Below are 132,033 nucleotides of genomic sequence, written 5' to 3' on the forward strand. Positions count from 1 at the left end.
AATAGCAGATGGTCAGTGGGCGATGTGTAACAGGAATCTGAAAAACTCTTGCCACTCCACTGAAGGATAAGGGCAGAGCAATCATCTGCAAGGTGTGAGGCAACTGGATATTGTCACAAAAATTCTCCACAGAGAAAACACCAAAGGACAGCAGGCTCAGTATGCAGACAGAAAACTGTGGCACACCCTGTTCTCTGCTACCAAAATTGAACTGACTAGAGTAAAGAATGTTTGTAATTAATTTTTCTAAGTGATTAATGGTAGAGTGAAAGTACCATGTGTGATAGAGATGATATTGCCACCTCCTGTCAAGTGTGTGGCAGTCATGTTTTCAGTGGTGTCACTGCTCAACTTGTCTGTCTTACATTTTCCAGCACTCTGCCCTTGGCTCTGTCCATGCACCCATAGATGCTGCCCTTGGATGCCACTGTGCCTGGCTGCCTGTTGTCCTTTTCCTGCTGCTAAGTAAGTAAGGTGTGAACAAATCAGCTGCTGAGGAGTGGTCATGCACCTAAGAGGTTACTGAGCCAGCAAACTGTGCCACATGTGTGCAGTCAAAGATAAATTCATAACCAAGGTACACAGAAGAAGTAGCAACCACAGGTTACCCCTCCTGGATTAGTGATGTGCTGGTGTGCCATGGCTTGTTTATTTTGCAGTGTGTGTGTGTGCACCCAGCACACCTTATATATCCACATGCAACAGATATAACTGCATATTGCGAGAAATGCATTTATTTCCTCTCTTTCTTTTTAGCTGTTGGTTTTCCATAAAAGGCAGGAAACACTTTTATTTGTCTAACATATTCTCTTCAATACTTTTGTCAAGAAGTGAAGTGATTTGGGAATGAGTTAACTATGATTTTACATCACCGTTTGGACACGTGATGAAAATACTAAACAATGTTGTACCAGGAACTGATCCTTGTGGGAATCTGCTGGAAATAGTTCCACTCATTACTCTCACCACTTTGCAATCTGTCAGTGAGCCAACTCTTAGTTCTTCCAAAGTGCATCCTTTTAATTCCATACAATGCATGCTTTTTAATCATACCAACATATGCCATGAAATGAAATGCCACTGGCAAGACCCAAGTAAACTGCATTAACATGAATGCTACTCTCAACCAGACCTTTAATTCTGCAAAAAGACACTTTTAAAAAAAGGTTTTCTTTGCACCTAGCCCTACAGATTGGCGTCCATTTTGCGTAACTTGTCTGATTCTGTCTTGATAAAGCTTTGGTTAACTCTTCCCCCTGTTTTCCCAGCACTAAGTCATGTCAGCCAGCCTGTTGTTAATTCTTTCATCATTTTCAGCCAGTCAAAACATCTTGAGAGCTAAGAAAAAAATGAAAAGGAGCTTCTCTGCTTTACTGGCACTGAAGCTGGCCTGGGATATCTTTGGATGCAGCCCAAATGGAAGCTCTACCTGAGGGAGATTCCTGCTTCTTTTGAATAAAAAGGAGCTCAGGGAATCAAGGTGATAAAGAATTGGATGGATTTTGCTTTAAAATACAAGAATGTTTTCATAAAGCATCGATTTTGTAATCTCTTTGCAAAACAGTAGTGTGTCAGAACTCTGTCGTAAGACGTGCACTCAGGCAGCCTCTCTCTTTCCCATTTATTGGAATCATATAATGTTAGAATCTATCATATTAGAAACAGCTTGAGAGAATTTTCAAATCACTATTACCTGCAGAAAATAACCCTCTTATGTTTTAATTTTGGGGAGAGAGGGTTTATTGTTTTGCGTTTTGGTTTTGCTTTTAACATTTTGCAATTGAAATGTGAATGTGTAAACCTGCTCCACGTTAAATTTGCTGAAAAGCTATTTCTCCCTTTTCATGAGGTTTCATTGGCAGTAAGAGGTCACTGGATTTTTACCCAAGCTATATTTAACAAATATCTCCTTTGATTCCAATAATACTAGTGAGGTGGAAAAGCACTGATGCAAATTTGGAATTACATTATATCATATGTTGGTCATCCTTTTGGGGCTGGAGGATGGATACTTCTGTGACTGTAAATAGGATAAGAAAATACTTTTTCTCTTTTTTGTCAGTTTATTATTATAGGTATATAGCATATAATAAAAGAAGTTTGACTTTAATTTTAGAGAAGAGAGTAAGTAAAACACCAACAGAAAAAAAAAAGGCAAGCAAAAAAACCTCAAATGCACCTTTTCCTCTAAAGTTTCATAATCAGAGACAAATTTATGTCTGTGATGAGTTTAGAGAAAAACCTTGTGTCCTTTTGTAACACAGAAGATTTACAGGAGTCTGTTATGAAACTGGCATGGGTTTTCTGCAATCTGTTTCATTTCAGGTTCAGAAAGTGTAGGGAGTGCATGCAAAGGGAAGAAAGAGGAGTGAATGATCTAAGTTGGTTTCTCTGGGTCTGCAAACTGCAATGTATTCATCTACAGACACTCTTTTTAGGAAGTTGCTATTTCACAAAGGAAAACACTAAAAATCTCCCCCATAGCTATTTTGTCTCAGCAAAGGCATCTGCTCACCACAGCCAGCTGGATAAGGAGATCATGGGGTAGGCCTTTTCCCCCAAAAATGTGTCCTTATCCAGAGGAGCTAGAGAGATGACTAGGCTGTGGCCAGAACCAGTCAGTTCTTCCTGAAGCTCTGCCCATATATGATTCACATACCCTGTGAGAAATTTGCTATGAGCTCTGCTTCTTTTTTCACGTTTTTCAACCACCTGTGTGGCAAAGACAGTGCAGGGGCATAGGCTGTTCTCACTCTAACATCGTAGAATGAGCAGGAAGATCTTTCTTTTTCCTCCCCTAGGGCATCGATAGAGAGGATGCAGGATGGCAATAATCCAAATGGAACACTAAATTTCATGGTGAAGAAGTGTAAAAACAAATATATACTTTACTTTTTTCTCATGGATACCAGAAAAAAATTAAGAAACTGAGATACTGAAGGGCATTGTCATTTGTCAGTGCCCAGTTTTTCAGATGGCCAAGGGTTGTGGCTGAGTGACCACAGGAGAGAATACATTCCCAATGGCAATGAAGAGGGCACTGCCTTCTCTGACATTTGGATTCAGACCACTGGGTTGTCTTCATTTCAAGTGAGTGGCCAGTAAATTCTGTTGAGTAACCTTATGTTTTCCTAGAGTGGTGTGTGATGAGGAGGGGAAAAGGCATTGCTATCCCACTAAGCAGCATGAGTCAGAGAACTAGTTTGGAGGAAATGAGAAATCACCAGGGGCTTTGCCAAGAAACTGCAGCTTGTGAGACATAGCACAGTTCAGCTACTTATTTTGTTTTCTTCATGCAGTGTCTCTGCAATTCTTAGTTTTGGCAGAAAGTGGAAAAGAAATATTGAAACATTGGATGTCTAAATTTCACCGGGCTCCTGGCTTTCCTGAAGCAAGGAAGTGTTGGGCATCTCTGACTATCTTTGTCTGAATTCCACCTCAAATAAGTATGGAAAAACTTTTTCCTTTTCTTTTTCAATATTCTTAAGCCTTATTTGTCAGAGGCCAAACACATGGTTACAGTCTGAACTCTTAGGTTTGCATGGGCTGGCTCAAAATGCCAGACTGCTGAGGTTAGGGCCAGGTACAGGTGAATTTGTCCTTGAAATTTCCTTTTGGGCTTTCCTCTTTTAGTGTTTGATCACAGAATTCAGTAGAAATGTTTTCCCTGTCTTTTGGGGGAAAAAAAATTCACTTGAGATGTATGTGAAATTTGTCACCTCCGGTCAGAAATCCCTACCCGGTGACGTAGAGACTTGCACAGATGGAAGATAGAGGAGATGTTCCTTTGATCAAAAGCCAATCAATCAGTGAATCAGGAGCAAGAGAAAAACTGTATTCCAAAAAGAGCCAAAATAAAGCACTGTCGTGTTCTGAACATCTACTCAGCACTAAGATCACTAGGGCTGTGCTCTGTGTCCAACAATGGTCATTTGGTTTTTGAGGGCTACTGCCATGTGCAGCCTCTATCACATAAGCACAAACACAGGGACTTCACACACAGGCTCTGTAATGGCACTTCTGGGAAAGCTTGAAGAAATGAATCCCAGCAGTATGCATCCATGCTTCCCTCAGCTTCGTGACTGAGATTTCATGGAAACTTGTATGGCCTAGTGCTGATGAGTCTGGGGGTTGTGCTCTTTTCACTAAGGGTTTTTAAGGCAGGAGGAGCACCACATTCCATATCAGCTATAAATTATTGATGAGAGGACAAAAGCATCTTCTCTTCAGCAGTAAGTGCTCAGTGCAATGAGCTCTCAAGGCATTACAGCATCATTCACAGTAACACAGTGCTGTGAAGCACACCCCCAGCCTATTGAACCAAACAAATTAATCCCAAGTAAAACACCAGACCCCTCAGCTCCGGATGATTGAGAAAGTCAAGTCTAGTATTAAAAGCACTTTGCAAGTGCAGAAGACTTTCAGCTTATGATTTTTACAACCAGAAACTAGTGTGGGGAAAAGGTAAATTTAAACTTTAGATGAAAAATGTGTAGATGAAGGAGTTCCCAGATGAAAAACATAAGGCCATGGTGCCAGATTTGACTTCTACTGTATGAACACTTTTATAGAAATGAGGAATAGTCATAAGAAGGTGATTTTTCCAAAGACAGAATTTCTAGACAGCTGCAGCATTAAAATGCTCAGATTTGAATTGCCTTGAATCAAGCAGCTGCAAATAGTTCTGTGGTCCCAGTCACTGAAGAATGCATTTTGGGGTGCCTGCTTCTCTGCTGCTGAAAGGAAACAGTCATAATGCATCTTCCCATGCTAGCTGTGAGCTAACAAAAAAGAAAAAAAGGGCAACTTTTACACTTAGTATAACATGATGAAAGCATATTCACATTTGTAATAACTTATGACTTTACTGCTTAATTTTCTATTGGCTTTTCAAAGAGCTACTTTTTTTACTAAGCTGCATAAGCAATAGTGCACATGCTCATTATGTTCTTGGGCAAGAAATTACTTTAGACAGTAGATGAAAGCAAATCCAATTTTGCTTTTCTCTTTATTACAAGTTGGTAAATACTTAGCTGTCAACCCAAGAAAAGCAGCAGCCTGGCTGCCTGGGTCATCTCTTCATGTTTTTGCTGCAGTATGTCACCTAGTTTTTCTAAAATTACACCACCTGCACCCAAAGCCCATGGCCCCCATCAGAACTTTTAATACATGCATGAAAATAATGATTGCATGTTTATTTGGTGGTTGGTTGTAACAGAATGAAGACATTGAAAAGCTGTCTTTTTCCCTGGGCGCCAAAAATAATTTATAAATGCAACTAGGGGAAAAAAGTAGTACCTTGAGTATGGGTTTAAAATATAATTTTATTTGCTTTTAATTACAGCTGTACATTTGAGAAGGGCACTTTTTAATCTCTTATCAAAGCATTCTATTTTTCTTTGATCTAACTAGAATTTATTGAGTGCAGTTGCCACCAGCATCTGTAATCCTTCTTAAAATCCCTCTATGCATTCCACTTTCTTCCAGGCTGGCCCTTTTCTGTCCATCATGGTGAACCTATTCTCCCTTTTGTTCATATGTGCATCTTCCATTTGTCTCCATTGAGGTTAGAGGAACTCACATACAAATGAATAGTCCTTTGAAGGGTATGTTTTCTTTGTATTTTGTTTCACATGATCATTAATTAAGATGATTATTTGCCACTCAGGGAGATCTCAGTTATCTATATTAAGGGAGCCTTTAGAATGTGGGGAAAAAAACCCCAAACATTTTCTCATTTGTTGCTGCCTAGGAATAACAGCAGGGACATGTAGCAGCTTTCCTAGATAAAGCAGCACTCTATCACCAAGTGGTAGAGTTTCATTGGCACCTTTACGACATTTTTATGTAAAGAAAAACTAAAATGGAAAGTTTTGAACCTGTGAAATGTTGCCTCTGCCACCTGTAAATGCCAAGGCAAGTGGCCTTAGCAGTTTGAAGCCATCCTATAGCTGTTTTGTACACTCAGTGAAGTCCTGGTCTTCCTCATACACACAAGGCATTCTGCATGGATGGACTGTCCCAAAAACACTGACCTGGCACAGAAGTCCTGCAGTGAAGTGTACACCTCTGAAAATGGAATCTAATACACTCTGAGGCCACAGTACCCATTTCTTACTGAAAATAAAACCAAGCAGAGTAGGCTGTAGCAATTACTTAGCCATCAGAAATCATGAGGGGATTAAATACCAACTCAGAATCATGAAACTTGCAGGCTCTTGGTCTGAGTCTATCTTCATGCTTATTACGAAGTTGCAGATGGGTGGAGTCAGTCCATGTGGTGCCTATAGACTTTTTTAAAGTGTAAGCCTAAAAATACAAAACTGAACAGATGAATATTTAAAATGTTTATACTTCCAACATTTCATTCAAGCAAATAATTCAAATGTTAAATTTTCCCTGTGCATTTTAGAATGTTATATCTATTTCTCTTTCCAGGTAGTATAGGTTTCAGTTCATAACTTGTATGAGTTGAAGTCTATTGCCTAAAATCTGTGGTCTCCTCATATATCATAAATGAGTTTGAAGCTTCCCCAATAATCAGCTTTTCCCTTCAAGCAGCTAAAACACAGTTGGCTGGAGCTAATATGTCCAAAACAAAGATGAAGCTTACAGAAGAAGCCCTTGACCTATTCCATTATGATGTAGGAGCACCATCAGTTGCTGATAGTTAGTCGTAAGTTAGTCTGCCTTTTGAAAACCCAGTAATCACCAAGTAGGTGAATTCAGCATCTTTGCAGAAAGTTGTGCCATAACTGTACTGGCCTTGACCCTGGTTGCCTCAGTTCTCTCAAGATGAAAGCCAACAAGTTCATCCTGTCTTTGACCAGCACACAGCAAATTTATCTCATCTTTCCTCTGCCAGATTTGTGCTGTCAGCCAGGGTGATGGTTCTTCAAGAGCTGTCACACGAAGCAGATCATCCTTATGGAAATCATCCCTAGATGCAATGAAATTACCACAAACCACCATGCTGAAGTGCACAATGTGTGCCAAGACTTTTCACTTCTCTTTCAGGACAATGTTCTCCTAAGTCAACTAAACACAAAAACTCGACCACAAGACATCCCAGCTGACAAGAACAAGTTAGTAATACCAGTCCTGCTCACAGGAGAGAAAACAAAACTCCTCTGAAGTTTCACAAAGCACTTCTTGCTCTAAGCACAGATGAGTTTCCACAATCATCTCTTCCCATCTTGCAAGGACAGTTGTCTATGAGATTTCTGCTGGGCTGAGCTAGTGCAGAGTTCTCTTTGGTCTTAACATACTTCCTCCCTCTTTAAGATGGCTTCAGCACAAGGCATGAAAGTAACAATGTCTTTTAAGAAATGACGGGATGTATTTATTAGTCATAATAGTTGTGAGAAAGAGGAGCCAAGTAACTGTCAGAAGCACCAGTCAGTGGTGGACAAACTCAGCTACAGCAAGGAGCTGAACAGGGAGCTACAAATACACTTCTTGATCAGAGCAAGTGCAACACCACCTCCACAGCCTCTGGAGCTGCAGGATCACGGAGCCCCTAAGTCCAGGGAAAACATGTAGGGTCAAAAGTTTGCAGGGTTTTGGTTGAGGACTAAACCTCAGCAGCTGTTGACTACCCCTTCTACTGTGTCTGCACAGGGAACGCAAGACCTTCACACTAGAAATGGTTCCCAGCTGCAGCTGCTAGATATTCATAACAAATGTCTAATGGCTAAAATTGTGTGCTGTGGACAGTGTCACCTTTCATGTCATATGGGGACAATTGTGTATTCTCCACTGTGGCTGGGATGTGTCATCCCAACATCATCTGGAGCTGTGCTCCCAGACCAGGAACTGCTGTCGCTGAGCAGTAAGTTCAGACCCCTGCTGATGCTTTCTTTGTATCAAGTTACTGTTTTCTAACATTGTGCATATACCAGAACTGAGTTGCTGCCACTGTGTCTCACTGTAAGAGGGAAAGTGTAACTGTAGTAGCCCTGTCTATGAATTACATATGAATCAGGTTCAATTCCAGGTCACAGCAGGACAAGGGACATGTGCATCCCATTCCAGAGGTTTGTGCTTCCAAAGGCAAAGTGCCTTTTGTGCTGATATTGGAGATCACCAGGAGGTTTATTCTGTTGGTGAACAAAGGTGGATGAACTGCTGATTACCAACATGAAGTTTCTGCTGGATTGCTCTGAAACACCTTTCTTCAGAATCACAGAATCCCTGAATACTCTGAGTTGGAAGGGACCCACAAGGATCACTGAGTCCAACTCTTATGTGAATGGCCCACACAGGGATTGAACCATGACTTTGGCATTATTAGCACCATGCTCCAACCAGCTGAGCTTCAAGTAATCTGCAGTCACTCTTCATGGAAGAACATGCCTTTCTACTGGTTTTCACTGCAGAACTATCCAGAAATAGTGTTTCCATGAATCAGTCAATTTTTCAGCCCCCAAATCTCACAATCTTACGGAAATCTTCCCTTTGCTAAGATACAATGAGGAGCCACAAACAGCCTGAGGGGCTGGAAAGCACAGAGAAACTCGTGCAGTGTGTAGGGGTGCAGTGCTGGCCAGTGATCCAAAGTACAACACACACCTCAGAGCTGGTAAGCCCATTCCATGTGGGCTCCAGTGCCTCCAGGGCACTTTGCTGTGACACAGCTGATTGTATGTCCTGTTCAGACACATCCTGGATATGCTGGGCTTAGGGAAAATACCTGGAACAATTCTGTTGTGTGCACAACAACAGCTTGTCTGTGTTCAACAGCCAAATAACCAGAGGTTTCCTCTTGAAGTGGTAAGTTGCATATTGCCATTCTGAACCAGTAGAATTGGTGTATCTGATAATCATATGTGATTGTCTGTCTTTTTCCAGCTCTAAATCTAGATTTGACAGACTGAGATTTGAACTCAGTGCCAAAGGCTCAGACAGAAGAGAAGGAAATATCACTTGCTTTCTTTGCTTTGTAAGTGAAAAAAACATTAGAGCTCAGTGCTTTTCCTGTGGAAGGACAGGACACATTGCATTAGATGCTATCATCCTTTAACTGGTTCTGGGATTATTTTTGAAATGACAAAAACAACCAGATGAGTTCTTTCTTGTTTACAGGACAACTGTTCTCACAAAATAAATCCAGCAACAAAGGGGAGTGGCAGGGAAAGATGGATAGTATTTGGTTTCACTAACAGTCTAGTCAGATGAAAATATCCCCCCTATATCTGACCCTCAGGGGGTGGTGCTGGTCAAGTGAAGCCAAGTCACATAATGCCCAGCCAAGAGAGCACCGAATTTGGCCTGATGGGTGTTGAGGATGAGATTTATTACACCATATTTATGTGTATAGAATCAGTTTAAAGAAGCACTGCGATATTTGCTGTCCTGTAGGTAAATGGCCTCACCCTGAAATGCACTCAGATCCCTTGCCTGGTGCTGAGTCACTCCTGCAGGAGTTAATCAGAGCTGGGAGCTTGGGATGTCTTGGGATCTGCCTCATCCAGAGTGTGGTGTACAGGATCCTGCTGACAAACCCTCCTTCTCCACTGCAGTTTAATTTTAGGATTTGGCACTGATGTGTATTTTGTGTCTTCTTTTGTCATCACTCACATAAATTAGGGTAGAATTCTTACAGAGAGATGAGGGGTAAAAGTCCTTTTTTGAGGAGTTTTGCCATAGAGAACTTTTTCTTATGCAAAGCAGAAAAATAGTGTCTGTCCCACAGGAAAACCAAAAGTTAGCAGAACTTTGAGTCAGTAACACCTCTTCCCCTTTCTCTGTTGTGCATCCTCCCTCTTGACATATACTAACTTAATCTTTCACTTCATCATGAAGCAATCTCTGAAAACACTGTTTTTTAACATTTGCAAGAATCTTGTCTTTGAGTTTGACTTGGGTTTTGTTGAAGAAAACAATCTTAAAAAATTATTGGATTCAATCTATCACTTCACTGATCTGGATTTCTAAATTCACTTACACCTGTTACAGAAGAACACCAAATATTTTAAGGAGAATTTTAGCTCAAATTCACACTCTGAGCGGCCAATAAATAAACAGTTTACATGAAATGATGCAGCTGAGAAGGGAGAAATAACCCTAATGATTAGCAAATTCAGGAACTTGTTCAGAATCTAAATACACAGGTTTCGGCTTTCATGTACATGAGAAGAATCCTTCCCAGTCCCTCTAATGGTGGCATTGTGTCTGCACCTAGGAATTTCATAAACAGATCATACCAAAAATCATTCAAAATCACATTTCTTAAAATTACAGTCACAATATGATTCACCATAAATGCATTACACTAAAAGTAAGAGGAATTATGAACTGTATTAAATGCATATGTACACTTTGCTGTTTTCTGTATCTCTGCTATTCCTTCAGTATTTCTTTTATACCCTTTCAAACAAGACAGTGAAAGTGAATCTCTAATTCATAACCTCTAATCTTGATACTATATTCTATGATATTGAGCTGTTCCTGAAATAAACCCCTCTAGTTTTTTCTGTCATTTGTATTCTCCAAATCCCACCCACATAATTGGAAGCTTTTGAGGCATAGTATGTGTGTTCACAACACAAAAGGAAGCTATCCACAGGCTGCAGAATTGTGGGGCATTAATTTACATAAGGTAGGAACTTATAAATCACAAGATACTTCTCTATGATAGTATGATTTAACATAATTTATCCACATTCATACCATATCCTCTTAAAGCAATTGGAAACACTTATATTTGTTTATCATTGTATTTTCAATAAATGGTGTAAGAGTTTATTAGAATATTAGGAGGCATTGATCAAGTCGGCTGTTTTTTACCAGAAAAAAGCCCATTACAGCTCACAGATAGTTAAAACTACAACAATCTTTATAAAGAATCATTAACTGATTGTTAAAATCCTTTGTTTTAAATCCCAGCCACCCCTGTGCTCTGTTAGCAAGCTGTGCTGAACCAGGTGTTTCTCCTAAGGACCAGGGACCAGCTGACCTTCTGGCAGGTGGCTCATAAGAGAGCAGAGGAGAGGAGAGCATCTCCACTGAGAAGGCAAGCAGGAGAGGAGCAGCTTTAGGTGCCAGCAGGCTCCTTTTCAGCCCTGAAATGAGGTAAGTGCTACCTTTATTTTGGGCTGCTGTTGAGGGAGAGATGCTTGCTTTGTTTACACTGATATGCTGCAGTCTGTTTACTGAGTTTAATTGTCATTTATAATGTGCCCCACAGGAGCTGTGCTCTGAGGTTATTGCCTTTGTGCTCTGAGATGTTTTGTAGAAGTTTAGACTTCTGTTTGAGTGTTTGGAATCTGTGCTTTAACTAGCTGCCTTTCCCCAGGGTGACTGACAAAAAAAAAGGTGGTGTAAAAACTTCACCGACTTCTGTGATTCTGTAATTGAAGCTGTTTGCTTGGCTTCTAAGAGTTCCCTAATGTTTAGGACAGGAGATAATTCAGAGGACAGGTTGGGTATAGCACCTGTTTCCTGTGGAGCAGTGAGAAAGGAGGTAAGATGTGAATAGAAACCTGAGGTTTGTGTGATGGACCACTTGTTGCTCTTCTGGAGGAGTAATTTCTTCAGGAGGATGAAGGAAAAAAATCTTATGTTTGCTTTTTTTGATGGCTCTGCCTTTGGCTGCCACAGCCTTTTAGTTCCTCATTTGAAAGCAAAAACCTTGAATGTTCAGATGGTCAATCTAACATTTGCCAAAGAATCCCCTGCCCTCTCCCCCCTTAAAAACCTGCTGTAAATCTGAGTTCATTACCCCCCTTGTTCCCTCTTTGGTCCCAGTTCCTCCCCTCAGGCTGCAGAAGAGATGAACTAAGAAACCACTGAGGCATGGGGGCTGCCCTGAGACCTCCTGCTTGTTGCAATAGATCTATGGAAATTATTGCCAAGTATTCCAGGGGAGAGGGGGGAAAAAAGGGGTGTGGGATGCTTGTCTTGAAATGTTCCTAGCCTCCCACATGCAGAGAGGAGCTGGTGTTTGGCTGGGGTGGGGCGCAGGGGAGCTCTGCAGCTGCCCCCACGTGCCCTCTGCTCTGAGGGCTGTGTCTGCACCCATGGCCAGGGGCTGAGTCCTGGGGGCAGCAGGTTCCACTGCTTCTGTTCCTTTGGGAGGAGGCAGCAGTTGTTTCTGTAAAGTGCCTGCTGGCATCAAGCTGTGTTTTGACTGGGAGTACTGCAATATCTGCCTTAATGCCTATTCATAGGTAGTCAGGAGCTCAAAAACCGTGTTCAGTCAAACAGCATATGTGAAGAAGTTAGATTTTTGTAAATGGTTTTTCCCTTTTGGTCTTGCTGCTTCACCGGAGTCAGAGGGACCTCCAGCACTCTTCAGCCTCTGCCTCTCTGTAGCCAGCAGCAGGGCTTTGCCAAAAGCCTGATTTCACCATTGACTGTTCTGAGGGACTGTAGGGGTACCTTGTACCCTGTGTGCCTTGTACCTGTGATGGCACATGCCGGCTTACCTTCCCCCTGGTATGCCTAAAAACATCAGGAATTGTTTTGTACCTCCTGTACCTGTGTTCTGTGGCACCCAGGGCAGCCCAGCTGGGTGACTGAGTCATGCTTGGCTGCAGGTAACAGCCAGAGCCTTCCTGGGACTACCCAGCACCTTTTACAGGCACCCTCTGTGCAGACTCTAATTGTTCCTTTCCTGTGCCTGGCAGCAGCGAGGCTGCAGGGGAATAATGCACAGCAAATAGTTTGACTCATGCACACCTTTAGCCTCTCTGCTGAGCAGCAATGAGACCTGCATTGGCACATCAGCTTACAGAGGAATGATTTCCATAGCAACAGCCAGGATATGTGGGATAGGATGAATGCTGCCTTGGAGAGCATGGAAAGCACCTGCTTAAGAAATAACTGAATACATGGGCTCTGAGAAAAACCCCCAACCACTCAGAGTTGGCTATGTGAAGGGAGGGTTGTGAATTTTTTTGGTTTTGTTTTTTATTGTAAAAAAATTATATTCATGGATTTTTTAGATATCACTTTAAAAAAATTATTGGGTAAAGAGAATGAGGGATCTCTGCTTTATATAAACTGTTAGTGCATGCAGATAGCATGGAAAGATCTGTGGTGATTCTGCAGCAACAGAGAGGATTTAATACCCTGAGTGAAGACCTGATAGGGATTTACCTGAGGCAAGCACCAAGGGGAAGGAAAGAATGACTGCTCCATGGATTGAGGGGCAGGGAAGCAGGATCAGTTGGTAGTCCCTTTAAGCAACAGGTTTTGTGGTCATTACTGTGGGATGGACTTCTGTTATCAGCAGACAAGGAGGCAGTGCTCTAGTACTTGGACATGCAGAGAAACAGGATGGGAAACATGCATGAAGGAATGGAAGCCATTTAACTCTTGGTTACATGCATGTAGCCATGTCTTCCCCCTGCTGCTCTTCTGCTTCTTTTTCTCTTTGGATGTTTTTTGGGTTTTTTTGGGGGGGTTTGTTGCACAGTTCTCTGTACCCACAAAGAAGCCCAGTACCTGGACACCCCCTCCAGGCTTCTCTGGGGAATGTGGCAGACAAATGTATTGGCCTCTGCAGGGTCAGGTGTGTCACTGCTTTGGGAGGGTTTGCCCTTCCTCGGGGGAAATGAGTCCCTGGGCACTCGCCTGCAGCCAGCTCTGTGGTGCCAGCACTGGTTACCTGGATACAAACAGCTCTGGCTTTCCAAATGGCACGAGACTGGAAGGAATTGCTTCAGCCATCATAGGTGGAATGAATAAAAGCAACAAGGCTGATGTCATCACTTCCTTAGTAAGGTGATATGTAATCAACAGTGTGTGCTGCACTGCAGCACAAGTGTCTTAGAAAGAAACAATTTCAGAAGGGGAAAACTTCTTCATATTTCAGAAGCTTAACAGATTAAATCAAATGTTGGAAACAGCTAAAACCATTGGAAATCTTGAATTTGTGCTTAAGCTGGATGGTGCAGACAAGCTCCACATGCTATTGAATTCCTGCCCCTTCCATGCCTTGAGATCTGGATGAGTTTGCACAGCCCATCTACCTAGATCCTTTTTTAACTTTTTGCTAAATAATTGCTCTTCCTAAAAGATTTACCTGTTGACTTGTACAACCAGCTAATATTTTGTCCAGCTGGTACTTTTTCAGTGAGAAAGGCAGTGTGGGGACAATGACAACTGGCTGTGGTTTTGTATGGACCCTGTGTGACTGTAAAGCAGCACCCAAAGGATTAGCTGGACCCTAATATTTGCAATTTCCCTTTGGAAATGTGTGCTATAGCTCTGGCACCCGTCCTGAGTAGGGTTCCTAAACCTGTGTTTTCATAATGGAGCAAAGAGCAGGGCTGTGAGATTTCTGCTGGCAGTGGAGCTGGAAATGGCAAGCCCTGGCTGCAGAGGCCAATCATGGTGGTTATCCCACAGTGTCTGCTGCTGTGGGGCTTAGAGCTCAGGCACAAAGCGAGCTATTCTCTTCTAATGAGGATCGTGTACTTCCAGCTTATGCTTTAATAGGATTAAACAGTCTGGCATGGCCTTGGCAAGGTTGCACATACCCTGGGGCAGGGGAGTCTAGACTCATCCCTTTGATGCTGCCATGTGAGGAGTGTGGCTCTGTGGGCACCCTGGCAGGTGTGATGTGGCTGAATCCTGCCTGAAACACACTGACTTTGTCTGGCAGCAGCTTAATGCCCTGTGTGCACAAATTTAGCTGCTAACATGAATTCTAAAAAGGCAAAAGATGAGCTGGGATACTGCATGTACTGATGTAAACATGGTAGTGAGAGGTGCACCTCTCTCTAAGGAGAATTGGGCTGGAGCCTTTAGTAGCCATCTACTTGTGCAGGAATCTTTCCCTCCTCCTCTTTTTCTGTCTTTTGTCTTCTCTTCTGTTGATGACTTGGCCATATAGAGACATTTAATGTCTACCTCAGTGTGACCATCTGAGTGTCCTTGTTTATAGGGATGCTTATTCCAGGCTGATGTGTTGCAAAGGAGGCTGAGAGTCTGAAGCAGAGTGGGATGGCAGCCACAGGTTGTTGATGTTTGGTGTAAGCAGCAAGTTTCCCTCTGGGAGCAGGGGGTCTCATGAAGCAAGACCTGGTGCCTTCTCCTCACTCCTCCTTCCCAGCAAATAAAATACAGCCTCTTTTCATATACTTTCTTCTCTCACCAACTACATCTCCTCTGCCCACATGCCAGCCCTCCTGGCAAGTCTCAGATATGGGAGTTGTGGACCTGCATTTCAGTGCCTGGCCAGCCAATATTGTGGAGGAAGAGCATGTGCACTTCCAGGGTGGAGATCTCCTCTTGCTGCTGTCTCTGAAGGCAGCTCTGTGGAAGTGAGCTCCAACTAAAATCAATGACTGTAGAAGACCAGTGCTGCAAGCTGGTTTTGTTTTATCCCATGCATCTGTTTTCTTCATGGCAATGCAATGTGTCTGTGTCAAGGCTATAAAATAAGATACCCCTTTTCCAGAAATTAATTGTGAATGCATAAGGTGACATTGCCATTTATGCTGAATGGAGAACAAAAAGGAAAGAGCAGCTTGTAATAAAATTCCTTTTATTGAAGCAATAAATATCACTGTGATCTTCCACCTACCCTTTGAGAAAATGCCTCAGCTTACCAACACTGGTAACAAGGAGTAGATGATTTTAGAGTTGTTTTCTTAGAGGAAATAGATATTAAACATATTCTTGGATTTATCAGATTTTATATTAGCTCTTGAAATAAGTTTGAGGGTCTCCCTTTAACGCTCCAGGGCTCTTGCTAAGCCACTGCCTTCAAAAGAAATCATTCTCTGCTGTGAAGTCTGTCCCTCTGCCATCTTTCTGGGGGGGCACATGTAGGGTGGAGCTGAACAAGCAAACAAGGAAATTCAGTCTCTTGCCAGAGGCTAGAGGGTGAGGCTGTGGCAGAAATGGAAAGGGGGGGCTACACACAAACTTGCATTCTGTGTGGCATTTTTGGTAGCTCCCTTGGCAGGAGCTTGGCTGCAGATCTGGGATCCTCATGAGACTTCATTGAAGCAGGACCCACATTCTGGACTTGCAGGTGAACACACTTTGGAAAAGCTCTTGTGCTCCATGTGAAATGTTATAGCCAGGAGCAGAGGAAGAGATGGAGGGGGATATGTTTTGGTTTTATTTCTGAAGTAAATTTGCCCAGAGGCTCTAGGGAAGGGAGCATCTATTGGTTCAACTGTTTTTACCCCTTGGAGGCTTGTAGGATATTGGTGATTCCCTTCTGAAAAGAGTTTATCTGAGGTGTTTTGGGACTGGGTGTTACTGGGCTGTGTCTCATGAAAATACTCACATACTGACTGTGCCTATGGGATATTCTCATTTCATGGCAACAGACTGGTGGCATTCCTCCTCTTATTTCCCTACCAGAAACTGATTTTTTACTTTTTAAACAGTCTCTGAATCAATCCTCAGCTTTGACCACTGAGGGCATAAAACTCTGCTTTCATCCTTGACAGGACCTACGGATCCCTGGCTATGAGCCAGGAAATTCTGCAGGTCCACATTCAAACCCATACAGTTTTGCTTGTACTTTAATTATCTGCTGCTGCAGGTTGTGCCTGCAGACATCTGGAGTTCAGATTCAGTCATTTGTGGGAAGATGCCTTAAAGGATATCTTAGAAGAGCAGAGTTGAGTTGGTGCCCTGTGGGACTTCTGTGTAAAGCAGAAAAACATCATGGATAGCTTTGGGAGGAGGAGCTAGATTGGTTTAACTTGAAAACACTTTACAAGTGAAAACTTCACTGCTCAATGCAAGAAAAAATATGCTGAAAGTATGCTGTTGAGGAGCAAAATAGATTTTAGCTATTGTGCTGAAAGTCCTTCTGTCTCAATATGGTGGGGGGGAGAAGTACGCTGGTGTTATCTTCCCAAGGCAGAGAAACTGAAGGTTCTACCCCTGCTAGACTCTGCAGAACTTCTTGGTAGAGAAAAGCATGAGCAGGAAGATTCTACGTCCCAGCCAGCAGCAAAATGGGGAGAAACTGCTATTTAATAGTGTGCTAGAGAAAATGCCTCAAGTTCTCCCAGAGCACCACTAAACTGTAACAGAGCTTGCTTAGCAGCCTCTGGGGGGGAGAAGTTATTCAGCCTTGTCATCTGGTACAGCAATGGGTGTTCTGTTGTGAACAAAATGCCTCAATGCACTGCAGACCTCTCCAACACCAGCTCTTAGGGGGTAGGAGTGGTCCTTGTGCCACACCCCCACTTTACATGATGGTGCTTCTATAGGGTTCTGCAGACCCTCATCTTTAGCATGTAAAATGCTTGTAGCTCCTCCTCTGAGTGTTTGGCAAATTTATTGGGGGTCATGTCTTGTGTCGGGAACAAATGCAGATACCCTTATTTTGCTCTCAAAGGGTACATTTGTTCCATGCAACAGTGCAAACCCCTCCACACACACTTAGCAGCTGCTGACATTGCCTGTGCTGAGTGTGGGGCAGTCTGGTGCAGCAGGACCATTGCCCTGGGCTCCAGAGCAGTGGAGCTGTGAGGAGGGCACTCTGCCTGCCCTGGCCATTGCCCTGGCCACTGCCCCATGAGGGAGCTGCTTCGGTGGTGAAGCTCCCCTGACTGTGCTCCTGCACTGTCTCACAGCACTGGGGCACCAGCAGAGCACAGAGGGACTTCTGAGGCTGCCAAGAGCAGCTGCACCTGTAGCACCTTTAACCTCAAAAGTAGCACTGGACAAGGATTTACACTGTCTCTAAAAAGTCCTTTACTCTCAATTAATCTATTTCCCACTGCTCTTCCAACAGTAATTGGTGATTTTGTACTAAAACTCTCTTGTTACTATTGTGTGAATAAACTCTGGTATTAAAATTGTGGCACTCATCAGAGTGATCATAAACTAATGTTCTTGTCCCAAGTTGTCCCCTGGGTAAGATGGAATAGAATTTTTCCCTGTCAAAGTCTGAATCACTGCAAGACCAGCCTCAGTATTTCCTCATGCAGTAAAAGCCAGTCTTGTTTGTCTTCAGGTCAAGTTGAAGGTAATTTTCATGGTAATGACATGAAGTGATCAAAACCCAATTCAATGCAGTCAGCAGCTCAGGGACAGCCTTTAGTCTAAAGCTGAGTGAGATGTCATGTCAGGCTTTAGGAAATTCACAGAATATGATCTGCAGGGTACTCTTATCAGGTTTTGATTATCTTTTTTCTTTAAGATAACTTTATCATGAATGTAAACATGTGTTACTCATTTTCTTTTCCTTCTCCATGCTTTTCTTGTTTATTTCTTAAATATAACAGATATGGTGCTGCAATTTCTCTCCTATTTCAAATAATTTCTCATTTTCTTTCACTCTCATTTTAAAATTCTGATGATAAGTTTCTAGTTTTCCAACTTTTCATAATTCCAATCCTCCCAACTTAAGCTCATTTTTCCCCTTGTACCTCTATTGCTTGTATTTTAGGTTCTGCTGCTGCACATGTGGCAGTTTCAATTTGATTGCTTTTCATTTTCTCATCTGCCTAGAGCAAATTTCATATAGCAGCCACCCAGCTATTCACCACTTTTTGATCCTTTCTCTGCTGCAATATAATCTTAACATTACCTTCTCTCCACCCCTGCCTCTCAAACCTAAATTCAAGTCGCACAATATCAAGTAGCGTGAGTCTGTAAATAAAGAATTATGTGCTTTTTCTCTTCTTCCAGCCCTCAGATCTTAAATATCTAGTAAGATGGATTCTTATTAGTTGTCTTGATTTCACTCTGTTTTGTTGTTGAGATCTCCCTAAGACGTTTCCCTTTGGCTTGCTCCTACCATCATTTCTAAGCTGGAGCCCCAAAGCTCCTTGGCCAACCTCAGGAACTCCCCCTGCAGGGGTCCCTTGGGACTTAGAGCTGCACACTCTGGCTCCAAAGTCCTTTAGGGTCTCTGGAAGTAGAACTGATAAAGGGTTTTGGGTTTTTTGACATACAATATTTCCAAACAAAAAGATTGATTCACTAAAACAGACTCATCTCATCTTTTAATGGAGACTTGTTCTTCCTTAAGTCCTTGTCACTATAAAAATGCAAAAGCAGAGCAGCAAATAGATGATTAGGAGGTTTCCCCTGGAGAAAAGAGAAACAGGTGCAAAACTCTTGTCAAAACAGGACATGGTAAGGTTGTGAACTCAGCTATGTGGTGTCTCAGATAAGTTCTTGAGTCACTGAATTATTCCAGGACAGAATTTTTATGGCTGTTCACCAAGCAGTTTCCTCTGTTTCTTCACTCTTCAGGGATTTATGTAATAAAACAGTGGAATAATGTTTCTATAAAATTCTAACCTTATGCTGAGTTTCTATTTTTGAATTGTATATTTGATTTGTCGTGTGTGGAGCTTTGCTTAGGGAGCTCTTGGTTGACGCTTGTTAAATCTGTTTGCAGATTACTAAATCCTATTGCATAAGAGCACATTCATATAGCCAGGGGCCACACAAATACCTAGATAAGTGCTCATGGGGCTAAATTGCTTCTAACAGCTTTTTTTTATGTGCACATAACAGTTGTTTTCCTGCCAAGGAAAAGTATTACAATAAACATAAAATACAAAACATGAATAATTGGAAGAACATCTATCAATTGAAAATATTTCTAAAGAGATAAGAAATGTAGAGCATTTAATAATATTTACATGTGCTGTTTGGCACTCATTCTTTAAGTGTCAATACAAGATCCCAGCTAGAACAGATAACTGTGAGGAAGGCAGTTTATTCCACTGATGCATGCCTGGCTGTCTGCTGAGGTAGTGTGCTCCAAAGTGGTCCATTCTTAGCAAAGTAAGATGTTCCCAGCTGAGTATATTCTTTCCATAAAATAATTCTAAATCTATTTTTCTGTTGGTTTTACCCCATCCATCATACTGAATGAACCCTGCATAAATGAGCAGAAAAATAATGAGTGATAAGCAGATGTTCCACTTAGCATATGGTAAAAACTTGTGGAGATGAGCAAGCACAAATGAAAATGATCACAGTGGAAAGTGAGAATAAAATGGACAACTAAAAATTAGGTTTGACATAGTCCTGAAAATGAAATATTTTTCTGTATCTTCTCCTGCTGTGACTGTACCATATAACTACCTCATACTGTTTCATGGAGAAGAGTGTAAACTAAAGCAATCTAAAATGCAAGTTTTTTCAAAGTAATGAAACCTCATTTCAGTGCTGTGATGACTCCCTGTCATACAGGGGCTGAAAGGCCCCTGCCTTTTGCTCCCTGTAAATGCCTTTTTCCTGTGTGCTCTGGCAGTCAGCTGCTGTAGCAGTCCATCAGTGCATCTGACCCACACAGTCCAGGCTGCTGGATTCTCTCACCTGAGCCTGCTGCACACAACAGCCTGCACAGAGGAAAAGCACTCAGCTGGCACTGGGTGAGTCCCTCACATAAGGGCTCAGCCACTGCAACGTGAATTCTTGGCTGAAGCTCTCAGCTACAAAAGTAATGTGAATAAGTAACTGCACATTATTCTAGTGATCTGTGCTTTGTTTTAGAAGTCAGCCTTTTCAGTTAGCCAGCAAGGGAAGAGTAAATTCTAGATTTAAGCTTGTTCTAATGTATTTGTGCTGATGATCTCTGCTTACAGTTCTTATGTAGTTGTTTGGCCATTGCAAAAAGATGAACGGAAAGGGCTTGCCCTTCAGTAAGGGGAGTGGTTGACTTCCAGTGCACAAAGAACAGTTGCTGCAACAGTCTCAAAATAATGATCATGCAGCTACCCATAGGCAACACAGCCCTTCAAGCAAGAGACTGGATTGTGTTATCACTACACACCCTGAATTCTAGAAATCAGAGTTTACTCTGCCTTCCACCTGTGATGGTTGAATTGTAAAGGATTCCAGAAGCAAGCTGCAGATTTGTGCCAGGCCCTCCACGGTGGCATGATGAGGTGCAGCAGTGCTGGTGTGTCATGGAGGGTCAGTGGCTTTGCCTGGCTCCATCTGCCCTGGCTGCTCTGGCAGTGTGAGTACTCACATTGCAGGGCCATGGCCCATGCTGACAGTACGGATTCAGAGTTTCTCTTCCAGTTCTGTGTGAGATAAAACTTCCCACGTGGCATCTGTAGCTATGTGAAGGAAAGCAGTGCTAGAAAAAACACAGTTGCTGCTTCTCCAGTGGTGTCTTTAAAAAAAAAATTGGTGTCCTCTAATGGCACTTTCATGCTTCATTGTGCTTTTTCATTCCAAAACTCTTCTGACTGCGTCTGTTGTGACAGGTATGCAAAGTTCTTAGTGAATACTTGAGAATAATTAGGTAGACCTTAAATTCATAAGCAAGTTCCAGGGTATAAAACAGAGAACAGGGGATGGAGTGCAAGTGGGACAGCAAGGCAGAGAACTGGACCTGAAGATCATAGCAGCTTCTTCCCTTAAATAAAGCAACCAGGACTGGCTGGAGTGGAGAATTCATTTAATACCCAACTGTAATTCTCTAAAAATATCATGGCTGTAAAATTATTCTCAAGTTCATCACAGCATTGCAGGCTTGTGCTGACACCCTGCGAAAATGAAGCAAGAAGGAAGATGCATTACAGACTTTTGTGACAGCTCATTTCATTTCTAAAACTTCCTGTTGCAAAAACTCAGGTCTACCTTCTACATTGTTGCTGTTTTCATGTGGCTGTCCTTGCATCTAGGCTTTATGCCAGGAATGGTCACCAACAGAGTGACTATTAAATAAGTATTTTAGAATCTGGTTAGAAAACAAATATTAAAGCTGAAATAATGAGGTCTTTGGAAAAGATGATGCCAAGTGTTATTTGTTTGTGATAGTTGATAGTTCATCTGTTGGTAACATCTAGTACAGAATATAGCTTGCGTTGTTATATCTTCTACTTTTCAACATCATTCTTGAACCTGAGGCAAAAATAGTGAAAGGGGGTGAGAGGAGGCAATACTTCAGGCAACTTCTTAGATCAATTTACAGCAGTTCAAATGATGTCCACTTCCTCCTCTTCATCCCCCAAAGACATTGGCTGTAGAGGGAAGGGCAGTGTGCTCAAGTCCTGCTAATTTCAGAAGTTATCAGGAATGCTGCCACCTCAAAATAACAGGTTTGCTCTCCCAAGCACCAGCTGATACAGCCAAGAGTAGAAGAGCTACAGGGCATAAGCCTGTGAGCTACAGGGCATAAGCCTGAGTGAATTTCTCTGTTAGGAGAGGGAAGGTTTAAACAGGAAACTTCAGTCATGGTCACTCAAGTTTTCTTTTAGATCTGAGCTTTGCTAGCATTTTTTTTTTTCCAAACCCATTTTTTTTTCATTCTTCCCCACACTAGATGCACAAGTAAAAGTATTTTGTAAGAGGTAGAAATAGAAGCATTGGTAAACTGAGTGATTCAATAATAGTGCTTGTATTCTAATGATTACTGTAAGACAAGATGATATGAAAAAAACTACAGAGTTCTTTCAATGTTGGGTTGTAGATGCAAAATATTTGATTTCATTCAAATACTCAATTTTTAGCCTTGCCCATTCATGAGGAAGGTTAAAATCACAACTTGGGCTGTCACAGAATTTTAGTCAAGAATAATATGAATTATATCATCACATCAGAGTATTTCAGTACTTATTTAAAAAAATTGCTGAAGCAGAAAAAGGTTTTTAATAGATTTTCTGTTCTACAAAGCCCAGAAGGAAGAGCTTTGCATGCAGGTGTCCTGTTTGTTTACATTTATCCTTTAAAGTTCTAAATGCACTCAATATTATATGAAAGGCTGCTCAGCAGTGTCTTACCATTGATGCTAAAGGGAAGGTGAATGTTAAGCTGCCATATGAGACTGTTGCAAATCAGCATGGATAGAATCAAAGGAAATAACTTCACTGCCTTGGGTAACTTAAACTGACTACACCATCAGCTGTGTCCTTAGGTCACCTGCTCCCAGCCCTCCCAGGTGCAGGCTAAGCTGTGATCTGAAGTGTCTGGGAATCTGTCCTGCTCCCCCAGTTTTCTCATGCACCAAACCCAAAACACAGCTTCTTCCTTCAGTTTTTACCCCCCTCTCCTTGGCTTATTTAGGTGGAAAGCACCCAAAATGCAAGTTTGGCCAAGCACTTTGGACCCTGCTGAACTTCATCAGGTCTTTAAAAATTGGGGACTCTGAGCAAGAAGCTTTAAAGCCCATAGCTTAGATTTCTAAACCCCTAGTGAAAATATTACCCCTTGCTAGACCAGCCCTTACATTCACTGCTCCCTAATTCTATGAAATAATAGTCCCTGGGCTGCCCTTATTCAGGAGTTGTGATATAAATGATTTGCCAACCAATCTATTTTCCTTTCTAATTAGCAATAGTAAAGAGCATTGAAGTTGCTTTGCCCCTTGAGTGACACAAGGGAGTTCCAAGCCTGAGGGTGACACAGGCTGCATTCTCTGCTGTAGGCTACAGAAAAAAGTGCCTTTTTAGATTAAGAAGTTTTATGACCTCAAAGGAAAATAGTAGGTGCCCTGAAATTCTTAAATGTAAGGACAAGGGAAGGGTGGGTTTTTTTCAACTGTGTATTTAAGAGAAGAAAACCTGGCTACCCATTACCATAATGAACTACTTACTTTAGCAAAAGCTGTAAGAACTATAGTCCAAGTTTAGTGAGATATTATCCGCTTCTCATTGTGACCACAGGGCTATCTGGTGGTATACATTTCTTCCCATGCAGGAAAATAATTATGATTATTATCATCATCATCATCAAGATCAGCCTGATAACATGACCTCAGTTTTCCCCTAGGGAGCTACAGAAGAAAGGCATGTTGGAGACAAGTTTGTAACAACATCCCATAAGAAGGTCTCCTGGACACTTGCTACCCTGCTCAGTAGGCACTTAATTTCATTGCTCTGTGAAAGAGGAGGTAGAAATTGTAAAGAAACATGCAAAATGTGTTCCCCAAACTTAACCATTAACATGCTTATGTTAAATGGAAATACCATATTATGATTGCCAGCTGACTGCATCAGGTTTTACTTAATTTGTGGCCTAACCTGGTAACACAACAATAATTAAGACACATTATCCTCATCAGAAGAAAGGAAAGGTTTGTTGCACAAAAGACTAATTAGATAACTTACACTCTCAATTTTAAGAGCTTTTGAAATCAAACCAATAGCTGTGTATAATTCCTGAGATGAGTTTGTCTTTCATGTAATGCAGGAAACCACTACTAAATGAATTGTGATTTACCTTTGAGGAGCCTGCAGCTTGTCTGCTATGGATTAAAGGAATATATTAGGCCTCAAGAATTAAAAAAAAAAAACAAACCCCAAAAAAACAGTGAGACAGAAAGGATCACAGGGAATTTAGGCCATTTGTCCTCCACAAAGTGGAAGGGCCTTTATTTTTCAGCCCTACTGATGATATGTTTGCAACTGCTCACACATTCCTGCTGTCTTCCTTTCCTCTTGGAAACCCCTGGTGATGGATGTCCTGTGTGGTGTCTACAAAACCCTCTGCAGAGATTTACTAAAAGGATGATTTCTGCCCCCTTGGGCTGTAGGCTGCCTGTTTCTTTGGAGTGTTTTGACATTCATAAATCCTTTTCCATCTAGCATGCTCCTGGCACAGTGATCAGACATAGCCTTGATGATGTTACCAGCACTCTGCAAACAGCCCACACAGTATGGGTCTACTTAGCTGGAAACCCAAACAGCAGAACCATGTAGTTGAGGTATATATTAAGAAAAACACCCAAGCCATTACCTTAGACTGTTTTCTGTTGAGACTGCAGAAGGTTTTCCTCTGGATTTTAATTGTGTGATTATAAAATTTGACTCAGCTTTTGAATTGTACAATCTGCTAAAAAATGCTCAATCTGACAAAGATAACAGAAGTACAGAGCTCATACCATGAGTTTTCAGTGATCACAAAGAAGTTAACCACTTGGAGGATATTTTCAGGCATGTATGTAACTCTGTATCAGTTTTTGCCTCCTGGGAGTGAAATGAAGGAGTCCTAGTGATGCCAAGAGTAAGAACATTTTCTGACGACTTGAAGAAGCTCTGGGCTAGATCTAATGCAGCTACAGTACTTAAAAGCAATTGATTTCTGTCAGTCTGTGTCAGTAGAGGACTTAACCCTCTGTGTTCAGATGACACCACGTTGGAAAAGCACTTCTAAGAAAGTGCTTCTTTGCTCTCTCTCCTCCCCACCCACTGTAAATGGCCACAAGAACGAAATGGCAATGTTAGCTGGCTTACCTCACAACACAGCCCTGCCTCAGAATTCAAGGTGCATAATGCTGCCTCCAAACTAATCCTGTGATGCACAGGTCTTGTACTTGCCCACTCCTTAGCCTGGCTAGAGAATGTGTTCCTGTTGAAATGCTCCTGCCCTTCTGGACAGCGTTGTAACAAATGGCAATGGGGATAGGGCTGCAGCAGGGAACTGAAAGTTTGGGGAATCCTTAACATTTCCCAGCCTTGTTTTTGTCTACAAGGTAATCTCTGCAGATAGGTGCAATGTGTTGTACAGCTTCCCAACTCTTTCTGAGCAACCAGGCAGAGCCAGGCAGGCATTGGGTCTGTTGTGCAGGGAGACCAAGACTACACAGCCTGGAGGGAACTGCTAGAGTGTCCCCAGGGCCAGAGAAAGAACACTCTAGGGCACTGAGGTACATCAGTATGTTTGCCATTGCAATGGAGAAAAGATGTGTCTGGGAGCTGTTAAAGACAGAATTGGCTTTATTGTTGCCTAAAACTCCTAAGGAGGAAAAAAAGTCTCCCTCTTGATTTCCTCAGTGCATGCATGTCCTAGTTATGTAGGCTGTGTGCTAGGGGGTCAGGATTTGAGCCAGTGTTTGGTGACTCCAGAAATCAAAGACTTGGCACTTCAACTCATTTGCAAGTACCGTATAATGAGCTTTGAGAATTCTTCTTTAGTCTGAGTTTGCTCTCAGAAGAAGTTCTGCAGCCTATGTATATTAGGGCAGCATAAATGACAGATGAGTCAAAGCCTTTTTCAGTCTCTTCTCTTTTGAACCTGTAGAAGAATTATCAGACTTGACTGTCTGTGCTCTCCTGAAATTAATTAGAGCTTTACTACTTTTAGTCTCAGTGAAAGTTTTGTTTCCAACTTATCATGACGACAGTGAAGAGCTTCTTAATATTTATCAGCAAGTTCAGCACTTTCAAGTTCCCAAAAAAGTTAAAAGGTGAGAGCTTAGATTTTTTTCCCCCTGTTTTCAGATTCTAAGAAGGTAACTAAAATCTTGATGCTAGGAGAAAATTCTGTACAGACTTTGGACTCAGCCTCATTGCATGAAAAGGAGACATATCCTTTAAGCTAAAAACCCCAAAACAAAGCCAGGTCATAACTGAAGTATGCTTCAAGGCTCCCTGTGAGCCTTCCAGTTTCATCAGATAGAGACACTCCTATGGGGTTTTTTTTTTTTTTTTCATTTGCCTTAGTTTGAAAATTTTATTTTTAACTTTGAGGTGCATTTTAGACATTAGTCCTGAAAAACATCTGTATTGGCCCAACTCCTGTTGAAGTCAGAAGAAGCTTCCACTCATGAAGTCGCCATGAAGCAAGCTCATCAGAGTGACCAATTGTGATGAAAAAGAAAGGAGAATGGCCCTACCAGGGAATAAGGTGACTCCCTGGGACTTAGAAGCTTTGGTAGCAGACCATTAGTGTGATCTCAACCTGTCACTTTTCCAGTGCTACAGTTACCCTTGCTCCATAGAGAGGACAGTTCCTTACCCAGCAGGACATGATCTGAGATACCTGGCAAATAAATGATTTATGAATAGCAAGCCTTTCAGCTGACTGAAGGCTGAGCTTCTCTCTAGTGCAACTGTGACTGCAGGTCTCTGGGGTGGTAACATTTTCTGTCCTTACCTTGAAATCAGGGCCACAACTGCCACCCTTCAAATTTTAGTAAGAAGCAACAAAGTGACTGAGAGGTTCTGGCTCTGTAGCTGAGTCATTTTGATATTCCTGCAGAGGGCAGTGGAACATATTCTGGATATGGGACGTGTCCGAAAGTTATGCTGTTCCCTTTCTGGAAAATGGTGTAGATACAGGTCTTGCTGGTGGTAAGAAATATTTTCTTGCATTTCTGCTCTAGAGCTTGCATGGGTCAGATGCCTGCCTGCCCAACATCAGCCAAATGAATCCCTTCCTTATGTCTCCTTCAAAAGAAAAAGCAGGAGCTCTGATAAGGGTGAGCCTGTCTGAAAGGTGAGGAGGAGTGAGAACCAAACCTGAGCAGGATGGCTGGGCCAGTAAAATCCATTCTGCTTCTCCCTCTGTTGTTATTCAGGGTTATCTAACCCCTGGTAGTGAGGGAAGTCAGGCAAATAAGAGCTTCTTTATGTCCAATTTCTTAAACAATTGACAAAGTACAGACAAATGCAGGCTGCCCAAAGTTGTGCTGCTCATAATGCTAAATGCCAGCTGTTCTCTTGTAGAATTTTTGGTCAGGACAGCTAAACAAGAGCAGAGGGGAGTGCAAGGCTGTTTTAACTATCTTTTTACATGTATATGTTTGTATATATATCTATTTTAATCATTATGTATATAATTGTGTATGTGCTACTTTCGGGGCTACATTTGGACTTTAAATTGGACATGCCTTTTTTTAGATTTGAGTTTATTCCCTGGATGGATCTTTCCAAAGTGAGCCAACACTAGTCAAGGAGCCCATCAGTCCTGCCTGACAATCTCAGCTTTTGGCAAAAGCAGCAAGAAGTACTATTGACATCTTACCTGCTCTGCCTCTGGTTTAAAATACCATAAACAACTGACTGAAACATTGATTTATTGCAACTATAAGTTAGGCTCTGGTGTCTAAAATACAGTTGCATACTGGACCACTTTTTGTGATATACCCCTCCTAGTAATCACATTAGAATGAAATAGACAATCCAAAGCTAAAATGTTTATTGTAAGATCTATTCATGCAGAAATCTTCCTTGGCCTTTTTATTCTCTCTCTTGCCAAACATCCTCTTAGGCCCACTACAAGACCTAAGGTACACTACACTACAGGTCCACTACTACTTCTTCCATGTTTCTTAAAATGTCTCTTGTTCAAGCCAGAATCAAAAAGAGCACTTGATGTAGATTATATTTTAAACCCTGCTGCTGTACAGAGGTGAAAAACACATTGGTAAAGGAAGGATTTGAATCCTGCCTTCATATGGCTGAATGGAAACAGAAAACTGGGGGGAAACTTTCCAGAGTGGGTTCTTGAGCTAGAAATAAGTCCTCTGTACAGGAAGTATTAAAATGATAAATTATAATGGAAGAAGCCTTTTTTTTATTACTTTTGGAAGGTTGTGGATTTGCATCCTGCCATCTCAAAGGAGACCCAAGTGCCAAATCTGAATGTTGTATTGTAGAATAATGGTAGACAATTATTGGTATGTGTGATAAAGCCACAAGGGAGGAGGTAGGGAGGTAGGAAATGCAGCATGTCTCTCTGAAGTGTGTTGTCCTCTAGCAAGAAAACAAGATGAATTCTGAGCAGTTATATTTAATATCTCAAGCAAAAAAGGAGCAGCTGACCTCCAATTAGGGCATATCTGATTCCCCAAAGCTACACATGATGAAGAAGTTTGCTTCATTTAGATATCAACAAAATCTCACCAGCAAAAATGTTATTCTGATCATAAGCCTCTATTAAATTGAGTTTATGCTACCATATTTGTAATTTTACAAACTGATGCTTGGTGCAAAAATAGAAATATTAATGTGTAATGATCCTTGTACTGAATCTAGCACACAAAGGAGAAGTTCGGGAGGTAGAGGCCACTGGCAAACTGCCATTTAGAGATGGGAAAACAATTCAAAAGTGATAAGAAATTTGCAAATGCTATGCTCTCACGAGCATTAAAGTTCTTGTCTGCATTCATTCCTTGTTATTTCTGGGTTACTCCAAGTCCAGAGTGTGTGTATTTTGAAAAACATACATGTTCAGTTGCATGAAAAAGCTTCACTTTTAAGCCATAGTGTAATTGCCAGAGGTAGATTAAGCTCCTTGGTGGTGGGGAGGGACTGAAACAATTTCAGCTGCTCGGGTTTCAGAATTGTTTAGATACTTCTGGGGCGTTGTGTAACTGATGCAAAACACAGATAATGGGCTGGGGCAAGGAAAGCAAAGGCTCTTAGTAGATCAGTCCTGAATGTGCATTTATTTCTGCTCTGAGAAATTGTAGCAGTCACTGCTCCTTGCTGGGGATTTTGTTGCCCTGGGAGAGGAGGCCATCAGAAAAACAGCCACGTGGCAACTGGTACAGCTTGTCTGCCAAAAAGACAAAGCATGATTGTCATGGGAAAGGCTACCTCCACAACGAGCACTTAGGCTGCTCTTGGAACTTGGCACTTTGCTAGCTTGTCTCTGTACACAAACTTCCCAACCAGCTATTTTAGTGTACCTGAATTATTAGTAAGAAAATTCTGCTGTTACTCCACATCAGGAGAGAACAAGACCGAGTATGTTTGTTAGATGATGTCTGTATTTCTTGTGCAAGAGTGCTCTATTAAACACACGGAACGCTAAAGTCTTGAATTTTACCAGCATATATTGCTAGGAGCAAATTTGAGAATTAAAAATTAGTATAGAGACTGCAGCTAATTCAGAAGCAAGGAAACAATGTAATTTGCTCCTTTGAGTGATGATAGGTTTCATAAATGGTATCAAATGTCCTCTACCTACCAATCTAAGTATTCGCAAAGACATCCTCTTGGTTAAGTACTAGAGCTTAGCATTGCCTTCCTGAACTGAGCCCCCGGAGCAGTGCTGCACCCATGAGTGATGCTCCTGCACTGATGTCAGCAGCTGCAGTGAAAAATGGTGAAAGTTGTCATGGATGTGTTGCCCAGGTGAGGGTTTGTTCAGAGTGGCAGCAGAGGCTGTGTCCTGCTCTGTGCCTCCGCTGCGGGACAGGAGGAGGAGGAGGAGAAAAGCAGGGGGAAGGAACTGAGCAAAGGTTACAGCTGGGAGGACAGGCAAAACAGAGGGTGGGAGGTGTGTGTAAAGCTGGGAGAGGGCTACAAGTGCTGCTGTCGTTCCATCAATTATACATCCATCAGATTTCAATTTAGGGCAGAGGTGCCTTCCTTGGGCCATGCAGCCCTGTCCCCTATCACCTGTGCACATGTTTCTAGGACAAAATTAATTTGTCCTCTCTTGTGGAAGGGAGGCCCACTTTGACTATTTGTCAGAAATAATTTCTTGTAAAATATGATCAAATTGTGGATTCAAAGTAAGTTGCATCAGTATGCCCAGGGTGCTACAATTTCTGTGTCATTCATATGATAAAGCTATTAGGAGAGAACCTCATCCATGACTTGTTTCTGCTTCATTGCAAAGCTAACACCCTCCAGGTCTGGTAACTTGTTATGACTAACAACTTGGTGGAAACACTGAAAATAGCTCATGGGGAGGGAAAAGGAAACAAAGGAGACAATTTTCCAGAGCAAACACCAAGGAGGTGTGTTCTGAAAGTTTGCTTTGATCCTGTTTATAGTGAAAAGTACTGTGTAAAACAAAAACTGTATGGCTTACAGGATAAAAACCAAAAACTTTAAGGGATTAAATCCTCATTCACCTACTTATCTGAACAGACTTGTACCTGACTTCTTGTCTATGGAAAAAAAAATTAAGAAATTAATTATATTGATGGTTTTTTGCTTCTACAGTAAGAAATGCCATTCACTGGGTAACATTTCTTTGATGCACTATATTGCTTTATTGGTACTAGGATGATGAAGCATGCATTCTCTGGTAGTTAGCTCAGTGAGGTTCAGTTGTGTTTACTGTAAGAAAAAGTAAAACTAATGTGGTAAATGAGTAAAACTAATGTGCCATTTAGATGTTTTTAATCTGTGAACAATATTTGCCTCAAGAACTTTCTTTTATGTGTGTAGATTTGCTGTGGACAGGAATAGGGAGTGCTTTTTAGGTGTTGTCAATATATTGCTTAAATTGCTCTTTTCCTTCTTTGTGATTTCCTTTCTGTGGGTCTTGGAATTCCTCTTCTGGTTTTCTAAGGAAAGGGGCTTATGCAATCATGTGATTTGGATGTAGTTTGCATCTGTCTGTCCTGCTGTGACAGCTTTTTAACCCACTAGTAAATTAACCAAATTGGAGAGCAGCAGCAGTCTCCAAACAATTTACATTCTTATATATTTATGAAAATCAGGACCCTGTTACTAAGGGGAGAGAGAGGCTTTAAGAGTGCCCCTAACAAGGGAGAGTCTCTACTAAGGATTCAGCCCCTACACGACACAAAAGATTCCACATGAAGAACTATGTCATGAGTATCTTAAATCCAGATAAAACTTCACATAAAATGCACACACAGTTTGCTCCCAGTGATCTAAGCTCCCAGACAAAATCTACAGCAAATCAGGCTCTGTGAGCTCTCCTCACAGAGCCCTTCATTTTGTGTATGTGACCTTGGCCGAGGGTAAGCTAGATCCACATTCTGCCTGTACATTACTATCCTTGTTTATTTGGACAGATCTGGATTAGGCATGAAGAAAGAATCATAAAAATGCTGCATTTTATGATTAATTAAGCTTTTAGTTTGCACTTTATGACATAATAAATAGAAGTGCACGAAAAGCATTTCTAAGGCCCTTTATTAATTGCTCTATTTCTGGGAAATCTGCTTGGAAAGTGGCCTGTTAGTGCTGTCTCCTTCCCTCTCCTGCAACAGCATGCAGTTCTTTCACCTCTAATGAAGTTTAATCAACACAGAAAAAGTGGTAGGCGTTCCAGGTCACAGGCATTGTGGTGACTCAAACACTGAGTGCTTTTGACAGACCAGAAAGTACTTTGCAAACCTTCCATTGTTCTTCTTGTAAGACCAAAGGTAAAAATACAGACTCCTTGCTGCACTCTCTTTTGTCTTGATGGAGGTGATTTGTCACTCCATTTTTGCATATATGAAATAGTGAATGAAATCATCCTTTTGGCACATTACTGCTGTTTGAGTTCTCATTCTGTTGTTTGGTACTTCAACAGTACTCAGGAAAATCAACCCCAGTCATCCACCAGTTTTGTGTAGAGCAACTGAGTTTTATTATTCTGAGATGTTAAATGTATTTTCATTACATAAATCATCTTTTCTTATAAAAAGATGGTGTTTCTTCCTAAGCATTTTTAATGTCATAGGATATTACAGAGCTGATAATTGTGAAGTTTTCCTATTATTTTCTATACTCAAAAGTTAGTGTTTCTACTATTATTTTCTTTTTGAGGAAAAAAGGGAAAACTGAGAACAGCCTCAATTTTAGTTTCAATATTTTATACCTGAAACAAAAGTGCTGGTTTCACCTACTGCTGTAAGAAAGCTCAAACACAGAAAATGTTTCCCTTTCATGTTGTTCACCTCCCAGTTCCAGTACTGATGGGAAGGTAAGTACATTCAGCTAGGAGTCACTTGGATTTTTCTGGTTTTCTTTAGCAGGTGGTAACTCTTTAAAGATCTGTCACCTTTTTCTTTCCTAACTAAAATCCAGGCAGGGATGACAGGTGAGCTGAGACTGCTTTTTGTTCCGTGTAGTTACTTCATGTTCACAAAGGCCTGGTGGTGGTGCAGCTTGCATCCCTCTAACAATACTGCTGGGTGTGCTGGGGTGAATGGAGGCAAACCAGTGAAGTGGCATGCTTTTCAGAGGTGCACTGTTAGCTTTGTTACCAGCTGCAAACAATCAGGATTTGTGGCAAATGACAATCTGGAAGCTCCTTGACTATGTTGCAATAGAATTATTTCATCAGTGTTGTACTATTTCCAGCCCCCTCCATGAGGACAGCTTTCTATTTTTTGCTGTTAGGGAAACCATACTGCCTGGAAAGATATCTATATTAAGATGACATATTATATTGTGTTGGGAAATAGATTTGCATTTGATTGGCTTATTCTTAGGAGATTGGTCTTAGATACTAACCACACACAAAAGTATTTCTTCAAATGTCATTTCTTATGTTCAATGTACAGCTTGAAAAGGAAGGCTCTGCTAAGAGCACAGATGTTTAAAAACATTCACAGGGATTGAATGCAGGCAGGGAAAAATGCTTGACCACCAAATGCTTTTATAAAATCTAGTATTATGTGTAAAAGGATGCTCTTGGCTTCAGCAGCTACTTCCCTTCTGTTCTTTTGCAATAATATCTCCTGGCTTGGCTCAGAAGAGCTGGCTGGCAATGGGAAGCCTGTGCAACAGGAAGGAGAACAACTGGAAAGATCCAGTAAGTTCTCCTGCAACCCCAGAGGTGCTCTTTAAGCAGTGAAAGGAGCCTCCATTGTTTTGCCTTCCACAGAGTTTGCTGGGAAAGCAGTTATCCTGTGATAGACAAAATAAGTACAGCCTTCTAAGAGGAAAGGATACAAACAGGTTTGCACTGCCATCTTCAGCCCTCAGAAAAAATGGAGTCTTTTATGTAGTAGGCAGAACACATGGCTGAAGAGGGCTTACAGCAGCCAGGGCAGGAACCCAGGGATGCCAGGGATCCTCATAGGAAAGGTGCTTCTGCTCCTCTTCATACCTCACTGAGCCCACTTGCCAGTGACACAGGAAGAGATGGAGAGATTTCCTCCATGCAGCCACAGGTAGCAGGTGCTGCAAAGGGAAAGTGTGTAACCCCTCCAAGGTATGGCAGAGGGATAGAGATATAAGGAGAAAGGAATTGACAGTGAGGCATGACCTGTGTTGGGGAGAGAGAAATCTGAAAAAAATGGGGCTGCTTAGAGTTCTAAAGGGGAAAATTAACCAAGAGCAGAGGGAGAGGCTGGGAAGAAACAAGAAGATTTGGGACAATGTATCTCCAAGTCTGTATTTCAAGTTTGGAAAATTGGTTGCTGTTTTCCTCTCTCATACAAACTCCTCTCCCCTTAAGCAAAACAGCTTCACTAGTGGTCAGAAGATGTATGGTCTGGTAAGGAAGTGCTTAAACAGCACTTAAGACTTTTCCATTAGGTAGAAACACATATTCAGCAGAGAAACATATCATTATTGATTTGAATTTGCTGTGATGTATTTGGTATCTTCAAAAATTTTTTACTGATTTCTTGGAGAACATGGAACATGAAGTACTCTGCTGAGGTTAGTGGGATATTTGCATTACTGACCCCTCCTCTCAGAATATCTGGAACATGTGTTCATAGTAGTTTACAAAGGATTCTACTCAAAATCCAAAAGTGTCTTAAAAATACATCAGTACTACTTTACATAAAGCCACACATCTCTGGAAATCTAGCTGCAGAGTGAACCATCACATTAGTACAAAGCCAAATAGCTTTAAATACAAAATGCTGAATTTCCAAAAGCTGCTCGCAGTAGCCTCTCTGTTTTATGCACTATTAAACTGGTGTGCAACAGGCTGTCAGTGAACATTTGTTCCACATTCTGCTGAATGAAGAATGAATGCAAGGCAGCTGAGGTACTTTCCCTGCAGAGAGCAAAGATGAACAAATCGGAAGCTGCTGCAGGGGTGGGAAAGGAGAGGTGTGGGCTACCAGCAGTGATTCCTATTCAGAGATTGTGAGAGAAGGAAGATGCTGCAGCTTACAGAAATTGCTGGAGCTATTATATAAGCCATTAAAACAAAAAAGGAAAAAAAAAAAAAACCTCAACCAAAAAAAAGCCAAAAGCCCTGAAAAACACAACCCCAAAAAAACCCCAAACCACCAATCCTCGAAAAAGAACTCTAAGCTGTTAGCTATATGGCATTTTACAGCTAAATGAAAAAAAAAATGTCCTTATTTGGTGCCTCACAACTGGAAAATATTTGGCAGTGGATGGATGTTCTCAGAAGACAAATAATTGCTAACAACTACTAGGAGTTACTACTGGCCTCAAGTCTGGCTAAGCATTAGGAACACGTGAACTGCATTACCTAATCCTGAAGCTGAGTAATTTAACTTTAATAATTTAACCTTTAATCTAGGGCTTGCATAAAATCTATTGGGTAAAGGAATGTGACCTCTTGCTAACAATTCCTCACCCTTCACACCCTTAGGAATCCTGTGGTAAAAGCTGTTGGGAAAAGATGGGTGAAATTTTCTGAAAAGAAAGATGGCATTAAAGTAGGCATGCTATCAGAATTAAACTTAGGCTGATGAAATGTGCCTAGAATCTGTTCTGAAGACAGAAGTTTTCTATCTATCAGGCAGGTTTAGCATAGCTAATGCCAGTGTAAGTGGCTCTTGTCCCACCAGCATGCTTCTTCCTCCAGCTCAGTGGGTGAGGCACATCTGATAATGCACAGGGACACCCCAGCTCCACTTGTCCCTCTTCAGTGGCTTTGCTGTCCAGCCAACCTCCTGAGTCCAAGTGATGATAAACAGAAGATCAGCACTTGTTTTTATAAGGGAGAAGGTGTATTTTGCATCCAAAGTCTCCCAGGTTCTCCCAGCCCCTCTTGTGGCGTGGCTGGGGTCACACTGGAGGTGTCTGTGCATCACTGAGGGGCTTGTCAATGCTGAGGGAAGAGGGACTCCATCTGATGGTTTAGGAACTCTTGTTCCAAATGAAATAAGTAACAGGGGCCTTGGGGTAGCCTTACTCAGGTTTCTGAGGCTTAAGGGACATTGAAACACTGAAGATTATCACTGCCAGGGTGTGCTCTCATTTAGACAGATAATAGTTCGCTATTTGTTTCACTGTCTCACAAATACTGTGACTCATTTTTGAGCCTGGTACTTGACAACTGAAAGAATTAATCTCCAACAGAAACTAAAATTTACCTGCATCACACAGGATTTTCATTTAGAATGCCCAACTAGTTCTATCTGGTCTTTTAAGACCCAAAGTTCAAAGTCCTGCAGTCACAGCAAAATTAAATATACTCAGCTCTATCTGTCAAAGCAAGTCTTAAAATATTTGTAAAACTATTTGAAAGTGAAAATAGTTCACTATTTAATAGAAACACTCAAATAGCCACATTTTGACATTTACTTTTTAAAAGGTGAGGGTTTTTAATTGTTTTTATTTTTGTATTTGCATAGATGGAGTTGATAAAGCTTTTCTTGTGTGTCAGTTACTAAACCAGGTCTGACCAGCTCATTTTGTGTGGTGGAACAGGATTATTAAAATTATTTCATTCCAAATAGGAAATAAATTCAGTCAGGAACCAGACCTTTGCTATCTTAGACCTAATGTGTGAGGGCTTTTAAAATAAGTTTCAAGGGTATTTACTAACTTCTCTTTGATTTCAGGAAAATACCTAGATGTAACATAGTGTTTTAAAGAAGGAATGTCTTTTGTGAATGATGAGTTATACTTGACTGGTGCCACTGGTGCCCTTCCTTCTTGCCTTTCCTAAATGCATCCTTGAATCACAGCATGACAATAGAGATATGAGATTGTAAATGAGGACATCATCCCAGGTAGACAAAATCTATCCATATCTGTGTGATTCACCTGCTGGTTGTGCATCCATGTTTTTATTTGCTCTTCCACTATAATATCTATATCTAAGGAATTGTAGAATCTTCTCTTCCCCTTTGGTTGGCCTGCACAAGTCTCTAATGCATTTACTTAGTATATTTAAAATTAGTGACTTCTATCAGTAATTAAAGATATGTGGGGCTGAGCAGGTTGTAGCTGAGAAAATATAACCTGAACACTGAGGGAGGAAGAACAAAACTGCAGTGGTTACAGTCATCCAGCCTGGTAAGCCATTAACATCATTGGCATATTTCATTCACCTTCTCTTGTGGGCAATGAGATGGGAAAAAAGTGGCATTGCTTCTTTACTTCCCCTGAAGATTTTGTGAATGAAAACCCCAGTGAGGGTGCAGAAGCCTGACACTGCCATGGCACCTGCAGTTAACCCTCTGGTGGGCAGAGCAGCTTACACAGACACCTGAGTGAACCCTCTTTCTATGCCTTTTATTTTTCCAGTCTGTTTCCTCATGTTCTGCCGTTCTTCCTCATTTCATCTCTTCAACTAGAAATCAGTCTTTATCAAATATTCTATACACCAGTAAAGAAGTAACACCTTAAATTCAAAATTCAAATTAACTCTATAGCAGTGCATATGGATCCTGAATTTGGCAGGAATTTAGATGAGATATTGAAAGTTTCATTACATAAAATTTGGGGGCGTAAATTTTTTTTTAGTATCACCAATTCATCTTGTAGATTCTTCCTATTTACAGCTTTAGCTGTGTGAAAACAGATTAAATGTTAAGCTTAGATGTCCACCTGCTTCTACTTATTTGTCACTAAGGATGTCTGTAAATTTGGTTGCTTAAAACTCTTTCTCAAAACCTTGACTTTCAATTATATCCACCACTATGTTTACCATCAGCTTACAGAAAACATAGTTTGGACTTTTAACCAGTGTTATAGGAAACTGTTTGGTTAGAATTAAGTTTCTGAAGTCCAGATCTAACTGGAGTTCAGCTGGGTTTTTGAAGGAAGTATGATCCATAGTCCTACAGTTTGTCCATCTTCTGGCTTCCTTCCCTAATGATGGTCGCCTTACTGACAAGTTCCAGCTGTATTTTGGGAGAGATACTTGGAGGACATGAAGCTCCTGGAAAAGTACAGTGTAATTTACAGTGAGGGATTCAACCTGCCTGCTCTCTCTGTGGGTGCTGGGTATTTTTAATCAGGATCAGGGGTGGAAGATGTTTCAAACCAAATCCTCACATGTGCACCTTCCACATGGGGTGTTTTTAGGGGCTGTGTTGGGCCCTCTAAATACACTTTTCTGTCCCCATATTCAGCACAAAGCCGTATGTCACAAGCTTCCATTCGTACCATAGAAGGTGAGTTGTTTGTGTTTTGGTCTTTGTTTGCTACCAGCCCTGCTGGGATATAAGCAAGTGGATTTCTGCTTTCTGTTTCATCCTTCTTTGTGTTCAGCACAAGGGTTTGTCCCACTAGAGTTCTACTGCCTGACGAATTGGAACATCATGCAGGATCATTGTGTTATCATCTGTTATTCTCCCTGGCCTTAGTCATGGCTGCACATACCTAAAATAAAATCCAGAGTCAATGTGTTTTCCTCTGAGATTTGGACACCATAAAAATTGAGAAGAGAGGGGATTTTCAGTGATTTGCTCATTAAAAAACGGGCAATCTGAAGAGAGGGAGGAGCCAGAAAGGAGCCCTGTGACCAGAGCCAGCAAGAGCACAGTTGGCACATGGCCAGACACAGGAAGGGGTCACAGGCAGTCATACTCATGCATAAAATTAGCAGTATGAAACATCAAATTATAAAAGCACTATATTTCTTCTGCATGGATTTGCAGCTATAGACTTTTGATGTTTTATTAAAAAATTCTCACATTGTGGGAGAATTTTCATGCATTGGATAAACAAAAATATCTTGGTAACTGTTCTGATTAGAAGTATAAAGAACAGTCTGTCAAATTCTCCTTTCTTATCCCTTGGTTCAAAATCTTTTCTATGTTTGCCAAGAAAATATACTACTACACAAACACCTGATAAGTAAATCATTCAGGGACTCACTTTCAAAATAAATATGTATGTATATGTATTGCCTGATGATAATTTAAGGTCTCAATAGCTGTTCAGACTGCTCACGTGTGCTTTTACAGTAGTTTTACAAATAATCCAGGATTAAAAACTGCTAGATCACTGCTGTCAGCAAGGCAGTTTATAAGGAAGATTACTGTGTTCTCAGGGATGGTACCATCAGGTACGTGCAGAGGGGATAAAAAATGTATAAAATATGTTAATGCTATGGGGCATGAAAAAACCTTGAATTTATACTGTGCATTTTATTATGTGCTAAAAATAGAATTTTTGTAAATACATGTATGCTGTGTCATCCTAAGTATTTGGTAGTGGACAGGTTGATCTTTGAAGACTAGGAAAGCTCCCTATTACATAAAAACTCTTCAATCCATCAGGGCTCTATTGTGTCTTGTCTGCTTCTTTTTAAAGAAATTCAAGGAAGATCTCTGCACTGTGGAATGGATTTGTCACACAAATCTTTCTCTTCCCTCTTCTCCATGTACTGTTGCATCCCATTGTAAAGAAAAATCTCCAGTATCCATAGCTCTAGTTATCTACATCCAGACCTCAACCACATTGCCCCAAATATATAAACCCCTTAAAAATTGTTTGTTTTCAACAACCAGAGACTAGACTGAAAAAAAATACTGTGTAAGAGGAACTTTTTTTCCCCTCTCTACCTTTTGAAAATATTTGCTTGTACATTCTAGTTGACATGCAAATAAAAAGTTAAAAAAAAACTTTAAAACTTAAAACACCTTTAAGTACAAAGGTGTTCAGATGCCCCAGCAAGGACTGTGACAAAGTACCAGATGAAACACTTGTCACCTAAAGGACTCTGAATTCTAATTTAGAAATTGGTGTAATGCAAGAACTCAACTGAGTTATAATTTATTCTATTTGTTCAAGTTGCCAGCAAGAACTACTGCAGGTGTTTTAGTTGAAACACTAGAAACTTGGGAAAACCCTGATTTCTAGGGATCTTTAAAAAAAGAAGTGTCATCCTACTTTCTTTCATTTCAACAGTGGCTCAAGTCAACATTAACAAAAGGAAATAGATTCAATTCAGGAAATATTTTCCTTTAGGATGATCTAAAAATGCTTACATGGCAGGGTATACATAGAATCTAAATTTAGGTATTTAGGTTCACCTCTTCTTCATGAGCAGCTACTTCTCTCAATTGCCTAGTGAGCTGTTTTGCACACACAGGCAGGGGTAGTGCAGAAGACAAGTCATGTCCTCATCTATAAACAAAGAGCAAAAGTCTCCCTGGAGACTTTGCTATTCCATCCTGCTTTCCTGCATTCATTCCATTTGGCAGTGTAAAAGTGATTGTCTAGTGTGTTCTCTGGGCTGTGAAAAGACACCATTCAGTAATTATGCTCTCAATTCCTTGGTAAGGGATTGTTTCCTCACTGGCAGGAGGGAGACTTTTCTGAGAAAGAGCTGCTGTGATTGCTGAGCACAGGTATCAGCCTTGTCCTGCCGTCCCTCTCAAACTGTGTTAGTGCTTAGTCTGTTAAAATCTACTCTTGCAGAACTCCCCAGTGTGAAATACAGCTCATGACTCTGAGACCACCTCTCTGTGGCCTTCATTTTGGAGGAAGATTGCCCATAGTCGTTGACAGATATTTTAGCCTGCCTGTGAAATGATATCTTGTGATAGTTTCTTGTGTAGTGTAATTATACCTTAGTTCATATTCCATAAAAGGATGAAAATCAAACTGGGAAACACCTTTCTCTGATATTATAACTAAAATGCTTCATAATAATACTACAATATAGAGCATGGTTGAGTTAAAATGTAGTGAAATGGAAGGAAGTAGAGAAAGTTTCTGGAATATCATGAGTGGAGATGAGATATGACCTGCCTTAAAGCATGGGAGCAGATGTGTGGAAACTCCTGATGCCTTTGCAGGAGCAGAGAATTCCCTGCTGAGGGTCTAACCCTGTTGTTGCTGTAGCTGTGCTCCAACACAGAAGTTATTTTTCTTTTATGTATATATTTATAATGCACCAATAAATGATTAAATGTGCTGTTTACCCAAGAAGCTCAACAGCCTCTGTCACGAGGAGAAAGTAAACTCTTAGATTTTCTTGTGGTAGGCTCTCTATCAACTTTGTAAACTGGTAAATTTACTGGAATAGCTTTGTAAAGCTATTCCAGCTGACAGTAGATATCTGGCAATTCTTACTCCTGCTGGAGCTGAAGCCAGACTGAGCAGGTGTTTTACAGCTCTTCCCCTCTGCAACTGAAAGAAAACTCCCAGTCTAGTCCAAAGGCAAGAGAGCACTCTCTTCTGCTTCCTAATTCATGTCAGAGTGTTTCAGTATTTATAGAACAGAAATAAAACAATGCTCAAGTTGAAAATACCTACCAAAAAGCAGAATTCACAATTTAGTCTCATTGTTGGTATGAGATACTCTGTAATTACAGCAACGCTAAGCTGTGCTCAGTAAAACCCAAGAGTGCCTTTTGCTGACCAGTAAACAATTGATAACCTTGCTTGGAGAGCAAGTTAATTAGTAACACAGAATGAAAAATCATAGTGTAAAATAGTATTTAAAATAGCATCATGATTCTAAATAGGGAGTTAGGAGTGATGATACCTTCTTTTCAAATGGAAGTAGTTTTAGAGTGCCCTAGTACTCTGCTAAAGTAGTCAAATTCTGGATGAAAGGGAGAGAGGAATTTATCACTCACTGGCAAGAAGTCATAAGAAAGCTGCATAATTAATGCTAGACATTTTAAAGCCATAATTTTCAATTTCTATGTGATCTTTGGAAAAGGAAAAAATGTACCTTGGCAATATTTCTGAGAAGGTAGGGAGGGCACCCACGGAGACTTATGTATATTAGGTCAGAAATCAAGAGCCAGGGATCCTAAAAATCCCTGATATACCAAAAGGTTGTGGCTTGCCCTTCACTGGAAATTTTGTGAGCTTATTTGACAGGCAAAATCTACTAATGAATTGCAAGTTAACCCACAACCTACATGAAGCAACTGCTGAAAACCAATTAAACAAATATAATTTTGCTTATTTTTAGTTTTAGAAAATATTTCTCAACCACATATTTTACACTTGAGTACAATTTTCATGCCAGTTCTCCAAAGATGCATTAGCAGAAGAGGAGTTCCAGATGTGGCTGTTGCTCTTATTGCGATTAACTGACAGCTTATAAAAGCCATCATCTTAAGGGAACATGTACATTTTACAAAGCTTGGGATCAAGAAGGAAGCCCCAGGGAGCAGTTTAAGGCTTCTCACTCTACTAGAAATAAAATGAGCAGAGGAAGTGAAAGAAAGAGAGAACTGAGTCTTGAACCAGGCAAACTATTTTCTCCTGTATGCAAAATCTACCATGAAACTGCAAAATCTGTTTACCCTAAAAACTCAGTATCGTGAAAGATATAAAATAAAAATAGAATCTATAGTTCAGGTTTTGCTACACACAAAATGAGTAGTGCCAACTCTTGTGCTTCAATTATTAGTCTCTTGCTATTTGGTGTCTCCTAGGAGCCAAGAAAACAAGTGAGAAGTTGATAAACTTTCATCTAAAGTTACAGTTACATATGTATGTACTTATATTTAAATAGATGGCCTTCTTGGCTGTGCAGAAACCCTTGAAAGGGAAATCTGTATCTATCAATTAGGTAGACTCAGAACATTTGGTGAGAGAACTGTCAGTACTGAAGTATGTTTTGCATTGGGGGCTTGATGTGCCTTCCTTGCTCTCTTAGTAAAGAGATTTAATCTGCTCTGAGCTCTGTCCTGCCATGTCTAGACCATCACTGGTAGCTACATTTCCACCTGGTAATAATATCTTGAATAATTTTATCTTCTGCTATGTTTTTTTGTGTGACTTTAGTGTCAGCATCAGTTGTTCCAGTAAAATCAATGAGTGCTCAAGTACTTTGATGTGCAGGAAGGAATTTGTTCTCTTTCTGACCTTTCCTTTCAGATAAAGAACTACTGTCTCTTCTCTCTGAAACTGTTCTTTCATGATTCAGAATTTTTTTTTTCCCAAATAAAAACTTATAATCGAACCCCCCAAAACAAAACCCTACAAAAGTCCCCAAAACTTTGAATCCTAGGACCCAGGTCTCAGTTTTCAGTAAGCTTGATATGATTGTCTGAAGCATAGGCAGTCTAGTTTCTTTTCAGTGAAGATTCTTTTAATCTCTAAAAATACTCTACATTGTGTGACACCCATTAACTATAAACTCTATGGAGTTTATAGTTGCTCTGATAAAACCAATCTGGCTTATTATCAAAAAATACAATTATAACCAACAGCTGACTGACTGACAGTCAAGATTAACACTAGTCTGACTAGGAAAGCCTCAGAATATATACTTACTAACAGGGTTCACTGCTGTCCAAATGAATGTGGTAGTGTGACCTGATTCAGATGATGTTAAAGCATCTTTAATTCAGATATCCTGGTAATTTGTCCCAGGAAGCAACTAAAAGGGAGAAGTTCTAAATAACCAGGCATAAGAGAACTCTTCTCTAGATTTTTAATTTTTTTTTAATGCAATACTACTTGGAAAGCATCATGGATATATTAAAATTAGTCTTTCAAAACTGCACTCCTACTTTTCATCTAAGAATGAAAGTTGAAGTCAGGACAGCTGCTAACTTGCAGTGGATGCTCAGCTCGAAGTTAGTAGCAGCAGCCTTGGCTGCTGGCTGACCACCCTAGTGCTTGCAAGGAAATGGTTCTAGCCAGGGCCCTTATCCCAAACTTTGTGCAAGAGGCAACATGGAACAGGTTACAGGGACTATTGATTGTTAGCAGGATGAGGAAGTTGAGCGCTTTACCATCAAATGCCAGAAAAATTGATTGAGAAGCTTACTCATCTGAAAATGAGTCAGGGAAGTTCCCGTGGGGTGTACATGCATAGTGGGGATTCCTATTGCAAAGAGCTCTCATAGCTTATATTTTCCTATTACATTTATTGTCATTTTCTGATTGTGGGATGGGAGTAAAAGGAGCATTAAGGAGCTGCTTATTTAGACATAATGAGTATATGAGTAATGTCGTACAATTGTGTTATGTTCTGATTATTTCCTTGGTTTAAAACTGTTTATTTCAATGGAATTTACCAAGGATATGAGTCGTGCCCACTCCAGCAGAAATAAATCCAGGAGAAAATCCCCATTGCTGGGGTGGCCTTTTGCCTACACCGAGGGAAGAGCGCGGTGTTTCTGAGCAGTGCTGCCCACACACAGCGGCTCTCGCTGCCCGGGGCTCTTCGCTCCGCACCGACGCGTGGACACCGCGTACTGCCCAAACTTTGAAGTTTTCGGGATGGGATGCGCTAAGGGCGGGCGAAGGAGAAGGGTCTGACTGTAGATGTGCTCTTGCTCGTCCCCGGCCCCGGGATGAGGCCGCACCTGTCCGGGGAAGGGGCAGAAAAGGGCAGCGGCCGCTGCCGCTACTTAGCGGGGGCCCGTCCCTGGGGCGGAGAGAGCACATCCAGCTCCCCGCTCGGGAAACGCAGCCACGGGAGCACCGAGCGGCAGCCCCTCCTCCCGAGGCGCTACCGCTGACAGGGGCGGTGGCGCGGGGCCGCCAGAGACACCCCCCGGTTACATAACCAGTGCCTGCGGGGGCGGCTCCGCCGGTCCCGTCCCCGCCCCGCCAAGGACAACGCGGAGCGCCCCGGCCGCGCTCCCGCTGGCACCGGCCGGGCAGCGGCTCCGCGCCGGCCCCTCCGCCTCAGCGGGCACGCGCAGGACGCATGCGCGTCCCGGGCCCGCCGGCGCGCCGGGCATGCGCGGGGGCGGCGGCTGGGCAGCGTCCGAGGGCGGGCGGGCGGCGGGAGCCGGCAGAGCCCGCGGGGCACCGGCGGCCCCGAGCCCCGCAGCCCGGCGGGGGCTCTACCGGCGGCTGAGCGGCGCCGGGGGCCCCCGGGGCGGCAGCGCCCGAGCCGGGCTGTGCCCCAGTTTGTGTCCAATCAGAGAGTGCAGCGCCTGCACCGGGCGGGCGGCAATGCGTAAACAAGCCCCGGGAACTCCTCCGCCCCCCGCGCTCCCCTCCGCGCCGCTCCCCGCGCCGCCCCGCAGCCGCCCCCGCCCGCTGACAAGTCCGGCGAGGCGCGTTCCCGCCGCTCCGCCGCCCTCCCCTCCCCCGCCCGCCCGCCCGCCCAGCCGGCGCCGCCCGCGCTGCCACACGCACCCACTCCCGCACACGCCCGCGGGTGCCCGTGGCCTCTGCAGGGGAAGGTAAGGGGCCCGCCGGGGGCCGCCGGGCAGGCGGCGGCGAGGTGCGGATGCGTGCGGGGGGGATCATGTGTCATAACAAGTTGTTGAACGTGACATTGCTCTTGAACTGCGGCAGCGGCGGACGCCGGGCCGCCGCCGAGTAACTTTCTCCTCCAGTTCGGCGCTGAGGGGGGAGCCGGCGGCGGCCGGGCAGGGCGGCGGGGCTGGGAGCGCTCGGGAGAGGCTCGGCAGAGGCTGATGCCGTTCGCGATGCTGGCGGCTTCCTGGGGAGACGGCGCGCAGCGCGGCGGGGGACGAGCGAGGGCTCCGCGTCTGGCGCCTGCTGCGGGAGCCGCTGCCGCCCCGGCGAGGATTTTTCTAGCAAGGCGCCGGGGCGGGCGGTGAGCGAGGAGCGGGTGCCGGTCCGAGCATCTCCTCTCGCGGGTAGTTATCCCCGCTGATGCTCCGTGGCGGTTTGGCTCGCTTCCGGCGTGATTAGCTCGGCTTATTATGTAAGATGTCACCGGAGGAGGAGAGGCACAAGCCCTCGGTGTGGCGGAGGGGGGAACTCACCGGTCCGCCGCGCCTTGCCCGCTCCAGGTACCGGAGCAGAGCGAGCGGCCCCGGCCCGGAGCGGCCGGGAGGGGACGGGAGCTCCCCTCCGCTCGCAGTCCGCCGCTGGAATACGGCTGCTCGTTTTACACGTGGGTTGGGTGTGTTCCCCAAACCTTGCCTTTGAGCAGAAACGCAACCTGTCCTGGTTCGTCTCCCATGTTTAATTGCTTTTATTCTCTCTCAAAGAAAAAAATAAACACGCGAGCATAAAGAAAAGTTTAAGAACTTGATTTTTTGCTTCCTTTATGTGCATGTTTAGTAGATTAATATGATCTGGAGACGATTGAATGAATCATCAGTTCCCTGAAATAAAAGCAAGTGAATCATCTCACATACACAACTGAGAGGGAGCACGGTTGGTACGGTAGATAGTGAAAGGTTGGTGTCAGTTTCTGACGCGCAATGGGATGTCAGAAGTACAGACAATGCTCAGAAACCCAGCAGTTTCCTGAGGCTGGTTTGTGAACTGTGAAAGTTTTGCACCATTCAAGTGCAGTTTTTCTGGCTCAGTGGTTAAATGGTAACCTCTTTCAGTTACCAACTTGTTACCCATTATTTTAGCCAAATAGTTAAAAGGAGGGTGTAAATGGTAAGAATTAAGTTACTGTGTTATTCAAAGTGTACTAATTTCAAGTAAAATTTAAACAATAATACCTAAAAGTAGCATCACACTATGTCCATACCCTCAAGCCAGAGACAGATCCCAGATGCTTTTAATTTGGGTTTTGTTTTGCTTAGTTTTTTTAAGCAAAAATAGTCTCTGTTGAAGTAAAAAAACCCATAAATATGTATTTTTAAAAGCTAAGCTAGTTGATTTAATAAACACGTTGGAGTTGTACCTAGATAGACTTCTGTTCCTGGTCCTCTTCCCTGTTGGTGTTTAAAATGGGATAGATCTGGATCGTATATATAGTTGTCCCTTCAACTGCAGCTTGCTTCCAAAGTGGATTTTTCATCCTCCACTGTTTTGGGACACATTCTTCTCTTCCTGTACAGAGGCAGAACTATGAATTTTACAAGATTAATTTTTCTTTTTTTTTTTCTCGGCATACCTGCCACTGTGAAGAAACAAAGTCACTGCTTCTAGTGGGGAGGTAGTGCTTCACACATCCAACCAGCTGGATTTCCAGTATGACTGTGTGAAAGTCTTTGCATGTCCTGCTAGTAAGCGATTCTGTTTTCTGTAGCATCAGGTGTCCCTTATCACACTGCCTGTGTTTTGTACCTCTCCACGTGGGAACAGAAAGGATTGCTTTGCTGTTTGTCACTGCTGGGGCAAAAGGACATGTTATCATTTTTGTTTGTCTAGAACTATGCACTGGCACCTCATAGTATTAATTAGAGGATTAGAGCAGTAAAGTGTGGGGAAATTGTATTACTTCAGGGTTCGTTGCGTGGATTTTAACATCTCCCTGTCAGAAATTCTGAAGTGTTAACCAAGCTTAGACTGCACGTGACAGTGAAAGCACTGTAATAGAGAATCTCTTAGGTATGCTGGGAGGTCAGGTTAAAAAACAGGAAAAATACTGGTTTAGTTGTGCATTTCATTCAACAATCAAATAGCATTCATCCTTATTTATTTAATTTCCTTAAAAAGAGGATAAATACATAGTGTGTGGGGCATTCTATGTGCCCAGAACTCAGCTGAAAGCAGTAAAGGAGATAATACTGAAAGTGGACTTACCACTCTGCTCTAGCTGGTTTTCCCTGCTCTATGAACACTCTAGGATTTAAAGTGGAAATGAAAAACTCTAGGTTTCACTTCTAAGCCTGCAGAATATGCAAAATAAAGTTAGATAAAAATGTATTGGTTTAAAGTTGCTCCTGTGCAGCTCCCTTTTTAGGACTGATAAGCAAGTTACTGTGGAATGCACAGAAGAACTTAGAGAAAAGTGGAGGGCAGTGCAGATAAAAGTGAAGTGTCTGAACTTTGTGTCTTGATTTTTGCCAAGTTGGGGATACATAGGAATTGTTCTTATCATGACCTTTTGAAAGAATGGTGCCAACAGCATCTTTATATGTTCTTCCAGCTATCTGAATTAGAACATCCCAGTGAGGAAAAAAAAATCACCCAAAAGGTTAGTTCCTTTTTGTAGTTTTGGCTGTAAAGACGCTTTTTAAACAAGTATCATAGTCCCAGGCAGAGTTTTGATCATTTCCCGTAGAAAGACATACTGCTGGTGTTGAAAAGGGGAATCCTTTCTTCAACTGTTGGAAACTTTGCACCAAGTACACCTTAGCTTGGGGTTGTTTGTTCCCCAAATCCTCAGTTTAAAAAAATTTGTTCCAGTTGTCTGGGAAAAAGTTTTTTTCTATTATTAGACTAAATATTTGAAAGATAAAGAAACAAAGTTGATTCTGTATCAGTGTTGTAGCTATATCTTTTGAGTGATGGTGGGTAGTGCCTTAAACATTTCTTACAATGAAGCTTATTTTCCTGATTATTGTGGTTTTATCTTTAAACTTTTCCAGTAGATGTAGTGCCATGAAAAATAACAGCTTGACAGGGTTTGAGACTGAAGCCTGTAATGAGCAGAGCAGGTATAGCACTGGCAGCCAGTTCCATCAGGCTGTGACAAGTCAGTGTCTGTCTCAATGTGTGTCCATGGGAAATATAAGTGTTGCTGTCCTTATCTGGATTACTGCTTATAAACCAGAAATTGTTCACTGTCAGGTGGGGGCCACTTCTGGAATGAAAGTGTTACTTGAGCACTATGGTCTCAATAGCTGTCACTATTAGTTCTTACTTGTGAAACAAATAATTTTGACTGGTTACCTAAACTGAAACAATGTATTCAATTATTAATAGTGAAATTCATGCATATGTCAGTAGCTTTCCTAACAGCTAACCAAACTGTTCATTTACTGCTGTGCATTGGTCATTTTTTTTCCTGTAATAGAATAATTTTGTTTGCCATTGGTTTATGTATGTTTTGAGATTTGAAAGGAATTAAGAAAGTAGCCTGCTGATTTGCCATAATATTCCTATTTTCATGAAAGATCTAACCAGGAAAAGACAAGTAAACTTACTTTCTCAGAAGAGATCAAAGATGAGAATAACAGTTATTGGGAGGATCTTCACTTCCTTGAGATTCTGTTGTGTCAGTGGCTGGTGCATCACAGAGAGCTCCAAGTTGCTGCAGTCTGTAGTGGTCCAAGAACTGCCTTCCCACACCGAGTCTTCACTGGCACTTGAGTTGCTGCTCATTGTTTTAGAGAGGGCACAGTGGAGATGGAGCAATGAGTGCTGGAGAACAGGTATCCACACTGCAAACAGGGAATGCCTTTCCTGGCTCCTTTGCTCAGCTTCAGCATAGGTTCTTCCACAAGGAGGAAAACCACTTTGTGTTCCACGGCAATTCTTATCAGAAAGAACCCTTCCCACACACAACATACCAGTGGAGATGTAGCAAGAATAGCAGTGAGACCTAAATGGTGAGCAGTGATATTCTCCTGATTCATGGCTGTGATTGTCATTACATGCATGATATTGATGGCAGTGTTACAGAATTACTTTCTGTGAGCTGAATCTGTGAGTACAATCTGATAGCAGCAGGGAGAGCCCCAGTTTGTAATTGCTGTAAAATCCCTCACATCCAGTTTGTTATTCCCATCTTTCAAACTCCACCCTACACTTGTTTTGCTCACCTGTTGTGGCAGCTTAGTTTTTGAAATACAAGCTCTTGGGGAACCTCCTGTAATTCAGTCTGACATTTTGCATTGTGTTACATCTATTAAAGTCTTTGTATATAAACAAACTACCTTAAAGTAAGGAAATCCACATTTTAAGTATTCTGGAGATAGATTTCAGTGCTGGTTACCACTAATCAGATCAGACAGAGAGAGATATTCTCTCTGCCACAAAAAAAGTAGTAGATCTTGAGATAAAAGTCTTGAAAGATTCTTAGAGAAGTGTCACCACTGATTAAAGCAAATGTGATTATATTTATTTCCTTCCTTAAGAAGAAGAATGGAATATGTAAGAAACCAGACTCTTGATTAATTTCATCATGAAAACACAGTTCTTTCAGATGATCTCTTAAATAGCCAATATGTGTATTGAATGAAGTTAAAGATGTTTCTTTCTTTCATGGTTTTATAAAATTGTTGTTTACTTTTTTGAAGAATCATCAGTACTAGCGGCAGAGACAAAAGATCCTTTATATGATATAAATGATATTTTGAGTAAGTATTCTTGGTTGATTCTGGCTGTAGAATTTCCCTGCATACAAAGTGATTTTGAAGAGCTGCTTAATCAAACCAATATTTTTCAGCTTTCCATCTTAACTCTTTTGATATATCATAGATAAAGTAAATTTTAATGCTTTCATCCCAAATACATATTTACTAAAAGTACAAATGGGGTTTTTTGTGTGGATAGTGATCAGAGATAGGAAATAGATTTACTTGAAATTATGTATTCAGTGACAGTTGGTGCTTTACACAGGCTAGTGTTTAAAATCTTCTCTTGATGTGTAACTCTTATGTATTTATTGCTGAAAATTTAAAATGTAAGTTTACGTGGGATTAATCTCCAATTCAAAATTACCATTAATTTCAGAGAAGCTCTTTCAGTTTATTTATTGTGAAGCTGGGTGAAACCAGTGAGACTTGTAACAAAGGAGCTTTACTTTAACATCTGGCTTCTCCAGGTGTAGCAGCTTTAGGTACATCCACTGGTACAATAGGGAAAACCACACAAACTGTTGGGGATGCAAACTCTTCTTCAGGTTTTGAGCAATAGCAGCAAACAATAAACCAGGGCTGCAGTTCCAGAAGACATCTACAGCCACTGCTTAGAACAAGGGAAGTGCTGCTGCTATGGCTTATGCTCTCTGAGCCCTGGCAGTCATTAAACCCCCAAATAAATTAGGTTTAACTAAACCACCAAGAAACTAGAAAGAAGTTTTCTGCTGCTCTAGATTATTAAATGGACTTACAGATCGATCAACAAGCTCCAAAATGGTGCTCCCCTTCTTTTTGGTTGGTTAGATCAGCTCTGCTGTTCATCTAACCATAAGTTTAGGCCAAATTTGGAACAGTTGCCCTAAGTTTGTTTCAGTTATGGCAATGAAATAGCTCATTGGATGAAAAGTGTGGTTATCACCTACATAAAAAAGGGGACATTAGTATGGTTAGAAATTCTGAGGTAGTGCTCTGTCCTGGGCAGAAAGAAAATGGATCATTCCCACCAGAACACTGAAGGCCTTAGCTGGAGTGTCACAACACACTAAAGACAGTATCTCCAGTTAAGTCTATTATTTTTGATATCCAGAAGATCTGTGAACCCTCATTTCCACATTTGACTTGGTGATCAGGACTAAGAAGTGGGGGTTTCATTCTGGCACTGGAAGTCTTTGCTAATATGTGTGTAACATTGAGAGAATAGCATAAATAGAACAGCATACATGAAGAAAACAGTTCTCTAATATTTACTGAGGGTAATCTCTTGTCTTCCTTTCTTGGATGCTTGCTAGGCTCTTCACTGGCAGTGTGTTTGTGTCACATGGACAAGAGCTGCTGGAGCAAGTTTGGTGTTTTGTGTTTCTGGACTATGAGATACAAACTCTGCATCTGACTTCTTTCTTGGCAGAAGAGAACCCTCCCAACTCCTCCCATCCAGCTGTTTTACACCTAGATTTCTCAAGCATGTCTGATAAATAAAGAACATTTGCAAACATCTGCCAAACATTGGACTTTTGGATTTATAGCTTCCATCTTTTGGAGTGGGTGGGTAATATGAGAGAACACTGACAGGTAATATGCTGACTGAAATTTTTTACAAGGGATGATAGCTACTTACCATGTAATTTCTACTGGATGTTTTCAATGGAAGTGTCTTGACTCTCATGAATCAAAGGAAGAATCCATAAAAACACAAATAATTTGAAACATTAGCTTTAGCTGATGGAAACTGTTGTAACTCTAGCTTCAGTTTATCCACTTGACTTTATGCCAGTACTGAATATGCCTGCAGACAGAGTAACCACAAGTACTCCTTGTACTTACTTTAGTTAAGTCACCATAGACCTTGCCTTGAATTGCTTATAAAATTGTCAGTTATTAAATAATTCCAAGAACAAGATTAGGGAGTAGTGGTCATTTTGCCGAGTGTAAAAATGGTTTTGGTAACCTTTTCATTAAGCCAGGACCTCAAATTTGATTTAATTATTGCCCTTGTATTATAAATGTATTTTTTCCTGTTCTTGTGAAAATAGAAGTGTTTGATCTAAGTATAAGCCTTTGAAAAAAATAATCTATGTTTAAAAATGTTCTTAGGTGAGGCTGGTGGGAGTTTGCCCATGACATTTTCCAAAGACAGTATCTGTAGCCAAGTCATTGAGTAGAACTTTCCCTTTCTTTGTTCTTCCTTGAACAGCAGAGAGAACAAGCAAAGAACCTCTCTTCACTTCAGTGCTTTCTGGCTTGGTATTGATTCTGTTTATTCACAAAGGTGAAGTCTGTTTGACAGGTGCAGAAGTCAAACTGCTGACAGCTTAGACTGCATGGAGCCATAGTATCTCAGCAGAGAATTCCTGTATTTTGGGAATGATTAAGTATAAAAATTAAACTGTTCTAATATAGCTAAAGGGCCAAAATGTTAGGACATTTCTTATTTTAGGTTGTTGGTGTGACTGTAATTTATCCATTGTAGTGCTCCTCACTTTGTTCTTAAAAGGCTTTCTCCTCAGCACTCCCTTATCACCTGCAGGCGAGTGTAGAATGGGCACAAGAGGAATGTTGCAGGAAGACAAAGGATAGTCAGCTCAGGGAAGTGAATACTGCCTTGGAGTATCTGCCTGTCTTGGATACTAAATTACTATTTTTTGCCGGGTAGGTAATATAGGTCAGGGGTTCACAGATGGCCTTTCATTTTTAACAGATGTGAGACACATGCAGCCAAATTTGCCCTTGTTTTGACATCACCAGTACAATCAAAATTGTGTGAAACAAAGCTATTTACTCAGTCCTGAGTGTCCTGATAAGCTGAACCTTTGAACATCAGGTGTATGGAAATAAAGAGTACATGAGACAGTTTGGACTTAGACTTCTCTGTCTCCCTTTTCTGTATCTGTAAATTATGGCTCACAGAGTTGTCTTGTTGAATAGGTTGTGGAGAATATTCTTTTATTACTATTTGGGGAGCACTACTGAAATACTGGAGGAGTGAGTGAGTATAACTGTGTGTGATATCAAACACCTGGGAGTACAATACTAAAAAAGGGTGTAACTGTCTTTTATACCATTTTTTTTGGTAGTAAATATAATATTAAAACCAATGCTGTAGTTCACATATGTGCAAAGGCGCAGATTTTTTTTCTTTGCAATTCTTTTGAAGTCTGTAATTTTTACTGAAGTTATAATGATCTCAGCAGGGCCCATTTAGGTATGGAATTCTGTTGAGTTTGGCCTCATGGATATATATAAGAGATTGGTTTTGTCTAAAGGTTGAGTATTTAAACAAAGGAATATAATGGACAAATTGAGTTCGGGGAGAGACATTAGTCATTCAGGTATATTTTTCCATAACATGCTTGGGTGTGCTGCTTGGAAGTACAAAGGTGCTCTTTTAGTTCTTAAAGGAATTATGCATTGAGGTGCATCTGTGTAATTTTTAAACATATGTAAGCTCCTGCTGCCCGAGCTTGAAGAAACTGAGAAGATATCTGCTTATGATTAGTGTAATATAAAAACAGAGTATATTAGCTGTGGCTCAGTGCCATGGTAACACCATTAGGTTTTACCCTGAACAGAATCCTGACTAGAATATGGTTTCTAGTCAGCTTCCAACACAGACATATCTTACTGCTAGTAGAACCATCTTGCAACTTTTCTTGTCTTTAAAACAAACAAGATTAATTAAAAATACTTCATTAAAGAAAGTGGTTTTTAGGAAGCTATGGTAGTGATCCTGTGGAAGAGTTCTGAATGTGGAATTTGCATGAAGAAAGGCAGAGTTTAGGGAAGAACTAGTGTAAGTTTAGGACAATAGAAAGAAGCCCACAATACTTGAACCTGGACAATGCAGAGCCTTGTCTTATGCATCAGTGAATGTGATGTTATTGCTTATTGGAGTAGGTGAAATTTATATTGTTCACTTCAATAAACCCTCACATTCCTTGAAAGTTGCAATTGACACTTAAGTGTTGATTCCTGTACTTTGCTACCAGTAAGAAAAGCATAAACATTGCTGAGCATCCTGTATTGAGTGAAGCCTCAGAAGTTTGTTTTGCAGGAGCTCTTTGTAGGTTAGAGTAGATCTGACAGCTCAGTGTGGTGTTGCTGTAAGAGTGGTAGAACATTGGCATTAATGATTGTGATCATTCATTCAGATACTGGACAGTGGTGTTGCATAAAGTGTTACATTGCATCTCACAAGATAATTGAACTGCTGAACTATAATCACTTCTTTCTGACCACCTTTTTTTCTAAGTGTGCACAGGTTTTAAATAGTGACTAGAAAACCTGATGTTCCATTGTTGTTCATTTTATCATGGTACTGTGAGCAATATTCCCTTGGAAGTCACCAGCTCTGCAGGCTTCAGTCTCTGGACCTACACCAAATACAAGGAAAGCAGTGATTCCATTTAAGTTAAACAGGGCATGGAAATCCAACTGCTGACTGTGCTGCTCTTGTCCTATGTACCAAAATTAATCACTGTAATATGACCAGGAACTTCAGAACTTTTTTGAGTGACACTAACACAGGAAAAAGCCTTTGAAAATAATCTCTTTTACAACTTGTGCTTTTATTTGCTCAGAATATATGTGCAGGAGGAGATGTTTAGGCTGTATTCCTTCTCTAGAGGAAAGGCAGTAGATCAGATCTTTGCAGTACCTTCATAGTTAGGATGTCCCTGCAGGAGTGAACTGCATTGCAATTACCTGCACCAGACATTACTGGACTTATTAAGAGTCTTCTTTGGAGTTGTATTCCTGTAAGCAAGTAGATGCTGAATATTTTCATTGGAGGGGGGGAAAGGGGAGTGGGGCTGGAGTTGCTGTCTATGTAAGCATATGCTTACATCATTTGTTTCTTGGGTCTCATGCTTGTGCTTTTCTCTGCAACACTTCTGAGTTAGCAAGGCTTCCTATTCAGAGCTGTGTTTTTTCATTGTCTTTTTTTCTTTTCTTTGCATGTTCCTTCTTGTTTCACAAACACAAGGAACTGATCAAAATCCAAGTAGAAGATAAATTTTGGAATAAGAAGAAACCTGTGTATGCTGAAAAGAAATCACAGAAGGATTGTTGAGAAGAATCTAGAGTTCAAGTTCTGGTATGAAATTCTAAATATTCTTCTTGGAATTCAGGTCACTATCTGCCCTGCAAGACAAACCCTGCTTAGCATAGATTATAGCATGTAAAATAGTTCATTGAGCTAGCAAAGATCACTTTTTACTAGAAAAACTATGTTTCAATGGGTTCTCACTAGCATAGCTCCTGCTCTGTTGTACATGGTATCCACTAAGATATGTTTCATCCTTTAACCAAATGAAGTATCTTCTATGTAAGAAAACTTTTTTTATATGGAAACTAGCCAAAAAGTCAGATCAACTTTCTAGTGCTAGATTTTTTGCCACTATTGAAAATGTTTTGAGTATGATTTTATTTTCTTCCTTAAGATGTAGGAAGGAAAACCATTTCTAAATACTACTTGAGATGCATTCTCCAGTCTCTACAATATAAAATCAAAAGACAATTCATTTTTTTAACACTGAAAATGTTGAAATATTGCACACATTTAAAGCTGTATCATTATTCACCTAGAAAATACCTTGGTCTATTTCTGCCTCTGTTTTCACTGAAGGCACTAGCAAGCATTCCTGCTAATTTAAGGGCCCACAATTTTAATCCCTTATACTTATTGCAGAAGTTCTAAATTTAAATCTGTGAATTTGCACAAAGCAAGAAAAAGGGTCTTTCATTTAAAATCAGATGGTTAAAACCCAATAAATTTTATTTAAATTTAGAAAACCTTAATTGCTCTTTTTTCACTTCCACTAAAATTACATAATTTTTTTACCTTTAATTATTTCCAGAATTGTGCTATGTAAAGACTCATCAGACTAAAAGTTTAGTGAGTGGAATCAGTCACCTAATCCCAGAGAAATGGCTTGATTATTTTTAATCTTATGTAGATGAACTTTCTGGTACAATTTCAAAATGTTTGTCTTTGAAATTGCAAGACAGAAGACTGGAAGGTCTCTGTGTACGTTTTCCAGGCCTATGTCCAAGGTGTCCTTGCATAAAAACACCTGTTCAGTACCCACTGCACTGCAATTCAAGCCAGGATCTCACTGTTTCTAAGTGCCAACTTCACCTGGTGTAGAGTGCTGCTACCAGAAGTTTGTTAGTTTTGTGTTCATTGCAGCCAGAAAAAAGAACAGGGAGCAGGGAGAGGAGAAACTCATGAAAAAATTAGTTTAACAAGATGCCACAGACCCTTGAGTAATGAGCAGTTCTTCGGTAGAATTGAAATGGAAACATAATGTGGGACTTTCCTTACAATAATGTAATCATGATTTCTGTACAACAGACATTTGATTCAAATGTTAGAGTCAGCTTAATTATGAATCAAAAAAGCATCATAAAGGAGGTGGAAGCAAAACAATGAAAATGGGGAAGGCTAAGCTTTCATGTCCTTCCACACTTAAAACTGCAGAAATAAGTCTGCAGTGTTCAGCTGTTCATGAGGGAAACAGCAGAAAATATCACAAGGGAGTAATTCTAAAATTGATATATTCCATATAAATGTAATTAAGCTCCCTGACATCAGACGAGTTCAAATAGAAGTCTTATACACTTCCAAGTGCATATTCCAGAGCTAAGATCTAAGATAATAAAATAGAAGAATAGGAAAAATAGCAAAGAGAAATCACTATGTAGAAACTATTTGTAGGTTCTGTTTACAGAGTGCCTCATTCATCCCTCACAAAGCACAGACTTCTAAAGGAGTTTTGAAGGGTCATGGTATAATCAGCTGCCAGTGTCAAGGGGACACAAAAGAATGAAGGTAGTCTTAGATGAATGGGCAAGGGGAATATCAAACAGTTGTTGAATTAAATTGATTCAGTGGTTTTTAATGCTGTGATCATCACTCATTCTGAACTTGATTCTGGCAATTACACATCAAGAAGGATGCAGAAATCTTGAAAGTTCTATAGAGAAAACCTAAAAAAAAAATAGAGTTCTTGGCATACATGCTTTATCATGGATGACTGGGGGCACAGCTTAGTAAAAGTAAAGCTAAGGTGGCACTTCCAGAGAGTAATTAAGCCATCTCTTGATATTATCTTTCATGAACTAAATGGAAACATTTGAGATAAGGTAAGTCCTGTTCAAAACCAGGTTATTCAGTCTAGCTGATTAAAAGAAAATCAAATTACTGTATATTAGCAAATGAGGTAATAAAAACCAGAGTAATTCAGACTACTATTAAGTATTTTTAAATTTTTTTAACATTTGAAACCAGTGACGATTTTTGTAGATCACTCTTTACAATGGAAAATTAAGAAGGATGCTTTAATCAAAATAATCTGTTGAACTACAGGAGAAAATATTTTTAGTGCAACTCAGATTAGATAATTGGCCTTTTTTTACTTGATAATTATTACAGTAAAGGTTCTGCAGTCTTTGCTGTAACTTTTGGAAGTTTAATTGCACACAGTCCTGGCAGAGAGTTCTTCGCACAATTACCTGAAATTCTCCAGAATTCAGATTGCTATTTCAGAAAAAGCAGAACAGAGACATCTATAACAAAAAGACAGCAGGATGACATTAATCAGGTGAGACATTTTCAAAGTACAACACATCTAGTGTGGTTTGTCAGCACTTTATAAAGGCATGATAGGGTCCCTTGTAAAATACCTGACTACCTAAGTTCTAAATGGTCTTTTATGTTCTTTTTCGATGAGTAGTATTCAAAAAGTATGTGCAAAGTAAAGCAACAGCTGGTCTGCAAAAGATAGCCCTGGGATACAAGAGAGAGCTGTGTACTGTATTTGCATAACATGTTGGTCTCAAAGTAGGTTAGACATCTGCTTAGCCATGAAGTTTTCTGTAAAAATACTGTTCCTTGTTTGTTCGGTATTAAATCCTTCTCCATTTATATTTTTATGTTATTTAAAAATAAACCTCGAAAAGATGTGTTGTTTTAACCATTAATAAAAACAAACCAGCTAAGGTGCAGAATGGTCCAAGATCAGCATTCCAGAATTCTTTCAGAAAGAAGAAAATCAGACTCGATTGAATGGCTCATATTTATTTTTAAAATGTTAGAGGAAATAAATATTGTGTGGAATTGTATGCCCAGCTTCCCTAAAGTAACACAGGGGTGTATGTTGTGTAAATAAAACTAGCATATTCTTAGGAGCCATAAGAAGTCAGGATTCCTATCTTTAAGGCTCCTTCTCTTCATTGTGGCAATTTTTTTCAGACCACTGACACAAAAGAAATATTTTGTTATGATCAATAAATATCCCTGTTAATAACCACATTCTTTAAGCCATCTTTTTACAATATTTCAGTGGTATGCAAGATAGAGCTTTACTTCAGATGTGCAGTAATCTTTAAGCCCCTTTAGGAGATTCTCAGTGTGCTCCAAGAAGTAGATTAAACTAGTTCTTCACTATTCATAATATTTTTCATATGTGACAGTAATGCAGTGTTTATTTTAAGAGTCAAAAGCCACAGGTTCAAATCCCCTAAAGTCAGTAGGGAAAATTGCTTGCAATGACTTCTAACTTAGATTCTACATTGGATTTCTATTTTACCCATAAAATTTATGAATGAAAATTTAATGCAAAGTGTTTTTTATTTTTGATGTAATACAGCATTTTAGTGCTCAGTGAGAGGACATTAAGAATATTCAGTAATACAAATGGTACCTTTCTATGAATTGCAGTAAAAGCAACAAGTATTTAGTGGGATGACACCCAAAAATACTATCATTTGTATCTAGTATATTCCCAGTCTTAAAAATATTTAATAACTTGATATAAATATCTGAGATTATGCCATAAATCTGTATGGCTTCTTGTAAAGTATTTATTACCATAGAAATGAAACATCTTCCTGCAATGTAAACAATGTCCCTAACATCTGTCACAATCTTTTCACACATCCTCTCCCCTGGGTGAGAAGCATGTGCAGTTCATAGCTGTGTTTTGGTAGAATTTTTGTGTTTAGTTTGGGGCAAGTCCATTGGCAGCATTTATGTTGACAACTCATAATCAATGTATAGCATTACACAAAATTATTCTCATTATGCTAATTGACCTATAGGCAAACTAGAAACTGAGCTAGATGCTGCCTAGGTAAGGACTTCATCCGGCACCCAGCCCACTCCTGCATTCTTTGCATCCCTCAGAGATGTTGCTCATGTCATGCCATGCCCATCTGCATCTGGCCATGGAGAAATGGGACAGCCTATATCTGCTTGTAACACAAATACAGGCTTAGTCACAAGTGTGCATAAACACCCAGTACCTACTCATACATCACCAGGCAGCACAACAGAAAGGTGGGAAATCATTCCTTTTGTTTATTATGTTGTTTTTGTGGATTAAGTGGGCAGCTAAGCACCACAAATTGTTCACTCACTCACCCCAAGCCCCTGTGAGATGAGGGAAGAGAAAAAATAAGAGGTAAAAAAAAAAAGTTTTAAAGTTTATAAAGTGAAGGATAGATGAAAGATGAGAGGAAGGAAAGAAAGCAAGTGGGGCAAAAAGTTACTGTCCACATCCTGCAAGAGGACTGATGAACATTCAGCTCCAAGGAAATGACAGCTAACATCCCTAAGGCCCCTGTTTTTCCTTATCATGACTGAGTGTGGTGTTACATGGCATGAAATATCTCCCTGCTCAGTTCAGATCATCTGGTTGTATCCTCTCCCGCACCTTCGCTGTGGCGGGAGTGAGAAAGAGACAAGGGCTGTGTGCTGACCAAGCACTGCCCAGCAATAGGCTGAACCTTACTGTGCTGTCAGCTCTGTTTTGGGCAGGTAACTAAAAGACCATATGAGCTGCTGGGAAGAAAGTTAATTCTGTCCTAGCCAGGCCCATGCAGTTATTTAGCAGGAGGACTTAAGAAGCATTTGAGACTTAAGCTCTAAGAAGCCATAGAGACCATCTGAATAACAAAACATTTTTCAGGAAGGAGGAACACAGTATTTTATAGATAACCTTAGTGCTTTTGAACACATTTCATAGGTCACATGGTGTGGGAGATGAATATTTCTAACTCGGACTGAGAAGGAAATCTGCACAAAAAGATATTCAAGGTACGTATTTGTGTATCCCATTGAAGTTGCTCAAGAGTTGAAAAATAAGAATTTATGTTTGTCTTGGACAAAAGTTTGTATTTAGGTCAGCAGGTACTCTGTTTCATTCCTCTCACTGCAGAAAACAGACTACTTATACAGTTGTGTGCATTACATAATCCTCATCTTTCTCTGCTAGAGTATCAATTTTCCTGTGCAGGAGCCTTTTGGATGTTTTGACTGAATATCTTATGTTTGTGCCTACTCCTGTCTAACACAATGCATTCCTTTTTTAGAGAAATGAGATCTGAAATATCATATTTGGCATTAGTCTGGTGGAACTGAATTTTTTGCTGGAATCTACTGAGTTTTGCAGGTTTACTCTGAGCGCTGTTTTGGGAATAGAGAGAAAAAAGAGTACTGTTATTTTTGTTGACACAGAGTCCATAGGGATGTAAGCAGTCTAGTGTTCCTCATGTGAGTAGTTTTCTTTACATAACAATGTTTGAATATTGTGTGAAAACTTTATTCTTTATTCTTTCTTGACCTCTGCTCACATGCTCGTGAAGTGAGTCCCTGACTCCATGGTGAAGTAGAGAGTTTGCTTGAGAGCTTATGAAGTATTGGAAGTACTTTAGACAGAATAGAAGATACTTACAGTGTCTAACCATCCTGGGCTTGGGAAGTCTGAGGAAGGGACTAGAAAAAGAACACAAATTTGGCAGTCTCAAATGAGCAATTTCTGCTTGTGCAGTGATCACAACCTAAACAAACATAACAAAACACCTCTGGGACTATAATGGCATTTTTGTGGCTTTAGGACTGAGAAGTGCAGCAGAGCAGTAGACCAGAGGACCACTTTGATTCTGAATAGTCCGCAGGCTTCCAGCACACTTGTGTTAGACAATGCACTGGAATTTTCTCACATAAGAATCACAGGAGTTAGAAGGAGTGACATTTTGTTCTCCCAGTTATCAATGCACTGAGGGCACTGGTGGTATCCTTTATTTGATATCTTCACCCCTGGTTATTGGGAGATTGTGGTACTTGTGTGTGTGTGGAATGGGAATAGTTTACAAGCACGTTTCTAACCACACTGCAAACACTGCAATGATGGAGATATTATATTTAAACCTCACTGTAGAGTGAATTTGTAACATAGTATTCTTCTATTTCCAAGCAAAAATTCTTTCAGTTAATTACAAACATAAAACGAGACAGTATTTCTGTTTCAGTGATTATTAATATTAACTGCTGCTTTGTAAATGAGCATAACTGTGCATTTTTATTTCCTTTTTAGTAAGTCATTTATAGCTGTAAAACACTATATCAGCTCTAGATGTGTATTAACAAACAATCTCTTCATCACAGCCGAGGTAAAAGTACATTTAAATACATCATAGAGACATAAAAATAACTTGTTTCAGGAAGTAATGATGGTATTGTGTGGGATTAGGCTGTGTAAACAGCAATATTCATGTTCATGAGATGTTTGTTAATATGAAAAAGATGAGTTGATGGGTCTGAATCTTAGCCATCTCAAGTGATCATTTGCTCTTGCTTAAAACCAAATTCAAAAATGCAATTAAAATAAAAGTTCTGTTTCAGTTGCAAGCGTATAAAATTTTGTATCTATAAATACACTATATAAGGCATGAAGTTCTGAAGAATCCAGCTTTTTATCTTCAAATATTGCATCTTGCAAAATGTTCTACTTGCCTCCATATGCTGAAAATTTGAGACTTAACTCTTAATTTTTTACCAATCCTGTTCTAAAACTATCTGCCAATATCTAGACTATTTTCAGGAGCTGGTATCAATAGCAGTATGAGCCAAAATGTAGGCTAAATGTTCATAGGCTATTTTTGTAGGCCATTTTTTTAAAATAAAATATCTCACCTCAGAGATTAGCTGTCTGGTTTACATGCATGTCAAATTAACATTCAGATGAAGACTAATGTTGTGATTAACACATTGTATTGCAATTTGGGAGTTGGAGGTTTAATTCCTAGACAGTCATGTCTTCCTGTGTTGCTGACATCAAAAATTATTAGGAAACAGCTAGAAATATTTTAGTCTTTATGTAAAACAGGCTCAGTAATGCATCCTTTCCTTAACACAGTTTATATTGTAGACTTTTTAGAGCAGATGGACTCTCAAAAGGGTATGTTTCCACTGCAGCTGAAGGTATTAGCTAAATGGATATATTTGGATATATTTGCCCTAAATGTAATCTAGCCAGTTTTGTTAAATACCAATAAAAATACTGTCAGGTGTTTCAGTAAATGGGACCCAGCTTGCCCTGGAGCTTGTGTGACTAGATGATGCTGATATGTCTGCTCACTTCTGTTATTAATGGGGTTAGCTAGTTCAAAGAATGGATCTGCTTTTCCCTTTCAAAAAACAAATTATTTTCTTTCTTACAGCTTTTGTCTTACTCCTTTACTAAATACTGCAGTCAACCTTTAGATTTTCTTCTGATTTATTTTCTTGTAGAGGCAAGAATTTTACATCCTCTGTCTTCCCTTGGCCCTCTCTGCCCCAAAATACACAGGCTCTTCCTTTGTGCACAGAAGACCAAAAGACACACACCTCTGTGGCTGTTTTGCTCAACAGAGCTCTTTTACTGGGCAGTGCTAGCTGACAGTTGCCCCAGAATCCCCAAGGTGTATGATTTCCTTGGTGCTTTTAGAAAAGCAGAAAACAGACCTAATTAAAGCTTGAGTCCATGGAGTTGTGCCCAGATTTCCCTAGAGCTGGATTGTGATAATATATAGCCTGGACCCTAAATTTGGCTACCCTCATTCTCATCCTGAGCCACACTCTACAGAGAGCCCATTTCCAGCCTGAATTACCCACTTCTGGAATGGCAGTCTCCTCTAGGACAGTTGGGTTTTAGGTGTTCTAAAGTCAAGTAGTGACCTGAATATAAAACTTAGTTGATTGGGTAGAATTCTGTACTGTGAAAGGACATCTTCTGCAATTTGAGATTATAGAGTTTTCCTCTTCAAGAAGAATTTAGACTGCTAAATAACATCTCTACCCCAAAGCTATACTATTTTGAAAACACAATTATTTCTCAGGAAGAGAATTTGTTCATCAGATTTTGAGTTAAAATTTAGTGCCTCTAAGAAATGGAGCAACCCACAGAAGCAGGGGAATGCAGAAGGGACATGAGAAATAGAAAAAACTTGAATGAAGGGAAAAAAGGGGGAAGTTGGGCCATGCAAAGCAGCCATTCACCCAGTTTAACAGGACTGTGTATTTTGCTGTTATGCACTATTCCAGGAAGCTTACTATAAGCTTACTATAATGGTAGTTTTGTCCTTAAATTAGTAGCTTTTTCATAATTGAAATTTTTAGACATGTCATGGAGCAAATGGGAATGGACACAAAGCTGCAGTGCAATCTGATACCAATCTTACTGATCTTTAGGAGAACCCAGTGGGTTTTGTTTAGCTGACATTATGATGCTCAGCACGGTGGATCCCAATGGGTGATGTAGACAAGGAGGTGACAGAGGCAGTGCAGGCTTGGGTGTGTCCCAGGTAACCCCAGGTCTCAGGAGAGACCAAAGTCATGGTGTGAGACCAGAGCCCATGGCATTCACCTCTGATACAGCTCAGACTCAGCTGGGGGGACTTACACCTTATACACTTTCTGTTTGCAGGTAGCCTAAAACTGCATGAAATGAACATATTCCTGACCTGTTGAGTAATTCTGATTAGTATTTCACAGCAGCCCTGAATCACTGAGCTTGGAAAGGATCTCTGGAGCTCCTCTATTCCATGTCCCCTACTGAAAGTGGGATCAACAGATGAGATTGCTCATGACCTTACCCAGTTTGGTTTTTAAAGTTTTCAGTTATGGAGGCTCCACTTACCTTTACTGTTTCCCACAGTTACAAGTTTAATTCTTTGGCCACTAAGTGCCACTTAAATTGGCTCCTGTGTACATCAGTGACAGTGGTTTGGAAAATAACACCATTGAGAGGTCATGTTCATAGCAAGGATGTTTGCTCTAACAAACATAGTAAAATGGACTTTGTACTGAGTAAAAATTGTATGTAAAGATTTGGACAGGTGTTCCTAAAATCCAGACAAACTATGGAGTTATTTTTCCATCTTTAAAAAAGCGACTGGATGCAATCTATCTTCAACAAACCAGTACACTTTCCATTTCTCTTTGTTAAGGCTGTCTTTGTTAGGTGGTTTTGTTAGCACCACATTAATTGCACCAAAAGCATTACTTTTCAGGAGTATTTTTGAGTCTCTCTACTGAAATTCATTAGCATTTCCTTATTGACTGAGGGACATTAACATAAAATAGGATTATAAGAAACCAGTTTTAGTACCTCATCTTAAGTTTTCAGCTGTTCTTGAGTTTTTTGTACTATTAACTGATATATAAAGAAAACGGCAGGGTAAAAGTACAAATGGTTCACTGGTACAAATGTTAAGAGAAACAAATGCAATGAAGAAAATTGTACAATAGATTTTAAATATATCAGGTAAAACTGTGAATTGCTATTCTATGTTTGAAATTCTGTTTTAGACATATTTTGTAACAATGGTTTCTGTCAGGAATTTGGTAAGTTGATGCATAATGGAAGACACAGCCCTCAAATACATATTTTAGTTCCTGACTGATAGAGGGTTATGATGGCACCACTGTTTCTGACAAGTTTAAAAGACACAGGATAAAACATTAGACAGAATTCCATATTTCTCAGCAGGAAAAATGTAAATCTCCTTAATTTTATTCCTACTGAGCTGTGACAACTGAGGTCTTGTATTTAACTGTGAATTATTAAATAGACAGCATGATGATGATAGGAGCAGACTATGTGTTACATGTATCAACAAGTTCTCATAAGCCAAAATCCTTGTCAAAATTTCATATTCCCATCTATGCATTTGTGATAAAGGGAAATAATTTTAAGAGTATTATGCCTTTTCCTCTTAAAAGCTTCCCAAGGATATTAGATTAGGGAATGGAGTGAGATTTGCCATATAAATTGATAGGTAAAACCTCTAGCTTCATGCCTCTAGAACCTAAAGTTATTAGAGCACTGAAGAAAATAGTCACATCTAAAAAAACTCAGTAAAATGCATACAGATTGTAGTAATGTAGAAAGGTTAGAAATTGGATATCTTTAGCATAGTTTGTCATTTGCTTTGGAAAACCATTCTTGAAATGTATTTAACATTTATGGGAGCTCAGTTCATTACAAAATGTGAAAAATTTTGCAAGTAAAAATGTTTGGGGTATGTTTGTGCTTTTTCAAGTGTGTTGATACAGTGAAAAGTCAGCTGGTAATCTGAAGAGGAGCTGTTATATCTGTGATAAATCTCTTCGTGTTTGACAGTCACTGTAGAATTTGGAACTCTTGCAACACAGATTAGAAATAGCAGTGAGGTATGGAACAAAAGTAAAGAATGATGCATTCTCTCTGCTGACTTACACACCTTTTTACAATATAAGGAGGTGACTGTTACATATATCTGTACATTCCTGCATGAATTTCCAGATTAAAGCTTGATGAAAACTGATAGTCACAATTTTAATAAGCACTGTAGGCTTGCATGGACTCTGGGCATGCATAGTGAAGCAAGATAGTAATGTTTACACAATCCAGGCCTAAAGATATAACATAGAGTTAACCTGCCATGTAAGTATAGATATCCCTGCAGGGGAGTTTAGTGATTTTAGTAAGATTGTGATTCTTTGTGAGGAGGAAATTAAGATCTGTTTCTCTGTATACAAAACAGGATTCTTAATACAATGATCCAATTTGTACATTTGTTAGATGTTTTCATTAAGTGCTATTATATATTTAAGGACCAAAACAGGTATTATTTTGTTGTATTCAAGCATCTTGATTTCTAGAAGGGCTTTTCCTGTAATGGTATGCATTTCAGACTCAAAAGCATGTAATGTCCTGAAGTATTAGCTACATTTCTCACCAACATTTTCTTCCTTCAGAATTTTGTAGCCAAGTGTCCACAATCATGCCTAGTTGATGAGACTGGGCAAGTTCAAAATGTGAGAATGAGCTACATGATCTCATTAGCACTGCACTAAATCCAGACTTCCAAGTACTGCAAGGGGAAGTTCAAGATGCAGGGATGGTAAACGTGGTCTCTCAGTTTTTGGTTGTTTTTGTGTTCATTCTAATTAAATGCACATGAATCAAGAATATGCTGTTTACATGCAGGCAGAGTCTGAAGGCCAGGATTTTGTAATTGCAAAAACAATATCAAGCTTATTTTGCATACTTGAGAATTGTTTTATGCATCTTTTCTTTAGAAAACTCCCTTATGATAATGTCACATTTATACAAACTTCTTTAGTTTCATGCAGTCATGGAACTAAGGTTGGACAAACAACCAGTCAACTTCCTAAGCTAATGTCACTGCAGAACTGGCAGATGATGCCAAGTTATGGGTTGATTGCTCACTTGAGAATAGGTTCTGGCTAGAATCCTGAGTTTGTCTCTCCTCAAAACTAGCACATTATTCACATGAAGAATCAACTAAATGTATCAGTTTTTAATTGTTACCATTAGTATAGTGGATAAAAAGTATTAGAATTTCAAGATGATGCTTTCAGTGAAATATTACATGCAGGGACTCTCATTTGTTAATGTGAACTGTTAAAAACATCTAAAATACCTAAAGAGCCTTTATTTTTGCTTTTTCTTATGGAAGGTTTTTTATCTAACTCAGTAGACCAAATTCCACAGTGACTTTAGTCATATGATTAGATGGACAGGATCACATGGAACGTGTTGCTGCGCAGACCTTGACTCTCTGTATACATATATATGTTAAATTGATGTCAGAAAAGATCATAGGAGGATGTGAAGCTTGGTATCTTGGTCTGCTCCCAATTTTCTCTTTGTTTATCCAGAAGAAACATTCTCTGTTTTACAATTTGAATGCACAGGTGTCTGTGTTAGGTTTTCTCAGGCAAAACTGACTGTTTCAATGGGCTGACAAAGTGGCATTCAGTGTTCCCATGAATAAGTCCCATGCAGTTCTAATGAAATGGAGTCCACCCAACATTGTGTTACCAATTTAAAGGTTTTATTCTTGAGAGAGCGGCAAAGAGAACTCCTGTTGAAAATCGATTGAAATAGAGTAGTTAGCTCCCTAAGACATTGTGAATATCCTTAATTTGTCTTGTAAAAGATGAGGCAATTTGGTTGCTACTTTTCTATCTCCCTTCAAGCCTGTTTGTTTTCTGGTTCTGCCTTCATAACAGTCATGAGTAGATTTTGTTGAGGATTACTTTTGCTGAGCTTATTGACGTTTTAAATTTGTTTTGACTTAAGAGCTAGTAGCAAGTCTTGTTTTTAATTTGCAGTGCAAGTTGATTGCATAATTGTGAAGCTGTTTGACATGTGTGATACAATTTGATTTGCATTCTTACCAGTTTTCAACTGTAAGAAACAAAATCTGTTGGTAACAGTTTTAGTAGGAGTCACTGGAGGCTTCTTACAGTTTGTTTTCATTGTTTTCATTTGTCTTTTAATTTCATGGAAATTGAGAGATGAGAATAAAACTATTTGAAGACTTGAGCTGAGCTGTATATATTGATGTAAGTGGCTTTGATAATTTGAGGGGAAAAATATTATCTATAATTGGTATTTTTATATAATATATGTGTACAATGCAGTATAGAATGGAAGAGGATATATATTATTTACAGAAACAAGGATTTTTTTTTAAAGTAATAGAATTATAGCAAGTATCCATTAGGATGTCTTGTGAAAAAGCATAGACTATGTTGTGACTTCATTAGCAAACTTGAAACCTATGTTCATACTGTTATAGAAATACATTTCCCCTGGAAGGAGGCATACATCAAATTGGCCAAGTGTTTGCTCTGTGACCCACAGATCGTGGAAGTCTATGAAGGAGACATAGTCTTGCCCATGCAGACAACAGCTGTATTGGGCTGCTCTGTGCATGAGTACACCACTGGAATTTTTCTGATAATGTAGCTCTGAGTATCACTGATTGGTTTATTTTTTTCCATTGTGGAGTAGCAGGGAGACTTGAAGTAGCATTAATTGCAGAGCAGATTTTCTCTGGAGAAGCCTCAGAATAAGCAGGTGATACTATTGTAGAGAGCAGTGTAAAAGGAAACTGAAGTGGCAGAAGCATATAATCAGATAGCAACAGGTAAAGTAGTTAAGAAGTATTGGAGATTATATAATAACAGAAATGGCAACACAAGTGGGATTTCCATTAATTCAGAGACAGTCTAATAAACTCTTCAGTAGAAGTGAAGTAAATGACTGGAGAACAAAAATGTAATTCTGATGATGCAAGATGTTCGTGGTGCAAGGAGAATGCCTGATTAAGAACCAAGGTAATTGTTTCAAATTATGTATCTTCTTTAAGATGTTACCAAAGCACACCACCATTACTTGCTGTAATTACACAGACTTGCTAGATTCTGTGCTTATACAGAACTGCTAGAAATTTATATAAAGCACAGGACTGTAAAAGACTACTTTGGTCATGCCCTGTGGATCTCCACAATCAGGCAACTCTGAAATAATGCCTGCTCCCTTGCAGCCTACAGAACATGCTAAGAACCACAAAATATTTGTTTCCAATACCCTATAAAAAGGTGAAGGAGATGTAGCACAGCAGAGTGAAGTGCATGGAAGTCAGCGTGCCATGAGATAAATCCAGGAGAGGTTGAGGATACCACCAGTATTTCAGTTGCTCAGAGATCCTAACTCCACCACAGATGACTGGTTTTTAACCAAGCACACAGACAAATGGAGGTACAGAAGCATCTTGGTTTTTTATCTTGTAAACCACCAAAACTCTATCACCCCCTGTGAGCAGTCTCTGATGCTTCAAAGGCTAACCCCACTTCACCAAAAATCAATTACCTATAGGGGGAAGAAAAAGCCAAACCAATGTACCACTTGTGTTGTGGCACAATACAAAGTTTATACTATAACAAAGAGTATTTGCCTTTAAAGCCAAAATAATGTCAATTAGGTTATTTGCACATGAAGGATCAGCTTGGCTACTGGGCTGTTTTTACCTGCAGTGTGCTTTAAAAAACCCAAACAAACCAGAAAGCAACAGCTGATCACAGTTCACACACTGGACACTGGGGTAACTGAACAGACCATTTGGCCTGTAAAATTTTCTAAGTTTGTCTCACTTCCTCTGGGAAGCTTCTGAATATATTTGTGTCTGAGATATGTAATCATGCCTATTCTTCAAAATATTCTTCAAAATAAAAATCCAGAATAGTGACAAAATAATCAAGGAAACAGAAGGAAAATAAGTACCTTTTTAAAATATGCACATCACACTTAAATCTACAGCTGCTTTTAGCTGAAAAGTTTGGATTCTGCTGAGATAGATTGTTATTTTTATACTTGCAATACCTCTGAAGCCTATAATCACAGTTCTTGAATTTGCTGTTTCCAGGGAGGTATGTAAAACTTGTCACAAGATCTTCCCTCAATATGTTTAATGGTCAGCTAATAATATGTTCTAAACCAGATATTTTTTCCCTTCAACCTCTGCATACAAGTGACTGAAGTTAAATTGTCTTCATGCTTGTGACAATTTCTAGTCAATTTTTGTTTCAGAGGTTTTTTTCCCTTGCACTGGCAATCTCCCTCTCCCACTGCTATGACCTTGTTTCTTGTTTTCTGGTTCCCTAGCTGGCAAGAGACAGTGTGTGCTATGGCTGACCAGTGTTTCAGTGTGCTAAGGAAATGTTTAACAATACAGATCTGCTCATCTTTCCCCTGCTGGAGTCACTTGTTTGATTCTCTCTTTTTTACTAGCAGCCAATTATTATAAAGTCTGTAGCAACTTACTTTACGATTTCTCTTACTTTTAAAAAGTTCCTGGAATTTAGTTCAACACAGTTGGAACACTGTGTGACACAATTTTACCTTTCACTTGAAGTATTTCTTGAATGCATTTTTCTTGTTTATGTATTTGTCAATGGCCTAATAATACAGATGTTGGCATTTTGCAACCTGCTTTGCTACTTTACTTTAGGCTATAAAAGAAGAGTAAGCATTAAGAAATGCTATATATATCCCAGAAGTGCTATTATGTGCTAATATATGGCTTCTTATAGAGAGCTTAGTGAGGATGAAGAAAAACCCTATTGGTAGAAATGCAAAATCTCATTGCTGATCATTTTCATCAGTAACTGATGGGGATAAGAGTAGCCTGATTCCTATTGTTTTCTATCAAATCAAAGGCAGTTTTCACTCTGAGCATACTACTAATTTTATATGATAAACAATGTTACTACTATTTGCCTAAAAAGCAAAGAAATATGTCACATCATCCCAAGATTATGGCAAAGACTTGGATAATGGCAGTAAGAGTTAAGTTTACTTGCTGCTAGTAAATTACTCATATATATGAGAAAGTGTACAAGATGGAAAAAGGAAAATTCCAACTGAACCTAAATAAATTAATTCACAATGAGGATAGTCAGGGGTTGAGACAAGTTGCCTAGAGAGTTTGTATAATTGCCATCCTTACATATACTCAGACTTTCTTTGGATGAAGCTGTGAGCAATCTGAATTAACTTTAACATTAGACCTGCTTTGAGCAAAGGCATTAGGCCAGATGATGTCCAAAGGTCCTGCCAACCCAGTTAGTGTTCTATTCTAGATAATGTTCTGCTTGATTGGGAATTTAACACTGGAAATTAGAGATCCCAGGTGGTTATATGTGAACTCTTCTTCCTACCTGAGTAAGTATGCAGTACTTTTAACTAGGTTGCCTGCAGTTTGAGGGAGGTTGATTTTCCTGTCTGTGGTGCAGCACAGATGAAGTGACATGTGGAGTGCTGTGTCCAGTTCTTAGAACAAGAAGGACATGAAGCAAGTCTCAGAGCCCCAGAGGGCCCACAGGGCCTCAAAGGTCTTTAAGGTATTGGAGCACTGTTCGTATAAGGAGAGGTGGAGAGTTCGGGGACTGCTCAGCTGTGGAAAAAAAGTCTCAGGGGATCCTTTCAGCATATATAATTCCTTGATGGGAGAGAATAAAGATAAAGAAATCAAACTCTTCTCAGTAGTGCCCACTGACAGGAAAAGAGATAATAGGAGCAAATTGAAACACATGAAATTCTATCTGATAACAAGAAAACATTTTTTTCCACTATGAAGTTGATCAAAACTGGGTCAGATTGCCCAGAGAGTGTGTACAGCCCCATCTATGGACATAGTCAAAACCCAGCTGGATACAGTCCTGGACAACCTGCTTTAGCTGGCCCTGCTTGAGCAGACAGGTTGGATTAGATGGTCTCAAGAGGTGTCTTCCAACCTAGGGAATTCTGTGAACAGAAGTTTTTTAAAGCTGTAAAATGGCATTTCCATCAGATGTCTAGAGAATCAGTATCCGGTGAAGGTGAATGCTGTGGTTCTCTCTAAATGCCATTCAGATTGCTTCACAATTTCTATCAAGAAAATAAGGATTTTTTGTTTTGTTAGTTTCGTAGTTCAGATGGATTTCAGTATTTCCTTCATCTACAAAATACAAGTAACTCTTAGGATAACTGGAGGGTAGTTGGAGCCTTGCCTAGAAAGACTCTAGAGTAGCTTGATAAGGATGTAACATTGTACCAATGTGGATCTTCTTGCAAAGTTAGTATTATTCACTCATTTAAAATTTTGCTGAGAATTTGGCTCTATTGATCAATGTTTATTTTGTCTGAAATTTACTTGGGAGCTGACAATGAGCATTGGTATATTTCAAAAAGTAGTAGAACTGCTTTAATGAAATGCTTGGAGTTCACAAGTTCTTGTGTGTCAGGACTGAACAGTCCTGTTCCTTTCAAAAGATACATCTTATTGATATTGAATGTAAGTTATTACTCTGTTTCACATCAGGATGATACAGTAGTTCTTCAGAGATTTCAAGGATGGTAATGCTTAGAAAGCAGCATTTATTTCTATGTGTTAGGAAAGTCATATACGTGAAAAAGGACTTGACTTTTTTAAAGAAGTAAGCACTGTGTTAGAGAACACTGAGGACTTCTGAGTGAAAGTCAGTTGATGAGAGAGTCAAAAGTTGAAGAAACACAGAAAAATGAGAGCAGCTGTATTTTCATCACTCATTTGAGGGCTATAGTCACCAGCTCTGTCATACCATGTGTCCTAGGGTGACTTTATGATACTGTATTGAATCCCCCACCATCTGCTGATGCTGGATGTTGAGTTCTGTGCCTTAACACTAGATCCAAGAGCCAAGGGAGGGAGAAGCAGTGGTGTGCAGTTTTGTCTGCAGAAGCTTCACTTCCTCCCCAGATTCCTTTCACTTGGTGTGTTGTCTGCAGCATGGATAGAGGCAGGGCAGCTTTCCTTTGCTTTTTAAGCTGGTTTCTCATCTGTGACCTGAGTCAAGAAAGATTTTCCTGGGACAGTGTCTTTTTTCTGGAACTGCTCAGCTTTTCCCTGGTCTGGAACACCAGGACAATTGCTCAGGGCCACCCCTCCCTGCCCCCCCCCAGTGGCCCTGCAGCCTGGACAGGCCTGAGCCCTGGAGAGACTGAGTGAGAGCCAAGCCAAGCCCACGGAGAACCCTCTGAACCACAGACAGACTCTCTGAATTTGCCATCTCTTCAGAATAGCAAGAAATTTTATTGTTTAATATTATCCATTTTTCCAGGCTTATGTCTACTTTGCTTGTTAAAGAAACAGCTTTTTTCCGTTTTCTTCAAGGAGATTTTCTCCTGAACTGGTTGGGGGAAGGGCTGCTGGAATCTGCCTTTTCAGAGGAGACACCTTTTGGGTGTTTTCTCCCAAATTTGTCTCAAACCAGAACAAATATTTTGGCACCCAATGTGGGGTTTGAGGAAGTAGAAAAAAATTTGTCCTGATTGCATTTTGGTTTTACTTACCCTCTATTGGGATAAAGCAGTCAGTAGCCATGCTGCCTGAATTTATAGCATCTCTCTGGCTTGAGGCACTGATGTCTTTCTGGTCCCTAGACTTAGGCTTGTTTTCTCACCCACAAATAGCTCCAGTACTGTTCCTAACATGTAGCTTTTACAGAAGAAGGGCACTGATTAGGATTGCTGTTTTGCTGGGTATGATGATTATGATTTTTAGAGGGTTAACAAAGGTACTGGGGTTTGTTCAAAATGTGTATGGTCTGTTGTTCATTCATCTTAGCTTCCGTAGCCTGTTTTGGGGATTTATTGGAAACTGCACCCAGTTTGTTAGAGGAGGAGTAGGGAATGGGGTTTCCCAGCCCTTCCTCTCCTTCTTCTCTTTTTAATCTGTTATGTCACCTTTTGAGAATATTTAGTTTCCCCTGAATGTTCAAGAGACCACTTTCCTGGTATTTTATCTGGTAAGCTTCCTCTATCCAGTCTGCAGCTTGTCTAGAGTGAGGGCTGAGATGTCCAGAGGGGTTGAGGAGGCACCTGACCCAGGCATGGAAAATCCTGAGTGGTGTGAGGAATGGGAGAAAATGGGCCATGGGAGAAAATTTCCTAAAGGAATTTTCTGACCCAATAGCCTGGGACTTTCCCTGTGAACAAATTCAGAACCCAGATGAGCTGGGGAAATATTTGCAAGAGAACCAGGACACCATGTTTCCTGTCACTAATGACACATATCTACTCTGATGAGCTCAGTTCATTTCTTAATTCTGTTTCTTTCATAATATGAAATGAATGCCTTGTTTGATTCAAACACTATTCTTGTTACCTTTAAACTGCTATAAGAAGATCAAAATGCTCACATCACATATATGGACCTGTATGTTTAAATAAACCTGTTGAATGCAGTGCTAGAAGTTAACTGTCTCTGAATTTATAATTAATTCATAGGCATTTATTAACACAATTTGCTTCCTGATGATATAAATCATAAGTATTTAAGGATCCACTTTCCTCTGATAATGAAATGAGAGTTTCTTCTGTGCTGCTTCTCATTTGCTCTTTATGTTGTGGTCTGGAAAGGTGCTGAAAGCCTCAGCTTTCATCACTTCAGTCAGCATCAACTTGGTAGCAGCAGGACTGAGTTCCTGCACTGTGGAGAGATGAGGCAAAAATTTGTCATCTACACTATCACTTGCCTGGCATGGTCCTGCTTGTCCTTAAAAGAGGGACTTCAGCATGACTTATGGGGATCAATACCACTTGTGTAGTCTGCAAGTATCCCAACTGCTGTGTGAGCATTACTGCATGGCCTACACAGTATAATGAATGACATAACTAAGTTTTTAATGTGCTTGAATAGAATACTGTGCATCCATTACCGTGTAAACATGAGCCCAGCTGATTGATTCATTTAGAAAATGTTGGGTTCTTTATTTTCTCAAATGGGATACTTGATAAACTATGCTATGAAATCTCACTTAGAATAGTTTTTGTTGTCTCTTTCTCTATTTAGTGTTCTTTAGCTTGTGACTTGTCAGTGTGTGTTTTGTGGTATAAAACTGCAAATAATAGTTAACAGTAGAAGGTTTAAACCATCAAACCACAACTCCATGAAGCTATACCGAATCCTGGGGTGCATCAGGCACAGCATCCCCTGCCAGTCCGGGCAGGGGGCTGACCCCTTCTCCTCTGCACTGGTGCAGCCTCACCTTGAGTGCTGGGGCACTTTGGGCCCCCTCAATGTAAGAAAAATCTAAAGCTGTGAGTGAGTGCCCAGGGAGGGCTCTGAAGATGGTGGGGGGCCTAGAGGGGAAGCCTTGTGAGGAGCAGGTGGCTCAGCTCACTTGGCTTGTTCTGCATGGGGGAGACTTTGCAGAGGCTGCAGCTTCCTCGTGAGGGGCAGCAGGGGGGCAGACACTGATCTCTTCCCGTGGTGACCAGTGACAGTACCCAAGGAAATGGCCTGAAGCTGAGTCAGGGGAGGGGTAGGAAAAGGTTCTTCACCCAAGAGGGTGGTTGGGCACTGCAACAGGGTCACCAGGGAAGTGGTCACAGCACCAAGCCTGACAGAGTTGAAGAAGCAGTTGGACAATGCTTTCTGGCACATGGTGTGACTCAGGGATGTTCCTGTGCAGGAACAGGAGTTGGACTTCAATGATTCTTGTGGGCTCCTTCCAACTCCGAATACTCTATGATTGTGTGCTGCTTCAAAAGATTTTTAGCTATATAAACTTTTGTTCATTGTTCATGTTGTGGAGAAATAACCTCATACAAGATGAACATTTTATCACAAAAAATCATTCAGATTCTGTTGGATTGCTCTGTCTGGTTTATCATGCATTCATCATTGCACTGTAACTTTAATTGTAACAGTTTTTGATGCACCTGATTCAGACTAGCCATTGAATTGATGTTAATGGAGATCTATTGCCTGGTAAATATTACAGCAGTAAAACTGGATAGCAGAAGCAGGCCAAAGTTATGAAAGCCTTCAGCTGTTGCAGCTCTTACACAAAGATGAAAGGGAAGAGTGCACTGGAGGGCCGCTGCAAAATGAGCACTTATTTCAAAATGCAGACCAGAAGAGCAAAGACCTAAAACAGTTGTAGGTAATGTGGTGGCATTGCTGCTGATACAGGAAATGTCTCCTTATGTTTTTGTCATTATTGTTAAATGCAGTATGAAAGAAATTTTCTAGAAACAGTACAATTGGAAAATTAAGGTAGCATTAGTTTTATGGGCAATTACCTGGTAATATGATGAGTTTCTGTGACTAGGAGGGGCAAAAGCAGATGCACTGAACCACGGAGACAGCTTTTACTCGTGCTAAGCCGTTGGCTAGTTGGTCCCGGTTCGAGGAAAGCACACGTATTTTCACGGCGTTCGGGCTAACTTAGTGCAGTGTTTAGTGTTTGCGTTTGCGGGCTGGAAAAATGGGTTTAACTTCCACCCCTCCACAGGCAGAAGCTGAAGTTATTTTTAAGAAACGGCGCCGGTGCCCCGGCGGGTGTGTGCCGAGCGGAGGGCGCCGCCGCCGCGCTCACCTGGGGCCGGCAGCGCCGCCGCCCCGCTGCCGTCCGGCCGCCGTGCGCGGGCAGCCCGCGCTGCTCCGGCCGCCGCCGCCCCGAGCGGCGCTGCGGGCTGTGGCGCAGCGGGGCTCGGCCGGGAGCAGCGCCTGCGCGCCCGTCCCGCCCGCCCCGGGACCGGCCGCGGCAGCCCGGCGGGGAGGAGGGAGCGCTCCGAGCGGGGGAGGCGCGCGGCGTTTCCCTTTCTCTTTCGCCGGGCGCCCGCCCGAGGCCGCGGGGCTGCGCCAGGTACGGCCGGGGCCGCGGCGGGGGCGGGAGGCGCCGCAGGTGCGGGAGGGGAGGGACGGGCGAGCGGGGGCAGAGCCGGGCGGCCGCCGCCCTCTCCGGCCGCGGGGCCGGGGCGGCGGGGGGGCTGCTCCCCGCGGGCCCGGCGCGGCCTGCGGGCCCGGCCCGGCGGGGCGGAGCGGAGCTGTTGTGGGCTGTTGTGCCGGGCGGGCTGTGGCCGCGGCCCCTGCACCTGTCACCGCGGGCCCCGGCCCGTCCCGCCCGCGGCCGGAGCCCGGCGGGGCGGGGGCACGGCCTCGGACCTCGGCTGCCGGCGCACGGCGGCTGCTGTTATGTAAATTACAGCCCTGAACGCTGCCAAGTTCATGGCGACATCGGCCCTCCGGGCATCGCCGCTGTCCGGCCAGGTTCACGGAGCTCTCGTTTTCCACGTGTGTTACAGGTAGGAAAATGACTCGCCCGGCGCAGAAGCAGGAGTTATGAGCCATGTCTCAGTGAGACCTGCGGAATTAGGATCAAATGCCTGGAGAAGTCCAGCTGCACAGAGCAGCGCCGCAGCTCTTGTGAACTGTGGACATCAGCGCCTCTCAGACTTGCTTCTCTGGCCCCAAGCACTCTGCCAGCGTTTCCTGCTCCACGAATGGCTACTCAGAGGAAGCACTTGGTGAAAGATTTCAATCCTCATATTACCTGCTATATCTGTAAAGGCTATCTTATCAAGCCAACTACAGTAACAGAGTGCCTCCATACCTGTAAGTAATACTTTTTAAAATAGTCCCTCCTTCATAAGTTGTTGGGGTTTTTTTTAAGTGTTAATGTGTTTAATATGACCACTGTGCTTGTTTTTGTTTACTGAATTTTTACATTAAATATTTTCAATTAATCCAGTCTCTTCTGAAGTTTCCTAAACACTGGTCTGCAGTCTGGGTTATCTTGAACTGTGTGCAGTTCTGTGCTCCACAGTGCAAGAGAGATATGGAGTTCCTGGAGCAGTTCCAGCAGAGAGTACTAAGTTGATCAAGGATCTAGAGTACCTCTCTTACAAGGAGAGGCTGAGGGAGCTGGGCCTGTTCAGGCTCAGGAAGAGGTGGCTGAGAGGGGACCTTGTTAAGGTGTGTAACTATCTAGGGTGGATGTCAAAAGTATGGAGCCAAGCTCTGCTTGGTAGTGCCAACAATAGAACAAGCGGCAATGGGTAGAAAGTGATGCACAGAAAGTTCCACCTGAGCATGAGGAAGAACTTCTTTACTGTATCGGTGGCCAAGCACTGGAACAGATTGCCCAGAGAGGGTGTGTGGAGGCTCCCTCACTGGAGATATTCAAGAGCAGTCTGGATGCAATTCTGTGCCATGTGCTCTGGGATGACCCTGCTTGAGCAGAGAGGTTGGACCAGATGACCCAGTGGGCTCCCTTCCAACCTGACCCATTTTTCTGGGAGGGTATGTCAGCTCTGCTGGACCTGGCAGAGTACAGAGACCCTTTGTTTGCCCTAGGCTAGTGGTGATAGTGCTGGCTCTAACACCTGACGTATCACTGTGGCCTATCTCAGGTGAGATCATTAGGTCAGGTGTGCTCTTTTGATCATATAACCATGCTTGAAGCTTCAACTGATGTATCTGTTGGCAGTATGTGTGATGGATACACTAGTTTGTTCAGCAGTGGCCTACATCTCTCTGCAGTGTTCCATGGCACAATGCAGAGAAATATTTGAAGGTGGCAAAATATTTACTTAGGAAATAGATCTCTTTCAATGAAACTGTCTCAGGAAAAGTTGTTTAGGTTGTCTTCTGCTCCTACTACATCATCATACATTGTCATGTATGAATTATATTAAACATATGAAGGGTCCTGTCAAACTCATCTTACTTTCACAAGTTTATTTACATGCTTGCTTTTTTTACATGTATTTCTGAATAGCCAGTAGTTTCACTGGACCTCCTTTAGAATTTGACATCTTTCCAAATAACATTTGAAGTCTTCTAAAAGAAGAGTAAGAGGAAGCGTATGTCTTTTGGTAGATTTCCCATTTTTAAACCTTTAATAAATATCATTTAAAGTCTTGTCTTGGCATTTCCTGTAGTTGCTGTGCAGTGTTATTCTTGCAGTTGTTAATGTCTTCACTGTTAATTTTTACAATTTGGTGTTGCATCCCTACTATATGAAACACACAGAGAATTAAAACAATGGAAGCCACTGTGCAGCTGGAAAATTACAGCACAGTGGCCATCACAGAAATATGGCAGGATAACTCACACAACTGGGAGGATGCAGTGGATTGGATGGCCATAAAACTCTCCAGAAGGGATAGGCAAGGAAGGAGACCTGGTGGGGTTGCACCAGGGAATGTGTTAGGGAGTGTTAGTGGAAGGCGACCAGCCTGGCTGTACAGAAAGCCTTCTCTGGATCCTAGTAAGGAAAGTAGAGTTTCTGAGTTTGGAAGAAGGGGCAGTCAACCCAGAAGGACTGCAGGGACACCATGAAGTTATGAAGAGAGAAAATTAAAAGGACTAAAGCCCAACCAGAACTTAATCTGGCTACTGCCATAATAGACAATTAAAAATGTTTATATAAATACATTATCAAGAAAAGGAGTGCTAAGGAAGATTTTCATTCTTTATTGGATACAGGGGGAAAATAGTGACAAAGAATCAGGAAAAGACTGAGGTACTTAACAGAGGTAAATTTCTTAGAGACAGATAAATATATTATTAAATTCTCTCTCCCTTTAAAGAAACTAGGAAAATTCCAGTATTAGCTATTTTTTTATGGTTGAAGTTTAATGAACATTGACAACTTTTAAAAGGTTGGGGTTAAGGGAAAATAGCTACATTGGAAAGCAGATTTAAGAAAAAAATGTTTTTATTGTGGTATCTTTTTGTTTACATAATTTATTTTTTATTTACTTTTGGTCCTATTACAAAACAATAATGGCATGAGGAGCATTCTCTTCTCAGCAGCATCTGCTTCTTTTGTTCTTTTGTAGTTTGTGAGCTCTTCAATGAGCCAGCTCTGTCACTGCCTAGTTCCCAGGTCAGAGCACATGAATTTTACTGAGCTGCCATATAGTTAAACAGGTCTTCTCACCAAAGAACTGCCACATATTTGGGTCCTTAAGTAGAAATGTAGGAAAGATGGTGGTGTTTCTTTAAAGCAAAGTCTAGTTTCAGTTACCAAGATACAAAGATTACAGTGATGGAAAGGAAAATTTAAAACTTGAAAACAGTGGTGATATGCAAATCTTATGTCTGCAAAGGAAAAGGTAATGGAAGAATTCAGGGAGGTACTCTGCTAAGTTATTTTGTAGAAAATATTTAATATTTTTAATTTTTTTTTCAAGTACAGGTATGGTACCATACAGGTATGATTCTTCAGTATTGTCCAAATAGATACACAGTATACAATGATTTTAACTGTCCTTTGGTATTTGTCTTGTACTTACTAATTACTAAATGATTGAAAGCAGTGTTGTACAAATGATCAAAATCCGCAGGTATTAATGGTTGAAGAAGCAGTGTAAATTCATTAGATTCAGGGAGTGCAATGTATGACTTTGGACAAGATGAAAAGCATGTATTGACATAGATGTTCTCCAGTGATCATAGGGGAACTAATGTGATCAGTAGTAACCACAGCAGGGAATTAGCAGTTCATTTGCATATTCTGTATTTCTGGAAAATATTAAGTCCTGCTCTGAGAAATGAGTGTCTTTTCAAAAAGAGATGTTTCTGCTGGGGCTTTTGAAAATGTTGGACAGAAAACTCCACTATTCACTGGGTGAATAATACCTAAGTGGAACTTGGGTACCAGAACTGCAAACTTTCCTATCTCTGTTGGAAAGGAAACAGTTGTGTTAGTGCAGAATTACTTATTCTGCAAATTCAGTACTTCATTTCTTTTTTGCTACTTTCAACAGAATGGTTTTGTCTTATGGACTGAAACCTTTTTTTCTAGTCTGTTACACAGTTGTCAAGGATGTTTTAAGAACCACTGATGGAAGCAGCCTGGATGTGAGCTAAAGGGCACGTCCCATCATCTGTCTCCTGAGTCACTCCCATGTTTAGTACAGTGTGCACTTAGAAAATTTGCAAAATAAACTTTCCTCAAGAACATTCTTTAGTATCTTAAAAAATAACAGACTGTTTACACAATCATAGAAATGTTGGTTGAAAACATCAACAAACATCTGGAGGTTGTCTAGGCTAACTTCATGCAGGAGGCAGGTTAGTTGCCAGCACTCTACCAGGTCAAGCCATGCCTCTGTGTAGTTGACATTTGAATTTCTAAGCATGGAGTCTCCACAGCTTCTCTTAATAACCAATTCCAATGCTACAGTGTTTATCTAGTTTTTCTGAATGTCCTTCCAAATGTCAACATGTGACCATTGCTCCTTGTGATACTGTTTGCCACTCCCCAGAAGATGGGCTCTGTCACTCTTGTAACTGCTGTTCAAATGGTACAAGCTATTATTACATCACCTGCCAGCCTATAGCATGATTTGTTTTTGGCAAATTGCTGTTTCCACTTTCTGATTCCATTTTTGTCCCTCACATAGCTGGAAATTGACTCCAAGGGACATGATGTAATCTGCCATCTTCCTAGTGAGCTAGAGGAGGCTGTTCAGCTGTACTTCCCTGGGCCATCCTTCCCCTCTTTATTACAGGTGCCCATAACACACCACTCTTTTTTAGTCAGCAGGTACCTCTCATAATCACCCTGATTATGGTGATAAGCTTTCATCTTAGTGAATCCTAGCTGACCTGTAGATTTAAGTACATCCAGTCTTTCTCAGTAGGCTTTAACCTGCTGCTCCTTGGCTGTTGATTATCCCTCTCCTTCCCAAATCAAGCTAGTATGCAGGGAGGATCAAGCACTGCCTGTGAAGACCAAGGCAAAAAGATGCTGAGGACTTCAAACCTTTCTGTATAAGCTATTCCTGAGTTGTTTCCCTCATTCATTAACAGGCATATTTTGTCTAAGCTTCCTTCAGCTACCAGCATACTTACACAATTCCCTTATGTCTCTCATCAGTTTTAGCTATGGCTGGGCCTTGGCTTTTCTACCTTTGTCTTTAAGTGCCAGAGTAGTGATTTTATATCCTTTTGTTTCCCATTCTTGTTTCCACTTCTAATATGATCTACTTTTGCATGTTAATTAGGAACCATGTGCACTAAGCAATTCTTGTGCACTAAGCAGTTCTTCTGACATAATTCTGCCATAATTCCCTATACAGTGGACTGTATAGCTCAGCCAGCTCTCTTAAGTCTCTTTCCAATGATAGTCTCCTTGGGAAATCTGATGAGCAGTTGCTTAAACAAGCTAAAGTCCTATCTCCTGAAGTTCAGAGTCCTAACTGTGCTGTTTAAATGTGTACCCTTTCTCAAGATCCTCAGCTCACCTCAAGGCAAGCTGCTCTCTGTGGCTGTATTCATCACCAACTTTTCCCTGTTTATGAACAGATCAAAAGGTGCATTACTCCTAGTTGGTCTCTCTAATATTTGTGTTAAGAAATTGCCAACCAAGGCAGACTAGGAACTTTCAGAAATGTCCTTCCCTGCAGGAAATTTACCAGAGAAATAATTTTCAATATCAAATAATCTTTCAACCAGAGTGGTTTTCAGATTTTGCTAAAAACCTATGCTGTCAACACAAGATCCCAAAAAAACTTCACTGCAGCAAAATTTCTCACCCTCAGACAAGCAAGCTGAGCTGCCTTCAGACTCCTTCTCCTGCAAAAACTTTAGTCAGTGCCATATAGCAGGGCCTAAATGTTATTTTTAAATAGTTTTCAACACAAAAAGTCTTTCTTGGTTATCACATGCTGAAATTCTCTCTCCCTTTTAACAAAAGAAAATCCAGTGTGACAGTGTCTGGTAGAAGTAATTAAGAGAGGAGTAGTCCCACTTGTATAGTTTCTGAAAAGGGTGGTTAAGTGAAGTTTTCTGTCCTGTTTTTAAGCAAACACTTCCCCTAAAAGTAAGTGCTTTTAAAGCAGGCTTAAGGTAGATAATGAAATACTTCAGTAAATATACCAAATGCCCTGTTGCACCTCTGTGCCATCAGTGAGATGGGTTTGATGTTCCACTAGATGGGTTTGATGTTCCACTAGCTGTGCATATCCTGTGCCCTTCCTTTGCTCACTGAATCAGAGTGATTAACTTTGAGAGAGGAAATCTTTGGAAGAATTCACAGGATGAGTTCTGACAAAGAATTTGTACCACAATTAACTAATTAAACATTATCTTGTAGAATACTTTATTTTAAAAATGCAATATGAAGTTTTATTTTGGTCCCTCATTAATCAACATTTAAACAGTAACCTGGATGGACACATATGTAGGTAGATATTCATAAGAGATATCCTTTTTTTGTTTGTTTGTGACATACAGCCCAGTCTTGGCACTTGTATCTATGTTTTTCATCTGATTATGAAGATCTGAAAGAATGTGTGAACCACATATCTGTGTATTGGAAAACAGCATTGTTATGCAGCCAGCCAATTAGCATATGTCACACAAGTACTTTTATCAGCCACAGAAAGTCATCTTACATGAGTTTAACTTTTATTGTGTCTCATCTAAAATGTCATTGTACGACTGTGAAATTCAAGTTTTCATTTCACTGGCATGTGTAGCATCTACCTCAAAATTCTGCAAACTGTACATTTAGGTTAAGCAGTTTTCTTTTGCCCGTTTGCTGCCCTACCATGACCTACAGTAAAGCAAATGAAACTACGTTATTTTGTTAATCTGTACCAGAAGCATTGAAGGGTTTTGGTTTGGAGTTTGGTTTTTTCCCTAAGGTGGTGAATTAATGATATTTGTCATTTAATTGTGTTTAAGGATTCTCTTTTTGCCTACCTTTTTCACCCAATGTTTAGATTTCATCTCATTCTCTGAAACTCCAAAGAGATAGGCTTTGAAAAATGTTCAGTGTTTTACATTGAGAGTAACAGAGGATGATTATACCTATCATATAGGAAAATATTTGGTTGATGATCCCACTAGGAGTATCATGTATCAGTTTGTTATTCTTGCATGCTAGAATTTATATGTATTTTTTACCCTTATATTCTTGTTGGTAAATCACGTTTAGTTGTCATCAGCAAATTCTCATAACAACATAGTTCTACATGAGAAAAAGCAAAAGTTGGTTTAGATTACTTCAGTATTGATTTACAGTTTCAGGGGGGTTTTTATGGTATTGAGCTGATTGTACAAACACATGATCCAGATCTGTGTGTTTATTGGCATAGAGAAACATCCATATAGGACTGGAATAAGGTTCTTGGTTCCTTAAGATGTCTTCTCTGTATATGTTCTACTCAAAGACCTTTCCTACACTGGAAATTAAGCTCTCCATTAATCATTAGGTCCTTTCTTGGACCATGCATGCCTTCCAACACTGTTGTCTCCTCTGAGAAACAAAAAGTATAAAGAGGGCACAAAAATGTGTTCAGACTGAGGAATTCAGCTCCTTTCCATAGATTGGTTTATATTATAAATATTTCTTCCAATTACATTATTGTGGATATTAGCAAGCTTTATGTTTAGCAGTGTTTAGTGTTTGGGAGATTTTATGGAGTCAATTATCTGACTTAAATAAGTGTATTAGTTATTGATCCCATGGCATGGAGTTCTTCTGAATAGTAATAATTTCAGATTTCTTCTGGATGTAAATGAAAGCTATAGCTCAGATAGGCCCTATTTATCTTTAGTTTGGAAAACAAACAAAAAACCTAGGAAGCTGAAATGTAAAATATCTTTACAAGACAACTCAATGCAGTAAGAACAGTGTCATCTCATCACAGACTTCAAGAACTTCTCTGACATGAGTGGAGCAGAAATCCTGGGAACAAGTGAAGGGAATTAAATTCTCTTAAGAATTTCAGAAAGTTTTTCTAAAATGCAAGGAAATCCTTTCAGAAGGAGGCTAATTCTATTGCTTACGGAAAAGAAACCAAATCACTCTGGTATTGAAACAAAGCCCCTTCTCCTTTTGAAGAATTTTTGTGCTAATTCTCTGAGTCTCTGTTGCAAAAAAAAAATTCATAGAATGGTTTGGGCTGGAACAGACCCTTAATGAGTTCTGACCCTCCTCTCATGGGCAAGGAGACCCTCCACTAGTTCAAGTTTCTCAGAGCCTCATCCAGCCTGGAAGCCTTGACATTTTCCAAACAAGAGAAGGCTAGGGGTTGTATTTATCAATTCTGAAATTAATATTGAACAGTTGTAATTACATTTTTACAAATTTTCCCACTTTGTTTATTCTTGATCATTTTAACTCGGGCTAGAAATACTCCATAGAGATGCTGCTGTTTATACCAGACAGAAGGCTTACCAAAAACATAAAGACTAACTCCTTCCTTTGTTACAGGGGTTAGCAGATGAAACTCCATTGAGAAAGAGTTATCTTTAAGCTCAGTTTCTATGAAGTCAAGTTAGAAGAAGTCTAGAGTAAGCCAAACTCTTCTGTTACTTACCTCAGTGACTTTTACATGAATTTCCAGATGACAGTAATTTACATCTGTGTTAGACTCCATGATTTCATCATCATACTTGCTCCTCAGCCCTTTTCTGCCCCACTCTTTGAACTGAGGTTTCCAACTAATGGCATTTCTGAGACAGCCTGTGACTCTTAACCTGGTGGTTCATTGGTATTGTCCTCACCCACACTAACCCATACAGCTTCTCCTGACAGAAGCAGTGAATTCAGATTCATATAGACACCAGGAACAGGAGCTATCAGGTGCTGCAGCTGAAATGCTTAACTGACAGAAGAGTTATTTTACAATTCCTTGACAATCTTGGGCTGTAAAGTTAATGTCTTTAAGTTAGTGATTTAAAGCAGTTGGAAGAAACACCTGCATGGAAGTTTAATATGTGTGCATTATCAGCATCAGCTGATTTGATATAACCCTTCTGAGCATTCTAAAGCAAAGACAAATACAGGCTTTGTTTGTTAAAGGAAGTTCAAGATTCCTGGAGTCTTACAATTAGGACTTACCAACTTGTTTAGAGATGTTCATGCTTTAAGTAATTGATGAAAAAATTTACAGTGTTTCAGCAGAAAGCATATTGCAGTCACAGCAGTCCATTTATTTTTTCTGTCCATTTACTGATGAATTTGCAGTTCTTATTTCAGTGTAGGTGAATTAATAATAAGAAGAGGGTAGAGTTTATCTCCACCCAGAACATTGTTGTGCAGTAATAATAGCAGGCATATTTGTTCTTGTCAGCTTGGCTTCCATAATTAATGACATTAAAATCTACAGTCTGTAATTGATCATTTGGAAGCAACAGTAGTGTAGCACCTTGTTTAGTTTACTTTCAGTTGATTGGTTTTTAAATTCACATTGTTGCTGGTTTGGGTTTATTGATACTTGCCATGGTCCTGATCCTGATTTTTCATTATAAGGTTCAAATATTAAATGTTGAGTGTACATTCTGTCATTGCTTTGGAAAGCACTTTGTCAAAAAGGAAACACTTTGAACCTGTGTACAGTTTCTGTGACCTTTTTTCTTACATTAAGTGTTTAAACCAGTATTTTCAGCTGCAAGCAACACCATTGAACTGATGTAAGTTATTTCAGATCAGCTGAGGTGATGGTGGAAGTTCCCCAGCACCCACCTGAGATCCTGCTCTTGAAGGTGGGACAGGCTATAGGCTTCATGTGTTGTGATGCTGGGAGAATTCTGGGTAGCAGAAATATCTCATAATTTAAAGTGCTTGTCCAGCCTGTGCTGCTGACCTTGGTGTCCCAGTGGAGCAGAACTAATGATGGTTTTGGGGAACAAGAAAGAGATAAGATACATTGTAATTATTTACTTTAGGACAATATTCTTTTATTTCTGATGTGTGAGGTAGCTACCAGGTATCATTAGGTCATACTCAAGCAATATTATTTAGATTTTGTCTAAGTGGGTTTTTTCTTTTTATTTTCTCCTTCTCTGTCTTAGTTTGTAAGACTTGTATTGTTCAACACTTTGAAGACAGCAATGACTGTCCCAGGTGTGGCAACCAAGTGCATGAGACCAATCCACTAGAAATGTTAAGGTAAGAATCTATTTCAGAGCATTTGCTGAAATGCAAGAACAGCAACAACAACAAATCTTAATGTTTTTATCCTAAAAGGGCAATAATTGTTTTGCTTATTTGTATAATGCATATATTAACTGTTCTAAGCCATATAGGTTGTCATTTTCTCAGCTCCCACTACAGTCTAAATTGAATTTTTCAGATATAGTAAAAGGAGGAAACATAAGGGAAAGACACAGAAATAGTGCTTCTATTGTACAAGTTAAAAAAAATAATATCTCTATTAAACAAATAAATGAACCCGATACCTTTTATTCTTTACATGAAATTAAATTCTAGAGGGTTTTTTTTAATTATTTAGGGCAATCCAAACCTCATGGCAACTTTTTATTTTTAGAGCAGCATATAGAAAATGAATCATGTTAAAAGCAATGTTTTTCAAGGCATAAGTCCACCAATCTGAATTGAAATCTGCTGTAAAATTAATGAAAAGACACTTATGAAAATAAGTTTTTACATTAAAAATACCCTTTTTTGAGTTTTTAATTATGTATTAACACACCTTTAAAAAAAAATTATTAAATTCTGGATTCACTTTTAGTGGTGTTATGTTGAAACAAAGATGATAGACATCCAATAAGATAGAAAAATTTGCAAATGTCATCATAACTGGAAGAACTTCATGTTTTCTTGGAGTGATGAAGGCCCTCTGTGCCCTCACTCCCAGCACGACCTCCTCCCCATCCCCCAGTATTATTTTTTTGTAATATTGTTGTGAACTTAGAAGGACTTATTCTTACATTAATGTAGAAATATAAATTTACATGTGGAATTTACTAGGCTTGGTATAATTTTCTGATGTCATTTGTTTTGTTACAATTTGTCATATATTGCTTTGATTTTTGCTGATCCATGTGTGCACAACCATTCCCAGTTATGTACCAAGAGCATAACTGAAAGAGATTCAATTCAGCAACTGTAAAGGGTGTTATTGGCCTAAGACTTTGTCATCTGAATATTTTTGGAAGGGTGGGGCTGAGCAGGTTCATGTAGATTATTTTTCTGATTTCCTGTCAGTTTCTGAGGTGCTGTGTGAGTCATAACAGAATATGCTGTAGGCTAATAATAAGCTGAAAACAGAAGCATTTAGAAATATTTCTTTTATTCTCCTAGGACCACTTCATATGAGGTGAAAAATGCATTTTCTGAAACATAAAATAGATGTTTAGTAAACAAATATTGTCCTTTGAGCAGGAAATTATAGATGGGTGAGGAAAGTTGAGAGCACAAGCCAGAAATGTGGGAAGAGCTATTTTCTCTGCAATTATTTCCTGAAATTTTTTTTAGAGTCATTTGGTCTCTTTGCCAAGAAACTGCATATAGTTAGTAGTTTCCTGGTTGTATTTTATGAACCAGCTTTAAACATTTGCTAAACTAATAATCAGAAGAGCACATGAGCCATGCAATGGAATTATCTTTCCTGGATGCTGCCTGCATAGCTTAATACAAGAGTTACACTCTGACCATGGAGATCAGCCCCATCATTGCTAAAGAATGCAGTCATTTTCTGAGAAATTGTGTTGAACAACACTTAGGAGTTTTAACTAAGATCTCTCAGATAAGCTTTATAAACTTCTTCTAAACTCAGTTCTGAGTAACTTCATAACTATGTGGGCTTTTTATATGTATCTCTTAGTTGGCAGCACTTAGGGTCTCTTGTAACTACAAGACCAAGTCTGAAATTCAACATTGAGCTCTAAAATGAAAATGTAGGAAAAGTGTTAAATTTTAAGAATTCCTTTTACTAATTTAGCAGAATTCTGCATCATCAGTACTCAATAGGGTCTTTGTTGATAATGCCATGAGGGCAGACTTCTTTTTTCTCTTGCTGGCATACTCCTGTGCATGCAAGTTTTCCTGAGCAATAGTCTTAGTTTGGTTCACATTTGCTGGTAATTATCAGAGAGTGTTGATCTTGTGACTCATTCAGTATTATAGAAGAGGTGAAAAAAGGAGCTATACTAAGCTGGCAGAAATGCTTGGTTCTTCTTTCTATATGCTCTGGTTTGGAGACTTGGAAGATGGTTGGAAGATGTGGGAATGGAAAGAGGTATCTCTGAAATATCAATGTTCTTTTTTCAGGAAGTATCATAGTAAATGACTGAGACCACCTTTTTCAAGTAGTTGCATTTTGGAATGAGTTTGATGTGAGACACAAAAATACAAATCTTTATGTCAGAGTGCTTACATGTGTGGATTATGGGAACACTGAAAGATGCATCTGAAATTGAGAATCTTGTAATAATTTCATGTTTCCCTGCATTTAAAGATCAGATTGGACTTTTTTTCCCTGCTCCCTGTCAGAGTATTGATTAGTATTTATCCTCTGTAAAGAAAGAAGTTTTTTTTGTTTAGTTTTTGGAAAAAAATTAAGTATTGACTAGAGTGGGAAATCACTTCTTGCTTCTAGCATTGTAAATTTGCAAAGTATACTGGATTTTTTTTGCTATCTTAGCATTACCAGTGACTTTTGTTTTGAGCCATTGAAAGTAAATTAGAATGTGCTAAATGGGAATTTTCAAAAATAAATGAAAGAAAACCAGCATGTATTATACCATCCTCAAGAACAGAGGGATTTTTAATTAAGGTAGTAGTGTTCCCTTTTGAAGTCCTTATTTCATTTCATTTCTTTTAATGAGTAAATTATGAAGGTTGGAGCTTTCTTACAGTGTGAAAAATGAATTGCATTTCCAAGGCATGCTCCAAAGTTCCCAGTGCTCTGCTGTGGGGAACCTCCCAGCAAGCAGCACCATGTAGTTCCCTCAGATACTGTCAGAGAAGGCTGCAAGTTACACCACCTGGGAAGGTAGAGCTACCTTGTCATCTATCAGAAATCCAGCACTCAGACATCCTACCATTTTAATTTCCTTCTTATCTGTGAGAAAGTGCTCTCTCTTTTTTATGAGAGGGATGTTTCACTTGCTGAATTTTTGTTGTTGTGGTCCCCTTAAGAAGAAGCAATTAAAAATGGGTTGTGGGTGTAGCTGAAACATGAATATTTCTATGGTATGACTGAATCTACTGATGGATGCCACAGGGATCTAATCTCAGAACCTGATGGTTGGGTAATGGGTCTAATTGTAAAGTACAAGTACAAATTCTGTAAGGAGAACCTTGAATACTCATGTATTTATTTTAAGATTATTGTTATCAATTTATATTGATTGTAGGCATTCCTCAACAATAAAAACACTCATTCTTACTCCTGCTTTGCAACTGTTGGTGAACAAATGACAGAACAGCTATGTTTTTTTAACAGGCCTATAGTGTATTATTAATATCATGTACACACATGTATTTACAAATATATATAAAGAAATATATTGTTATTGAGATGAAAAAATAAGGCAATTTAAACTATGCCAGATCCTGACTGAATGTCAAGATACTTAATTGCTCTGAATTATTTAGTGGTTTATTTTGTCATGAGTTTTTGTTTAGGCTTTGGGCAATGGGAATTTACTTTCTGTAGACAAGATAGAACATAAAGGGCAAAGGAGAGGAAGAAAAAGGAAACAGAATGAAACCAGAGGAAACTGAAGGATAAGAGACCAGGAGAGGAAGTAGAACTAGAAAGCAGATGATAAACTAAATGGATAGATTTGGTTAAATTCAGAGAAAAGGAAAGAAAAGGATTTTAGCTTCAGCAACAAGAGTGACTGCAGTGTGTACACTGGAAGGGACTGTAATAACTAGTTTTGGCACTAATATCAGGGTATCAAAGGACATGCCTGTGCTGTGTACTCTCTTCTGGTATACAACACATGGCAGATTTAAATAGTTCAAATTAACTGTGCTGGGTACTGAGAACTATCAAGTCAGAGCAGCATGGATGCACTGTTGGCTTCTTTATCCTGCCAAGACTGTTTTGTCTGTGCTGTGGTAAGTAGGAAATAGTCTATTCAGTTTTTGTAACAGGCTTATTACCAAAGCACTTCAACACTTAGTATGATAATGGAGTTTATCATTTTCATGCTTACTACTTATGAGCTGGACCTTAAAATTGGATACTACTTTTCCAGTCTGTTCCTTCTAGTAGCACTATTGTTTGTATGTAATACAAATTCAGAAATAAAAATTTTAGAGTATAATGTTTTTATCTTTTGCTTCCTTCTCATCTTTAAATGTTAAAAAAGTAATTCCTTCATTATTTCTATGATAAATCCATTTAGGAGATGGTTGAGATAAGCTTTAATGCATGTTGTCTCAAACTAAAATTAGTTGACTTTGACAGGATAGGATTCATTATTTACCAGAAAAATGCAACTCGTTATTCAAAAGCTTTTGTTATTTAAACACTAAAAATACTTAAAATGCTAGTATCCATTTAATGTGAAATGTATTTTTTCCCTCTGAAAGGCTGGATAACACCTTAGAGGAAATTATATTTAAGTTGGTGCCTGGACTTCGAGAACGTAAGTTTCTCATTTGGTTTTGGGAACTGTTTGGGTTGGTGGGGGGAACATGGCTCTTTGTAATTATATACCTGGTATTGATTTAAAAATTCACATGACTGTTCTTTGATGTTAACTAGAGGAACTGCAGCGAGAGATTGAATTTTGGAAGAAAAACAAACCTCAAGAAAATGGACAAGGTGATGATTTTTCCCTTTCAACTGTGTGTTAAGTAACACTGTTTATTAAGACCAGTTTCTTCACTGACACAAGTACATTTTGTTTTTCCTGAATTCAGAGATACTACAGAAACTCGTAGTGAATCTGTGCAGATATATGGGCCTTCACATGCTACTGCTTATCTATCAACCAGTTGGTTAATAACAAACTGTAGCTATTTTACCATTATTTCATTTGCATTATCCTAGGCTCTCACTCGCAACACTCTCACAATTGTCCAGCTGAATTCTTAATTTTCTTAATAGAGCAAGACAGGATTTTTTACAGAGTTTTTACAAATTACTTTCTGTTACCAAATTTCACCATCTGTTAAGTAGGAGGTTGTCAAGAATTAGTTATGACAAGCAGTAAAACAGATTTCCACACATGCCAAATAATTGTTTTCTATAGATCCCACAATGCTTTTTTGGTTGGGCTTTTTGGTTTGGTTTTTTTGCTTTGTTTTGTTTCATTTTTTGTAGTTGATCCATGAACTTTGAAACTCAGTACTGAGGTGCTAAGCAAGGCCTAGATCCAGCTGCTTTTATGCCCCTTTAATTTGACATCAAGTTTTTAATACCATAGCCTATTTGATTTGATTTTAAAGAACTTTTGAAAGACTCTGCTAAGTTAAAAAATAGCTATTTTCAGTAAAGGGTAACTGTCAAGTAAACATCTTATATTCTTCTGCACTCATTTCTTTATAATATCTTCTTTTCAACTTCTTTTCGTAACATTTAATTTTCTTTCTCACAAGTTTTGTTGACTGGGATTAGGCATCCATTGTGAGGGACAATGTTATTTTCTCTATTATATAAATAAATTGTGAACTGCAGAACAGTTTAGATGAAATTATATTAGTTTACTACAGTATACTATGTAGTGTATACCTGTTCAGTTTTAAAAAATACTCAGAAAATAATTTTTGTGAGATAGAGACATTTCTTGACTGTTTAGAAAATGAACTTCTGCTATATACATAGAAAGAATCAACAGATAATTTGCAAATTTGTATAATGTGACTTACTTTTGACCAACTTACTCTTCTGGTTCTTACCTTCCTCTACTAATTTAATGATAAACCCAATAGAGGTGAGTTAGTAAGTGTAGTGAGAGCTTGGATTGTTTTTGTGAATGAGAGGAAGGCTCTAACTCACAGATTATACTTCTGAGTAGCTACAGATGTATCCAACTCCGTTAGAGACTGTAGCCTGGGGCTGTGGAACTTTGTCTCTGCAAAGTATTTGAAAGTCATGACAACTCATTGATACAAATTATGAGCACTTAAGCTGTTTTCTGCCACAAACAAGCATTTAGAATCTTGCCTGGGAAGAAATTATTTGCTGAGGATAATTTCATTTAGAAGTGACTGTTTCAGTTGTCAATACCATGCCCTGTAGTCAGATTGTCCCTGTAGTTTAAGAGTCTGTCAGTTATGTCCTGTGCCACAGGTTGCAGCACAGTTCCTAACCTAAGCATCTAAGAGCTGTTAAAAAATCCCAGGACTTAAAATTTTCACATATCAGAAGGAAAAAAACCCAAACAATAAAGCATATCTCAGCCATTGGTGACACCTGTAGGAGAGTGGTTGCCAGAAAGAATTGATGAATGATGAAATACTATGGTACAGAGAGAAAATATTCAGTGGTACTGTCCAGCCTGAAGTGAACAAATGCTTGTGACAGGTAGACTGCACCTGCTCAATTGATAAAGTTTGCTTCTTGGACTTTCAGAAAAAAAGAAAAAAAATCTGCAGTTTGATACTGTAAATTCTGCTCATGGAAGATGATACGAATAAAATGTGTATATAATACACATTCAACTAAATGTGTCATTAGCTAATAGGGATTTGGGGATAAATCGTGCATAATTAGTGCAAGCTTAAAAATTCTAAGAGAGAAAAGTAATGAATATAGCTTAAAACTCATCTTGAATATGGAAATTGAACAAAGGCAACTAATTACTCTGTCAAGAAACTTGGTCATGGCTTGGTGTTTATTAAAGTTTACATTCCATTTTCTCATCTGAACTCTTCTAAATTCCTTTAGAATCTGGTATGTGTAGGAAAGTAGCAGAACTTGATCTGAAAGGTTTTTTAAAAAACATGAAAGCAGCTTATTCAAGTTAATTGTGTTAATGTTTTATTCCAATAGAGAGCAGCCTTTGTTTTAAATCAAAATAAGTTAGTTGGGGATACAGAAAAAAAGCTAAATGTGTACAATAAGATTATTATATACTGTACACTAAATCTGTAAACCTTACTCCATTTTATGGTTATTATTTACATACATCGCAGCCTTATCTAACTGTACTTGCCAGTCTTAGCATTTGAGTGCTCCACTTTGCTAAACCTTTCTAAACCATACAAGATGGTACTTTTCCAAAGAGTTACAATTTTAACCAGGAACCAATAGAACATGTTAACAGCAGAGTGAAAGGGGATAACATTTTCTATGCGATTATGTAGTTTGTATAAGCTCTACTAAAAAATACACAGACCTTTCCTCTTTTCTTATATTTTTTCTTTTTAAAAGGGAGTAAGTAAATATATGGCTATTTAGTTGTAAAATCCTTCTGGAGAGACACCTGGAGTTCTTATAGTGACCTATTTAGATCTGGTCAAAAGTGGATGAAGTCTAAGGTTTAGTTTGCCTTGTGGTTGCATTATAGGGACTTGTCTTCACTGGATTATTGTGACAGTTAATATGAATTGATTGGCTGTGTTACTTCAATATATAAGTGTTGGGATTAGTCATTCTATTGTTTATTTAAAAACATTATTTTTGTCACTGAACTGCCACCCTATACAATAGGTTTACATGTCTGAGTGATTGTGATGCATGCAGAGTTGCAGGGTTTTAATTATTGAACATATCAGAAGTAGACAGCCATACCCAATATAGGCCATCAACTAATTATTTTCTGTTCCATAGAAATCTGTTGTTTCCATATTGCATTAAAATTTCAGCAGTGAAAATTTGTTTCCAGAGATCTTTAAGTTGGTCAGTTTAAGAATGCACTGAGTTAAAACTGTGTGAAGTTAATGAGAAGAAAAATTATGGCTCATAAAAATACCTTATTTCCTTATATATATAATTTTTAATTACTTTATACTTAAATAATACAATCTTCGTATTTTACAGATGAAAGTCCAAAAGCTGATAAACCCAAAGTAGATGAGGAGTGTGATGAAAATGAAGAAGACAAAGACTATCACAGGAGTGACCCACAGATTGCAATCTGCCTCGACTGTTTACGCAACAATGGGCAGTCAGGAGATAATGTTGTCAAAGTGAGTAGCAAACAAGCTGTGCTGTACTTATTGATGACAGAATAGCATCTTACAGGAACCAAATCATTTTATAACCATTAAAAACAAACCTGATTGTAGTCACCTGTTCCCACTTCACGCTTATTTAGTCCTTTCCTTTGAGGCATTTCAGTGCATCTTTGGAATTTTATGAAAAATACAGTTCTATACAGAAAGCCATCTGTGACAGTGGAATTTTTGTTTGTGTGTGGATTATAGTTTTGTAGTCTACAGCCTTTATGGTATATAACTGCACTACACAACAGATTACAGCACACCACAGAGGTATTTATAAAGCTGGCTGAAGGTGAGCTGCCTCATACCTTGAGGATTGCTGTCTTAACATGCCAGAATGAACCTGCTGATCAAATATGTGGTGCCCTGAATGACTGGGATCCAGATCTTCTGAGCTGTAAACCTGATTCTGACCCCAGTGTGTTGTCTGTGGCCTTGGGGAGATCACTTCAGTCTGCAAAATGTGTGGAGTAATACCTGCCAATTGCTGTTTTAAGAATTAGGGATGTTTGGTTTCTATTCCTGAAGGGGATTACCTAGCATACTTAGTCTAGAAGAAAGTCTTTAGAAATCACCTTCAATTTTAACAATGTTTTATTAAATTACAAATAGAAGAATAAAAGGAAAAATATATTTAAGAACTTTTCTAATAAAAATACTTGTATTTTCTAAGTGTTATGTTACATGTATAACTTTGGAGGTTCTTAACACTTCTAAGAAATGCAACATTTCTTTGACCCCCAGTGCTACTAACACAGACACACTGATTATTTGAGTTCTTCTGGGAGTTTTGATGGGTTTGGTGGTAGCTGGGCTTTGGTTTTTTTCTTTCCTCCCTTCTGTATCTTTTAGAAATATCTTAAGAGCCAGAGATGGGTCAAATGAAGTTGTTTGTCATCTTTTAAATTTTGAAGACAAGTGAACAAAAATGAACCTATGGTGTCATTATGAATTAGAAGAGAATTGGTTACTGGTTGAAAAGATTATCAGTTACAGGTGCTCCTGCACTAAAGATTGCTCACATGTTTTTTAAATTTTTAAATTTCTAATGTGTTTTTTCTGATTTGTTGCTGTTGCTTTAGGGCTTAATGAAGAAATTTATCCGCTGTTCTACTCGAGTGACCGTGGGAACTATCAAAAAGTTTCTCAGCTTAAAATTAAAACTTCCAAGTTCCTATGAGGTACATTTGAAAGAAAGATGTTTTTATTTTTATTTCCCTGCAACATAATATATTTCTGTGAAATTCAGTCATGTTTGAACCCACTTTCCCTCTTTCCAGGCATGCTGGAATTTAGACTGAAGCACAGATTATTTCTTCACCCTGTTCTTCCAAAGGCTCCATGCAGGGCAGGCTGTCTTTAGCACCAGCAGCAGCCTCCCAGCTTTGGTCAGGGGTAGGGCTGAGTTAGGTTTGGTGCACAGGGTATAACTAAGCACAGGATTTTGTCACCATGTCATGACAGGCTGATCAGCCTTTTTGGTGTCATTTGGTTTTTAATCTGTCTGGTACCTTAATGGCTTGTGTTACAAAGAATCTGCTTACTTCAAAATTTTGTCTTTTTTTTTTTTTGTCTGAAACACAGAAAATATTATAGGTCTAATAATGAAAATACTGTCAAACATTTGCAGTGGCGGGCAGCAGTAAGATGCTATAATACAGTTTAAAGTAGACATTTTTCACACTGAGATCATTGGTTTTCTCTGTCTTTTGCTTTCAGTTAAGGAATGTCTGTGTACTTTGAAGTGCATTTTCCTTGTAATTTCTTAGTTATTTTTAAACTAATTTTTTAAAGTTTCTTTACAATCTATTTTTTAAATGAAAATTTCTGTACTTCTGGTTTATATCTTTGGGTTTGAAAGAGTACTGGCATAGCAAGGTGGCCTTCAAAATATGCACAAGACTTTCTCTTCAAATGGATACTGTGTAGTGTAGCTGAATATAGGGAATGTTTGTCTACTGGTGATTTCATACCTCGGTAGCAGACTTCCTTCTGTCCACACTTCTAATAAAAACACAAAAGTGAATACCAGGGTACAAAATAACATTGTCAGCATGCTGTATTCATCCAGCTTTGATATACATGTCTGATGGAATCGTTGTATAATGGTAGGAGTGGAAGGATTAACTCTGGGGATTCACTTAGCAATTCCTTTAGACATTAAATTTCTACCTCCCTTTGTCTTACTGTTTGTTCTGTTGTATTTTAAGCTGGATGTACTATGCAACGGAGAAATCATGGGGAAGGATCACACTATGGAATTCATCTATATGACAAGATGGAGACTAAGAGGAGAAAACGTAAATGCTGTTACATTATTGATAAATGATGTTTGGGTATATTTATTATAGATACTATACATGCTTTCACATCTTAGGCCCAAATATAATCTATGACCCTTCAAAAAACCCCTATTGAAAAATGCATTCTGCATGTTTTCTGAATTCCTTATGTAAAACCCTATGGGTGACCCTTCAGCACATATATTGTGTAGATTCTGAAACTTCAAAATAGCAGAAGTATGATGTGTACATGCAAGTTCTGCTCAGAGTTTTAAGTCAAATAACTGAAAACCCAAGCCCTTGTTCTTTTTCATCAAATTTGCTTTTGGTGACCTTTTGAGTTAGAATAGTTGGGGAATCTGCATCCAACAGTTCTTCAGTAAGAACCTGTTTTATTCAGTCAATAAACTGAAAGTGACACTGAAAAAATTACTAGAGAAATCTAATTGTTTTATTACTGTTTCTGTTAATACTACCTCTGTTCTTTTTGGATATGCTGTAGAATAACGTTCAGATAACAGCCAGATGGGTTTTCCTTGCTGCATGTGTATATTTTAGAATTGCAGTATTTAACTTTTTAAAATACTTTTTTTTCCGAAATTATACTCAGTTTGGTTTAGTATTACCTTGTATATTTTTTTTATTAGAATTCATATCCCCTTCTCATTCTTTTATGCATTTGTTCATGTGTGCCTGTTGATTGGTCTTCACTCTTTATTGCTTTGTAGTACATGCAAGTTTGTCTATCATTACTAGTTGAGGCTAAATTGGAGTGCAGCTATAGTTAAGCATTTAACATACCTTAATGTACTGTTCTGAAGAAAATTCCAAACTTCTTCTATTCTTTTCTTGTTTTAAGCTTCCTAGTGCTTAGAATAATAAGTGCTGGGACACGGACAGAAAACACAGAGGATTAACACATTGTAAAGTTAACAATTCAGAAGTCTCCTAAAGTTTTACCTTAATCTGAAGCTGGAGGGGGAAGGATAGATTTTGATAGGAATTAGGGAGATCATTGTATATAGGCAAGTATTCGATAAATTTGAAAGTAATATTGCACTGAAATTTGGTGATTGCTGAAACCCCCAAGAGAGCTTTAACTAGAGTTTTTTTCCAATACTGCCTTGAAACCAGTGGATGTCTGGTTTGCCATGTTGTATTTTTGTTAGCATGGTCTGTCCTATTAGGAAGTGTTGAGGCAACAATTTCAGTGATAATGGAATTTTTTCATGGCATTTCATCCTGCAGCCCTTGCCTACTGCATGAAATTGGAGGCAACAGTAACTGTGATCTTGCTAAAAAAAATTTGCACTAAAAATTTTCAAAAATCTCAGAACTATAGTTTTTAACATTTAGTGAATGCAAGAGTTCACAACTCCTGGTTAAGTTTGTAAGGGTATTTATATACATACAGCATAGCCAGGTATGTGTGTTCATCTTCTCTTTCACGTAGCTTTAAATCACTCCCCTGAAGTCAAAGATGATTAACACCTCTAAAAAATTTAATTGTGCTGGTAATAAATCCAGTAATATCTAGACTTCTATGATTTTGTTCTCCTCAATGAAGTTGCAATGGTAATTAATTAACAATATCCTTCTGAATGAAGATCAAGTGAATCCATTGTCTTCATCTCTGAGCTTTTACTGCATAGCTGTGGACCTTACATGAGATAGACAAGAAAAGGGAAAAATATCCATTTATTCACTAAACAATTCTTTCCTGTTTTAAAATGAGTAAATTGATTGTAACCTTTACATTTAAATTTTTTTAAAAAATCAATAAATGGTAAATGTGTATGTCCAGCTGTGGATGCCTCTTATCTGATCAGAAAATCATCTCCTCCGCAGTTTCGGTGTCAGAACTGCTCATCTTCGCAAGTCTGCTCACAGGATGGCACTTTCTATCAGGTAAGAGGCACTCACGACTGTACATACTACAGTCACTAAGGTCCTGTCAGCACTCCATTGTAATTCAGCTTGGGGAGCTTTTAGAATTCCTCACTACCAAGTGCTAAAACTCTGTGAGCAAGGTCGGAGCATTTTCATTCCTGCAGCACAAACTTTATTCACAGGATTTAGGAGTTTGTCTTCTGTGCCATAGGCCGGTTTTTGTTTGTGATTTTTTTGAAAGATACCATTCTATAGGTTGATATCCCTATCAGCCTCAAAGGATTATCTACCTCTTGCTATCTCATTACTCTAACTAAGCAGTATTGGGCAGTCACTGGCAAGGGATCAAAAATTAAGAGTGTGAATTAAGGGACTACACTGGTTTCATCTCTTTGTGGGAATTCATATGTCCTTTTTGATGGAGTAAAAAAAATGTTAGATTTTTCTAAACTCCTTTTCATATTTTTAAAATTAGAAACCGAATAATCTCTAGAAGCAAAACCTCCAGAACCTGCAAACTGAAGCTGATTTCTAAATTTCAGTGACCAATCTGGTTCCTTGAAAGAGTATTTCAGTTTCCTCATTGAGAATTTTGATTTGAACTTATTTCTAAAAGTTACTTTGCAACTTTGGAATACTATTTTTGTCTTGAGGAAAAATTAGAGCTAGTGGTAGAGGGTCACTCCCCACTAGTGATGGAAGTGAACTACTGCACTCATGCCTCCTTCAATAATTAGAATTGTCCCAGCATAGTGCATTTGATTTGTACAGTTTTGTGATTTTGTTTGTTAAAACACTGAGCCTCACTGGTTTACTTGGCAATTTCAGTGTGGTGATTGCTCTGTCTCTGCCTGTGTGTACTTCCAATTAGATCTGCACACTTCTAGAGACAATTTATATACTCAAAGTCAAAATGTGAAACAGCATTTAAATGAAATGGTATTCATGTCCTGTGCAAAGAAAAAATTAATTAGAGACCAAGTGATTTATGATACCACAGATACATTTTTGTTAATTGCACCATGCAGACTACATGTGGTGCTTCCTGTCTTCTCTCCTAAATACTCCTGGTACTGTTAATACCTCTGGGTTTACCTTGTGATTTCTCTGAACTCCAGTTTGTAAATCCCCTGCAAGCATTATCACATTTAGCTCTGGTGATATTTTACTATCATGGCATGGAAAGTTTATTAACCCTGTAGGTCTCTGGGGCTATATCTTTGTTTCTTCATCTGTGTTGCATTTGAAGAATGAAGCAAAATGTTTCTGGTTTTAATGATAGCTTCTGTAATAATTCTTTGTATTTCCAAATTTGGAATTTAGAAAAACTTATATTAGCTTTGCCTCTGTTGTATGGTGGGGAGGTATTTAAGGCCATACAGCTGCTGAGACAATGAGATTTGCCAGGGTTTTATGCTATAGAAAATATCCAGTATGCTAATGAAGTTAAGAGGAAAACTTGAGACAAATGAAATGCTGACAGACTGAAAAGTAAGAGGTTTGAGCAGCAAGTGCCCAGATATTCTACAGCCCTTTTGGGAAACCCATCCATTCTTCCCTATCATTCCACAAGTTCCATCCAATTTAGGGACCCAAGAAGCTGATTTGCTTTTTTTTTTGGCTGGTTTGTTGGTTTTTTTCAGTAGGAATCAATAAAAACTTATCACTAGATCTGAGGTTAAGGAGTTTGGATCTGGGGAGAAGGTCATCTCTCAGAAAACCAGCTGACAGCAATTTGACCTTTTTTTATAGTTTAGCTATGGAACCTCTGTATATAAATTTCCAAGTACATCAACTGTAAATTTACTTTGGTTTAGAAAGTATAAAATGTCAAGATTGCTTTTTATCAAACACAGCAACACAGAAAACAGACTTGTTTGAGCACTCCCAAGTATAAATATAATAAAACATAAATATTGAAATACATAAAAGCAGATACAGAAACTGTATATCAGTGACAAATAGCTAATAGATTTGAAGTACAGGGATGGATTTAACATCGTCATATACATCTGTCTTAGAGATAAGATTTGGCTATTCTTAAGGTAGTCTTTAAATGCATTTTCTTTGTATTGTTTATGAATCATGTCTTCATGCTTTCTTGTCTGTTTTTGTTGTTGTTTTTCCCTTGCTTGTTTTCAGTCTTACCCTATGGTACTTCAGTATCGACCTAGAATTGACTTCGGTTAGACCAAAGGGCCAGATCCCACTGAGATGAATCCTGCACTATTTGTTTACCCATCGACAGATTGCACAATGAATGGATGTGCCTGGATTGGGGGCTCACAGCCAGAATTTCAGCATGCAAATAAGGACATTGTCTTTCTTAAAATTGTCAATTGCATCTCTGTTGTTTCTATTAGAGCAAGCCAAGTGCCATTCTGCTACTGAAATGTGCATAAGATATTTGTGTATCTTAAGAGTGTGCTGCAAATCATAGCCAAAATCATGAAGTGTACAGTCAAGACTCAAAACCTATGGAATATTTTTGCTTGCGTGTTAGAAAATTTTTCTGGTCCTACTATTGATTACACTAGCAAAATGGCAGAGTGCTCATTCATGTGGTGTTGCAGTTTCACACACTTACTACTTTACTGAATATTGTTGTTTAAATCATAGAGTACTGTAAAAATAACTAAGGATTATACCTTGACAATATTTTGTATAGAAAATATATTTAGAAAAGTGGTGATTAGGCCACTACCTTTTCCTTGATAAGGTTCTCATGGGTCCAGGTATAGCTCACTCATGAGTGTGCAACAGTCCTTTTGCAGTGAATGAATATTAATTACACTGAACAAGAGATGTAGAACATGGTAATTCAAAATAGTGATTTTAAATCTTAAAATTGCTAATATTGCTTGAAAGCATTGTAGCCTTTGTGATTGCACTTTCCATGGTTTCCCTGAAGTTTGGAATTTGGGATACTAGCTATTTTTGGAAAAAATGGCTCCTGGTCAGATTACATTTCTTCTAATAAAGCCTCCATAAAATGAAGGTAAAATAATACAAATGTCTATGGAACAACTAAGTTCCTCTACAAAATTATGACCAAGGCAAAATTTTTCATAATTATTACTTTTCATACTAAATATTTCCTTTTAAGATTGAATAGAGGTCTATAATATACTAAGATAAAAAAAATATAGCTTTAATTACATACTGTATCTCTTGTGACTATCTGGAGTTTAGAATTCATTACAGAAATTTTCATTAGTTAAAGTCACATCATAAAACTATTTCCATAAAATTAGAGGTAATGCAATACTGAAGATTAGCAGTCTGACCAAAATAATTCTTCAGGTCATCTTTTTTTCCTAAGACCTGGTTGTGCTGGATAAAAAGTGATTGTTGCCTTAGGTATTACAAGCATATTGGTTCTAGTATGGGATGTTCCTTGGGGTTTTTGGTAATGTTGCAGGGAGCATAGCAATGTGTATGTTTTCTGTCTTCTGTTGTCTTTGCTTAAAAGTCAGTTGAGTTTTTCTGATCAGATTCTCTGGAGATAACTTATAGTTCAGTCATGTTATGTAATTTCTACTTAGTACATGCCTGCTAGTGTTGTAGATAGCTATTTACTTTCTTTATGCCTTTTGCATACAGCAAAAAGGAACCAAATCAATTTTTCACAAGCTACTGTAGAGTGAACTGATCATTCTTAGATAGACAAAGTGAAAAATCTTTCTTGGGATCAAATACAAAAGATAGATGTAAGGCTGTAATTCCTTTGTAAGTTTATGTTCATGTACAGTAGTATGTTCTGTAGGAAAAATAAGCAGGTTGTGGATGAGGTCTGGCCCCTTTAATGTTGTTAAGCATTTTATCATTGGTGACTCGAGGAATCCCATGAAGCTGGGTTGAATCCTACCACTGCACTCCAAAGCCCATGTGACATGCAGAAATCAAGATGCTGTCAATAGCAGTCTGTTAAGGAACCCTGCCATTACAGGTCAAGGTTGCACATATTGTGGAATGCCAGTGGAACTGGGGAAGGAAAATGTCTAGGAAGAAGCTGCTGCCCCTTTCTGCAGTGTGCTGGCCAGCACAGGCACTGCTTTGCTGCCCCTTTCTGCAGTGAGCTGGCCAGCACAGGCACTGCTTTGCTGCCCCTTTCTGCAGTGTGCTGGCCAGCACAGGCACTGCTTTGCTGCCCCTTTCTGCAGTGTGCTGGCCAGCACAGGCACTGCTTTGCCCAGAAACAGGCAGGGGGGACGTGCTGGCTGCAGGGAGCAGACATCCTACTGCCCACCCAGCCTGTGATGCACTACTTGGCAGAAAGAAGATGCTCCTTGTAGGGAGGGCCCTTCTCTGCAGAGTCTCTAGGGAAAAATAGATTCTTCTTGTATATAGAAGTCCACCTCATGGAGCAGCTTGGAAGAGCAGAGCATGCTTTCTAGTTGAAAATCATTCTTCTCTTTAGTATATACAGTTGTTTTGTACAGTAGAAATAGGATATTATTTTAAATATTTACATGCACATACCAATTACACCTTACAATTTTTATATATTTCATGTGTTTTTATACCAGAATTTTCACTGTAAATTTGCTTGACATAAAACACCTGTTTCAGTTTATCCCAAAACTAATGCTAGGATGCTTAAGCATAATTTCTGCTTGGTTCACAGCACAATTTTTTTCTCAACAATTACGTTTGCTGTTTTGAAAAACTTTGAACAGACTTGTTTTAAAAAGACAGGAACATACAAGTTTTAATCCATCCACCTAACAGGACCCTTGAAATAGCACTATTTTGCCTTGGCGGTGGAATGGCAACTAATAGAAGCTTTTTTGACTGTTTGATAACTTCCTGTATTCATAATTCAGAGAATCATGAATTTTCTCAATCAGACATGGACGTTGGTTTTGATTCCTGGTATTTTCTTGATGCAAGTTAAAGCTAGATTACAGAAGGCAAATCTTCATTTTGAGCATGGAAGATACTGACAGATCTGAACCGACGTTCCCAGCTGCGAATGGTGGCATTAAATGCATGAACTAACCACCTACACTTTCTGCATTTCTGGTTTGATGGCATGGTGCCTGAGTGCTGCTATAGTTTAATCATTTCTGTAAAAGTAAAGTGCCAGTGAAATACATATCTTAACTGGGCAGCTTGTGCAACACAGGCACTGCCTTCTTTACAGGAAATTTTCACTCATATAGTACATATGTGCCATGTCTCTACAGATACACAGATTTAATTCATTTGTGCCAATTAAGAGTATCTGAGCACCATAGGAATATGAGAATGCATGTGCAGATTCCTGTGTGCCAAAGATGGGGTAAAGTGAAATGAGTACCTAGGCATTCCCTTCAGACTGCACCATATGCCATGCTAGAACTGATGCCTGAATAAAGTCACACTTCCTGAGCATTTCCATGACAAGGTGTCACCACTGCATCCTTGTAAAACATAGGAATATAAAATAAGTGTTGCTGCCACTGTGTTTCTATGACTTTTCCATATTAGCAGTATCTAACTGCAGAGGGACCTAAAAAATTCCACACTACTACCTAACCTTGCTGTCCCTTATTTAGCACATTTGGTGCTGCTTGGATTTTTTTTCCCTAGAAGTGAAAAGCTCATTAATGAAAATCATAAACAACTTTTTTTTGAGCATAGCCAGTTGCTGCATTTATCAAGTAACAAGCCATCAGCTAGAATTTAGAAACAAGATCCTGTAATATCTCAAACAATATGGAATTAGATGATTAATCAAGAAATGTATCTTCCATGATGCGTTGCTACACTCCTGGTAGCTAAGGGCCTAGTCCTGGGAAGGAATTTTTTCATTAAATACCAAATAAGATTGCTACAATAACTGAAGTGACTCATCACTGTAGTGGGTATTGTTCACGTGAAAGCTTTGGGGATTTGGGTCCTGGGAGTCTGCACTGCAAGAAGTACATTGTGCATACTCAGCTAGCTTGCAGTTATGCAAAAAAAAGTTACACAAGTATTATCTTGACTTTATTGAAAATGTTACACAAAGTGAAGTGCCTGATTACTAATACAGAATACCTTTTAAGCCCATTATTTTCATTTGACAGGGTAGTATTTGCTTCTGAATTTTATCTATGGTCTTAATATTTTCAGCAAGAATATATCATAAGCATACTGTATTGAGAAGCTTTCATGGGAAAAAAGGGTGAAAAGAAATGTGTTCTTTTAGATAGTTTAATTTAAAACCAGCCTATCTCAGTAGAAATTATATTAAAATAAGTACTTTTATGTTGAAAATATTCCATTTTCTGCATGAGGAACCCTTCAATTCTGGATCTTGGTCTTTTTTTTTCTCCATAGGTTTCAGCAGCTTGACTTGACTTTTCTGCTCTTATCACAAACAGTTCTAGTGTATCTGCAGGAGAGAAGAGACTGATCCCATCCCATTCCATTTAGATATTAGCTAGGCTCTTCCTGCAGACAAAATAATGGTCCAGAGTTCCATCTCATCTCTCCCATGAATAACTGGTGTACATGACTTAGTGAGAGTAGTAAACAATTTTTTCTTCTCTGCTGTTAAAAGAAAAATAGGCCATGGCTTAGTCCTTTAATTGAACCAATCACTGAGTTGTATTGTTTGTTGGTTTTTTACTTTTTCATATAACTGCACACAAGAGGTATTTATTCACTCCCCAGAAAAAAATGATTCTTGATTCACTGATCAAACTCATTTTTGTTCTGGAAAAGTGCAAAGGCAATGAAGACTTACATCCTTATCTAAGAGTTTGGTCCAGTTACTTTGCTTAGTCTGGCAGATTGAAAGCATCTCTTAGCTTCCTACAAAAATGCATATATCATGCTGCATATTCCCTTCTCATCTTACTTCAGGCTCTGTTGACTTACTATTTTTCTTGGTTAAAATGTCTAAACAGGCACCCTCTCTCCAGTAATTAATTCTAGGTTCTTAGACATCTTTTGGCCATTCCCATACTGCATCCCATTTCCTATCCAAAAGTCAAAACATTAAGGATTATAAAGGTAAAATTGCACATGAGGTGTCAGCTCACAGGTTTCATTTATTAGGCAGCTCTCATGGATTTCAGCAAAGTTTTCACAGCTCTGCATTTTCAATCCTTCACAGTCAATTTGAGCGAGGTCATGCTTCTATACAGGTTTCAGCTAAAAACACTTCTTTGAGGAGGGATTGTAGCCTACTGGAGTGTGTTCCAGGATGAGTTCCAAAATATGAGGGGATTGATTCACCTGAAGGAAATGTGAAAACTTCCAACTGCACATTTACCTCTAATTTTGTCACATAGGGGTTGCCTGACCTTCAGACCTCAGCTGAAACATCCCCTGCAGGAATGTCCTTCAAAAGATGATCTTGCAATATTTAATTTAATTTTTTTTTTCATAAGGAGATGTACCTATTGATCTTTTCTACCTTCTGTCTGTGCTGTCTGTAGGTCAGATTAAAACCGTAGGTTCCAGAATAGGAAATTATTTAATTAATGAATTCCTAACAGATCCTTCCATCCAAGGTATGTGCCATAAATCTTTTGCATTTGGGTAGCTTTTTTAACTTAGGTCTCTGTGGTTCTGGAGTGGGGCAGTGAAGCAGAGGAGCTCTGTACATGGGTAGAAGTGTCCAGGCTATCTTTTGTATTTGCAGAAGGAGACAAAGTTTGGTAAGCTCAGGATGGAGGAGAAATTCTGGAATGAGAGATGTCTATAGAGCAGTAGATTTTGCTATTACATTAATTTTAACCAAAGATAGGCATTGGTTTGACTTTGCTTGCTTTTCTGAACCATTAGGTCCTCTTCTTTGAAGTAACTTCTATATGTATTTTTAGGACATGCTTCTAACATGGCTGACAGTTGACAGGATGAGGTGAACAGAAGTAGCTACTGTGCATTTTCCTTTTTCCTTATGACAGTCAGTGTAAAGCAAAGAGTTGAGAGAAGGTTACTCTACAATATACAAAATAGCTGCACAGTAAAACTGTTTTGCTGCTAGTTAACATACTGAGGGTTTTCTTACAAATGAAGTTGCGATGAAGATGGTTATTGTCAAAGTGCAAGGCACATATTTTATAATGGTATTCTACTCTTAAAATTCAGTTTTGTATTATATTGAGTATGGTAGATATTGTTCCTGTTGTCTCCTGAATTTTGTTGTGATAAAATGAAACATGCTCCATTTTTACTGAAAAAATATCACATAGTTATTGATTTAAAATTAGTCTTTGTTGTCAGATACTTCGTTTGTTCTTAAAAGCTAGGGTTTTTTAAAAATAAACTATTTTTATGGATAATCTGATTGCCTGATAGTTTTAAGGGACCTATTTAATACCAAAGGTAATGCCACCCAGAAATGAACTTGGAATATGACATTGACACTTTCCTGGAGTGCCTAAATGGTCAAGAGGTTCCTGGAGTTAATCAAGCAGAACTGAACCAGTGGTAGTTATCTGTGTCACCAAGCTGAAGGGTTAGGCACACCTAGCAGTTTCCAAAACAAATTAGAAATGAAAGAAACAACAGGAATAGCATTGAGGTTTAGTCAACAGACATAGAGTAGCTCTGAGTCCCAGCTCATGTTCCTGAGGAAAAGCACAAAGGCTTGCATTTACTGATGTGTCTGCTATACCTGGCCTGTGAACTAACAAAAAACTCAGTGTGCTGTCAATCCTGTAAACCTTCCAAAGCACAAAATAGTCACCAAGCTACTTTTGGGGTTTCTAGTTGTAGTTCAGTGATATTTTGGAGGGTGGAAAGGACAGATTTGGAGGATAATGAGAAGATATTAGGTATGTTTTACAGATTTTTATAGCTATTTTTTTAGCAAATGGCATTGCTGTCCTTGATGTGAGACCATTGATTAGTAAGAAGTGATTATTTTACTTGTGAAGTATAAAACAGAGAGAATAAAAAAATCCAAATTATCTTGATTTCCCTTTCCAGGATAGTGGCTAACTAAACTGGAAAGTAATAGGTCAATATAATTATTTAGCTGGCTGAAAGATTTCATTCTAATACTTACTGATCATATTTTTTTCTCAAATAGAAGCTTCTTAGCACAAACATGAAGCAATGCATCATTTTTTTCCCTTATTGCAGACTTAACTATTGAAAGGAAAGTATTTTGCATTTTTTCTAAATTAATGCAAAGCCTGAATTGTTGGATGTTCCAGGCTACTGAATAGATGATATAGAGTTACTCTCAATGGATTTTTTGGGGGTGGGGGCCTAAGTGTCCTTATATAAGCTGTGATCCAAGTTAAAAGAAAGGAGCCTACGGTGAGCAGTAATAATGTTCTAATGCTTCCTTGCATTTGATCAGTAGTTACCAGTTTGTAATAAAGCAGCCCTCACAGTACTTAGGAGCTCATAGAACATATTGTGATCTTACGTTGCTAATTTGTTTTAAAATATGAAATGTTTTAAGCTTTTTGTCAAAAGTGATAACATCCTATTACAAATAAACCTTTTTGTGGTTGTAAAATTTAGCTTATAAATCATTCAAATTGAAGTGAAAAAAAACACAGGTCATTGTTAATGACAGTCTATCCTACTCTTATGAATATATGTATTTTTGTAAAGGAAAAGCACTTGTAGATATTTAATCAGTCCAATATCTATCTATGTTAATGTTTTGGAAAAAAAGAAGAAAACAAAATGCTGCTTAGAGAATCACTTACATATTTTTTATTTTTTGTGCTCAAATGCAATTTCTGTTGATTTATGGAATGTTTATTCTGTGCGAAGCTGTGTAGTTAGTACAGCTGGGCTAAATGCATTTCTCACCTTAATCAGTTGTATCTGACTATGATAATACATTGTGTCCAATCAGAAAGCAATTGCAAAACACAGGCTTGTGGTGCTGTTTTTCATCTTTGATATTAGCTTCATCCTGCCTTATAACTTTTCTACTTCATAATAAGTATAAAAAATGCTAATCATTTTTTGTGCTGCATGTGTTTCAATGGACATTTCAGGGTATATCTGGTTGTTTAGTTGAATCTTACTATGTTAATAACATTTTTTATAAGATGACAGAATTTTACATACAGTATTTAATAAAGAGTCCCCTGGATGAAAAAGTGTGCAAGATTAGTCAAGTTTAATACTTACCTTCCTTCCAAGGAAACTGCTGCTGGGTACATGCATGGAATGTGAGGGCATCACTAAAGATTCTGAGAATTTGGGCTAATACTATTTTTTTAAATTCAGAATAATTCACTTCTGGTAATATTTTGCAGCTATTTGAAACCTCACTTTCAACTGTGTTTTGATTCATCATAATGCATTAACACAGTTTCAGGGAAGAAAAAATACAGTAAAGAATTCTATTAAAGTATAGTAAAGAGTGGCAACCATATTTGTTTGTGTACATATTAGTGTACAATCCAAAGTCTCTTTACTTATTTCAATGGGATTCTACAGGGATATACTTCATGGGTCCGATGCTCAGTTAAGTTCTCCAGCTTAACCTCAGTGGAGTGACTTTCTATACTTATCCTTGTAGCTGAGACTTGAAATGAGCCAGGCTTCCCACTTCCTCACTTAATTTCCTTTCATGGGTGACTAATATTGCTTAAATTTACTCTTATTATATTAACCTTCTCATGAGTAAGTTTTGCAATAATGAGTGTGTACACTAGCCGTAGAATTCATTGGTAGGAACTCAACTGAGTAAATACTTGTGTCCTTGACAAACTGGGGGGGAATTTGACTCAGATTATAAACATTTGAAATGGCATTCTCTCATTTATGTTCATGCTTTGCAAAGATCTGCAGTTGGTCAGGATTTGATATGTTTTATTACATGAACATTGCCCATTTTTATAATTTTTGTTAAGATCTAATTTCTGTAGTAATTCATTAGGGTTAACATCTCAGGGTCCACAGAGTAGCAGTTTAAAATCCATTTGATCTGAGTGCAATACCAGTACTGCCAGCTTGTATCTTTTGAAGAACCAAATATATTGTGTTTTGAAGTACTTTCAAAAAGCACTGTAAATTTCACCCAGTTCTACCAAAGCAATGTGAGGAGTTTTTTAATCTGGAATCTGAGTGTGGCCCTAGAAAAAGTGAGACACTTATAACTGAGTCAGCACTAGTGACCAGTTTTCCATTTAGGGACAGGGAGTGCTGGTACTTGGGGTTTTTTGGCAAAACCTCGTGGTCGTGCCTCTTGATGTAGAGTGAAGCCTGTTCAAATCTGCATCAACATTTGTAAGCAAGATTTATTTTGAAACAACAGCTCCTGCAAAGCCTGTGAGTGGGCCTCTAGAACTTGTGTATAAATGTTTCAGATATGTAATGATATTTCTAACAGTGAACTACCTGTATGGCTCAGTACTGGTGGTGTTAAATTGCGTGTTCCATGCTAATGTCAAGAGGGTTTACAGCACCTTTATAATGGTTGATAACAAATGACAATTTGGCCTGACCTGTATGCTGCAAGATGCCTCTAGCCCAGTTGGATTAATTTTATGAAAAATCTAGATGAGCAAGAAGTATAACTAATCTGCTTACTAGCACTGAATTGCTCCTTTCTCAAAGCAATAAATATATTCATGTTGTAACATCTGTTGTGCAGCCTACAATACGAGTTGTTTTGTTGCATTGTTTCTATATAATTTATTTTGTGCAATAAAAAAATCTCTGGTTTTATCTGACTTCTTTCTCATTTGTAATAATATTTGAATTAAAACATTTGCTAGCTTTATCTCTTAATCATGCAAGCATACTGTCAACTCACAGAAGTGTGAGTAGAAAACAGAATGCACTGATATTATTCATTATAGAAAAAACAGAAGGTTTTTTCATGGCCTGATTTTACTCTAGTTAATGTCATAGAGTGCTGCCATTCATTTTCACAGGTGTGGAGTTCTGCCTAACATTAAAGTTGTCTGGAATTGGGACCCATTTGTAAAATATAACCAGGTGGGTTACAGTGTAACTGTGTGTTTGAGGCTTTTTTTATAAAAGGAAAAAAAAATGCCATCCATAGAGATTCTGCAACTTTTTTTAACCTAATTTCACTGCTTTTTATTCTCTCCCTTTTTGATGTTTTTCTGAGTTAATATGGTTTCAGTAGTATTTATTATTCTGTGCACTTAGCTTTATTATGTCGTTGAATTGTTTTAACTCTAAGGTAGTGTAAAATAAACGTGCATGCAAATTGGAAGATAGAGGATATCCTTACAGGTGAGCCCTTGGTGTGAAGTAGCTTTTTTTTTTTTTTTTTATTCACACTATATACAGAATTACTGCAAAGAAAAACAATGGAGGGAACCCTGTTATTCAAAAGAACTTGTACCTTTTGTCTGCAATACCACCTCTCAGTTGTGAGATGTGGCTCAGATTTGGAAAAAATAGAAAGGATTGCTGATTGAAGTAATGTGATCTGAGACAAAGTACATTCTGTATCTTCTTGTAAAATTCTTCTACTTGTTAGCAAGAAAAAAACAATTGCTTGTGAGCACAAAATGTGAAATGCAGCACATTGCAATACATGCATATGATTGAATAGGATTTGTTAATTGCAATTGGCTGTTAACAGGCTGAGAGCAGCTGTGGTACCACTGGCTGCTCTGTGCCCTGTGCAGATGAAACAGTGCAGCCTCAGGGACTTTCTTTGGACCTTTCTCACATGGGACCTCACATTTGACCTCCAGATTTGTCAAAGGTCATAAATTAATACTTTCCCTTCTTCTAAAAATGTTCCTGAGATTTAAGGTCACTCAGTGAAAAAAAAACCCCAAACTTTACATAATGCTTCTATAAAATGTCATTACATTATTTATAAAAGAGAAATTGAATTGTATATAAGTGCAAAATTCTGCTCCTAAATAGGGAACTTTTCCTCACGCAAGATTTCCATTTAAAATACAGTGATTAAATTATTCTAAATAATTGCTTTGTTTCACGTAGCTAAAAAGAGAATCATTGTGGGAAAAAAAACCCCATGCATAAGAATAGTAACAAATGCCTGATAAGTCATAAGGCTGTATTATGTTTTATAGAGGGAGGAAGTTAGGTGGTATACAAACAGCTGTTTACAGCAAGGGTGTAGCACATGAATTTCCCTGTTGGAACTGTGATTCACATTGCTTTCTACCTTAATTATTTTTCCCTCTTTTATTCTAGAGGAGAATATGCAATGCAATGTCATTATAGGCAAGAGTAATGTGTTTCAGAAGAAAAGTGCTTTCGTAATTTAGGTTTCATTAAAGCAACAGAAATTTGCTGGCAGTATGTAATATGAGCACCTTGTTCCAGTGGCACACTTCCAACATCTTCATTTGGAAAGAAGACTGCTGCATTCACAATTCATAAAAGCATTGGCGTCTATCCCATTAAACTCACACAGGAAAATAAAACATTCTTATATACAAAAACACCCTATCTTTTCTAAACTATTTATAGGTAATGTTCTGTCCTTTCCTGTAGTACACAAATAATGACAGTAAGTGCACTTTTAGATATGGGAAATAATTACAAAAAGGAACTTAAGAAAAGCTGTACTTAAAACCAGTTTTGGAGGCATTTTAAATGCCTTGGATTTAATGTCATCCTTTTGCACATGTATGTGTCCCATGCCCCAAAGACTTCCAGTCCTGCTGCCTACAGACTCCCTCTACAGATTTGAGTCCTAGTGCATCTCCAGAGCCAGCAGAACTTGTTACTAGCCAGTATTCCTCTTTAATTTCTCTGTCCATGTCCTTCTCAAAGTAGTGTGATTTTTGTCTTGACTAGTTTCTAAAATGTATTTTATTCCCATGTTCCTCCCTACAACCTGCTAGAAGTGATGCAGATGTGGAGAGAGTGCTCTGTGTGCTCTTCGTGTCCTTATGCTACACCCAGCCTCAGGGGTTCTAAACATCCTAAATAGTGAGCTCAGGAAAGTTCACTGCTGCTCCTGTGCTTTGCTAGTTTATGATGCTGGATTTGTTAAGCACCTTAGTACTCACAAAGAACTCATGGAATACTTGGTACTATTAGCAGAGAAAGAGAAATAGGCAGGGCTACCAATGCTGTTTGCCCTTGGAAGCAAACAGCATCCAGAATAGAAACTGTACTTCCCTGAGTACTGCCCTCATCTCCAGTGTGGAGTATCCAGTGAGGATTGCTTTATAATGCTACACAGCAATTGCACCAACTGCCTCCAGAGCCTTTCTCTTTCTCCAGGAGTTCAGCTCACATTGTCACTGTGGGCACACAGTGTCACAGCTGTGAGCAGCAGGTGAGCAGCATTGACAGCAATGAGCCATGGAGTGCCCAGGGGCACTGACCAACACCAAAGGGAGCAGAGGGCACACAGGTGCAGTGCATCAACATGAGGGGATAAAAGGCTGGGCTAAAGAACAAGGGCAGATGCTTCAGCCTTCTGAAGTGGTGTGGTGTTACTCTGTATGGGATGAAGCCTTCTGAACTTGCATGATGCTACTCTGTGCATCGTGGCTGTCTCAGCTGTGACATGTGCTGTGACAGTTCTTCTCTGGTAATCAAAATCCCTGGAACAAGAGAAGGAAATGGCATGGGTCTGTACTGCTGAATAGTTCTGTAACTTGCAGCAGTCAGCCTACCCCTGTTTCTGTGTTCTGCTGATTGCCAGAATCTTTCTTTTTAGACTCAAAAGGTTCTTCCGGAGTACCTTATAAATAAGCAAGAAAAAATTGCTACAGCACTTGAGGTAAGCAATATGCAACTTGGTTTTAATCACTATTTGGAAAAATTACTATATAAGAGCTCTCTGGCTAATACTTTGAGTGGATGAATGCATGTTAACAGCATAGCCCATATAATTTAACTTTTTTTTTAATTTATTCAGAGACATAAAAAAATAGAAATGCTTGCTAATCAAAATTTTTGTTCATATAAAAATAAATAGATATTTTATGCTAGTATAGCTTATTTAAAGAAGTGATACTATGAAGGAAAAAATCTGCACTGTTGCTTTTGACCTAGGGCTGCTATAGTTTAATTTTCTGTACTTGCTATAAGAACAAGGTGTTTTGTCACATCATAAGGACAGCATGAAACCAAACATGTGTTGTGTAGTGCCTGATCCTATAAAGGCTTGTGCTGAAAGAATACTCAGATGTGTAGCATGCAAGACATGTACATAGGTTTGTGTTGTTGTAGAAATACAATCTGGCCTGCTGGTAGCATGCTCTCCATTTGTTTTACAGGTTGTATTTAAAACAAGAAAATCACTTGGAAAATAGATGCCTAGCCTTTCAAAGGAACCCAAAGTGCTTTGTAGGCTATGTATTTAAAACATACACACGAGGAGTGACTTTGCCATGGCAACGTGGCCATTGGTAAAAGTAGAATAGAGGAACTCATCTCAATAAAGTAATTTAAGTGCAAGAGAAGTGTTCAAGGTAACAGCAATGTGAAATCAGAATTCACACCTAAATCTATTCAGGTCTGTTCCCTGACTTTGGAGAAAAGAGCCAGTAAACCTTTTCAGTGACTGCACAGTGGGCTGCCCACCATCTGCATTGAGCCTCAAAACACTGATTTCTGCCTGCAGCTCCTGCTCTATGGCAAGACTATTCTGTGGCAAACAAATTCTCAGGTAAAAAAATCAAAGTAAAATGCTTTATCTCTATGAGCCTCAATATAGACTCAATTCCTATCACGGGGAAACTACAATATTCACTGTTTAAAGAAGCTGACAAGAAGCTAAGTTCCTTGTAGTATCTTCTAGATTTTGAGAAGGAGGTGGATGTGATAGGAGAACCTACTTGTCTTCCTAAGGGAGAGGGCTGTACACTCATTTTTATCCTGATGTCATCAACTGCAAATCATGAGAGGAGACTGGCTAAAACCAGATTTGAATAGCCCTAAGAAATTCAGTCTTCAGCTCTGGTAGTTCTTCTCAGTCTCAATTGCACAGCAGTAGGTGAGGACAAGAATTGCCAGAGATGTACCATCACAGAGAGCACCACGTGGAGGAAATGGCTCAGCGCACCAACACAAGGGTGTGCCAGGCACCCGGGCACAAGCTCCACAGCTGCAGTGGTGCAGGACTGTTTGAGCCATTTGCAGCTCTGTGCAAGGAAACTGGCAGCACAGAGGCAGTGGCTGAGGGCTTTGAATCCTTGTGCAGCTCAGGTCACTGCCAGCAGACTGCCTGTAGCCCACACTGTGCTGGTGACAAGGTGTCTGTCCATGGGTTATACAGAATATACTGTAGGGGACCTTTCACCAATAAACATTTGTAATACCACCCAGATTCTTAACTGCTGCCAGCTTCAAGTACATAGCCAGCAGATAAACTGTTCTCTAAATGTCCTCATATTTTGCTGCTAGTAAGTGTAGACTTAGTTTCAGCTGCTGCTTGCAGCCTGATGTTAAGAGTTGGAAATCAGTAGGAGAGCATCCCTGAGCCTTCCTAAGACTGCAGGCAGAAGTTCTGACAGAAAACAGGAGACTTGGTGTGGCCATCAGCTTGAGACTGAGGCTGTGGATTCACAGATTTCTTGCTGCTAAACTCTTTGGGAGCATGGGTCATGGGGAAGGAAAACCACCTGTGGTGCAGCAGCTGTATCATCCACTCTGCTTTTATTTGCCCACAAGGAACCACTGGAATAAGAATAGTGGTAAGGAGTGCACATTTGTGAATATAAATCAAAGGTTTCTGCAGGAAAGTAAGCACTAGACAGTGCTTCATACTATTAATAGCTTCTAAGAAAAGATGGAATGTCCCAAAAGCAAAAGCATCATGGGTTGTCACCTGCTTCTCAGAGAACTCATCCAAATGTGGTCCTCAGAGATGATTATTTCCATTGACTCTGTAAGTCAAATGTGTTTTCTTCCACTTCAGCACAGGATCAATTATAACCATCTCTAAAAGCCTACAGGTACAAGCACCTCTAGTGCAGCAGACCACAAGGCACATATACATTTTTAATTTGATGACCCAAAGCTGAACTGAATCCCTCTCTCTTCATGCATCAGTAAAATTTAGAATGATGATCAATGAATGCTGCATTAAGAATGCTTAAAACGTCACTGATGCCTTCCAAGCAACGCATTAGGAGACTCCACTTGTGTCTCTACAAAACTCACAAAGGGAGGTGGTTAGATTTTTCTGACTTCCATAAATACCTGAGCAAGACAGGAACACCCAGGTGCTGAAGCAATTCTGAGTAAGAATGGGGAGCAGCAGCCCAGCACATGGCTGATTGCCTTCAGCAAAGCCCTGTGGATGTCTGCAAGGTTTCAGGGTGGGACACAAAGCCCTGACAGGTGTCCTTCCCAAGGAATGGGAGGAAAAGTTCCTCAGGTGCTCTTCAGAATCAGATGGATCAAGGCTTGTTTAGCTTTCACCCACACCCTGATCTCTCATCAAGGGTGGAATGCATGTAGAGTTTGTGCTTTGCATTCAAAGTAAAAGTACCTTTTTGACAATTTTCCAAAAGCCCCATTAGGCATTTTATTTTTCTAAATTTAATGATTAAAGCCTAGTACTAGAAGTACTAGAACTTTGCCAAAAGGCAAAGCTCCCCTCTTACACTGGGAGAACTTCAGTGGCGTGGAGAGACTACAAATATGACAAATACAACTACAGCAAATGAAAGAGGGTTCTGTGAATGGAAAATGTCCTATTAAATAGAAAAAAAATTACCTTTTTTTTAATAGCTGAAGTATATAAAAGTAAAAGCCAAGGAAATAAGGGAAAAAGGGAAAAAACCAAAAGCTTGTTAATGTTTTTATAGATATTCTTCATGTTCATTAGTATTTAGCATTTTTCCTGTTGAGCCCTAAGCAGTTGGCATCTAATATACTGCTGTTAATTATCAGTGCAGAGCATCCTTTCCTTGGGCTCAGATATGTCCAAGTCAAGATTTTGAATTGAAAAGGTAACCACCTTTACATGGTTGGGTGAAAACTGAGCTTAAATGCATGAGACAGCTGCTGCAGATCAGATGTGATTGCTGGGGAGGAGGTGTAGAGAGTTATCTGAAGGTCTGGAAACTCCATCTGTGTGCAGTCTGTCATCAGCCCTGATCTTTAGGAGCTTGGTGTTAGTAAAACAGAGAGTCCATGCCCAGGCAGGATGACACACCAAACACTGCTCTGCAGCTGTAGTCTCTTATGTGCTAAACATTTCTAGCAATATCCTTAATCTTTGTTCCTTTCAATATGTGACACAGTTGGAGCTGGACTCTTCTGATTTTTATATATATAAATTATCTAATATTTTTATATATATATTTATATAATATATTATGTTGTATAGTATTTATAATATGTGCTAATATTATGGCCTTTCTGGCAGGTAGTTATGTAGAAAAACAAAGGTAAATTGACCTGGTGCTTTGCTGCCCAGCAATAAGCAGAAGAGTTACTCATATTCTGGAGCTGTAGGTATGAATGTGCTGGACCTCCACATTTTAAGTTCATTATATATGATACATGCCACAGATGTCTGTTTAAATTACAGAAAGATTTTGCCCTCCATCTTTTAGTATCAATTCAGTTGAAGCAGCCCATGGGCTGCTGGAGGCAGAAGCTTTTGCCATTGATTTCCCAGCAGCAGTGAGTGCTGTGCTGTGCTGGCTCTCCACCCCAGCAGTCCCATGCAAGAGGCTGCACTGTGTGAAACTGCTTCCATCCTTTCAGCTTGCATCTCCCATCAAATCAGGTACTGACCTATCAGATTTCTTAGAGAAGATTTCCCTCTGTTTGTCATTAACCTGCCTTTGTTTTTTTAACAGCAACAGCTCTGCTTGAAATTACAGTGGTTCATTTCTTTGCAAGCAGCTCTCCCGGTGCCCGTTGTGCCAGCAGGATGGAAATTGCTGCTAAACCAGCAGCCACAGGTATGTGCAGTTGCTAAGGTGTGAATGCAAAGTTCTCTTAGTACTCAACCCCTTCCTTATTAACACAACATCAAAGCATGGGACATCCTGCCCCAGTAGCCCATACTCTGGAAAATCCCCATCCCATCTGCACAATCTCACAGCAAAGTTCCTGGGACATCTGCAGCATCCCCACCCAGCCCTACACTGGATCATGGGGCAAGTTGATTTGCCTCCCTCCCTTCCTGGGAGATAAACTCTGGCTGATGGGCTAATTTTGTCTCTTAGCTGGTGCCACCTGTAACATAAACAGTGCCATGCTGGGCCCATGGTAGTGGACCCCTGATGCTGCAGAGACAGGAGGATTGTTCTGGGTATGTGAGCAGACCTGTTCTGTAAGTGCCCTGAGGGGCAGTACTCACTTAAGAATGCATTATACTAATCTAAAATCCTGCTAAACAGTAGGTAGTTAAATCAGTTTCTCCTTTTATTCTCTCTCCAAAAATTATTCACAGTGTTTATTTCTTGGTCTTAGTTCACATCATAGACTTAGACTTGATGGTCCCAGCTCCTTCCCACCTTTCATCCATTACGATTTGCATACTGCAAGGAGAAATGCTCCATACTGATATTGCATTTCTGACCAATTCCTGATGCATGTTTCTCCATGAAATCCTCTTCTTAACTGGGTGTTCTGTTTTTTACCTCCCTGAGCCTTCTGCCTCTGTGGAGACTGCTTCAGCTGTTAATAAATTGGTTTGATATTATTCCTGAGAACACCTGTATTTTGTGGGGTTTTTTCTTAAACATTAAATTGAAGCCTTAATCTTTCTATTTTCTTCCAAACTTTATGTAAGACCAGCTAATGCACTCACTAAAACCGTGCCCCTTCTACCCAAGTGTGATTCACACAGAAATTTAAACTGGGGCCAACTTCTGCACTGCTTTTGCCAACATGTTCAAATCAGGCAGATTGCACATCCTGGTGTACAAGAACCTAATTCTGAACTTTCTCAGTTGAAGTCTGGACTTTCTGTGAACATCAAGTTCATTTAAAGCAGAGGAGATTTGATCCCAAGGTCCCCTTTTTAGTATGTACAATGCTGAATTTAATTTTTCTTATTCAAAACAGAAGAGAAGCAGAGCAGGTGTTTTGTGTGTTTCATTCCTGTGATCAGTGCTATTATTACTTCCCACAGGTTTGCAAAAACAGACCCTACTCAAGTGGCTTTGAGGGTGTCCCCAGGAGTATCCGCATGCTCAGGGTCTCCTCAGGCTCTCCAGGTGAGTCTGTTTCCAGTGCAGAATTCCTCCTGGCATGAAAGCAGGCATGGGACTGGTTCCTTCTGTCCCACTGGGGCAGTTTTAGAATGGTGGTGATCTGTGCTGTGCCTCATTGGCCTTTATCATTAATTGAACTTCATGTCAACTTTGCATTTGTTTCATCATGAAAACAGTATTTATTATGGAAATGGGTTGAGTCTAAACATAGTGAGAATGGACCAGAGCTCATCACTGCTCTTTATTAATCTTTCAGCCAGCTAATTAAAGAAGCAGAACACGTTCTTGCTCTTTGCAGTTCTTCCTAGTATAGACAAAGTATTAATTTCAACCTTAGCGGCAGGAGGATATTGGCAAGAGATGTTTGGATCTGAGTAGGTTTCCAGTTTTGTTTTAGTCTGTTTCTTAACATCTGCTGAGGTGGGTGGCTGCTTCAGGGGGGAGGGAAAATTAAGTTTATTGATTGAGTAATTTCCTTTATGAAGGCTCTGAAGGGGATGGCTGCCTGTAGAAATAATATTTGTTAAATGGCCGTATTTGGAAAATGAGTCAGTGAGAAAATAGCATGCAAATCCACCAGCTTATCTCCAGCAGGGAAAGAACAGAAATGTGCTAAGAAAGGAAGATAGATGCTGACTTGGAGATGACAAGATAAAATGACCTTAATAGGAATTTTTTTGTCATTGTTAACTAAAAAAGTACATTAAGAAAGAGTTGGAACTGGCCATTCCAAATGCTAAAACTTTTTAAATGAGAAAATGTGCACAGAAATAATTTCCCACCTGCAAAATATGTTAAGTTCACATTAATGCTGCATGTGCAGGGTTTTGCTGCTCTATCCTTTTACCTATCTTCACCTGCTTTTCCTAAAAAAAAAAAAAATCTGAAAGAGGACACAATGATGTATTCAAGACATTAACAATAAAAGAAAGGGAAACATCTTTTTGTTGTATGAACTCCTTCAGCTTACTAAGGAAGGATGGCAAGACCCTGAAAAGTTAAAACACCTCCCAGACAAATCCTTAGGTTTCAGAGACCCAGGCAGCAGCCCATCTAACTAGCTACAATTACTGTCTCTTTAGCAGCTTTGTCACTGCTGACCTCTCTCATTTACTGGGAGTCTTTATGAGAGAACATTTCCCACAGTCTTTTGTCCTGGCAGCTTACTCTTTAAACCCAGGAGCAGGCTGAAATAGTTTCTACTTTCTGCCAGTCCGTGGGTGTCTTGGGTCTCATTTCCTCTTGAGTTACCGAGGAGATGCTGTGGCCTCACTTGGATTTTAGGATGCTGTGGGCTTGGAGTGCCTGCTAGGGAAATGGTAATGCTTGTTATTTGGAAATCTTGGGGAAGGGGAAAGGGGACCAGCAGCAAATTGATGTAAAGTGAAATTATTGCTTTTGTCTTTAGCCTTGAGACTGGGGTGGGAAGCGGTAGATGAAACAACATGAAATCTAATACTTACTAAATAAGCTTTTCAAACTCACACATCAGCCTGGGAGGCTGCCTGTGGAACAGAATAACTCTGCACTGATGCAACTGCAATGCTCCCTGCCAGAGCTGAGCCCAAAGCAGCTCAGCCCCAGAGGTGTGTGCAGGCAAACGCTGGGGCTGAGCAGCCCTGGGGGAGCCCCTGGGCTCAGGCTGACACATCCCTGCAGCCACCAAGGGCACCCAGCAGCTTTGAGGAAATGCTCTGAGGGCCTTTTGGAAGGTATAAAAGGTTTACAGCAGTGGGACTTGTTCTCACTGCAAATCCCTCCCCAGCACTTTTGTAACACGGGTAATGAGGCATGCAGCAAGGAAAGCCAGCACTGTGAGTGTCTGGGGCTTTGCAAAGCAGATCCACAGCACCAGCAGGGACTGACTGCAGGGTTTGGCAGTGCCTGATGGCAGCACCTGCCCTGCCCTTCCCTCGTGCCTGTGCTCCTTTCCATGAAATTCCCAAGTCTCACCAGTGACAATGAGTGTTTCCTAGCTCACCTGAAAATTCTTCTCTCTGGAGTAGTTTTGCTGTATGATTTTTCAGAGACATAGGTTCCTGTACTCAGCACTGGTGAGTCTGCACCTCGAATCCTGCATTCAGTTTTGGGTCCCTCACTGTAAGAAAGGCTTTGAGGTGCTGGAACCTGTCCAAAGAAGTGCAAGAAGGCTGGTGAAGGGTCTGGAGCAGCTGAGAGAGCTGGGTGTGTTTAGCCTGGAGAAAAGAAGGCTCAGGGGAAACCTTACTGCTCTCTGCAGCTGCTTGAAAGGAGATTATGGCAAGGTATATAGATCAGCCTCTTCTCCCAGGCAGCTAGTGATAGGATTCAAGTTACACAGGGGATGTTTAGATTGGATAGAAGGAAACTTTTCTCCATGGAAAGTGTTGGCAAGCATTGGAACAGACTGACCAGGGAAGCATTTGAGTCACTATCCCTGGAGGTATTTGAGAAGTGTAGATGTGGCACCTGGGGACATAGTTCAGTGGTAGACTTGGCAGTGTTAGGGTAACTCTGGATTTGATGATCTTAAAGGTCTTTTCCAACCAAAACAATTCCATGATTCTGATTCCAAATGTTCTTGTAGGGAATTAGTTGATCAGAGCAGTACTGAAATACAGTGCTGTAAATACAACCAGCAAAGGGAAGAGTACTAGGTGTGAAACAAGCACAGAATGAGGTGTGTGATGGCCCTTCCTAAGGTTATCACAAAGACAAAGCATTTTTAAAAAATACAATTTCCCACAAGTCAGAAGGCACCAGCTCTGGCCAATGAACATTTCAGCAATTCTTTAAAAGATAATCCTTCTAAGAATAGTAATTGAACCCTCTGTTTACAGTGAGGGTTGTTTTCCTGCCCTGGATTGCGGAGTGGTTTTGTCCTTGTTCTTTTTGCTTTAATAAAGATGGATGCATCATTCTCATGTCCCAGAGAAATATGAATTAGGTTATTTTCCTCTAACTGAAGTGTCCTCTATATCTTAATTGGATGTACTCTAATTTGCCCTGTGAGGCTGGGGAAGTAGAACATTCTATGCAGAAAGTCCTGCCCAGCCCAGGTGATACGGGAGGTCTAATGAATGGGCTGCTGAGGTTGTTCCATCAGCTCCCCTGACCTGCCCCAGAGCCTCCATCAGCTTGCAGAAGAGAAAATAATTAAGCATTGCAATAAAAGTTTTCATAGTATTTCCAGGCAGACGAAGATCTGCTCTACTGAATGTAGTGTAACTCAATTGTTTAAATGGGGCAACAGCTCCTAGGCTTGCACTTTTCCCAGAGGCAGTGCATTCAGAAAGAAGTGCTGCTAGTGCCCCTTTTGATGCCAGCCACGTTGCCTTGAGCTGCACCCTTTCCATAGACTCCAGTTACATGTCAGGAGACTCTGCCACTGGGAGTGTCTCAGGGAAGCCCAACAAGGGTCAGTTCTGATCTCCATACCAAAATGGCAAACACTGATCTGCTTCATGTAGGATTTGGTGTAAAGGATGGGGTCAGTTATACCTGTTTGGGGTACAACATAAACAGTGCTGGAATGGCTGCATTTTCTGCAGGATTTACTCAGCTCTGTCTGGTCTTCAAAAGGGGCTCAAATGACCCTTGTAGAGTGGACCACAACTGATTCCATGGGAAAGAAGCAAAATCCCATCTTTTTTGAAAAAAATACAAGGTTTAATGTCTTTCATCTGCATTCTGGTGTATTTGGGCTTACTCCCAGTAGGAAGACTATTAATATATATTTCTACTTAATCAAGTGCTGTTATTGAAAATTATATTAATTCAATGGCAAACCATTAAAATGAGGGTCTGAGAAGGAGGATGAGCATATGACAGAGGAGAAGAGAGGCAAAGGAGGGGTGGGTTTGTTTGTCCTGAGACAGAAGGGATTGGGAGGATCCAGCTGCATTCTTCTGCTATCAAAAGGGATGTTAGAGAATTAAAAGGTAATTTCAGTAAACAGAAACTTTGTTAAATAGTAAAATGCTTTGTAGGTAGAAGAACAGGGACTGCCCCTGAGGTTACACAGTACTAAGAATTAGGATATAGCTCTGTACTGGTAATACCTGTTCACTGCTAGAAGCAAGCCAGATTAAGCAATGTTCCTCATATATTCACTCCTCAGAATTTAGGGGGGTTTAAATGTTTTTGTGATTTCTGAACATGTACTGTGCCCTTGGAGCTGCTGTCCTGACAGTGGTGGGGAGAAATAAAAAGCCTCAAGTTAGAAGCCTGAGTTTCATGGGAATTGTAAATGTCTCAATAAATTTTAGTGGTTCTTTAAGCAAGCAAAATGAGAGACTGCTCCAATGCCTCTGTGTAATCAATTTCAACATTTATGACTCAGACTATGAAACATGCAGTGCTGAAGTATTCACTCTGGGCCAAGAAGAAAAATAAGACAACATCTCTTACTACACTGTGAAATATTATTACAGGACAGCAATGGTATGTTGAACTCCCAAAAATCCTCTTAGTGTAAACTAACTGAAAGTAGCAAAACATAACAGTCTTGGCTTTTGGATATATACAGTTTAATTTCATAGTCTTTTGGGGTTTGTTTTTCAAACTGCACTTTTCTCAAAGCACAGGAAAAGCTGAAGTGAAAAGACACACATTTGTTTATTGGAACAGCACCATGTAACATGATAGTTGTTATTTCTGTTGCCTTTGATCCTGGGCACACAAGACAGTATGGCTTAAAGGTCGGGCAGGGTACAGTCTCTCTGGCTCCTGGGCCTTTGCTATGGATGCCTGAAGTAGTCTTTATTTGACACCTTCACAGCAGCCTAAAACACTCAGCAAGTGATCTGTGTCCAACTTGTGACTGTCTTGCCATTTTTTCAGAGAGATCATCCCCTGAGACAACCTTTTTGCACTTTCACTAGCTGAAAGTAACCCAGACCTAATGTTAACGTTGCTTGAAAAGCTACAGGGGAAAGAACTTTTCAGGAAAAAAACCAAAAACGACAAACCAACCAAATCAGATATGAGACCATTTTACTTGTACTTATACCTACTGGCTCAATCCAGAAACCCTCATTATTACCATACCAATTTTTAGGCAAAATCACTGGGTTTTTTCTTTCCTCCATGACATATTCTATAAGCAGTCAGAAAGCCTGAGGAAAGAATCATGCTCTATGCTCAGCAAGAAGTTGCTTGGATGATTACAGGAGTAAAATGTTCTACTACAGCTTCAGGGAAAAGCCTTCCTGCAGGGCCTGGTCCTGGCTCTGTCCTGAGGACACTTCCCTGGTCCATTTCTGTATCTGGCTGTAAGTCTCAGGTGTGCACCTTTCCCATGGCAGTGGGTGGTTTCTGCCCTTGCAGATAAAGCAGGGGCTTTTCATTTGGCTCTCTTCTCTACTAGAGAGAACTCAAATCCACATGTCCTATTTCCAAGGCAACCACTTATCCTGGAAGAAAACCCTTCTCTCTTGTTGAATGTGTTCTTCCAAACCAAATTAATCAAATGGAGAGAAAGCATGGATACAAAGAAACAAAAAGGCTGCAGGGCTGTGGGCTACAGCTTAGGGCGCTCCTGGGGAAGAGGAGGGTTCTGAGCTGTGGTTCCTGTCCCCCAGGATAAGCTGTGGTTGGCCCTTGAACAGTAATGCCAGCACTTGTGGCAGCAGGGAGAGTAACCAGACCCCCCTGTTGCATGGTGAGTGCCTCCCTGAACAGGGCATGGCTTCAGCTGGTGAGATGAGGAGGATGAAGGTGTCACCCAGAGGCAGAGGCACCCTGCTCACAATCACAGCTTGCTTGCCCACAGGCAGAAGCAGCCAAGCATCAGATGAAGTAATTGAGAGCAGCCCAGCTCATTCCCTGTTCTTCAGGAAGCCAGGAGGTGCCATGACATCCATCTGCATCTCTGAGGCTTGGGAACCCACTGCCCAATGGCTGTGTTTGCTGCCACTGGGCTGAACTAGTGCCCTGCTTCTGGCTGTGGAGAGGGTTAAAGCAGAGCAGGATGCTGAGCATCTCTGCTAACCCTCAGCTGAGGCAGTTCTGGCCATATGAAGTGGTGCACAGGGATGGGGAAGTGCAAAGAGTAGGTATCTGTAAAACTGAGTTTTCTCTAGTGCTAGGAGGCAATCAGGCAAAGAGAGTCTGGGATGGAATATTTGAGTCCTGCATAACTCTTTTTTGATGGCCTTGTATGCCTTTTTTTTCTTCCCCTCTCTCTTTTTTTTTTTTTTTTTTTTTTAATTATCCCGGGTCTCTTGGGCTGAATTCCCTCATTTCTAGAACCCTAACAGATCTCTGAAAGGATAAGAATCTAGAGGGATTAGGTACTTCTAGTTAAACTAAACATAAGAAGTGTCCTCTAGTATATGGAAAAGATAGTTTAGAACCTGTTTCCAGTTCTTCCATTTCATCTAAAGGTTGTCTGTTCAAGAAGCTCGTGAGGAGTCCTGTTCATACCAGTACTTAGTGCTACAATGCAATACTGCTTTTGGGTATGTGTAAATTTGGCTGTAATGATGTTTTAGCCTGGACATGCTCAGCCAGGACATGTTACAGGAAGAGGGATCAGCACTGGCTCCCTCCTGCTGCCCTGGCAGGCATTCCCTGTCACTGATGTCTCTGTGCTGCTGGAGCCAGAGAGAGGAGGCTGAAAGGAAAGTTAGGATAGGCAAGGAAAGAGTGACATGTAAAATCATGAATCTCAGCATTCTAATCACAACCATGGTTATAATTAGTGATATGGCAAAGATAAAATATGCAACATGCCTGAGGGGCCTATATATCTGCTGCTCCTGGACTGCTATCTGACAAGCTTATTAACCACAGCAATGTTGAAATACATACTCAGAATTGTTGCTTGGGACTGGGCTGACTATTCTTTCATTATAATAACATGGAGAGAGCAAAGTGAAACTTAAGAGTAAAGGAAGTAGTGAAATGAAAGATCTATTTTCTCAATCAGAATGAAGGAGTTCAGGCTAGCAAACCTGCATGACAACTGATGTGAGAGATGAATGATCTCCCTCCTTTGGAGAGACTGCTTTTCTTGTGCTTACATTTCGGAGTGTCTTCCATTTTCTTTTGCCCAAGTGTGGGCACTTCTGAGCCACCAGGCTTTCTGTGGAGGCAGAACAAGAGCATTTGGATGTGGGTGTGGATATTGGAGCATTTCTTCAGGGTAGGCAGAATGAGGCTCCAAATTTGGCTTACTAAATGAACAGCTTTCTCAGCTGTAAGCACTTGGGTGCATAGTGCTGAGTAACTACACTTAAATACGTCACTATTGTTTGGTGTGTGCTGACAGGTTCTGGTGCAGAAGGAAGAAATCCTTTATGTAAAGGACAAAAATGCAGAGGTGGTCATAAACTACAATTTCTCTCTCCTGTAGTGCTGATGTGTCAGTATGTGTTCTTGTCCTGCCTGCTTGGGACAGAGAGGTGAGATAATGAACATTTTTTTGGTTTTGACCTGTAGAAGATGTCAGTCATGTGGAAAGCGTTCTCTGGAAAATTTCAGATGGGTTTCTATACTGACAACACCTACAATGTCTTGGTAGGGCACCCTGACAATTCTTTTGTGGCACTGCCTCACACTTCTGGTCTTTTTGCTGGGTGTACTTCAATCCCCTTCTCTGTTGCCCCAACAGAATGGACTGGTCCAAGGTCTGTGAATTCAATCACTTGTTCTGTCCCCTTAGTCAAATCTGGCAATTTGAAGTGGAAGCCGTAGCTCGTGCAGGGAAGTTGCACACTGTTGAAACCATATGTCTAGAAACTTGGAACTATTAAAGAATTGCAAGTGAAATAAGAACCTTGTGAGTGAATTCTAGATCTGAGACCCAGTTTCACTCCTGCCACAGGTGGAGTCTGACAGGGCAGAGAACAGACATGTCTGTAGGAGATGGCATGTCACAGGAGTCTGTCACCATTTTCATTGGTGTATGTTCATGAGTTAGAAGGGCTTTTGGGAGTGCCTTTCAGACTTTCAACTTCTTTTCTGCATTATTAGTAGAAAATGATTCAAGTGTATTTATGCTTGGTCTGATGCACCCCTTGAGTACCTTATGCTTTTGCAGAAGCTGACTATCAAAGGAGCTGCTTACAGTGACCAGGAGGTTTGTGATGGAAGCTCCTCTCTGTATGGGAATGTTAGGGTTACCTTCATTTCCTGACTAATTGATGAGCAAGGAGAGCGCCTCCTCCAAACTGAAAATTAATTGTAGTTGAAGTTTAGGGAGCCTCAATGATGATTAAACAAACCCTAACTATCTCATAAATTGAGAGTTGAGTAAGTTCATACTTTGTTCTGCTCAAACATTTGTGTTTAAACAAAATCTTTTCAATTGCATTGTTTATTCACCCAAGAGCACCTCAGCCCATTCTCTGTCCCTCACCACAATTTCTCACTCTCTTTTTAGCCACTAATACCCCATTGTAGTACAAAGCCTGGAAGAAGGGTGTGGAGGGAGATTAAGAGGCCAGTAGAGCCATACTTGATTATTGTAAGTGGTAAGAAAAGATCACCACTCGCTTTAATTTTCCTGCTTCGCAAAAGTATGAAATGTCAACATGCCACCATATTTTGGGTCAATATTTAAAATTATTGAAAGAAAAGAGTAAGATGTAATGGTGGCAGCTGAGTGTTGATTTTCATTTTAATGCATTGGATATTTATGACTGAATGACAAAGGTCCACAATGCCACTAGACCAAAAGGAGATTTGGCCCAAAAGGCACACCTTGCAGCACTTAATCAAGCGAATACCCTAAAAATTCAGATGGAAATCTTGCTGCAGAATAATTTTTTGGCTATGAAGTATAAGAACAGCAACTGCATTAATAATTTTCAACACAATATACTTACTCTCTTCTTTGTAAATGACTTGTTTCTTATTTGTTCTTATAATGCTAAATCTCCTTCTTCCTGCACAGCCACAGAGCTTGCTTTAAAGTCCAGAAATTGTTATTGGCCTGTTTTCAGCTGATTCTCTTGACATCAGTAGGGAGATCTGCCTCTCCCTGGAATGCATTAGTGAATATGAATGTTATAAATACATCAAGAAAAAAAGACATTTCTTCAAAATAAGTGAGCAGCAGCTCCTACCTCAGCAAACACCTTGCCACCTCCACTCAGCAGCAGGCAGAAACATGGCTGTTTGCATAGATGCCCATCTTCTGAGCTGTTGCCTTTCATTTTAAATCCAGTATTTCTAAAGGATTCAGTCATATTAAATCTAAACAAAGGAAGGTCTTGACAAGTCAAGCAAAGAAGCAGTATCATTTTACTACAGAGTAAAAAAAAAAAAAAAACACAAAAAAAAAAAAACTTGCTATAATTTTATATCCCCTGGGCATAAAAAAATGCTTGCTAGTCAGTCGTGATGTCTGTTTTCTCTTCCCTAGGCTTTCGTGTTGGAGGAGGTGCAGAGGGTAACCTGGGACATTGGTAAGTGGCTTTTCTTGTAACACGAGATTTTCCTGCAGCACACAAGCAAGGCCAGCATTTGTGTGCAACTCAGCACAAGTAATCCTGCAGAGGTGATCACACATTGCTGGAAGGATGACAGGGCCCCTGAGCCATGCAGAAGTGGCTCCTCCATGGCTTGCACTAGTTCATAGAGAAGGCATCCAGACTATGTCCCTGCCAGACAGCTCTGCCTTATTAGGATGAGGCAGCTTTCTTCTGAGCCTGCGCCTGCCTGCCTTGCTCAGAGCCTGATGAATGGGTGGATACCAATCTGACTCTCACATTTTTCATGCCAAGCTGGTTATCCTGTTTTAACATAAACTAGAGCCCTTTTCTTTAAGCTGTATGTTGGCATTTCTTTGAGCCTAAATCTGTGATCTTCTATCTTGGGAAGGCACAGACTGTATTCATTGCTGTCTGTGGGTGAAAGCTAAATTCCTCACATGTTTAGGTTCACAGCAAATCCTGTAGTGCTGGTGCAGAAGGGAGAATTTCTACCTGAACCTCTTCCCTTCTCAATCTGTCAGCAGTGGATTTTTTCATGTGGAAACTCCCTAAGAAACTACTTTAGTATTAAGAAGCAATCATTATTAAGATTACTTGGACCAGGGCTTGAATGGTGCTGTGGAGTAAACACAGATATAAAACATGGGCACTGGCATTTGGCATTATTTGGCAATTAAGAACGTGACTGGTTTTTTACACCAGTAAATTCTTTACTTTAAAAAGCTGCTGCAGCAGAAAAAAAAAAAAAAAAGAGTTTCAAGGAGGTTAATTCTATTCGCCCATTTCCCTAAAGAATCACAGCATGCTAAACATGCATTTTTTCAACACTGAGCAGAGCCTGTGCATTACGCAAGTGAGGGCATTGGTCTCCATTTGCAGACACTGAAGCTACAATTTAACACGTGTATCTGTAGGCCTGTGGGTGAAAGTGCTGCAGTCTGGCAGTGGGAGAGCTCAGCAAGGAGTTAGTTTGTTATTGGGAATGGGCAAGATACCATTGCTGAACTTGACTCCATTTGATGTAGTCTGGCCCACAATGTTCAGCCAATAAGGTATCCTGATATTTGCCTCCAGCTTCAAATAGATGGTTTTGCTGAAGCTGACAACTTACTCTTGTTTGTTCTCTGCTCTAATTCTGAAAACAAAACAGGACTTTCTGCATACTCAGAAAACAACTGACAGTATTGTTCCAAAATAGACTTAATGAGGGTAACTTCTGCTTTTAGGAGTCTCATGACTCCTTCAAACATTTTCTGAGACCTCCATTAGTGAGTAATGGCTTTTTCCAGTAGTAAGTGTAGGCTTCTACAGCACCACCACCTCAGAGCAGCTCTGAGCTCAGTGGTGAAGAGGACAAGATTTGGAGTCCCCCTGCAATGAGTCCCACTTATTTTGTAAGAATCACAAAATGTTAACAAGTTCCCCAAGTGGTTTGGAATCCTTTTCTGTTGTCTAAATTCCTATTACCGCCATAACTAACAAAATAGCAGAATAAAAAAAGAAAATTCCTCTCATTTCTTCTCCAAGTGAGAAGTTCCAGTGACCACTCTGGGGGAATGTCTTTTTGCTATAGCATTTCATTCATTTTTCTGCAATAAACTGTGAATTGCAGGAGGAAGATATTACTCTTCTAGACTCTCAGTCCAATAGGAGATTCATTTGTCCTAAGGATTTCTATCAGTTCCCTTATCTAAATTTCCCAGTTACTTTAGAGCTGTTGTTTCTGTAAGTTTTGCCAGGGCCATCCCACAACACTTCCTGCTCTAGACTTTCACCAAAGCCAAAGAGCGCAGCAGCTACACCCATAACTTCCTTAGACAGATTCCTGAGAGAATGCATCATCTCCCTTTTCTTGGCTTGCTGTAACATGCTTAACTTTTGTAGGCACTAGACCTTTTAACACTTTCTAAATTTATGCTAGCAAAGGCATGAGCGGTGTAGAACCCTGAACTGCATCCATCACATTGCTCTGTGTTAAATATACCTGAGAGTGCAATGCCTCTGGCCTCTCAGAGATTCTACTTTGTATCAAAGACACATACTCTTAATTAATAAAAGCTGAAAGAAGGCCTCAAGCGGAGGTGTTCTGTAAATCATTAAATTCTCAGGTCTCAATCTGCAGAAAAAAAGCGTCGTGTTTAGACTATTACACTTGTGCAGAGCGTGATTGCCTCCTCTTCAAGCATTATCGTTTTTGGTGAGGAAGAATCATGCATGGGGTATGAAAAAAAAGGAAATCAGAGGTGAAATATTATGCTGACCATTTCTTTAAATATATATGTTTTTATTAGCCACAAAAAGCTTATTTCTCCAGTGTAGAATATTTGCAGTAGCAGCTTTATTACCATAACAAAATTCTACTTCTAGTTACACTTGTAACACCAACAAAAGCTCTTAATTGCTGCTTTTACAATGATACCTGCTTAGGATAAGCTTGAAAACTCTCTAATATTTCGTCCTTCTTAAAGACCATTCCTTGGCAATTCATTATACTTGCTTCCCCACTCCTGTTTTCTTGGAAATTCTGTATAAAAGCAACATATTGGCTTCCAGTAACTTGTTGTGAGCTTTCCCTTAACTCTGTAGGGGAGAAAGAGCTTTGAGGTTTTTTTAAATCCTTTTCGATGTTGATTAGAAAAACATTTTGACTTGAGAATTCTCATGTTTGCTCTGTAAAGAACAGACTATAGTCAGAGAACCAGAAGATCTCTCAAACAGCTGCTGAAGTTTGAATGACTTAGAGCAGATCCACTATAAAGAGTCTTCCATCTGATACTTGCCTTCTTTGGCCTCACAGAGGAATTAATATACTCCCTTGTGGTTCCCATAGAGCTGGGCATGAGTGTGCTTTATAAGTTACAAGTTTTGAGGTTTGTTTGGGTTAGTGGACTTTGCTGTAAATGGGTTTGCATCTAATCTTGTTTCCATTGGGTTTATCCAAAGTAATGGCTGCTAGCTGATCAAATTACAGTAGTATAATTCCTGCCAGAATGGGAGTCAAGATTAGAAAATATAAAAATTAAAATCTAAGGGTCCCTGAATAATATTACAGCATAAGATAGATTTATGATCCTATCTGTTCATTTTTGTACTAAATACCCAGACTCTAGATTTTATTTTAGGTAACCTTATTGTCACCTGAAAACGTTGCTGTTTTCACTAAACAATCACTTTAAAAGCACCTACAGAATGGCAGTCAAAACAGTTTTGGTGGTGTTCATCCCTGATGTGATTGCCACATTATCAGACACCTGGCTTCATAGCTTTGCAGATTTTATGTCTTAGGGAAAGGGACAGATTTGCTGGTGATAATAACTTTCTTACTGTATGAAGCACAGACTTAATACCTTCTAGGTAGTGAGATAAATGTTTCTGTCCTTCCATTGCTGTAGCTCTTGGGATGGGCATTGCTGTGATGGAGGGTCTGTCTCAGGAGCAGCTCCCCAGGATCCATCACTGACTTGTAACACTTTGGTTACTGTCTGGTCCCATCCTGACTGTGCAGCACATGGGGACTGGATCCAGCTGCCAAAGCCCCTCGAAGTCCCCATGGCTGCACAGTGACAGATGGCTGCTCTGCAAGGCCTGGGTCTGCAAATGCTGATCTCTGATCTCTGCTGGGACCGAGGGACACCGCGCTTCAGCTCCCATGTGCCAGAGCCGCTGCCTGGGCTTGCCCTGAAGCCTTAGTCCAGGGCTGTCCACCTAATCCTCTGCAGGTGGCTGGCAAAGCCCTGAGCTGCCTTGTGGCTTAGCTTGGCATGCAGCAAAGATGGGAACACGAAAGCAAAGACAGCCAGGTCAGCCCTTTGGGGCTGCAAGGCTGATGGATCTCTGCTCCAGCACAGGTCCTGGGCAGGAACACAGGCATGGCAGCAATAGTGCTACTGCAGGAATACAGGCATGGCAGCAGTAGTGCTAGTGCAGGAATACAGGCATGGCAGCAATAGTGCTAGTGCAGGAATACAGGCATGGCAGCAGTAGTGCTACTGCAGGAATACAGGCATGGCAGCAATAGTGCTAGTGCAGGAATACAGGCATGGCAGCAATAATGCTACTGCAGGAATACAGGCATGGCAGCAATAGTGCTAGTGCAGGAATAAAGGCATGGCAGCAATAGTGCTGCTGCTGGCTGCCAGCACCAGGAACCCACTGACTGAGGCTCTGCTCATCTCTGACTGCCTCCAACATGGGAGCTGGGCTGGGAATGGAAGAAAATTTACAAGGCAGTAGTTTCTAATTGCTGTCACCAGTTAGGGGCCACAAACACAGAGGCAGAGCAGAAATGCTTCTATCATTATTTTAAAAAAATAAATGCCTCATCCATTTATGTGGCCTTACAGTAAAAAAAAAAAAAAAAGAAAAAAGAACCCATTAAAAGGATTTATCTGAAATTTTCTGCTTCTCTGAACAGGTAGCTCGTATAAAAAGATCAATGCTGTCTAACAAAACAGGGCAGGGCTGGCTTTCATTTTATAATTTCAAGAAAACAATCTTTGGCCTTGTAGAATGAAATGAAACACTGAGAGAGATGGGAATGCCAGCTTTGCTGAAGATCCCTCCTTAACTGATTGTTTTGCTATTTAGTGTGGTCGTTTTGGTGTGGGTAGGACTAGAGGACTAATTGGATGGTATCTTTCTCCCCCTACTGCATTTTGAAGACCCTTTGGAGAGTTTT

At 39.8% G+C, this 132,033-nt stretch overlaps 1 protein-coding gene across 6 annotated transcripts; it reads left to right on the forward strand.

The window, feature by feature from the left end:
* The first annotated feature begins 44,210 nt into the window (after positions 1 to 44,210).
* PCGF5 (polycomb group ring finger 5) lies at positions 44,211 to 109,512 on the forward strand. 6 transcript variants are annotated; one of them, XM_071439106.1, is made up of 12 exons: positions 44,211 to 44,611; positions 54,372 to 54,482; positions 59,416 to 59,486; positions 76,120 to 76,429; positions 85,634 to 85,730; positions 90,132 to 90,187; positions 90,307 to 90,366; positions 93,529 to 93,677; positions 94,793 to 94,891; positions 95,921 to 96,010; positions 97,841 to 97,900; positions 100,025 to 109,512. In XM_071439106.1, exons 4-12 carry the CDS (start codon positions 76,318 to 76,320, stop codon positions 100,070 to 100,072), a joined length of 771 nt encoding a protein of 256 aa, XP_071295207.1. In that variant the 5' UTR covers positions 44,211 to 44,611; positions 54,372 to 54,482; positions 59,416 to 59,486; positions 76,120 to 76,317; the 3' UTR covers positions 100,073 to 109,512. The 6 variants fall into 6 exon arrangements, with proteins under 6 accessions (XP_071295207.1, XP_071295210.1, XP_071295212.1 ...); XM_071439109.1 differs by lacking the exon at positions 59,416 to 59,486; XM_071439112.1 differs by lacking the exon at positions 97,841 to 97,900 and having other exon boundaries at positions 44,213 to 44,611.
* Positions 109,513 to 132,033: the final 22,521 nt, after the last annotated feature.

The sequence above is a fragment of the Agelaius tricolor genome, unplaced genomic scaffold (genome assembly GCF_023055355.1).
Source record: "Agelaius tricolor isolate 1412-34295 unplaced genomic scaffold, bAgeTri1.0.p SCAF_13, whole genome shotgun sequence".
Taxonomy (NCBI): domain Eukaryota; kingdom Metazoa; phylum Chordata; class Aves; order Passeriformes; family Icteridae; genus Agelaius; species Agelaius tricolor.

What these genes read in the sequence shown, in the direction of transcription:
- PCGF5 (XM_071439106.1), top strand. Translation starts at nt 76,318, where the DNA reads ATGGCTACTCAGAGGAAGCACTTGGTGAAAGATTTCAATCCTCATATT. An exon ending in CAGGAGATAATGTTGTCAAA is followed by an intron (nt 93,678 to 94,792) that starts GTGAGTAGCAAA and finishes CTGTTGCTTTAG; the next exon opens with GGCTTAATGAAGAAATTTAT. An exon ending in AACTTCCAAGTTCCTATGAG is followed by an intron (nt 94,892 to 95,920) that starts GTACATTTGAAA and finishes TTGTATTTTAAG; the next exon opens with CTGGATGTACTATGCAACGG.